The following is a 129,955-nucleotide window of genomic DNA, read 5'->3' as shown; positions in this document are numbered from 1 at the left end:
CCCAGCGGCCGGGCCCAGCAGCGGCGGACGACCCAGCGGCGGGGGGTCTGGGGGGCCTCCCCATAAAATTTGGAAAAATTACTTTGAATTTGGTGCATTCTAAGAGCATTTTCAACAAAAATGTAGGTATGAATATTCCTGTAAATGGGTGCTGTCCGGTGGCATAGCAAAAGGATAAGATCATGTTTTCTTCGGCATTTTTCGGAAATAAAGCTAAGTCTTTATGTTTTCTTGTTGCATTTCCTTCGCTGAAATGTTTGAATGTTTGGCAAAACTCGCTCTTTTAATGCAATTTTGTTTAAAATTATGCAATTTTTTTTTAGACTGAAAGCATCATTTTCAATATCGTGACGTCACACGCGTGCCAAAGGGGGGGGTTGTAACCCCCCCCTGGCTACGCCACTGCTTGTAACAGAAAGTTTAAAAAGCAATTTTTATCCCGTTAAAGCTTTTTACTGTTTTCACTGTTCATAAGAACTTGATTTCTTGGTTTATCTATATACCTCCGTATTCTCCCCTAGCACCTAACATTACTTTTTATTTTGTTCCTTTTTGATCGCTGCAAAAGCTTTTTCTGGAGCGACTGCCGGCCAATGGCTGACGTCGGACAATCCTGAGTGTCTCGAGTGATCGTCACAATTACGAGAGGGAAATTACTCAGTCTGGATAATTATTGTGATCAACGCGAAGTTACCGGCGAGAACCTCTAATTGGTCGTAACAATTTACAACTAGTTCTTTGGAAAAAGAGTTGGAAATCCCCGACAGTTCTTTTTTCTAAAAAATTAATTACCAACACACCCAAATTACTTGACTTTGATAAGAATATAATAGCAGGGCGTTTTTGGTACAGAGGGCTGTCTGCTATTCAGACAATAAGTGATTGAGTCAGCCATAATACAATAACCTCATTTCATATTTATTAATCAAACTTAGCACTAGTTTTTTATCATTTAAAAATATTAGAAGGATTTTGCTAACAACCATGAAATACGCCACCAACAGACGCTTAAGACACTGCTGGTCGCAACACAATCGCATCATTGTTTGGGACAAAGACAAACGGCTTAATTGTATGTCTAGGGGCTGGGGCGTTGGCGGGGGGTCCAGAGGTACTTTAGACTTAGGCCCGACATGATTTTAGGGCCCATAATCTATTCAAGGAGCCACGATTTCGAGTAATGGGTAGTACCAAATTTAAGGAGCCACGATTTCGAGTAATGGGTAGTACCAAATTTAAGTCATAAGTAGAGTAGATAACCGGAAACAGACATTTCCGTCGGCTGCAGCGTGGGTCAGGTGTAGCCTACGTCGGAAGGCGTACACCGATGCATAGCGCTCAAGTCTGCTTTCCCGTAATGCAGAATAAAGATATGAAAAACGAAAAAACAAACGTATTCTTTGAAGATGGTGAGTTTTTATAGAAGTGGGGGTCGCAGATCTTATTGGTGGCCTACCGGGCCCAAATTACCCTCTTAACGGCCCTGTGTCTGTCTATTGTTTATTGTTATCGCTCTCTAGTCTGACAGGGGCTGACATCTTTTGCGTTCGATAAGTTCTTTGATACGACAACATCCTATCCAATTGCAAAGTTTTACATTTGAGATCATTTGCAAATCTACACGAATTGTGACTTGTTCGTCACGCATGAAAGCTTCTAATCACGTGACCATCTTGCCTGGTTTTGACCTTGATTTGTGGTGTTCAGAATGCTCAGTTTCCTGCTTGCCTTTCGCTAACTAGATTTCTACGAAACTCGAGCAATTTGGATTTCGCAATTGATCTTCACCTCGAAGCCCACGTGACGCAATGCTTCAAGATGACACCACAGTGTGCACTGTGCAAACTACAAAGAGGCCTAAATCGCTGCACTAATGATTATTTGTCTTTTTATCACAGTGCATTTTGAATTGGAATAATAAAACAAAATATTTTAAGTCAGTTTAAACAAAACGTCTTTACCAAGAACCTTCTGATGATCTCGATAAGAGTGCTGTGTTTAGTGAACATTAACTGCATTTGATGTAATTCACTCTGCTTCGCTTTGAGCACTTTCAACATAATTATACATTTTTAACACCCGCAATCCCAAAAAGTCTTTAACAAACATGGCACAAGGCATTTTTATTTTATGACGTTTTTCTATTCTGAGATTCTCGCTCTATCCGCTTCCATTTCGAGCCATTAACAAAACCAAAATACCGCCGCAAGTGCATCATGACTGACATGAAAAATTTTCTATGTTTGTAATATTCTTTTTAAATTAAAAAGGATTTTTTGTCAAAGAAAAATTGAGAAAAATATGCAATCCTCTACTCCGTCATCTAGCTGCCTACAAGTTTTATACAACGGTCAATCACATAGCATACACTTGTTGTTTCGGTTTGTACAATTTCCATAGCGAATACCTTTGTAACTTCTTTTGCATCAAACGATAAAAGCGACGTACAAAATTTTGCAAAAAAACAAACAGGTATTAAAAAAAACAACTTAAGCCTACAATTATTGTTGTGTTGTCTGAACTTTTCCAGTCTATTGTGTCTGTCTAAACTTTTTTTTGTCTTATCATTAAACCTCACACGTTTTTATGGCCTTTCTCGTGAAACTCCACATTCGACTTTTCGAAATAAACGAAACGAAGCAGAATAAAATTTTCGCTCACTTGTTTACGCAACAATCGTCCGAGCTCTATAGCTTCACCAATCAGCCTCTGGCAATCGGTGATTAACTGAATTGATGTCTGACTTGGCATTGTGGAATCATACAAGACGATCGTTGAATGCGACAAGTTCGTCTTTTTTCAGTTTGCCTTCGCTTCGATTATGACATCACGGCAATTAAACTTTTCCTGAAAAAAGAGAAAATTCTCGAATGGAAGTAAAATGATGCGATGCACATTTCAAGCTACACCAGTGGAATAGATCAATTAACGCTTTTCCCATCCTTTAAAAATCAGTGGAACAATTGGCAATGCCCCGTACTTCCAAATATTCTTTCACTAGATCACGTTCCATTGGTTTACATTTTGCATTCATGTTTATTTACTATTTAATTACTTCTGTTCAACAATATCACGATTAGACCTACCGAATGCAAAACGGAGCATAAATGCTTCACTTCATTTAATAAAATATTTATAAAACAACGTAGAAGTTAGTTATTAGTTTAAAGTCTTATTGAGTTTTTAAGGTTTTAACGGCCACAAAGCAATGAATTGTTTTTTCTTTCATAGTCAGAAATATAAGAGATGTGCAGCTGAAATGAAACTTGGGAAAAGTAAGGAATGAGAAAAGCATTTGCAGCAAGGACGGTCTACTGCTTTGCAATGTACTTGTAGCACATTTGAACTCCAATAAAAACGTTATCACAAACCAATGTCAGCCCCGATAGCTCAGTTGGTTTGCGCGTGACTTCTGGAACGAAGAAGCTTCAAAATCAAGCGGCGCTGGTTCGACTCTCGGGGTGTGCGCTTGAGTAACGCACTTCATAGATTGCTATTCATTTAGCGGCATCTAATGCATGGAATAACTTTCCTGCAACAAAACTTTAAAAATCGGAAACTTCACTCTGTCAATCTCGGTGACGGGGCCTGCGTCAGTGATTCAAAGCCTCTACAGTCTACAAGTATGCGAAACTGCCAGGATTAAGCTCTGCAAGAAGCTTTCCAAGTCCGAGGATAAAGATTCAATCACCATCACCAACCAAAAGTCAAGTTAATTTCACACAAAAACAGTTAAAGTAGGTTACAGTAAACCTGAGTAAAGAGTTGGAGAAATCCACAAAACTTAGTTTCGCAAAAGCTAACGTACCGTTTTACCAAGTGGACTTTATACATAACAAACCAGAAACGAGTCCTGGTTTATGTATCGATTAGGTGTGTTGCGGCACATACAATAGTGTCTACCCATCAATACCATCAACCGAGGGTAACGGGGAATATGTTTTTTATTTTGGAAAAGCGGGAAAAAACGACATGTGTTTCATTGGTTTTTGGAGGGATGTGACCAAGTGCTCTTTTGATCAGCCACTGATGTGTTAAAATTGTTGCAAGAGCCCACAATAGCCGTTCTTTTTGGCGCTGCAAAAGATGCAACGCTTTGAATGAAACATTGGGCTGCTTTCTAATTTCCTGAAAGATGAGAATTTCAATGAAACTACGATTTTACTTTGCAAATCCTGTTTTTCTGAAGTTCCGTTGCAGGCCAAACCTGATCAATATTTCTCGCTGATATAACGTCACTGTAATAGCCAAGTGATGAGGCTTAGTTGGAAAGGGGCCTCGTTCGATACTACTTAAGAACATGTAGCTGTGTCTTTGGCAGGACACTTGAAGACATGCTTGAAAGTGGACACGAAAATTGGCTTTCTTTCCTTCCGTCTGAGTAATTTGCAGTTAATCTTTAACTATAAAGAGTAATCCTGGATGCGACAAAAACTGTAATAACATGTTCGTGCATTTTGTTTGGTTTATAAAGGCTTCGATTTGAGAAAGATTTTTTTATTAATTGCTAAAGATAAATTGTAGGTGTTGTTACCATTCTACACCAAGGGTCTCAAACTCAAATTTCTGTGAGGGCCAAATAAATGCTTGTGGACTAACGAGAGGGCCGCCATACTTTTTGTATTGAGGAAAGTTAATCCTGTTTTTCTAGCCCGTTCCGCCATTCTAAATTGTGCGGATAGGTCCTAACAGTCCACGAATTTTCGATCCACACTTTCCTTCCATTAGCAGTTAGCACCTCGACTCCACAGCCTGGCCCCCGCGACCTTAGCTGGTGGAATTTCTCCCGGTTGTATCGCCACCCAAAAGTCACACCGCTTTTCGCTGCCGTGGTTGTAACAGGCCAGTGCTTTAAAGTCTCTGATCTTGCTATGTTTAATTTGCTCTTCTTGCAGTGTCAATTTTTTTGTACCGATACGTAGTGGATGCTGATAAAACAATTCATCGTCGATCAATAAACAAAACCAGTAAAAAGGCAATCGTCGTCGTCGTCGTCGTCGTCGTGTGAGCCTCTGGGGCCGAGGGTCTATCCTTTTACCACCCCAGATTCACGATGTTCCCGGACTACACTGGAAGGCTACTAAAGAGCAGCCAGTCTTTGGTTTCATCATCTATGACACGCAGACCTTCCACTCCGTTAGGTGACTTGAAGATGGAACAGTCATTGATAATGTGGTCTGCGGTCTGTTCTTCGGCACCACATTTACAGGAGGAGGAAGAGGCCATTCCCCATTGGTGCTAGGGTTGCCAGATTTTTTTCCTCAAAATAGTGAACATTTTGAAAGCGCGCGACCGCATCCTCAAAGTTCTCAAAGCAGTGGCGTAGCCAGGAAATGTGAAAGGGGGGGGGGGGGGGGGGGGTTGACGGCCGGCGGGCGAACCCCGACGGCGTCTTCGCCAAAGGCGACACCCAGTGGTGGGGGTCTGGAGAACCTCCCCCAGAAAATTTTAAAAAATTACTTTGAATTTGGTGCATTCTGAGAGCATTTTCAACAAAAAATATGGGTATAAATATTCCTGTAAAATGGTGCTGTCCGGTGGCATATCAAAAGAATAAGATCACGTTTTCTTGGGCATTTTTCGGTAATAAAGCTAAGTCTCTATGTTTTCTTGTTGCTAATTCCCAGATGAGATATATGAATGTTTGGTATTGGCAAAACTCGCTCTTTTAATGCAGTTTCGTTAATTAGGCAAACTTTGTTTTGAGGCATAGAGACTGAAAGCATCATTCTCAATATCATGACGTCACACGCGTGACAAAGGGGAGGTTGTAACCCCCAAAACCCCCCCCTGGCTACGCCACTGCGCTTATATGTCCATATGTTACCCATAACACTGAAAATCCTCTCAACATTGGCATTAGATACAGGGATAGACATTGCATACTGGACAAATTTTAACAATGGAATACCTGAAAATGAGAATGGCCCAAGTCCAAGTGATACTATTTCGAGAAAATCAAAAAAAACTTCAGAATTTTTTTTGTTGTTAAAGATATCAAAGCCTGGTTAACTTGGATAGTTACTCATGGGAATAGACAACAAAAAAGCTGCATTGTGTGTTGCTGTGCGTTATAGTTTAAGCGGTGCGGATCGTCAAACTCACTGGATTTGGACCCTTCTTATATTCAGGACCTCATAAATTTGTAATGCGCTGCGCTTTGCTTGGAGATATTGATAGATAGCATCTTGCCCACTGGCGTAGTAACCCCCCTGCAATACCTGCAGTCGCAGGGGGGCCCACACCTAAAGAGCCCCATGTTTAAGGGCCCCCTCTCGAGTTTGAAGACCTTTTTTGTTTTGAAAAACAACTTTTTTGGTAAAAAAAAAACGAGCGTGTCTAAGCTGAAGATGCAGTGACAAAAGTCACGCAGGGGGGGAGGCGCTCTCGCTAGGTACGCCACTGACCTTGCTCCATTGTCATATCAAACTACATTCATCATGAAAGAAATCTGAGACTGTTGTTATGTACAGTAAAAGCAGTTTTTCCGTTCAAAAGCAGTTTGTGTAAAAAGTAACTCTTTAGTTTTCATAGTCTGAGTTTTGTGCATCAAAGAATGCTTCTTCCGCTGTAACGAGTTGGTCTATCATGTCTCTTGTTTCTTGGCGCAAGTGTTTTTTCAGTTTGATAACATCTTGCTTCTTCGCAGCCTAAATCGATTCTTAGCTAGTATAGCACTGACTATAGCTTCTAAGGTAGGAAGAGCGTTAGGCTTAAGGATCCGAAATTTAGTTCGAACGAGTCCCATCATATTCTTTGAAACGTCAATTTATGAAAGAATAATGTATATGGCCTAAGAATGTAAGATATAAAAAAAATTATTATGAAAGAATGGCCGAAGTCCTAGACTTGGGCCATTCTGCTAATCATACAAATTTATTTGCCTTCGATAACACGTTTCCAAGCCTGGATTTGGATCTTTCATTTGCTCATAAGGTAGCGCCAGGCGTTAGTATTACGATGGTGGGTATAACTCATTTTGCCAAAAATATGGACTTGGGCCCTTCTCATTTTCGGGTATTCAATTTAGGTGCAGTTTCTTTCTGAAAGAAGTTTGTCCACTTTTCCAGCAAACATCACACATGATTGAGTAGCTGGCCTACACAGTCTATAAACAAACAGTTAATTGGCCAAACTTCTAGGCTGTTAGTAGCTCAGGCTAGTGGATTTCAGTTTGTCAGCTACCTAGGCTGTAGGGCCTATACAGTGTACATTCCAACTGTTGGACTTCGTGCTGGCCAAGCCTGGCTGTGGCGAAATTACACTGGGGTAGCATATTAGGTGTTTTTCCTCAAAGCACCAGACTCATGTGCTTTTACTCTCTAAGCAGCAGAAGTGTATAATTACTGGTTAATCCATGGCTATTGACTAAAATATATTGACAGAATTGTAAACAAAAATTAATTGTCAAAATAGTGAACATGTTCACTATCACTATTAGCAAAATAGTTTACAGTGAACATTTTCTTAAAATAGAGACGGTTGAGGCGCACCCATGCCTGTCTAGGTAGTGTCGGGCCGATGGGGCGTGTGTCGGCGTCGGGGATGAACGAATGGAGTCTGGTGGCGTTTGACTTCCATTCAGAACTCTATTTATGGTCCGCCCAAGTAGCCGCAGAGATGTCTTGCACATCAGCCTCGTTGATAAGAAGCTGAGCGGCTGGCACAAATGGGTGTCTTGATTTCAGTCGACGGGGGTGCTCGTTTGGGAGAGCAGAGATCTTGTGGTGGAGAGGGTGGTTAGGCTCCAGTGCCCGTCGACCGAGTGACAGAGTGGCTTCTTCGCGACGAAGCTTAGCAGGTTGGATGCCGGCGAGAATGGGGAGATTATCCAATGGTGTGGGACGCAGGCATCCGGTCACTGTGCGCAGGGCGCTGTTTATGGCAGTGTCGATGTTGTGGCAGTGAGCACTGAAGGCAATAAAAGAGATAGTAAGAACACATCAAGAACGTTAGGTTGCCAAAACAGAAGTAGTAGTAGTAAGAACAAAGAGATAAAAAACACCGTATAAACTAAAAAAGGAAACGAAACGACTTGGATCGAGAAACAAAATATCTTGCAACTACCTCTCAAAAAGCGCAGAAAAAAACGAAATCCTTGAAGAGCTGGCTACCGCAAATAGGCTGCCAAGGTTTCAATTGTAATAACGCACAAAAAGTGAAGAGGCAATGTGATTGTGATGTAACAATATGGCTTTATCGCACGCAATAAAATAGCGCGACTCCAGGCTAGCGCTTAGAAGTCGTGTGGAATTTTATGGGCATTTTCAGATTTTTTGAGCAATTTAGACTTAGAGTGAATTTTATTTTATGTTAAGTGAATTGTAATTGTAAATTTTTTGAAAGTTCAAAATGCACTAAACGTCCTTGCGGCCGCTTGTTTGAAACTCTTGGTCTACACCAGAGGTGACGAACCTGCGGCCCATCAAAGAATTTTGTGCAACCCGCAAAACAATTTGACAAAGACATCTCAAAGCTGTTTTATGCCTTCACTGGTACACCTTTCGTTTGCTATTTTCTTGCCCTAAACACTAACTTGCAGGCAGGCGCGGATCTAGGAGTTTTTTCGGGGGGGGGGGCAGAAAATTTGAAAATCGATTAAAAAGAAAGATAAAACAGATATGAACAATGATACTACGATATGCTATAAAATAGACATTAAAGCAGCCATTTTTATCAATATTGTGAATGTTTAAGAAATAAATTTTGCTTGAATAAAAGTTGCTAAGCATGCAAAGCAAACTTGATGTCTGGTTCAAAACCCTGTATGCAGTGTCCATGACCAAATGGATATTTGTATGTTTGCAGGCATATACGGTAATTGATTGAAATTATAATAAAGACTAAAAACTATAAAACAGCCATTCATGGTTTCAGATTGTTTCAACTGACGTCATTTGGTTCAGCGTTGGTTTCAGCTGAGTCAGCTCCAACAAATGATGCTATTGAAATGTATTTGAAGTTGTATGAAAGAAAATAACAGAGTCTGATCGATGGATAATTTCAAACCATAATAATAACAAAAACGTATCCCCCCGGGATAAGTTAAGTCCGCCGTGGGACTAATATCAGCTGTTTACGAGCATATCAAACCATTTGACGAGGAAACATACAATTTCAACAATTCCTCACAAAATTTCACCCCTGGGCCCTCACCATAAATCCGCGCCTGCTTGCAGGGTTTAAACTTAGAAAATAGGAAAGCTATAAAGTAAAGTTGTGAAAACACTATTCACCAACGTCACCTTGTATTTTTGGTCGATTCCAATCTATGACGACATGGAATTCTGACAAGCGCTTAGTCTAGACTTGTATACCAGTTTCCAAAAAGTTGTGTGGCCTGATAACTCATGTGTATTTGACAAAGTGGCCCGCGACCGCAAAAAGGTTCGCCACCCCTGGTCTACACTGAGCTACCTGTTTGACAAGTTTTTATTGTTTTCTTTAGAACGAAATAAACCGAACTACCACCAGATGAAGCGACGACAAACAACACATTTGCTAAGTAGGAATAAATAATTTTGCAAGTTGAAAGTGACGCAACTGATGATGCCGTAATCCGATAAGATTCATCGTTCCATTTCAGTTTCATTTTGTGGAAATGAAGAAATTCGATGCGGGTTTGATGAATCGGTTTTTAATTGTATTCAATGCCACGTTCGCGGTCAATTCCGCCAACATGACACAGGTTATCACGAGGAACGAGGGATCGTCTTTCGTTCCAGCAGCGCAGTTAGACGATGCATTCCAAATGAAACTCTTCTTTTTGATGCATTTGTCTTTCAAGCTTTTTTATTTTGTTTGCTGATGCTCTAAAGTTCAACCGGATCATAATTGCGGCGTGGTCGGTGCTTTGTATCTGGTTTTGGGAAGTTATTCTTCAAAACTACGCAAGGTCGTGCCGATCCGTCATTTCTTATGTCAAGCAATCGTGTAGTGCGATACTGATGAGCCCAGCTTCATGAGCGAAACACGTGTCTATCCCTGTCAATTCTTGCTACAATCGACTGCCGAGAAACAAATGTGTTCATATCGTAAAAATTGAAAAAGTACCAACAATAACAGTTGCAAAGCAAATAAACAATGCCATTGTGAAAGGAGCGTTCTTCCCGGCTATCAGCACAAGGCTGAGCACTCACTAGTACAGCGAGCAGTTGCGATTCGCTAACCATAACGGTGTAGCTTTCACGCTAGCCATCAAGATCATTCAATGTTTCTCGGCAGCCGATTGTAGCAAGAATTGACAGCAATAGACACCGTGTTTCGTCCATGAGGCTGGGCTCGTCAGTATCGCACCACTAATTCTCCCACAGTCTATCAGCCACCACCTTTACCAGTCCGTTTAACTCCTATTTTTATGGAACATAAAAGATGTTATAAAAGATTGATCTTTTACTAGTTTATTCGCAACCTACTTCAAAGCACACCTGACATTTGTCACAGAGCATACCAGAGCCAGCATTTCTAGCAAGACTGTGGAAACGTTCCAATATTCTACAACCATTCATTATCGTGTTGCCTCACATTGGAATGGTCGGTCTCTTTATCTCTCGTCCAATCAAGTTCAATTTTCGTTCAATTACAATTATTTGCAGGAGATGACAATCTACGTCATGTGTGACGTCATCCACCGAGCGGTCATAAGGTCGAAAGGCATTGTCGTGTAGAAACGCGCATACTACGCTGTTTGAGTGTCCAATCGAGTGGCCAATATGTCAGCAATTGACGAGCAAACAGATTGTTAATTAGCTGCAGTACCGGTGTGTTGCAATAACCATTGTTTGGCAACAATAATTTGTTTGGCAACAACATTTTTATTTCAAACGCATTTCTGTTCTTACTTGCCATTGGTTGTTTCCTTCTGTGAAGATCAATGGCGTTGCCATGAGGTCAAGTCACCTACTTGACTATTCGTGAAATGGTAGGAACAAGTCACAGTACCGTATCTTTACCAAATAATTCTCACAGTCATAACTATTGACTACTCACTGCCCTCCATAGGCCATATGGTTGCCATACGACATACGTAGTCTTTTCGGAAGACATCTCTTTTTTGCATTTCAAACATGACCATTTTATCGGTAGTTTTACATTTTATTGTAATAATGCATTCAATTGTCAACTGCTTGTTGATTTTCTTTGATACTGGAAAGTGAGGTAAAGAGAGTGAAAGAAAGGGAGAAAACTTTTATTGTGTCTGTTACGAGAATAGCACGGTACAATTATACACAGTATGAATAAAACAGCACCATAGCAATCTAGATACCACAACAGACAGGAAGCAGGGAAAGACCACATCAGTCATCGAGTCAGCTGCTTTCCCAAAAAGGTGGTCCTCATCTCATCCTCGGTGAATTCTCACACCCCTAGCAACAGCTACTCTATCCCAAGGGGGTGCGAGCTTCCCCCAATCGGAAACTTAGGCTTTACAAGTATGCAAAACTGCCAGGATTAATCTCTCAGTGAAAGTTTTCTAGTCCGAGGATTAAGATCAAATCAATCAATCCACTTTTCTGAAATCTAAAACTCTGGCAAAAGTAATAAAATTTACATGAAACTGAAGAAAAAGGCAACATTTATAGCTCTTCTTCTTCTTGCATTTGAGGCAGCAATTCAGGCAACATCTCCCAATTGTTGCAACCAGAGCACAGTCTTCATATCATAGGGTCTATGAGATCCACATGTTTTGCAGGTCGAAACACTGCACAGTGATTTATGATGTGCTGTGCTGTTTGACAGTCATCACAAACACAGGCTTTTGAGTCACACAATCCCCAGGTAAACACATTGTGCTTGAAGCGACCAACACCAGTACGGAGGCAATTCAGAGTTACCTATTCTTTTCTCGGCAGGTCTGAGCCAGGTGGTGCCGTAGTGTCTGGTGTGACTTGGAACTGGTTGGGCCGTGAGATGGTTTCCCAGCGGTCTCTCCATGACTTCATCAGATCGAAGTGACCTTCATGAAGCGCTGAAGATGTATCACTGAAGACAGTAGGCCTATAGTTTTCGATACGTTTGCCGAAAGTAATCTAGTTTAGCAGCCTATTTACTTGTTGGGCTCATTATCTTTTGATTAAATTCACGTCTCAAATGTTTTTACTAGGTTGTGGAACTATTGCATTTTTAACAGTGTTTTGTTTTTGGGCCTTGGAATGGCCATGGACCGAGCCCTCATTAGCCTCGTAACGTCCATGCCATTTTCCCAGATATGTAAGCGCCCTTCGGGAACAAAGAAACGGCTGGATCAAATGACGTTGATTCAACTCTCGATCGTAAGAAATGTAGAGACTCTCAGCTACATTGAATTCTGCTTAATTTTTTTTAATTGAAGTTAAATTTTATTGCTTTTTGTCAGTGGAAGAGTAACAGGTGCATTTAAATCGTCATAACTTGTTATTTTAGGCTGAAACTTTGGAATGATACCTTACTTGATTTGATTTGTTAAATTTCATCTGAAGAAAACATTATTGACCTACTGTGTTTTCGCTTATACTCAATTATTTCCCATTTACATTCTTTTAATTTCTTTCTCAATTTACACGGTCACATTGAGCTAGTTTAGTGCAGCCTAACAGGTCACACTGAGAGTCACTCAGCCCTTTCTTTTATCACAGAACAATAGGCCTACAGGCCTACCTTTTTTAATGGTGATTATTTTTGTAATACTGTACTGAAAATGTTTTTGCATGTATTATTTTTTGGCTTGAGGCTTGAACTCTTATAGGTTGCAGTCAGTCAGTTTATTTTTATTTGTCACAAACACAAACATGAAAAGAATACAAAATATGCAATAATCTGCTGTGTGTCATATGACGAGGAGACTGCGAAAAGACCAAGCGGTCATCTAGTCAGCAGCCACCTCAAGCTAGGTGATGTAGGCACTGAAGTTTAAACGCCCTTGCTACAAGAGTTTCTTGATTTCAAAAGTTTTCTTTTTCTCTAGGCTATTATTCTTAAACACCCGAAATAAAGTTTATACCGGTATTTGTATAAAACCACAGGACTTCATTTTAGGATCGCAGCAGCACATGGCTTCTTTTTCTTTCTTTCATTTTTACTGAACTTCAGTAATTGCGCCATCTACTATGCGCCAAATGGTGTGCGTGGTCTGCGTGAACTGGATGACAAATCAATTGAATGGCTGCTCCACACCTGCCCAAACATCTAGACCGCGTCGCCGCCACTGCCCAAGGGTGGTAAAAGGCAGAGCCCCTCGACCCTTGGAGTGGCGAAGAAGGTTCAAACGAAGAAGAAGAAGCCTATCTTGTTTCAATTAGGGATTTCAATTTGGCGATGCTTGACATTTGCCACATTAAGAGCAGGGAAGCAGCCTGACTCTATGACTGATATAGTCTTTCGCTGCTTCCTGTCTGTTGTAGGCCTACAGGCTACAGTGGTATCTAGATTGTTATGGTGCTATTTTATTCGTATTGTGTATAATTGTACCTTAGGCTACTATTTTCGCAACAGACGAAATAAAAGTCTTCTCTCTCTCTCTGCTGCAGCCTGGCTGACTAGATGACTGCTTATGGTCTTTCGCTACCATCCTGATTGCGCCATAATCTAACCAACAGTTGTACAATGCATTGTTTTGACAATTACATTTTACTCTGATTATTTGTTAATATATGGCGCTGTTAAAACAAAATAAATTGACTTGACTTGACTCTAGTCCAGGGTTGGGCAAGGTTTTTGGACCACTGGCCAAAAACATAACTCAAAAGTTATGCGTTTGATCATTTTGATGTATTAATGTTTTTACAATGTAGGCTACCCCACAGGTATGTGAAGCCATACTGAAATAAACTTGATTAATTGATTTATTTTTTATCATTAGGCTACTGTTTGCATTTTAGCTTAACGCTTTGCATGCTGCCACATAATGTCGTTGTTTCTCACTCTTTGATTAATTGTTCAAGTGTTCACAGAAATAGAATCATTCAAGAACGAGGTTCTTCAATGTAGTGCATTTGAATGTCTAAACTTATGTGAAAGTAGGGGAGATGTGTCACCTATGGGACAAAAATAACATTATTACTGATAAAATGCTTTTTTAATTCAAATTGTGAAATAAAGGAATTGTGTTGTGAAGTTTAGTCATTGTTTCATAACATGAAGTCAAAACAGTAACAAATTTAATACTAGTTTATTGCTTTTTATCTCATTAAAAAATGTCACTCAAGTGTCCCCTAGATTGGTTGCATAACTGACCAATGGGACAAGAGGGTACGTCCTTTGGGACACTTAGTTAGATATAGCCACGTGGTGTCTGACTATCGCAATGAGAAACAATGTTGTTAACGGTAGTTCTTACGGAACAGTACTTCACAGCACTACATAAAGGAAGTCACATCATATATTTATTAGACATTCAATCAAATATAGTTATTACTATCTGAAGCCTTTACAAATTGTTGAAGCCTTTACAACAATTTGTAAAGGCTTTGGATAGTAATAACTATATTTGATTTAATTCGCTCTGCTTTGTCTTTTTGCTTAGCATTGAGCACTTTTTGTAGTATTAATAGTTTTCTTTGTTTTTTATTAGACATTCAAATGCACAAGTATTTAGCAAAACAAAAGATGAAATTTTCCCTCCCCGCTAGCCTACAACAACTGATTATTGAAGGTATGGTGGAAAGAAAGAGATGCTTGAGAACTTGGGGAAATAGTGTAAACTGACTCGTGGAGTATAGAATGGGACATGTCCCAAAGGTGATTGATTGTATTGTCTCATTGCTCAACCAACCACCATTTTGTGTTCAACTTGCCTGTAAATCTGTCACAGTTGGATATGTAGTTTTCTGTTGCTATAGTTTTAAAGCTAACCATATGACTCAAACTTTATTGTCAGGCCCCAGTTGTTATAATCTCTCTCTCTCTCTCTCAAATAAACAAACATCTTTCTCTCTCTCTCTTATAAACCTGCCTTAGCATAGAAACGATCAACAACAGTCAACCATTCAAACTTACTCTGACAGCTAAAAAAACAATTAACTGAGCTCACCACTTAAGTAGGCTACACAGTATTTTTTTTCGCGCAACGCTCAGAGTTCAAGATGGATACCACTACATCTTGCAGGTTTTTTTCCATATGAAATGGATTTGTTTCCTGTCTCATCATTAGTGCGTCCGCTCCGGGAGCCGTCCACACACCCAAAAACTCAGCAGGCACACCATACTTACATGGAAGATACCTGGTCACAGCGGTAAACCATAATTTCTTCGTGGGAAAATTGTAACTTAAAGTTCCCGGATCCTTTCGTCTGCATATAATGACCGAAGAAACACACACTTGAACTTCTTTTCAAAAAGTGTATTTCTGTAAAAATTAGCCCACGGCTACCGAAAACGAGGGGGTGCAACGCGTACACCACTGAAAACTGTCACTACAGAACAGATTACTTGGATAAAAGACGGAACCTTTGTCCAGCTAGCAAGCACTAAGCCAACAGTTAAATGTGCGGCCAACTTTCAAACAATCATTTTACGAATGACCAGAATAGATAGCAATATCTCAAATTCACGTATGCAGTACTGTGACGCAATAATGAAAGACAATTATGAAGTCATTCCAACAGGTGTTTAAAGCTGATGTAATATTTCCTGTTTAAACAGGCCCAAACAGGCCCAAACAGGCTTGACACAATTCTTATGAACGCTGGTGCAATTTTGGCACATGCTTTAGGAATTTCCATGACGTAATATTCAGTAGACTTGAACGGTTTTTATATGACGTTTGATTTGGTGAAAATTGTCGGGAACAATACCTACAAGGGAGGTGAGGGACTCTCTACGATCGAAGGGACCCACCGCGGTAGATGGTGATCTGTGGATGTAAATGTTTGGTTATTGGCTGCTTCAAGCTGATCTGCCTGTCTCGACTTTCCTTTTGCTGATCTTGGAGCAGACTAGGAGATGGCGGGTCAAGCATGAGAACTAGCACGTTTTCGTAGAGCATTAATTTTTATTTTATTTGAGTTTGTTTGTGTGTGTGTATCTTCTTGTTGCCCGCTTGAAGAAGGGGACCTGTTTGTAGAAAACAGACCACTGCAGTCTGACATCTCATTTGGCGGAGATGCCAGAGAGGAGCGGCCAGAGGGAGGGTAGCTTTCGCTGACCCCAGACTTCCAGAGTTGCCATCATCTTGGAATGGGCCGCTGCAATCCTGTCATCCCATGGCGAGTGGGACAACGGAGAGGGACGGTTAAAGATCTCCTGCTGCAATCACTCTTCCGGCATCAGGCCGTTGCAGATGAGTGAGAGGGACGGGTTAAAGATGGGTTGTTACACCCTTGGCTGTCTAAGCTTCTTCAAAGATGTTCTACGACCGTACTGTGCTAGTGAGACCCACCGCTGCAATCAGTCGTCCCTACCACCGAGGAAGGCTGAGAGGGCGGTTGAAGAGAGGGTCTCGACTGGTTCTTCTTTCTTCTGACCGTAAGTGGAGGTTTGGAAGGAGGAGAAATGTCAGATGACAAAGGTATGTTATGCTTTTGTGCTACCGGTATGTGTTTTGTTTTTGTCATGATCACTCACAGAGCTTGAATGGTGGACCGTTTTGTGTCCTGTATGTATGTGTCACCCATATCCAGAGATATCTTCTTTTGGATGATGGTGTGCTTGGCGACATTCATCATGGTCAAAAGAATCAAGTTGTTCTTTTGTCCTCCAGGGAGTTCATTGTAGAGGATCATGTCCTTTGTTATTTTCATGTCTTTGTTGGTCAGGTCAGAGTATTGTTGTTGAAGGCGTTTCCATATTCCTTGTGCAAAGGAGCACTCGATTAGGACGTGGGTCACGTTGTCTTCAGGTTTTCTGCAGAATTTGCAATTTTTTATTCTGTCAGATTGTATTGATCTGTTAAATTATCTCTACTTGTATCCTCCATGAGCAATCCGAAAGGACATGGAGGATAGGTAAGGTGGAAGGAGGAGTTTGATTTCTTTGTTTTTCAAGAGGATCTCATTCAAAGGAATCTTCTTACCGTTTGATCAATCTTGTCAATTTTTTTTTCATTTTGCGTTTTCAGATTGAGGTAGATGTTTTTATAGGAAGTAGCCTATTTTCCCAGTCGTGTTTCAAGCCCTTAAGTTTGCAAAATGACTTGAAGATGCCCGCATACATTTCGTTTGGATTTGAGGCATGCGGAATGCTATTGGAGAACAGAAGAGGATTAATGTGTCTCATTCCGTAACTCAAATTGAACATGGCCCATTCGTGCCAGATTTCGGTGGCGTCTTCTAGTGAGAAGAGGTGCCGAATTCTGTCGATGCGGCTTGTTTGGAATTTTGATTGTATGTGACGTCTACCATGTTGATGGCTCCATCTTTGACAGGAGGAAGTGTTTTGCTTCTCTGGAGCTGTTCAAATGGCGAAGGATGCCAGAGGAAGCCGAATAGGATTTTTTTGAGTTTTTTGAGGTGTTGTTTCGTTGCCATCACTACTCTACTCAGATGCAGAGTGACGGGTACCATGAGCTTGTTGATGATGGATTTTTTCCATAGAGGGAGAGTCTTCTTGGTTTGTGGATGTTGCCAATCGTCTGTGTTTTTTTGTTGGCGGTCTGCCAGTTCATTTTGTCAAGTTCTGTTTTGTTTGTTCCTAGCCAGATGCCCAGGATCTTGATGTTGTTCCAAGATCGCAGCTTCAGGAAAGAGCTGCTGAGCTTTTTGGGCCAGATCAGGTTTGGACGCCAGTAGGCCTACACCAGTAAGTAAACCACGCTGTAATGATGTAATGTTAATCTCGATTCTATGACAGAAATCTCAGTTTTTATGTTCACACATATTCAGAAATAATGAGCTGTCCCATAGGTGATGGTGTCCCATCGATAGCGCAGCTCCCCTATGTTATTGCTATTCTCATAAAGTGTAAATATTGTCGACTTCACTTCCTTGGACAATCGTTCGCCAACAGTCGTGGTAGTTCAATATGAAAAAAAATCGACATCTTTCTGTTTAAAAAACATAATCAAACGGAAACTTTTACTCAATTTATTTTACAACTTTTGTATGTCTTGATATGGCGGTGCAAACTTAATGATGGAATTGAGATGAGAATGACGGAAGATCGTCTTTCACCCCATCATCCAAACCTTCCATCCCTTTTCATCCTTGACATTTTCCATCTTCCATCCCAAAATTGTCTTCCATTTTATTGCATTCCATCCCATTCCCTGCTGACAACAACAATAAAAACCTTAGCCCTGTCAATCTCGGCGGTCACTGGGCTCGCGTCAGTGGTTCAAAGGCTCTCCAAGGTATGCGAAACTGCCAAGATTAAGTTCTCAATAAAGCTTTCTCAGTTCGAGGACAAATTTCGATAACAAACGAAACACCTAGAGTTGCTCTTGTGCGCCCTCTTATTTTGAAGTTATCACCATAACTACACGATTCGCTTGTGGCTACTTGGGAACACAGAAGTGCTGAGCACGATGTTGTGAAGTTCATCTTTTACTTGATTATTTCTTTTTATCAATGCTGGTTTTTGTTTAATCTTAAACCTAGAATTTTTGGTGTTTTTAACATAGATAATTTCTTAAAAAGTTTGTACAGTTACCTGTTGTTTTTTTATCTTGATCAACATGAAAGCTGGTGATGTAGGCAGGGCGGTTGAGGGGATACTACCAGGATTAACCTATCAAGGCTTTGTCAGTCCGATGATAAAGATTCAAAACCAAACCAAACATATTTTGGGTCTGGTACCAATGAGATTCTCTGGCTTCAAATCAAGAAACTTTAGAAAAAAAACGCACTATATCCAAAGACTACACAATGGTTTTTCAAATTTCCGGCCCCCTTGGAAAAGTTCCTGGCACCTAAAATTATCATGTGCCTGGGTCCAAAAGTGCCGTACCCCAGCTTTCAATGCTACTGACTGTAAGTACAGCATAGACAAGCCAGTAGCGTCTTTCACATACGCTTTTTTACATGTTATTTATAGGCTACGCATAACCAAAAGGGTGGTATAGTTATGGCATAGGCTACGCATAACCAAAAGGGTGGGCCCCACAAAATTTAAATATGATACCATACTAACTGCAACAAGTTTTTAACAAATTAGATTGTGTATGAGTTGCATAAGATCTGCAATGCTGTACGGAAGTGAGACAGGGTGCTTACGAGACAAGTTGGCAATTTTTAAAAGAACTGAGAGAGTGTTGATAAGGGTAGGCCTACTGTAATATGTGAACAGTGGGTAAAGCTCATGAACAAAAGTACCACCAAAGAACCTATGGACTTAGTTGGATTGAATAAAAATGCTAATAAGTTGGCAATTTAGGAAAATGGAGTGAAAAGGAACCATATGGGCATATTTTGGAAGAATTGTTGCTTCAGCTGCAAGTAATGCCTGATGTGATTGCAATATCAGAAACAAAACTTAAGCAACCTACATTCTTTCAATTTTCGCTACCTGGATATAACTTTTTGCATAATGATTCCCCAACCTCAGCTGGAGGGGTAGGTTTGTTTATTAAAAGAAAAATTTTGTCTCTTAACATAAACAACTACAGCTACCGCAAAATGACTTGAGACCTACCTTATTTTTAAAGAAAAACACAGGTTTATTTGTAATAACGCTTTTATTAAAAATAGTCACTTTTGTTAATATTTTGTCATATTGCCCTTGTTTTTGATAACCATTTGCAAGCGTTTGGGCATAGAGTCGCTTAAATTTCTAAAATAATCCGGTGTCATTTCCAGACACCACACTTTTTTCAGCTCTTCTTTAAGAGTATCCAGGTTAGGAGTTTTTTTTTTCGGCCATTGTTCTCTTCATTTTGTGCCAGCAATTTTTGATGGGATTTAAATCCGGGCAGTTGCCAGGCCATTCAAGAACATTTATTTGTTGGTGTTCAAGGAAGTTGTTACTTTTTTAGATTTGTGGCAGGGTGCACTATCATGCATGAACACCTCAGAGCCATGAATGTGGAAGAAATTGAGCATATGCTCCTCCAAAACTTGCATATAGAGATCAGCGTTCATTTTTGTGTTTTTTGGAAGAAAGTGCAGGCCTCCCCTTCCCTTCTCTCCAGAAAAACTTCCCCACACCATGACTGACTGTGGGTGTTAACAGTCGGAACCGTATATCGAGGATCAAAATGATCAGATGACCTTGGACGCCGAACCGTAGTAGACCCCATCTTAAAGACCTGGAAGTTGTTCTCATCAGAGAACATTACTTTTCTCCATTGCTCAGTGGTCCAATGGGCATATTTCTTGGCAAATGCTAGCTGTTGTTTTTTCATCCGCTCATTGATAAGAGGCTTTTTGACAGCTTTACGGCTCGGAAGATCCAAGTCCTTTTGGAGGCGGTGCTGAACTTCCTCTGAATTCTCATCACTACTTTATTCTAATAAAATGCCCAAAGCAATTCTACAGTAACATTGTTTTGCTAATAGCCCATTGTGTACGTATTATACATCATAATTGATTTGAGTGAAACAATTGCCTTTTATGCAATACACAATGGTTTAATACTTATTGCAATTAAAAACGTGTGAAAATGATCGAGGTCTCAAGTCATTTTGCGGTAGCTGTATATTAGCTTTGATGTAACTGGTTGTGAAAACCTATGGGTTGAGATACAACTGGCAAATCAAAAGAAGTTGGTCTGTGGTGTAATATACAGACATCCTACTTATGACTTTAGTGAATATCAAAGCCACTTGTTAGCATCAATAGATAATTTGAATCAAAACAACAGCACTTATTACATATCGTTGCTAATAAGCTGAACTATCGTAACTCCAAAAATACAGTTTTGAGAAAATTGAATTTTAAAGTTCACGCTGTGTTTGCTGTACATTGTTTGATCTTTCTAAAAGTTTTCTAATGAAAAAACATAAAAACTAAACATTGCTTTTCATGGAGCTTTGTTCTAGAAAAAAAAGATAATTCTTTTTTGCAAAAATTGAACGTTAGAAAAATGAATATGGACATACGATAGTTTAACAAAAAAAAAATTGACGAAATGTAGTTAGCCTACAATAATACAGCAAAATTGTTGTAGCCTATGCAAAATAGAAAGAAATATAACTAAGCCTTAAACATCACATGCAAAAACCGATTGAAAGAAAAATTAACTAAAAGGAAAGGGAGTGTTAACGTGAAACGTGTAAAATAACTTTCAGAGCAGAGTATCGTAAGTCCCATTTCATTAATTTTTTTTTGCAAAACTATTGTAACTCCCGTTTGCGGTAGTTCATCGTTCTGTATCATCAAAACAAAAGTAGATAGAGTTACGATGCTTTAACAAAATAAACTGTAGTCTATAAAGATACCAAATCAATCAAAAACGCAATTTTGAAAAATTTGGACTTACGATAGTTCAGCTTATTAACGATGATATGTGGTGACATGAATATAGATTTACTAAAGATAGAACATAACTTAAAAATTACTGGCAGTGCTTAGAAAGTGCTGGTTGTAGCTCCCTAATTAACAAACCAACAAGAATTTCATCTCACAGCTCCACTCTCATTGATCACATCTACACAAGTGATTTAGTTCATAATAAGGAAGCTCATATACTGCTGAGTGACATATCGGATCATCTTCCAATTTTTACACTAATAGACTTGACTAAACCAAAATGTAATTCACACACTAGTTTCATTCGTGATACAAAAAAATTTATTCCTGTACAGTTTCTGTGTGACCTTGATGAAAATCTGAAAAAAATGACTGATATTAATTGCACTTCTGTAAATACCTCTATGAGCAAATTTATTAGCATATTTGAAACAGTCTTACAAAAGCATGCACCATTAAGGAAACGTACCCGAAAGAAAAAAAAATTAACAGGAAAACCTTGGATTACCAAAGCAATTTTGGTGTCTATTAAACACAAAAACAAACTATTTCAGTTAAGGTTAAAAGTAAACACTAGTGAAGCACTAAATGAATACAGATTACAGAGTGTGCAGAAACAAACTAACACATATTAAAGAACAAGCTAAAAAAATGTATTATAGCCGATTAATTCATAGCACCCATCATAACGCATCTAGGCTATGGCAAATTATAAATGACATAACAAAATTTAAAAAAAGTTGTAAACTACATACACCTACAGTCCTACAAGTATCAAGAAGGAAAATGATGAAATCATCTCCGACTCTACTGCTATTGCCAACTCGTTTAATGAATACCTTTCTAACATAGGCAATAAAAAGGCATCAAAAATTTCTGCTCCATCTCAAGATCTCATCTCAAGATCCAACATCTCATATGTTACCAGAGATGTACGTATGCGCTGCAAATTCTACGCCGCATACATGCGGCGTAGACTTTTTGTTTGCGCTAACGCTTGCGGCCACATTTTTTTGGATAGTTTGCGCTTGAGGATGCGCCGTAAAGTTTTCGCGGTTTTTTAGCGCATAGCGTCAACGCATACTTTTTAATGTCTTAGTTGTTGTTTGCAATTTTTTTTGTCAAACTGCGAAATGTTGACGTCTTGCAATTGCCCATTGTTCTAGCGTTGTGTCACAGTGTCATCTATTGTTCAGTCAGCTGGAGTTTGTTTGTATATCGCACTACTGCCTTTGACACTCGAGTCCCACGTGGAGACTGAAGTCTTGCAGAAAAAAAGAAAGAATTAGTTAAAACAACTTAGGCCTACTGCGAAATTACTTAGTAAATTACGGGTCAGAACAGGAATGTAATGTAAACAAGCAAGTAGGTAGTTTGGTACTGTCGCTCCATGTAAAATGTAAACAATGACTTGGCTTCGTAGTGTGAAGTTTTTTTAGTCAAGCAGTGTTGAAGGCGTTTGTAAGCAATTGTGAGCACTTTAATTTATATTAGTTAAGTCTTGCATTTTGGGGCAAATCAGAAACTTCTCAGGCAATGAGCAGTGCAGCCTATGTATCTAAACAAACTCAAATATTTGGTCTCCGACCGTGATTGCTTGCATGATGTAGGCCTACTCTGTATGTTATATGTAGTACATTACTTTGCCTTTGCCGGTTATTCTTGTTGTAGGCTATGTAGCGTAGTAATGTGTAGGCCTACATATAGTAGGCTATCAAGCTAAGGTAATTTTTACTTGACAATTTATACATTCTGATGCGTAAGTATGTAATTATATATGTTTTGTAACTTGATGAGTAGTTTAGCAAAACATGCATCCAGGGGCCAATTGTGAGAGGCTTTTGAGTAGCCTACTGCTAATAACACTAGTAATGCTAACTATCCCTGAATGCTAATAACAAAGAGTTGTGCAGTTCAGAATCTAAACTTGCTTGTGTCTGGCAGTTTTGTCTTCCATTAACCCACTTTTTAAAAATCTTATCAAAAAAAAGCATAGAGCTTACTGAGAGAATTATGGCATTAAAAGCAACATTAGTCTTATTCAAACGGAATCATTTTAAAAATAGTGTTTTTTATAATGGATTTTCAGGGAGCGACAGTTAGTATATTACTAGGAGCGACAGTTAGTATAATACTGGAATTTTCTTGATAGGCATATGGTACAGTTTCTTACACTACACTATTGTATTCAGGGAATAAATTACGGTAATATTAATCTCCAAGTAAAATGGAGCATGATAATACAAATCCATGGCCCTACATGGAAAAGTATTTTAAGCTCTCTTTTTCGAAAGGCAAAAACTTATATTTTCAATGCCAGATGTGCCTTCCGGCCAAAAAGATAATTTCTTGTAACGAGAAATCGCGAAGTGGCTTGAAAAGTGTGTTGTTTCGAGTGGTTTATACCGTGTGAATGTTTGGCACCTAGCAAACAAAATGAGTTTGCGCTAGAGTATGCGCTAACGCTGACGCCGCCAACTTTTTTTACAAGTTGCGTTGACGCATGCGGCGTATAGTTTTTCGAACGTTTGCGTATGCGCTGACGGCGTCAATATTTTTTGTATGCGCGTACATCACTGTATGTTACTATTATAATAGTTTTGTGACAGACTGAGCACTAAACTTTGTTTTTACTTTTTATAAATTCCTCATTGTTGTAAAATTTTTAATATTTGTTTAAAGTATTGTCACTGTCGCCGAAATACAAAGCCTTAATAGGTTAGGTATTCTAGGTAGTTTTGCATACTGGTAGAGGCTTTTGATGCAGGGCGAATTACCGAAATTGACAGAGTGATTTTCCGATTATTGAAATGTTGTTGCTCGGAAATTATTCCATCCATTAAGTGCCGCTGAATGGAGAGCAGTCCTTAGAATGCATTGCTCTAGTGCACACTGCACACTCCGAGTCAAACCAGCACTGCTTGATCTTAAAGTTTTCACGCACTAACCAACTGAGCTATCGTAGCTAATGTTAATGATGTTGATATAAGCCTACTCATAAAGCAATATTTTTGTATATAGTTTTCAAACAATGCTTAGTGCTACAGCCAATAATTCACTCCAAGGATCTCTGCCGTTTACTACTCTTGAGTATTGGTAGCAATTTAGTCCAGATGTTTGGGTGGTTGTCGAACAGGGGAGCAAGTCTTTTAGGCGCAGACAGTTAGGCGCCGGTCAAATAGGCGCGCACAGCCGCACACTGTGGCGTTAGGACATTTAGGTGCGGAGCACTGTGGCGCCCGTTCACTTTGGTGCTTTTCCTAATAAAGTCTGCAGAGTGCAGATTGTATCAGCTTGGCAGGTAGGGCAATTCTTGCAAGTACCTGTGAGACAACACTCTACAACATGAATATATTTCTATAAGGTATATGAACTGCAAAGTGTGATGATGCGACTTTGTTCGTTATTAAACCTAGTCGAGGTTTTGACTGAACAAGCGCATTAAAAAACAATATATTTTTCTGTTCAATATAACATTTTGTGTGAAAAGCATTGCCGGTTTAAGCAGTCTCACTTACGGAAGCCACGACCAACAACAAATAAATGCACGCGCATTAACAAAACAACATATTTTTCTGTTCAATATAACATCCAGTTCATACAGACCTGCATGCAAATTTAAAAAAAAGTTTGCTTGAATTTTTTGGCTCGAATCCTTTTGAACACAGCATGTTTGTGAAGTTTCATCAGCATGGTGTGTTTTTAAACTACGGTATATAAAAGTATTCTCTTGATGAAAATAGTTTGTTCTTAGGTTTTATCCTGTAGCCTATAATTTCCAGATTTTATTTTATTGTAAGTTTAGCTGTATAAAAACAATATTTTTGGATGTAACTCTTTGAATAATCTCAGAATGAACTCAGCTGTTCCGCAGCACGGCCGCACACGTTTGGGAGATACTTTTAATGAAGACGTTTCGGAACTGAATTACTTAAAATCAAAACCAACATGTTTTGTGATTTTTGGAAAACCGGTAAGCTACAAGTTCACGTATTCAACTATCTTCAGATTAATGTCACTAGCCTAACGATTGTTTAGATTTCAATGATACTTTTGCACATTTAACCAGAAGACTCTTTGCATACCACCTTCCTTTAGCTGTGTTTAAAACATCCACACACAACATCTATCTTACGTGTAGAAGCCAGTGCATCTTATTTCATTCCTGGCATATCATATGCATCACTGGCATTATCGTCATGCCGTGTGATGCTTCTTGTATAGGTTTGATGCTGAACGGTGATAGTGGATGACTGCATATCTGTGTTTATGTTTAAGCAGTGGCACAATGTTACTGATACACTTTCAGGGCTGTGGGAAGACTGCAATAGCAAAGAAGTTGTCTGCAACATGGAGATGTGAATTCATTCATGGTATGAGAAAACTGTTCACTTTATGGCTAACATTACTTTGTAAATACTCAATCAAAGTAAACTAAGACATGCATTGATTGTTATTTATTTTATTTACATCAAATATGTTCAAAATTACATATCAAACTTATTCAACAATACAACCTCAACAAAGCAGAACATTAAAAAGTCACTAACGATATCCCACTAAATGCATTACCTTGATATAAATATCTCCACAATGCTCTTGTAAAGAGCAAGTACAACTGGCACAATTGTAATTGTGTGTCAATATTCTTTTTAAATCAGTTATGTACAATAGGCTACAAAGTACACTAGTTACAAATGTGACACAACAAAAGCTTCAAAAATTCAAAACAATCGATTCAGCCATTAAGTGTTTTGTCAAGAGACAGCCGTGCGCTCTGATTTCGAACTAGGAACCTTTCATCTGACATACGGTACCTAGGTTTAAATGGTGATTACCAACATGGTCATAACTGTTTCCAAAGCTAACTATTCACCAAGTGTTAAGGTCATTTTCTTGACGAACTCATTTATTTAATAAATGAATAAATAAATTGTATAACTAAAGTATGTTGTGAGTGTTTAAACGTATTTCCTAGGATCATGTTTTAGTTTCGAACACACTTGTCTTGATGCCCCTACATTTTGGCACTTTTACCGTGAATTTCTTTCTCGGCAATTGTCAAAGTATCAAACCCCTACGTGGCGTATTCGTTATGAGGGCCAGATATTAAGATAATGTGAACTTTCACTCCGCAGCAACTGATATCATCCTCCGTGAGATTGATCTGGGAAGCGAGATCGGAAAGAAGATGCAGGAGGTTCTCATGAGTGGAGAGGCGTTGACGACGGAATTTGTTGTTCAACTCATAAAGTAAGATCTGCATTGTTGCTCTCAACAAATCTCACCGAGGACGGCACTGGTCGTTTCTCATCTAGCAATCAATCGATTATACGATTTCTTTAGAGAAGCGTTTTTTAACCTTGAAAACATTAGTGCGCACTTTTTAATTTCGCAAATATTTCATACGCACAATCCAAAAATAGTTATGCAATAGATTGAGCTTTCCTTTTAGCATCATGATTGTTACTTTCTTCACAATGTAGATATTAGCGACCTGTTTGAGTTTGATGCTGCGAGTTCGTTGTGGTAATAGCGAATTGCACAAGCTTTCGGAACACAGTTTCCTAGTCATCTGCTATGACGAATGAATCCGGTACACGACAACTGGGCGAGACAAAGTGGGCGATACCCACTTGGGCGAGACCAGGTGGGCGACGAGACAAGTGGGCGACGGACCAGGTGGGCGACGAGTCAAGTGGGCGACGAGCCAAGTGGGCGACGGCCAAAGTGGGCGACGGAAGCGAAAGTTTAGCCGTTCGGAAAAAATATGACTTTTAATTTTCACTTTAAAATACAATGGTTGATTTGTGGAAGGGAGGCAATGAGAGTTCTCACGCTGAGTTTCACGAAGCATTGGAAGCAACATTTTCATTTTTTTTGTAGTCTAGTAATAGCGCTTGCTGTTTGATGTTAATTTGCATTGTGACATCATCTTGACACATTATTTTGCAATTTGCGGCGTCACGGTTTATCGTGAAGCTTAAGAGAAACCCCTCAGAAAAGAGACAAACGAATGGCTAAAGAGTGGTTGAAGTCAGTTATGAACGTTCTCTAACCGTTAATCAAAGCTTGTCAGTATAAAATATGATTTTTAATTTTTACTTTAAAATACAATGGTTGATTTGTGGAAGGGAGGCAATGAGAGTTCTCACGCTGAGTTTCACGAAGCATTGGAAGCAACATTTTCATTATGTTTTGTAGTCTAGTAATAGCGCTTGCTGTTTGATGTTAATTTGCATTGTGACATCATCTTGACACATTATTTTGCAATTTGCGGCGTCACGGTTTATCTTGAAGCTTAAGAGAAACCCCTCAGAAAAGAAACAAACGAAAGGTTAAAGAGTGGTAGTAAGAGTAGCCTAATTGTAATCAAAGAGTTAGAAAGGAAAACGCCGCAGAGAGTTGTTGCAGCAAAATTTGATGTGGCACAGGCGCAAATTTCACGGATATGGAAGGCACGGGAAAAGCTCTTGAACAACCATCGTAACAACAACATCGACAAAACTCACCTTAAGCAAGTAGAAGTTGTGTTTTATTTCCAGCAAACACAACTTCTTCTGTCCATCTTTCAAACCAAGGTATCATCAAGAATTTCAAACATCATTATCGATGGAGTATGTTGCAAAAACTTCCGGTCACCATCGATGCTAATAAAACGCTGCAGCCACCAACATAGCACGCGCAATCTGTTTTTTTTTTTCGCTGAGACTTTTCGGTCATTTGTCTGAAATGACTTGTAAAATTTCGGTCATTTTTTATTTATTTTGGTCATTTTTTCTGATGAAAATATTTCCTTTCAAGTAGTTGATACAAACCAAAATTTGCACTTTCTGACTAGCTACAACCTTAAGTTTCGCTGAGAAACGTTGTCGTGTTTAACCTGAGAAAAGTTGGAACAGACAAACGTTTCTTCAACGTTCATCAGCGAAACTCAACCTTGCAACACTTGGCCGAATTGATTATATATTTGTTTGCACATTTTGACCGAATTGGCTAGGCTATATTTTTTTCGGACATTTTTCTAAAAAATTAGTCAATGACCGAAAAAAAAACAGCGCACAATTAGTGTTCTTGACGCTATAAATTGTATGTGCGCGGAAAATCCAATGTCTCATAGAGACTTGCCATTAACTTACATTTACAATGTTGTATGTGAAAGTACCAATAAAACTTTAATCCGTATGCTCTAGTCTAGACGCTGCGTAGCCGCATCAGCAGTTTACAGAACACATCGTGACTGACAGTCATTACTAGGGCCATTTTGTTTATGACCTAAAAATTGAAAAATATAACTTTAGTTTTAGATATTCTGTCAAAAAATTTATTTTAATGGATTATTTTTAGAGCATCAAATTTATGCTAATCTCCGTAGTTAATGATTCGTATGTAAGTTTTTACATGTATTTTAAACAATAACACACTCGAACAACTAACAAAAACTTCTGTTTCGCTTGAAAATCACTACAAACATTCAAATGTCTAATGCAGTGGTTCTTAATCTATGGGTAATTACCCACATGTGGGTAATTTCAGGATAGCAGGTGGGTAATCAGCTGAACCAGAATATTTAGAATTATAGATGTAACAAACAATGTCACAGCTGTAAGTGGTAAAGTTGCTTTATTGCTTATACTTTTTTTTGATGTTTTGAGTCCGTTCAAAAAACCAAACAAGCACAGTGATATTTTATCATTTTTAGAATTGTTTCGTCATAGTAATTTATTTTTCTCATTATTTTTGTTGCCGGTTTTATGTATTTCATTTTTGTGACATAATAGTAAGATTTTTCTTGTATAATCAGTTCATTTACATTTGTTTTATGAGCAAGCTTGATGGCTGCGTTGTTGTTTGAAGTAGTATAGCTAAGTGTACATTTAGAGTTAGTGTTGAGACTAGCGAGCTATATTCTTTTGAAGATGAAAGCTTGGGAAAATGATGGGGAAAGCATATCCAAAAGTTGTGCAAAACCACTAACATTGTTGACTATGTTCCCTTCCACTTATCTCTGTGAATCAGCATTTTCAAGTGTTGTTGCTTTGAAGTCAAAATTACGAAACAAGCTGTTAGATCTGAAGTCAGATTTGCTTTGTGCAGTATCCAAAATCGCACCCAATATTGCATCGATTGTACACAAAAAATGCGCAAATGTCTCACTGAAACTATTGATGCCGTTCTTTACATTAAATGTTGTTTTTGTTGAATAACGCTGTTTTATATTTTTATTATTTTTTATTTATTATATTTTTATTTATTTTATAGTTTTATATTTATATTTTTAATATGGTAAAATAGATAAAATTAGATTTTGGGTAATGGGACTTTGATCTGGACAGAAATGGGTAATAAGGGAAAAAAGGTTAAGAACCCCTGGTCTAATGCATGTACCTACCAAACCAGCTACTTAGTAGTTAAGATCTCACCACTGGCTGACCTAGTGACCTACCGCAAGTGTTTATAATATTCAGAGACTGGATTGTGTGTTGCAAAATAATGTGTCAAGATGATGTCACAATGCAAATTAACATCAAACAGCAAGCGCTATCACTAGACTATGCTAGACTACAAAAAATAATGAAAATGTTGCTTCCAATGCTTCGTGAAACTCAGCGTGAGAACTCTCATTGCCTCCCTTCCACGAATCAACCATTGTATTTTAAAGTAAAAATTAAAAGTCATATTTTATACTGACAAGCTTTGATAACGGTTAGGGAACGTTCATAACTGACTTCAACCACTCTTTGGCCATTCGTTTGTCTCTTTTCTGAGAGGTTTTTCTTAAGCTTCACGATAAACCGTGACGCCGCAAATTGCAAAATAATGTGTCAAGATGATGTCACAATGCAAATTAACATCAAACAGCAAGCGCTATTACTAGACTACAAAAAAATAATGAAAATGTTGCTTCCAATGCTTCGTGAAGCTCAGCGTGAGAACTCTCATTGCTTCCCTTCCACAAATCAACCATTGTATTTTAAAATAAAAATTACAAATCAACCATTGTATTTTAAAATAAAAATTACAAATCAACCATTGTATTTTAAAGTAAAAATTAAAAGTCATATTTTTTTTTTCGAACGGCTAAACTTTCGCTTCCGTCGCCCACTTTGGCCGTCGCCCACTTGGCTCGTCGCCCACTTGGTTCGTCGCCCACCTGGTCCGTCGCCCACTTGTCTCGTCGCCCACCTGGTCTCGCCCAAGTGGGTATCGCCCACTTTGTCTCGCCCAGTTGTCGTGTACCGAATGAATCAGCCGTAACTGTGTTCCGAAAGAGAACTGTTGTTACTCAAATAAAATTTGAACCATAGGCTACGAAGCCGAGCAACGTGATCAAGTTTAACATCTTCAAGTTTATTACATTTACATAAACATAAAACTACGCAACAAATTAAGTATCGAACATTTTCGACATCACAAGATGTCCTCTTCAGGAATAATATACATACAAATTAACTACATCTGAAAAAAATACAATGGTTTACTAAATCTATAAACAGAAAAAGACAAAAACTGCACAGTACTTCTGACTAGCTCAAACTCAACGATATAGGCTCCACGAGAATCAAAGGTAACTGCATCAAAAGGTGTTAAACAGATCACATCTTGCTCTCTGTATTTGAAAATTAGTTTTTTCGCACCTTGCCTTTCTACGATATCATGTGATCTGTTTAACACCTTTTGATGCAGTTACCTTTGATTCTCGTGGAGCCTATATCGTTGAGTTTGAGCTAGTCAGAAGTACTGTGCACTTTTTGTCTTTTTCTGTTTATAGATTTAGTTAACCATTGTATTTTTTTCAGATGTAGTTAATTTGTATGTATATTATTCCTGAAGAGGACATCTTGTGATGTCGAAAACGTTCGATACTTAATTTGTTGCGTAGTTTTATGTTTATGTAAATGTAATAAACTTGAAGATGTTAAAATTGATCACGTTGCTCGGCTTCGTATGCCTATGGTTCAAATTTTATTTGAGTAACTACAACAACCGGCACAATGGCCTAGTGGTTTGAGTGCTTTTCTCTGCATCAGTCGTTGTGGGTTTGATTCCACATCGGAACATACCAAAGACCTTTATAAACAACCGCTGAACACTTTGCTGTCAGTGTCGAGGGGTAAGCCTGTTACCTTGCAGGCTGTGCGAATTGCGTTCTGTCTCTTAAAAAGACCGGCAGTTGATTGCAGTTCAAGAGCTGTCAACCTTAGAGCTTGAGATGTAGTCTAAATTGCTCAACAAGCAAAACAACGAAAATTATTAGACCTATAATGTGTAAACATCAAAAGAATCAGCATTTTTTATTCAACCATTCATTAATGACTACTGAGTATTTCTGAAAATATTAGACCAGTTAGTAATTTCTAGTGCACTAAATTCCTTTTGAGCCAAGTAGCTATTGGAATTTTGCACAAGAACTTTAAGCGCTCAGATCGCTAGGTCTTTGAAAATCTATCAAGAATATCCGATTTTAAATTGAAATAGATTAGAAATTTTCTTTTGCTAGGAAGTTAGAAAAATAAGTAGTTTGTTTATGCTTTTCGTCTAGCAAAGTAACAAATCTCTGCTTGAAGCTCCTGTGCCTTTATGCACGCGGAGATCCCTGTATTATTCTTTTGCCAAAACAATATCCAAATCTAAAGTGGAGTTTTATGGTGTTCCATTCAAAATTCTCCAACATTACCGTAATTATTGGCCCACACAAGGCCGGGAATTGCCTGGCAACTTATGAGAGGCAATGTATCGTGTAAAAGTTTTGACCGTTGAGTAGGCTATTTCAGCCTGTCAATTGTTGAGTTTTCGCAACAAATAAGTATTACTTTTATCCAACAAAGTGCGAGCTCCTAGCTTTCTTCTTTGTAAGAATAGATATTTGAAAATTACTGAAAAACGGCAAGGTCATTGTTAGCTCACAAACACCCTCCTCACGTGATGCTTGTGTTTAGAGAGAAAGCGTCCTCCCCAGAAGTTGCACATTATGGCTACATCCTGGATGGCCTGCCTTGCTTGTCTGACCAGTCCAACTCTGTCCAGGAACAGATTGACATCATAAAGAACTGGCAGCTCAAGCCTGACTTCATCATCAACATCAAGGTGAACGACAGGGCAGCGTGAAGCTATCTTAGTGTGATGAATGCGATAGCAGCACCACGCTATGGCTGCATCATGTTGGTCTTGTAACCATGGCTGTTTACCATCTTCCAATTACTTGAAATCGTTTTCAATTAAAACATATAAATTTTCCGAGTATTTGTTTATGATAGTTCGTCTGACGTAAGTAGGCTATTTGCTTGGCATATCATGGCTGGTTTTATCGGGTCTGCTACTATTCGGCGAGTCCGATTCGGCGAGTCCGATTCGACTAGTCCGATTCGGCGAGTTCCCTATTCGGCGAGAGCCCTTTTCGGCGAGTGCCCTATTCGGCGAGTTTTTGAAAGGAAATTATCGGGTACCGTAGCCTAATTATAATTGCCGTTTTTACATCGTTTTAACGTCGCTAAACGTTGAAATCGTGCAGAAAGGAATAAAAAGAAAATGTTTGAACTATTAAATTAAAATTCTTCATGTCAGTTTAGTTGTTTTTATTTCTGACCATCATATGAAAAACAATACACGTCAACATAGCAAAGGTAGAAGCGACAAAACGCGAACGTTTAAACGTGCTTGAATTCGTCATGTCAGTTCAGTTGTTTTTATTTCTGATCATGATATCAAAAACAATACACGTCAACATAGCAAAGGTGTAGAAAAAGGTAGAAGCGACAAAACGCGAACGTTAAAACGTGCTTGTGACCGAAGTAAGTTATTGAGTTGAAAGAAATTTGGCACGGTCGCAACACTTTCAGAAAAATTTAAGATATGAAGGGAAAATAAAACAAAGAAATTGTTACAAAAAAAAAAAGATCATGTTTATGTCTATAAGTTAGTACTTTTGAATAGTTAAAATGATTAGTTTGGACCAACAAATGTGTGGCCTACAGCTTGGATTGAAAGGAAGTTATCGGGTACCGTAGCCTAGTTATCCCGACCAGCAAAAATTTGTTCCAAGAACACAGTTCATTTTTACATTGTAGTAACAGAATGAAAAGGCTAAACAAATGTGTGGCCTATCGTGTTAACGTCGCTAAACGTTGAAATCGTGTAGAAAAGGGAGCTTTTGCTGACTAGGATACTTTGAAACTGAGAAACATTCACAGAAGCCCTACGATTTGTTCCAAGAACCCATTTAGCATAACATTTCATTTGTACATTGATTCAACGTCTGAATACATTATCTTAAAAATGCAACGTATCGTAGGGCTTCTGTGAATGTTTCTCAGTTTCAACGTATCCTAAGCACCCTTTTCTACACGATTTCAACGTTTAGCGACGTTGAAACGATAGGCCACACACTTGGTTAACCTTTTCATTCTGTTACTACAATGTAAAAATGAACTGTTAGGCTAACTGGGTTCTTGGAACAAATTTTTGCTGGTCGGGATAACTAGGCTACGGTAGCCTAACCGATAATTTCCTTTCAATCTAAGCTGTAGGAGTGTAGGTCACACATTTGTTGATCCAAACTAATCATTTTAACCATAGGCGCCTAAGCCGTGGGGACCAGGCCCCCACGCATATTTCCGCGTGGGAGCAACTTTTTATGCGGCATTGATACGTAAAACAATAGATGAACTAGCGATCGGCAGCAGGAAAACATTTTTAAATGCAAACCGCAACAGCTTCGCAGTAAATAATCACTAGAACCAGTAGCGATGCTACAATCCCACCCCAGACAAAAAAATGACTGATTTTGCTGCCTGTGACATAGCAAAATTTACCATTTTGCGTCGATTCAATGTCATCAGATGTTGAATGCACCCAAAAACAACATAATTTGCTACGTTGACGCAGCGTGCGTTTAACTTGCGCTTGCAAACAGCCTCGCTGTCGCTTTCGAAAGTCGAAACCTCTGCAGAGAATTGTCGCGGCAGTGAATCGGTTGCTGTGAAAATGAACTTGAAGTCTCGGCCCGAGGTTACCACCAACCAACGCAACAAGGGCTGGTACAAACCGCATTGCGCACACGCCGCATAATCAACACAACAACGGACTCGCGCAAACTGCATGGCGCACACACGTCCGTTGCCATGGAAACCCGATCAAAGGCGGGGAATATGCGCATCTTTTGTTTCATCTGCAACACGAAAACGGGAAAACGGGCGTATTACAGCGAATTGAAACTTGAAAGCTGATCAGCCATAAGTTGCGATATTGTAGTGAAAAGGGAGCAATGTCAAGTCGAAAACTTAATCAAACGTCTCTCTGTAACTGTTTTTCAAGGACTGTTTACTGATGTCAGCAACTTTTAAATTTATTAAAGGTGACGTGCTGTTGAATTGATGTAAACATGAATGATTTTGCTTTCAACAGGTATATTTTCAAGCATATGATCAAGTTAGTATTTTCATTCCATTTACAGTATACCTTTTAGTAAACCTTTTCGTCTCTTGTTTCATGCTAATAAATCTAGTTCGTTGCTAAACTTTATCTTGTGCTTAGCTTAAAGAGTCGCAGTCCATCAACCGCTAGCCAACGCAGACGCATAGCATGTGTTTTGGTCGAGCTTTGTTTATAATAATTAACGGCAGGTCGAACGTAGCGATAACTCCGAGTGTGGCAATAAAAGCAATCCTAGTGTGACGACATAATTACGTCATCCATCTGCGTGACATTTCGCTGAATTTACGTTGCTGCTGATGAAACACGCTTTCGCCCCCACGGCCAAAAAAATAGTTAGGCGCCTATGATTTTAACTATTCAAAAGTACTAACTTATAGACATAAACATTATTTTTTTTCTAACATTTTCTTTGTTTTATTTTTCCTTCATATCTTAAATTTTTCTGAAGGTGATGCAACCTTGCCAAATTTCTTTCAACTCAATAACTTACTTCGGTCACAAGCACGTTTTAACGTTCGCGTTTTGTCGCTTCTACCTTTTTCTACACCTTTGCTATGTTGACGTGAATTGTTTTTGATATCATGATCAGAAATAAAAACAACTGAACTGACATGACGAATTCAAGCACGTTTTAACGTTCGCGTTTTGTCGCTTCTACCTTTGCTATGTTGACGTGAATTGTTTTTGATATAATGGTCAAAAATAAAAATAACTGAACTGACATGACGAATTCAAGCACGTTTTAACGTTCGCGTTTTGTCGCTTCTACCTTTGCTATGTTGACGTGTATTGTTTTTGATATGATGGTCAAAAATAAAAATAACTGAACTGACATGACGAATTTTAATTTAATAGTTCAAACATTTTATTTTTATTCCTTTCTGCACGATTGCAACGTTTAGCGACGTTAAAACGATGTAAAAACGGCAATTGTAATTAGGCTACGGTACCCGATAATTTCCTTTTAAAAATTTCAAAAACTCGCCGAATAGGGCACTCGCCGAAAAAGGTTCTCGCCGAATAGGGAACTCGCCGAATCGGACTAGTCGAATCGGACTCGCCGAATCGGACTCGCCGAAACGGGCCATTCCGGGTTTATCATGGAAAATATGAAAAAAACGATTTGGATGCGGCACGGCTGCAAACATCGTTAAATGTGCAAATGCAAGGAATGCATGCAGCAAACAAACTCATGGTGAACTTTTTCCTTTCTCTCAGATCCCGGATGTGGATTTGAACTCGCGTCGTATGGGGATGCGGGTGGATAGTCAAACGGGAGACGAGTACCCGCAACTTATGTGGGACCCCCCTTTGAAGGTGGAAACCCAGAGTTCTCAGAGTAGTGCTGAAGAAAATGAAGAAGAAGAAATGGAAGAGGAAACCGAGGAAGAAGACGAATTGCAGGTGAAGGATTAGATTGTTAGAGGGGAAGCCAAAGATTTTATCAATTGCTATAAAGTTTCTTCGCTTCTCGATTGAAATTTGAAATTGAAAATAGATTGAAATTCTTCGCTTCTCGGACTGATGTTGCTCCATGAAATTAGTTTGTAAAAAATTTAAAAACAACATCCCTTTGGGTTCAACGATTTTGAGTTTTGCTTTTAGTTGGCGTGACGTATTCTTGCATTGTTATCTCAATTTGTTGTCAACCAATTATTAACTGAAAACATAAAGGATAACAGCAAGGCTGCCAAATTGGAAAAAAAATACATGAATTTACCAAAATCGTCTCTAATTGTGTATTTTGTCTTGACTAAAAAAATGCTGCTGCTTCCATTTGCAGTCGGACAGTGGAATCCAGGAGCTGTCTGACGATACTAAGGAGCGGCTCGTGCATGCACCAGAGAACCAACAGATGGAGGTGGAACAATCTAGCAAGACATACAAGGAGGTCACCTTGAAACTGCTGGAGGTGAAGTGCAGAAGAAAAAGATCTACCTCGCAATTAATAGTTTTATAAAAATGAGCCATAAAGTGAAATTACCTCTGATCTTCACGTATAATATTTTGTATTGTTGTATTTTGTTGAAAATTAAGAAGATATAAATTCCTGGGGCCACGATTTCATTGATTGGTCGACTGTAGTAAGCCCTACGGCATGATAGCTGATTAGCTAAAATATTACGGAAAGTTATGTTCCAGGCATACATGGCTGATCATGACCGGCAGTACCTCATCGAATTGGATGGGAATTTCTCGTTAAACGTCATCTTCCAGCAACTGATGACCAAACTAGACACATTCACAGCAAGAAGAGCCATTGCCCCCATCCGGCTTCAAAACGCTGAAGAAGAGGAATTACCAGACGAGATTGAAACGGTATGGTTAGTGTGCAGATTAAGTGGCTGGTTTTCGATTGTATTGTTAATGGAAACGGAACTGTAAGAGGTGACGGGCATACGTCATCGCTGTAGTGTTGACGAGGCTCCAGAAAGGCGAAGCAGTAGTTCCAATGTTCCTGCTCTCCACAAATGACTAACGATTACAATGAAATTAATCGTTCACATACATTATTATCACTCTGATGCAACCTGAATTCACTGTCATGCAGGAGGAATTGTTGCGGACTCTTGCCTCCTACCAGATGCCTGGACCTCGTTATAGGTGGAGGAGATCAAAGTGGGGAAGATTGTGTCCCGTGTCTCTCAAGGATGGCAACATGGTGCAGGTATGTCACTGCATGAACATTTTGTCGCCTACGAAACTGAGTGGGCATTGCTCCTGTATAGCGCTTGGAAGGAAGTCACCAAAAAATTGTTTTGTTGCTCAGGGGAAGTCCGACCTGGCCGTGAGCTTCCTTGATAAGATGTACGTGCTATCCTCCGTGGACGCAATGACGCTTTTTCTCAAGAATCCCCGCCCCTACCTCCTACCCCCTATGCCAGCTCCTCCGTGTAAAATCGCTGTCCTGGGAGCTCCAATATCGGGGAAGACCACAATATGCCGGTTGTTGGCTGAGAAGTACAAGGTGCTTGCAATGTTAGTTGTATTTGAATAAATGTTAATATGACGTCACTCGTGAAACAGAACTTTGTTAAAAATGTTTTGCTTTTACTCCTCGCTTCTTTGATGGCCGCACATTGCAGAATGATGTGAAAGATGTTGCCTTTGTAAATGTAAGAGCAATAGTTCATTGCAAGGCTTGAAAACCTTTAATTGCCAAACTGGATCACGGATGGACGCGTCCAAAAATTTTGTTTATTTTTGAGGAGAAGTCAAAATACGATATAATACTTTACATTACATTTAAAAAAATGACAATAAACGACTTATGTAACTTCCCGTAGGTACATACCGCAGTAACCAACACCACATCACAGCATTTCTGTTCCTTTTGGTCGCCAATGTCTACTTTGTCGTCTGCAAGAAGAATGTATTCAGACCGGAAAGCCAACTCAGGCCCAGCAATGATGTTTAGTCTCCCAGAGCACTAGCAATGAGGAATAGTGGACTGCTGCATGAAAGTGGAACCGATTTAGTTCCTGAAAGAGAGGAGAACGAGAGAAAGGACAACTAACCACGTAGTTACATTCTTAATCGTTCATAACATTTTTTAAATATTTCCAGGCTAAAGTTCTTGTCCTTGACGACCTGATGAAGGAGAAGTTCGAAGCTGCAAAGATAGAGGCTGTTGAAAAGGCGCGAGTGGTAGGTGCTTGTCATCGTCGCTGTGGTCACATACATGCGAGAGCTTCTCCCTTTATCACAGTGCGATAATAACTGGATGGAAAAGAGAAATGCTGAAAATTGGGAGTAGAGTTCTACATGTTGAATGGCAATGAGGTTTCTTGTGGTCCACTAGTGCTTTAATGTGATTTTGTTGCTGCCTATTCCAACTTATTCGGGATTGCTGCATGTGGGCATCGGTCATGTGTGTCATATCTGCAGGAGGCAATCGAGAGCGCTATCCATGTCGTCCAGAACAAGCTGGAGCAGGAAGCAATCGAGCGATCCGAGCAGAGGAAAAGAGATGCTGAGTTGGCCAAGGACGCCAAAGACGAGGCTGAAAAAGGTGAGAAGCATGCTAGTTTAAATGAAATGCCAAACATTGCATTGAACGTAAACAGCGAGTGACACAAACAACTTGAAAGCATGTTTTGAACCACGTGACGCTGGTAACATCCAACGGCTGACCTTCCATTGCACGCTCACCAATGTTCTGCATCAAAGTTATTAATCTAATTGCTTATGTGCCAAGCGCGGCACGCTCTGGTTTGTAACCAGCAGTATGCTACTGAATTTGATATTTTTTACGTTATTTTGATATTTCTTAACAGTAACTTATGGTTACTGTAGTGAATTTCAGCACCACCGTTTCAACACGTTCGCTATTCAATAGTTTTATGTCCGCGCTGTTAAGTTCAATCAAAGTAAGCAAGTTTGGCTGAGACCAACAAACCTTCTTAGTTCAGGCTGCTGGATTGTAGCTAATATCTCGCTCTGTAGATATCGCTTGGTATCCTTTCTTCACCTCTAAATTACCTGGTAGCTCGATGTATCGATTTCTTGTAATTCAGTTGTCTGTAATGTCACGATGACGTCAGTGTGACGATGCGCCTTCTGCAGGTGAAGGCGAGGGGGGCGACGACACAACAGAAATCACGCCACCTAGTGTTGCACCAACAGATGATGTGCTGACCACTGAGGACAGCGCACAGGATGTTGCGGACCAGCAAGACACGATGTCACCGGTCCCAACTGTCACTGAGGACCATGAGGAGGTGCCGTCATAGTTTATTAACCTTTTGGTTAACACTGAATAAAGTATTTGGAATGGAACTGTTATATAAAAGCTGTGTTACCACTGAAGATGATACTTTTACCGACTCGTTGTGTTCTGGATGACACGACTGCTCTAAAATTTGCTACTTGAGGGTTTGTGAAGTGAAACATCACAATTTTACTGTTAGCTCTTGCGTGGATCTCCATGGTCCAAGTCATGTTTCTGCTTTTGTCCGCAGGTTCAACATATTGTAGCGGAGGCTGTGCGGCAGGCTGAAATGCAAGAGGTCAAACTACTCCCGGAGGTGTACGTCGCCGTGTTGAAGGAGGCCTTGGAGAAGTTGTCGGAAGAAAGACGCGCAATCGACCCCGACGCTCCGAAGTGAGGAATGGGGCTGTTCTTAGTCCTTGTTCCGCTGGAGAACAATCACTTTGTTATCGGTGACGTCACTGATAAAGTTATTGATGACGTGAACTGATACTCATTGCAGGGATGGTGGATGGATCTTGGATGCGTTCCCAGAGAACAAGGAGCAGTGGGCGGCCATGGTGGAGAACGGGATCGTCCCTGATGAGTTTGTTTGCCTGACTGACAAGACACAGAATGTGGAGCACTTAAGGAAGAGGTGAGTGTTGGCTCAGGTACACTTCTGATAAACGTTTGGTGGTTGAAGACGTTACGTGAACCTGTAGGCATGGAAGCCAATCTTAGTGTTCAACTTGAAGCAATCATTGTCTTGTCAAGGTATAGCTGCAGTCATGTGCATAGGAATCTGGGTTAAAACAAGCCCTGCTGTGCCAACTGCCCAGCGAGTGATGTGATCTGCTCGCGTTTTCACTGCTCGCGTTTTCACTGGCATTAATGTGAAAAGAAAAAATCGTGACGTCAGGTGAATCAGAGGATGATTTATTTCAGTAAATCAAGAATAAGCGGGGAAGTTTTTATTGACCTAAAAAATTAAAGACTTTCTAAATAACAATAACTTAAGCACTTATTCAGTCTTCTGACGACATAATGATTGCTATCTTTCCCTAGAATTGTAAGTGCGTGCTGATGACGTAGCAAAACAGCTTGCCTTTGGTGAGTTGCCATGGCAATATGTCACGACTTGTAGTGAAAGTTACTTTCCGATCAAATTGAAGGCTTGCAACTTTATTGTAGATACTTTAAGATGAACGAAGATGAAATAACAACGCAGTACCGTGCACGTCTGCTGGGAGAAAAGCAAGTGTCATTGAATGCAGTAAGTTTGATGGCTGAACAATTTTGCTGTGGTCTTTTACTTTGTAACGCACAGAGTAGCCAACTACCCCAAAGAGGACGTGTATCGAATGCTTTGAATTTCATTTGAAGACAACATGTTACCAAACACTCAACCATTGTGACTTATCCTTGGAAGAATATTGCGTGGTGTTCACGCTGAAGTAGCTTGATCTTCTGCTGATGATGTCAAAACTTGTCATTCCTTGCCTCAGTCGTTTGGTGCTTGCTATCTTTTCCGCATAGCAATCTATATACACGGCTCTTGCCAACGTGCGAATACTGATTAGAGGGCGATATAATTTTGATTGGTAGTCTAAGCAGGGGTGGATCTAGCCAGTGGTCTCAGGGGGGGGGGGGTGCGATTTAAAAAAAACACAATGATATGTAGGTCTACATTACTCTGGCCTTGCAAATACATCAAGAATAAACTAACTTTTCTGTGTTTTTTTTGGGGGGGACAGGGTAATCGCCCCAATTGCCTCCCCCTGGATTCGCCCACCACTCTAAGCTGTATGTACTTTGTATCTCTTTAAAATGATAGTTTGAGCATCCGAACTGCCAAAGTGTGATCACTGAATCTCCAATCACTGCAGAACTTTAATTACACTTTAAAAAATGACGAATGTTCTCCTGTTATCATTGTTGCCAGATGCTCTCCGGATTTCTAGCTCAAGTGCCGAAATTTAGTATTCTAGTTCGATAATGGTAAAAATAGCACAAGAATTGCCCAAAATAACACAAAATATACACAAAGACTATGTTTATCAACTACTGCATAAACTATCAACTTATACATGTGAGAACACATTGACATCCTGCCCACATCTCATCATGTCTCCGCATTTTGTCAACCTATTGATTTCTATCAGGCGTTGGAAGAAGAAGCTGCCAAGAGAGCTGCTGCTTTGGAAGCCATCTCCGAACAAACTGATGAAGCCGCTGATGAACTCGACAAAGATCGTAAGTGTTGGCAATGACCTTTACTCAGTCCCAGCATATCAGTCTTATTTGATATTGAAAACGTTGAATCAACGTAAAAATGTCGGCTGCATAGCCGAGTGGTGAGAGCCCTGGAACGGCAATCGAAAGGGCGCCGGTTCGATACCGCTCAAGAGCATGTAGCCGTAGCCGTGTCTCTGGCAGGACACTGAAAGGGATGCCTGAAGGTGGACATGAAGATTGGCTTCCTTGCCTCCCTTCCACTTAATCTAAATCTTCAACCACCAGGTGTAAGCCTGGATACGACAAACAAAAAACGTAAAAATGATTATTTGCTGACTGGGTGTGCACAGACGAAAGTGGAAGACCTTGAATTTATTTTTTCCAATGTTTTCTTTTTTATAATTTACATAATTTCTGAAACGAAAAGGGATGCTGCAATCAAAATATTCCCGTAAGCCAATGAACGGAGAATGTGATGCAGTTGTTTGGGACAGCGAGGAATATTAATAGCAATCGTAAAATTAAGCAGCAAGAAATTATTACTAAAAACAAAATGAAACTGTTCACCAGGCATTTAATTATAAAATAACATTTTTCCTTCTTCTGGTGACTGCAAGATAGGCTACCACAAGATGTTGAGCATCCAGCTTTATTTGCAACGTTTGTTTTCGACGTTCCATTGACAGAGCCAGTCATGTTGACTGACGAAGCGTCAGAAATAAAGCTGATTGTCATTCTCAACATCCTGGCTAAGTGAAATATCGTTTCAGAGTCGTCCAAATCCGATCTAACTGTAAAGTCCCCGCAAGGGGAGGGCGCCGATATATTGTCCGCGCCAGGCGCGAGTGTCGATCTAACCGACGAAAGGTCGGAGATCTCCAAGCCCCGGTCCGCGATATTGCTCGAAGGTCAGCGGTTCAGTTTCAGTGTTGCCAATTGTCTAAATGCGTTCTTTCGTTTTCACTTTTTATTTTACTTCTGCTATTCAGAAAGCATAACAGTGAAATGTTGATCTGGTAGAAATTCTTATCATGATGAAATGTGCTGCTTAACCAGAGTAAAAACTAGGCATAAATTACAACGAATGAGATTTTCCCGCATTACTTTGATAGTTCCTTTACATTGCCAAGTCATAGTATGACGAAAGGATATCCATCGATGGAGGTTTGTTTCTCGTCGATGAAAATTGTTTGTTGTATGGGAGATGTAGTCTATTTTTTGACTTCCAAAGTTTCTCATTATTTCTCTATAATTGGAGCAGTTTCACAAACTTGTACATAGTTTAATTATCGCATGTTGCGTTACAATTGCGGTGTTATTTTTGTAAGGATTGTAGACAATGCTGCAAAGCACCAAAATATTCAACGATTTCCTCGCTGTATTCCAGTGAAGTCTTTGCTTTGAAGCAGCAGGATCGGTTCTTGTCGTTTCGTAATTTTGCTTTTCTTTGATCAGAAATAAGTGAGCTTGAGAAAAGCTACATCGGCATGCCTGTCCAAGATGCGCCGGAGTTCAGCAAGTTTCGTGAACTCTGTCGCGTTTACGAACGCGAGTGGGCGCCTCTCTACAGCACTGTGACGGCCACTGTCCCCAACAAGCCCATCTCAGTGGACATCCAAGACAAACCCGCCGAAGAGATCACACAAATGGCTGTGTCGCAGATTGAACGTATGTCAGAAAGTTGTAATTGAAGAAAACTTAATAAATCCTGCATCTGATGTTGGTGGTTGGCCACGTTCGATTTATAACATTAACACGTTTTTCCATCTATTTTACGAAAATTCAGCATCTGCTTGTATTTTCTTTGGGTAGAATGTTTATGGGAGATCACAGCTGATCAAACATGATCAATCTGTTGAAGAAGAATGTTTATTGCTACAACTGTGACTATCACACTTGTTCTTCGGTTGTATTTAGGGACAGTTATTATGTTTTCAGTAAACAATTATGTATTTTGGTTTGCAATTTAAAGTACCTAAGTTTTCCCATATATTGCCCAGATCCAAAGTTGGCATTTTGGCGCGCATAGCCCATAAGTATTAAGTTCAGGTTTGTCGTTGATCTTTCATTACGTGATTTCAAGCAGCGACAATTTAAAAGATCTTTGTTTACTGTAAAATTGGGATGGAATGTACTAATAGAACAAAGTATAATTTTGATGAGTAAACCGTTTTTTAAAGACCTCTTTACAAGTGGTCTTCTTTTTAGAGATGATCAAGCATCCACATTCCACAAGCGCCCTATTTGTGGTTTCCTGTCGCATTTGTGCCCTACGGCCAGGCTTACTTGGCTTTGTGGTAAATCCAGCTCTTGCTTGGAGCGATCCACCGATCTCCTTCCATTGCTTGATAGGCTCCTGCGCTTCCTCGCATTTTGTTGCAGCAATTTTAGTCACAGGTTTTACTTTCAGAATCGTTCGGGTATCATGCGTGGGACTTCTCCGGTCAGGATCTCGATGAAGAGGAAGAAGATGCAAACGCAGAAGATGAAGAAGGAGAGGAAGAGGAGGAGGAAGAAGATGAGGAAGCAAGGAGACACAAGAAGAAAAATTACGGATACACCAAGCATTTCGATCCTGTTGCTCTCAAGGTGAACTTATTTGGACTACCGGATGCTAGGATCAAACATAAGTATCAAACCCATCATCAGTAGGCTACTGACGCATGATGACCAATGAAGACATTGTTGATTGTATGGTTTAAATGGCTAGCGTGGAAGCTACACCGTTATGGTTAACGAATCACAACTGCTCGCTGTACTAGTGAGTGCTCAGCCTTGTGCTGATAGCCGGGAAGAACGCCCCTTTCTTCACAATGTTCTCAGCCCTGGCGCCTGCTGGTTTTGGTTGCTCTTTTCTTTCCACAAAGATAATAGTTAAACTGACTGGTAAAGCGGCGGTCGAATACATTGTGGCTAGAATACGGTGCGATACTGATGAGCCCAGTCTCAGCCTCAAAAAAAAACCCAGCCTCATGGGCGAAACACGTGTCTATCGCTGTCAATTCTTGCTACAAATCGGCTGCCGAGAAACCTGTATCTAGTTGTTGACATTGCTTGACGCGGTAGTGAAAGTTGAGACAATTTGCCCATACTGGAAAGGTAGTTGGCCTAACTCCTCCAGAGAGCATCTACATTAGGGTGTCCCACTTTTAGGCGACTTTTCAGGAAAATTAGGTTCGGGTCAAATTCTGACTGGATTTTCGTCACTGATTTCAAAAATGACGTTATTTTTTCATTATGACGTCATCTTGATGCGCCAGCTAGCGGATTTTTGCTATTTTGGCCTTATCACGAATATGGTAAGAGCTAGAGAGTTGGAACTTGCGCCAAAATGACCGGAAGGGACGATTTCCTATTTGTTGTCAACGCAATATGAAACGCTAACTGCAACAGAAAAGGAGTTATTTTGAAAAAACATGTTTTTGGACAAAAAAATGAGAAACATGGCAATTTTGCTACAGTGACGCTTTTATTTCGATTAATTTGCTGTGCTTCGCCACATTGTTTAACAATTAAGTACAGTGGTACTTTGTAGTAGTCTACTAGCATTTTGTATTTAGAATTAATTACCTCAGCATTGATTTTTGCATTGGTTGTTGCAATTACTAATACTAGCTAACGTTAAACCCTTGATCGTTTAGTTCAAAGATCTATCAAACAAAACCACAATTCAACAACACAACACAGTTCAATGGGATTATTTATCACACCATACTGTACAAAGCAGCACAGATGCGCAAGTCTGTTTTGCCCAAATCATCTTGGTCATCTCGAATCAAGCCGTTCACAACACGTTTCAGTCTTCCAATGAAGCGCTCTGTTGTTGTTGTCGATCATACGCCAAAACACTAATGGAGATGAAAAACATGCAGTCTTAGTTTCTTCGGAGAAAAAAATCACGTAAGTTGCCACACTTCAAAAGCGTCTGCTCGATATCAATGTTCTTGGGAAAATTTTCTGTCTTACCGCATCAGCAGCAAAAGGCGGAGCTTCAGCGTGGGAACTCAAAGCAACGTTTTTAGGGCTCAACCATTGGGGTGTATGCTTAACGATGTAGGCCTATCAGAACAGCGTTGAATACTGGTTCATCAACAGATTTGTCTGCAAGTAATAAATCTCTTGTGAACAGTACAATTGAAGGACCTTCAGTAGCAGAAGGTTTAAGATGGATGACCAAAGTTGCTGACAAATAAACACAAACAATGAAAGAAACCATACGTTGAAGTTTAGGGATATCCTGAGGCCCAACACAATACCCAAAAATCAGCATTCTTAAGTAACCACTCGCTGTTGTTATCCAACGCGCATGGGACACGCCTTCTTGACGATAAAAAAGTAGGGGTTTCAAATTTCCTGGAACATCCATCAATAAATCAGCTGCCAGAGCAAGAAGACACATATGGTCGCTCCGAAAAGATGAATCTTTAGCTTCTTTCTTGTGCTCAGAAAGCCATAAGATCTTGGCTTTTAAATAATTTGCGGCTATATCTGTGATGGAAACTTTACAATCTTGTCAGATTTTCAGATGTTGGGGCTTAGGTTTTGGTATTTTCTTAATTCTGTTCATCAAACCACCATCTGCCAGACAAAATTTATGAATCTTGTTTGCAAAATATCCCAAACAAAAATGATGCAACATTGCATCATATTTATTTTAGGATGTACTGTTGATGACATAACAATCGAAATAAAGGCATCACTATATTCTATTGTTAAGCTACTACCACTGTACTTAATTGTTAAACAAGGTGGCGCAGCTAAACAATCGAAGTAAAAGCCTCACTGTAGCAAAACTCAAGCAAAATTGCCATGTTTCACTTTTTTGTCCTAAAATGACCAAAAACATGTTTTTTCAAAATATCTCATTTTCTGTTGCAGTTAGCGTTTCATACTGTAGGAAATCGTCCCTTCCGGTCATTTTGGCGCAAGTTCCAACTCTCTAGCTCTTACCATATTTGTGATAAGGCCAAAATAGCAAAAATCCGCTAGCTGGCGCATCAAGATGACGTCATAATGAAAAAATAACGTCATTTTTGAAATCAGTGACGAAAATCCAGTCAGAATTTGACCCGAACCTAATTTTCCTGAAAAGTCGCCTAAAAGTGGGACACCCTAATCTACATCCACAGACATCGCTGTCACACAGGTATAGGCCTCCTTCCCTTCAACTAACACTGACATAAGCAACAATGAAGAATCAGCACTATTGAAAAGCGACAATATGTTTCCAATTGCTGAAATCACACAAAAATCTACAGATTACTTCAATGAACTACATTCAAGTGCAGCTCTAATGGTAGTGCTGAGCATTGACTTATTGCTGATAGTTTAACGCTGTAATTTCCAACATACTGTTGTGACCACTTTGTCTTGGTTAAAACGCGCTTTTATTATTTGTACTTGTAGGCTATCGTGACCCTGTATCGCACCCTGAATTCATTTGCATAGTTTTATGCTGCACCTGATTGATTGATTGAATCTTTATCCTCGGACTGGGAAAGCTTCTTGCAGAGCTTAATCCTGGCGGTGTCGCATACTTGCAGAGGCTTTGAAACACTGACGCAGGCCGGTCACCGAGATTGACAGAGTAAAGTTTCCGATTGTTGAAGTCTTGTTGCCGGGGAACTATTCCATCCATTAGATGCCGCTGATTGGAGAGCAGTCCTTAACGTGTGTTGCTCAAACGCACACCCCGAGAGTCGAACCAGCGCCGCTTGATCTTGAAGCTTCTTCGTTCCAGAAGTGACGCGCTAACCAATTGAGCTATCGGGGCGGACCTAGCGTGTTGCATCAAGGACGTTTTGCTTTAAAAAAAGCTAGAGGTTAATTAATGGTATGTTTTAGGAGGACTATGTCCTGTGGCCTGGGAATCCAGATATTGCTGCCAAGTTTCGAGAGAAGGTTTACCACTTCAAGTCGACAGAGAGTAGGGAACAATTCGTTGAAAACCCGACTTTATATTTACCCGAGCACGAACCGTTGAAGCCTCCCCCACCTAGGATTGTCCTGTTGGGGGCACGTGGGGCTGGGAAAACCTTGCAAGGAAGAATGTTGGCCAACGAACTTGGAATTTTCCACATTTCGTTCCGAGAAAGACTGCAGGTAAGTTTGAAGTTGTCATTTTCAGGTTTAATCTCATAGGAAAAGTTTAACTGTAAGCCGAAAGTCGTGAATAAATTTCTAAAGAGCATTATGGAATACAGTTGGTTGCAAGAATCATTATTCCAAAAGGTTTGGATTAGTTCTTGTATAGTATGGTCACCACCATTGATATGCAGGAGATGATTTTACCGAAGACCGGCAAGAAGATGGGTCCGGAGCACGAGGATCAGAAGCTCCTTGACAAGGAGATGAGCGTAACCATCGATGAAGCTGTCAAGAAAGCCATTGAAGCCAGTGCAGAGGTTCCATCAGTGTTTGTTTTCAATTTTTCTTTGATATTTTATTTCGTTTCGAAACAAGTTTCTTCAATGGTTTCATTTTGAAACACCAAATATTTTGTTGAATATACTTTTAAAAAAGTTGTTTCTCTATCATTAGTACAAAAACAAATCTATGTGTGCTAATGATAGTACTATAGTTTTACAATTAGACCTATGTTTAGTTAATATTTTAATGATAATATTTAGAACATTAGGGCTGGTGGGATGGCGCAGCGGATAAGGCGCTCGCTTTCCAATCATGCAATCCTGGTTCGACTCCCGGCTTAAGCTGGTTGTTGAAAAACACCGCTCACCTCTACCCAGGGTGTAACAAATTGGGTGGGCGTAGTTGCTGAAGGAAAGGCGGCCGAGAGAAAGGAACTGGCCACTTTACTCTCGTTAGTGCCGAAGGCTTAGTCTAATGAGAACCTTATCTTCTCGTTTCCCGATGCTTGGATCAAGTATGGGACTCACCTTTACCTTTTTTTTAGAACATTAGAATATTGTAAAGATAAAAAAACTCATTTGACTGATGAATATAAAGTTGGTGGGTTTTGTGCGCTCTTTTTTCTTGTCAAATTTAGTTGATTTTACCAAATATAGTTCACTGCAAGTATTTTAAAAACAACAACATTAAAAAATCCTTATGTTTAAATATCGAGGTTTTAGACTAGAGTCTTGACCCTCAGTTGATGTGAGTTGGCGTTTGGTGTGTTTATGTTGAATTTCTTGTTTTACGTTGCAGGGTGATGCCGTGGAAGAGGTGGACGAAGAAGAAGAGGAAGATAAATTTGATCTAAATGATGAAGAAGAAGCAATCAGAGCCAATCTCGTTGACGATGATCCTCTTCCTCCGGAAATACTTGCTAACATTCTTCCTGGATGGTGGAAGGAGGAGCCATACCGGTGAGATCATTCGTTGCCTTTAAATTTTCGAGCGCCAAGTCGCGACAGCTGTTCACCACACAACAGCTGGTTGACAGGATTACGGAGGGTCTTTATAGCTAATGTCGTTATTGAGACTTAAACCCTCCCTGTGTTGGTGGGTGTTCTGTGGAGGTGATAGTGAGGCAGTTCTATGTTTTAATTGTGATAAATTGCGCAATCTTAGTCTTGAAATTACACCTTGTGCCATGTACTAAGCAGTGCAATGTGTATTTCTTCAAAAACCCGTGATCGCGTTATATCAAGCTTCTAGTTTCAACTGCCAGTTTCGTTCTTTCCTTCTGTTATGTGGTTGCTGGAAGAACAGTTTTGAAGATAGGGATGTTTGTTGGTACCTCTCTTTCTTAACTGAATTAGTGTGATGATGTGAGATATCCTCCTTCTTCAGCTCTACAGGTTTCATCTTGGAAGGATTCCCACGCACGGTGGAGGAAGCTCAATTCCTCATCCAGTCCGGTCTCTTTCCGGATGCTGCTCTTATGCTGATGGTGGAGGACACTGACGTCATTAAGCGACTTCTACCACCGAGGATGTATCTTTGGAAGCAGCGGAGAAATATGCAGGATGAGAAGAAGGAACGGATTAAGAAAAAAAAGAACGACATCCGAGTAGGATCCCGTTTTTTGATTTCGTTTCTTTTTAATGATTACGTCATCAGTGACGTATGCGTGACTTTTTTATCGATTCATGCCAATCTGTTTATGCTGGCGTGGAACTAAACAACTTTACATTATCATCCAAAGTTGCTTGAAGATCGATGCATGACGGACTTTCCTGTTCTCATGATGATGTAGATTGTGAATGGCGTCCGAACAATGGCATAGGATCACGTGACCAATTAATAACGTTCCCGATTTGTTGACAGAACGAGAAGATGGAGGCGCGTCGAGCTGAGCTTCTCCTGGAGCAGAAGGAGAAGAAGCTCGAGCTTGCCGCCCAAGGAGAAGAGGAAGAGGAAGATGATGAAGAGGAAGAAGACATTGAGGAAATCTTGCAAATGGAGTTTGAGGTAACTTTTTGGTTATTTAAAACATAGGATTGATGACAAAGTGATACGGTTGAATAGCATTATTCAAACTATAATGAAACCATCTCGTTCAATTTGTTGTCGACTATCCTTTACTTGCAACATCACCTCTATTCTAAAGCCATTCTGTTTGCAATAAGAAAGTAAGAATTCCTTTAGAAGCACAAAAATTTATTTAATCATAGTACAATAAAACATGGTGTCCTGGTAAAGAATTGGATATTGTTCAGGAGGAAGAAGAAGAAGAAGAGGAAGAAGAACAAGAAGAAGATGCCAGCGATCGGATGAAAACAGAGATTGGTGAATACTTTGATGAAGATGTGGGAAGATTGCAGGTATGCAGGAAGTGTTGGCAAGTTGACCTTTCAACTCGTCGTATGAACCTCTGAGGACGAGGTTCAATCTTTTTACCACCTCAGATTACCGATTTGTAGTTGATAGTGTTAGTTACTGATCACGGTGACATACGTTTGCTACCCGGAACCAAGCACTTGGCGGTATAACGGATGTCCTAAGAAATGTCACCGGCTTCTGGCGTATGAGCGCTTGGAACGGGCTGGTTGCTCTGATGGAGGAAATGCCATCTAAACACATCTGTTGATTCTAGCTGTAGCACATAAAAAACATTTTGCTACCTTGCTCAACAACCTATAGCCTTGTAGGTCATGCCTTTTGAGGTAATGGTTAATGAAAGGGAACCTTGATCACAAACCGTCGATTGCGGAGTGGCTCCCCTTTGACTATTGTCCTTGATTTCTCTCATGATTATGAACAGTAGGTTGCTCGAGAGAGAAACTCCTACTGCCCTTCTTAGGGCTATGGCCTGCTCAACTGAACAACCGGAGGTCATAAGCATTAGCCAATGACGACAGTACTGATGCATCGACAAAGTCAAAGTTGGGACATCTCTATGGACAACGATTGTATCCAAATGCAATGTGATAACGGGCCAAGTAGTCTGCCGACAAGACTGACACGAATATTGCATAGCCAGTTTGCTACATTCTACTCCAACACCCAAGTACTGCCATTTCTAAAAGCGTAGCTATAAAACCATTCGTGTGCAAACTAATGGAAGGCAAACGATCTAATTCTAGACACAACAATGTTGTATAAAGTCTTCATAGAACGTTGGACATCACTCATCTTCTTCCTAACTTTCGCACCATCTTCTAGGTTCGCACATCCACATGATTGATTGATTGTGGGAATGTTGATTCCCGGACTGGGAAAGCTTCTTTGAGAGCTTAATCCTGGCAGTTTCGCATACTAGTGGAGACTTTGAACCACTGGGCACTGACGCAGCCCCGGTTACCGAGATTGACAGAGTGAAGTATCCGATTGTTATTGATGTGTTTTCTGTAAGTCATTTGAATAACTAGGTGCCATTGAATGGAGAGCAGTCCTTGAAATGTGTTTCTTATTTGCACACCCCGAGAGTCAAACCAGCGCCGCTTATTGTTGAAGTTTCTTCGATCATGAAGTCAGCGCTTAACCAACTGAGCTTTCGGGGCTATCGCCACATGTGTTTTAACCGCTCTTGCGGAATTATTTTGAATATTCATTTAAAAATTGCCACGAATGCCAACGTGATGCGTTATGTTAGTTCTCGTTTGTCGCGATCGGCACGAACAAACACAACTGGACTGTTTGTTGCGTGTGTACGTGTTGTCATGGAAACGTTTGATCTGCAGGCGGTGCAAGAACAGTTTGAAGAGGGATCGATTCCCCGCTTGGAAGTGCAAGCGAGTCGCAAGCCTTCCATTGTGAAGTATCTGATCGACATCAAACTGAAACCCTTCATCTCATTCCGAGGGAGCCTCTTTGAGCGGGTCACTCCTGTCAGTCTGGATGTTGCAACAAAGATGCTGATGTCTGGATACAAACATCCCAGTTCATTCACAAAGTGGGATCCTGTTAAGGTAGTAGATTCGTATCTGACAACCAACTATCCACATCAAACCACATCCCAACTGGGCCAGTTTGATTGATTGTTTTTGAAGTAATTTGCAAATTTTATGTGAATTATGTCACCTGGTTTTTGCTAAAATGTAGCAAATTTTTAAAACCCTTTTGCTTGCCTTTGTAATGCAGTAAATTTATTATCTTGTTTCAGCTATTAGACGATGGCGATGTCGTCCAGCCGATGCAAGGGATGGCCAACCCCACTTACCCGGTGGTGCACAACCATTTCATCTACTTCCTTTCGTCTCTTGATAGCCGAAACAAGTTCATGGCCAACCCTATGCGGTATGCCTTCAACCAGCCTTTAGCCAAGCCAGTCGTTCCTATACAAATGGCGATTGTTGGCCCACCCAAGTCCGGCAAGACAACATGTACGTCTCACTGTGACGCTCTTAACAACTTGATTCTATCTACCCACGTGACTGATTGAGTCACGTTTCGTAGCTCGGTATATTGTAGTTTGCCTTCTCAGTACATCACTATCGTGTTTTCGTTTGGCGTTTTTTACACTTGAAGCTCGTTGTATTTGAGCCAGTTTTTAAATGTTTCATGGGCCGATCCTATAGATGTTTGCCGGGGCGCGAAATTTTTTTTCCCACGAACTTTTTGCTACTTCGCATAGAGTTTGTATTTATACCGTGTGAATGCAAACATTTTTCGTTGGCGCGTTTGGTTCAGTGGTTTCGTCTTTTGCCTTATAATCGTGAGGACATCGGTTCGACGCCCATCGAAGTCAATTTTTTTTCCTTAGACCTACATTAATTTTTGCGGTGCACAAAAGCTTTTAAAAAAAAAGTAAGGTTAGGGCTAATGGGTTAGGGTTAATTCTTAATCAATTCGGAAATCTTACTTTGAGACTAGTGACCAGAATCAATTTCGTTTCTCAACTTTTTTAAACGTGACTAGACGAGGTGTGTCTCCAGTCCAGGCTACGTATTTTTTCAAGTTCAATGTTTACATTTGGACCTGCTGGAGGGCGAAAATCGGCTTGCTGTAAGGGCGAAAATCGGTAAAAACAGTTATGCGCGCCGCGCGGTAACCAGTAATGGCTACGCTTACAGAAATATGCAAATGAGACAGAAAATTCGTGGGAAAAAATTTCGCTGCCGGGGCACCCCTTCATTTTCTTTGGACCTATAGTTTGCCTGCTTTTTTCACAATTATTTTGCAACTATTGGACTGATTATGTGCCATCCGGTAAGTGTCGTTGCACACTGCGGCAGCTTTGTCACTGGACCACATACTCTTGTGTCGCATATTATGTTTGAAAAAATCAACATCAACTAGTTGTTGCATCGCATTTTCATTACTTTGAAGATTTGAATAATTATAGAACTAACTTTTTCTATCTGTAGTGAGCGAACGCTTCAGCAAGAAGTTTGGTTGCGTCCGGATCTCTGCTGGCAACAGCATCCGGCGGGTACTGGAGCAACAGAAAGATTCGGTCTTGTCCCAGCAGATCCTGTCCCACCTGCACCAGGGAGGACTAGTCCCAGATGCGCTGGTCGTGGAAGCAATCGCGACGGCCATGCTGGATACGATGACCACGACCCGAGGGTTGGTAGCCATAGCGACGCGTTCAATGCATGCTCGGATAAGCATTGTGTGGTGTTGTTCGCGTGATGCTTTGCGCTCTGTGCATCCACCTGCTTTCTAACTTTGTTTTCTTCTTGTTTGCGGATGTCATTTAGCAGTGTTGCATATTCGATCTCTGTACTCTGATATCCTCATCAATTCTTTTGTTCAGCGCAAATGTTATCAACTTTTTTCTTGTTGACTTGACTTAAAGTTGAAATGACTTAAAGATTTGTGTGTGTCTGATTCTAAATTCGGGTTGGTCTGAGTTCTTTGGAGTTAATCGTCATCTGATGCAATGCTGAAGAACTGAGAAAAATTGCTTAAAATGATGTCGACTTTTGTTGACACTGTTCAAACAACCAACTGTTGTTAAACAATTTATTGTTACTGTGTGTATCATCACATAGATTTAGACTCATTCTTCCCTCCTAGCTACATCTTGGATGGATATCCCTGCACGGAACAGCAACGATCCTACTTGAGCAAGCGTGGTGTTCTTCCTGTCAAGTTCATCGAGTTGAAAATTGACGGGAAAGAAGTTTTGGTCCGGGCCGAAAAGGACAGGGCCACCGGGGAGTGGGAGTACCCCAGACACGACAGGTGGGTCGGCGATCACGGGTAGGTTCAAGTGCGTCTATGCAACCTGCAGGGTCTGTTTGGGACAACCTGTTCCTGTTTGACTGAAATGTCTTGCTACATTTTGTGGCAGTGTTTTGATTCTGCGGGTTGGTTTTTATGGCAATGTATCTCTTTGTTGGTGCTGGTACTTAAATTTATTTTGTTTCATGTCTTTGACCTGAACTAGCTGGATATAGAATGAACAATCATCCATTTTGTCATCTCGAAATATCACACTATCGTAAGATCTGCGAGAGTTTGACAGTTTGAAGTGTTCAAGATGTTTATCGCAGATTGTTGTCGCCAGTGGAGACATTGTTGATGTCACTATGGGAGTACGTAGCAACATTGGAGTTCGTAGCCTAATCCTCTTCTTGTTGCAGTGAAGAGATCATGATAGTCAAGCACGCCTGCTACAAGGAGCACTCTCCTCCCATCGAGACGTTCTATTCGGAGGAGCACCAGAACTGGCATCCGTACGACGCCAGCGTCTCCAAGTGGAAGTTATGGGAATCGGTGCTTGCTGAAGCAATCTCGTCTGTCAAACAAATCCAGGACTATCTGGACAGGATCGCGAGAGGTTTGCGGACAACTGATTAATTTGTATGCTGCGTAGTGGTATTTGTGTAGATAAAGTGAGCGACTTGGCAGATTAAACTCGTTAGCTTTTCTGATGGACACACCTAAATTTTGTTGCTTATGCGCGGCTTCTTTAGGAAGTTTTGAATGAGCAACAACATGAACTAGTGTAGTATCAAGGAAATATGCTTAAGTCTTCTGAAGATTCAATCCATCCATTAATCGATAATCAATAGCAATCAGTGCCATACGGTAACCATTATTTTTATCTGTTCACATTTTTTAGAAAGTTTCAAACACATACTTGATCTGCGCAGTAACTCTTTACATCACATCAGTTTATTTTGATACGATCTGAACAGCCATTGAACAAACTCCAAACCTAGTGTGGGTTTAAAGCCTGCTGAAAAAAAGCGAACACCAAAAAAAAATGTTCACCGTATGGCACTGATAGCAATGCACGGTTTCAATACAGCTGTGCACGAATATGACTTCTGTTTAAATCCATTTCATTTATCCAGCGAGGAAATGTCTTTATTGAGTAGAAGACAATTAATGAGATAGCTGCAGCCAACCTATTCATAAATTGATTACAAATACCTCACATTGCAACACTCAGTGGCTAGGCCACATTTATGATGGTACAAATACTAGCCATTGTACCGGTGAAGAATTTGAAATCTCGTTTTCATTGTGAAAACATTTTAAATTCTGGTCATGAGTTCTATTACTGCGCTTACCTTCATGGCCTGGGTCACAATTGGTTTTGTGTGGAAGACCAGGCCAATGACGTGAACCGACATTTCACCCACTCCGCTAGTGCATGAATGATATTGTCATCTAGGTGAAGCCGCTCGTCTGAGCGACCTGTGCATCAGTCCATCTGAGTTCGATCTTCACATTGGCGTGTACGGACACTACTGTCCTGTTAGTTTGAACCTTCGCGGGGAGTTGGCGGATTGCTCGGACAAGTCATATCTTCGCTATGCGGTGGAGTTTCGTGCAAAGTATTATAAATTGGCGTCACTTGAAGACATGACGACATTCATGGGTAAGTTCGGCATTTCATATGATCAGTTCGGCATTTCATATGATTCATTTCACGAAATGTTGAACGACGTCGTGAGCATGTCAGGGAGCGTTTAACTTGGGCTTCGTTTGTTTGCAGCGAACCCGGAACAGTTTGTGCCTCCCATCGCAAGCAAAAGCCTCCCCCCGCCAGATAGTCTTCCACAGCGTCGTACGCGCGATGAAGTGAAGGCGATGTTCCCAAAGCAGATCGAGATGAACGGCTACTGCCCGGTGACTTACCTGGATGGCAAGCTAGGGTAAGAACCACGCTCCAGGGTTCGAATATCAGCGGACTATTGCCATTGTCGTTTTATATTTTTGCGATGCTTTGTGTTGAATTTGAATCTCTTTTTCTCATGTTTAGTTTTTACAGCAAACATGGCTTTGTGCTCTGTCAAATATTAATCAGGTAAGTGACATTAAGCTTCCTGACCTTACTTCCTGAAGAGGTCAATTGCGTCTGATCGACAAAGTGTCGGAATTAACACTAGTTTCGTTTGTTTTGCACTAGAAGTGGGTTATGTGGCATAACAATCATTCGCTATCTCCGCTTGCAGCAGATCGCGCATCAACATGGGTTACTTGACAGGGTTCCATGTGATTTTATGAGCCGCACTGCTTCCATGCTGGCTTAAGACAGATTGGAAGAGGGTGATACGTTACCAGATATGTAGCATACCATCTTTTTAAACTGGTTATCTGGTGAAGTCTCATCGAATTTTAGGAGGTTGCTTCGATAACCATGATCACTGTTCGCAGGTTCGAGTACCTGGTTGAAGGCAATTCCGAGCTCGTGGCAGAGTACAAAGGAAAACTCTACTCATTTCAGAGTGAGAAAAAACTCCAGAAATTTATGAAGCTCCCTGAACTTTACTACGACCTGAAGCTCCCCAGCAAACTCCCCCCCAAGAAGGAACCCATGGAGTGAGTAAACATACGATCGCTCTCGATGTTAGGAGGAGCTTTGTTTACCGCATCTCATCCATGCTTGCGACAAAATTCCACTTTAGTCGTCATCTCCGCCTGAAGAAGATTGGCCATCAACATGGGTCATCTGCCTCCACGAGTCACGATTTTGAGCAAGCTCGCCCATCATCATCATCATAATCCATCGTCGGTTTGTTCCCCGCTAGTGGGGGTGGCCGATTGTTTCCGCGCAGCAATTGTTTTAATCCCTTTTCTCCCTTTTCGCCCAGTGTCGTCAAATTGAGTTCGGTCCACACCTGGATGTTGTCATGCCATCGCCTTGGTGGTCTGCTTCGTTTTCTCTTTCCGTTGACTTTACCTTCCATGCAAACTTTGCTGACTCCACATTTTGATCTTTTAGTGTGGCCGAACAGTTTTAGAATTTTTGATTTTATGGTTGCTGCAACCTTGGCTTGCAATAATGATGTCGTTGGTTTTCAATCTCCGATTGGAGAACTTCTAAAGCAAATGTGAATGAGAGGGGAAAGTTGCTTTCATTTTATCAGTTTCGCTTAAATGTCTTGTCTAATCTCACTTAAAATTTTAGGTTTAATTTGTGTCGCTAACCTCTTCAATTATTATTGTTCCGTCGGCTTTTGCCGGATGGTCACTCATCATAATTTTTCTCTTCCCAGCATCTCCGGGCTTCCTATGCTTGGTTACTTGGAGCAGGGTGCCGCCATTTCCATTATCCGCTCTCTCACTGCAGCTGGATGCTTCAAACCTAAGTTCCCCTTCACCTCCATCCAAAGATCCGCTCTCATCTACATCGCTTGTCATCTCAAAGGTTAGTCCAACCTCTGATAGGTTACTCGCGTTGAAAGCGACAGCAAGAAGGCTTGCTAATTTTCAAAGTAACGTTCATCGGCCATTACAGCTTTCAACCCACGCAATTCCACTTACATCCGGGAGAAATACAAGAAGAGACTTTGCGACTTTGAAGATCAGTGTCGCATCATTACGTACCTGGGCGATCACATGACCAAACGGTATCGTGACCCTTCAACTAGGCCCTTTGACTTTGACCACAAGATGGAAGTATTCCTTGGCCTGGAGCACCGAAAACCTCACCGTAACTGGGTGAAGTAAACTGACACAGTTTTATTGAAATTATTTTTATTTTGTTCTTCCTGTTATCTCATTTGTTAACGTGATATTGGAAAGACAAACGCGTATTCGAACTGCGTCTGTTTCTTGGCTTCATGTAATGGATTCATTTGTAAAAATAAGCAGTCAAGCATTGGACCCACGATGCTTCCATAAGTATAGTTGGCACTGAGCTGATTGATGAGATTTAGAGTTGTTTGTGAACCGTGAACTATATTAAATCTTACTCAGCCTACTCAGCGTTTTCTATGTTTGTGAATTGCCTGTTATTGTGTGTGTGAGAGAAAGAGAGAACAGATGAATCCAAGCAACCACACGGCATTTAACATAATCTATTATGTTAAATGCTGTGTGGTTGCTTGGTTTCATCTGTTTATGGTTGAAGAAAGTCACCTCTTTACCAAAATTGTATTAGAAAGAGAGAAGTAACTTTATTTGCCAATCCGATTCTATAATAGTAGCCTACGGTACACAATAAGTTTAATAATAATAATTTATTTAACGCCAGTTGGGTGCAAAATAACATCAATAAAAAGTCTCCATAATTGGCGATTTTCAGCCAACTGTCGCAGTTTTTCCGGGCTGTGCTTTGTAAGGAATTAAATCCTTCGCATGAATGTTTCTGCTGGTCTTCCTTGATTTTGTTGGCCTTAACCAGTTTTGAGAAAACGAGAGTTTCACTATAAACTGAGTTTATTGAATGTTGTAGATTATTCCATGTACCAACAAGAGTAGTTGACGTTTGGTGACTCGTTGAAGCAATAAGGGACAAGGGAGTTTTTCCTACAGCATTATATTGTAGCCTAATGACTTTGTGAAGTCATTGTGAATCATGAAATTTTGAAAATTCATGTGTTGATGGTATTTTTTGGACTTTTAATGTTGGTTGTCATCGTCGTCGTGTGAGCCTCTGGGGCCGAGGGCCTATCCTTTTACCACCCCAGATTCACGACGCTTCTGGACAGCAGGCAGGGGCGCCGGAACGATTTTTGACTGGGGGGGGCAGAATTATGAAAAAAGAGGGCACTTTTTTAAAGTAACAAAATAAGATATAGCGATAATGCTGGGCAGTTCGTTAATCGTTTTTCCCCTATTAACCATATAAATCGAAGTGTGAGACAGATGAAGATATATGAATGAAATATATTGAAATAGCTTGAACAAATTGAAAGGAAAAATAAATTTCACGTAGGCTACGTTCATAGCGTCACAATCTGCTGCAAAGTATAAAATGTCTCCACGGGATAATTTGTATACTGTGCTGTATATAGACAAATATCAAACCAATCCGAAGTACATTTTACGCGCGTCGGTTACTCGAATGAGCTCATTTGCAACAGCTTCTAAGTCAATGGTGTCCATCACCTGTTTGTGAATAGTCCCAAACATTCGGTTGTTTAAACTGTTTTCTGTCATTGTGGTACGGTGGCACATTTTTATTCGCCTCATGGCGCTAAAACTGCGTTCAGCATTCACCTTTCCTAATTTGACTCTATTATAACTTATCATAACGGCTTACATACACTTTTACTTCTAAAAACTTTTAAATTCCAGGTTCTCACACTCTTTTGTTATGCTAAGACGTTTTTAGCCTACCATTCCTTAACTTTCCTACAATTCTGTATCACTCAGATCTTTTTTCTAACTAAAACCAAGACCACGAGGAACATTTCTTTTCTCATAAGTCAGCCATCAACAACACCCGGCCATCCGGCCCTACCTTTGGTCCTATTCTATGCAAAACGGTCGTTAGTGGTGCCTCGAATCATTGGCGTTTGATTTTCACAGCTGGTGGTAACATCAAACATAGTTGTGACAAAACCGTCTTTGAAGAAGCATAGGAGTGGTAGAATTTCAATAAATTATGTTTGTGACCTGCACAATAGCTCATTATCGAGTAATGATACAAGAACTATACATACCGGTGTACAAAGAACAATGGCACGGAAGGGCATCATGTAACCTACTGATGTGATATAGAATTTTGTGTGTGAATAATATTTTGAGGCGAAAGTGAAAGATTGTAATTAAGCTAAAAGCGAATAGCAGAAATTGTTATATTGAGAAATGTGCAGTAGCTCACATGACCTTAAAGGGTAACATTGCCCCCCATCCAAAGAAAACTTGAGGGCAGGGGGGGCGATCGCCCCCCCGCTTCCGGCGCCCCTGACAGCAGGTTGATTGCCATATTTCACAGGCATAAGTAAAGACGGGAAGAACAAGTGGTTGATATAGCTTGAGCTTTAATGTTGATGACAAAGTGCTGTTCCACATGTTGTGTAAATTTGCTACTAAAATAAGCTTAGCCTACATTACAATAACAAACAAGGAACGCATATGTAGGCTCCTCTACGCTCAGTGTTGAATAATTCAAACTCATTGGGTTGGAGCAGCGAAAGACCATTTGGTCATCTATAGTCAGCTACTACCACCTACGTATGTAAGCTTATTTTGTAGGCTTAGCTTACTGATGCCTACTAATAACTGTAGGCTACTAATAAAAAAAAATAAATAATAACTGTTATAGAATCTGATAGGCAAATGAAGTTATTTCTCTCTCTCCAACACAGTAGCCTATGACCTGGGACAGTGTTGTCCCTGAAATATCAGATTGAGGTGGTTTTGGGCTGGTAGAAAAGCCAAGTTGATTTATTGAATCTTTATGCTGGGACTGGAATAGCTTCTTTAAGAGTTTAATCCTGGTAGTTCTGCATACTTGTACGAGGCTTGAACCACTGACTGTCTCAGACCCGGTCACCAAGATTGACAAAGTGATATTTGCGATAGTTGAAGTGTTGTTCAGTTTGTTGTTATTTCTGACCGTCCATCACAACAAAAACAATAGGGGAAGGGAAGGTAATTTGATACACTTTTAACATTTTTGCCTGTTAACTGAAAATTACGTGACAAAAACTATTGATTTAAGCTGAAATGAAAGTCTGATCCCTTACACACTTTTTAAAAACATTTTCACTTTTCTATTTTTGTTACTTGTTTTTTAATTGAAATTTTAAAAACGTCACTCAAATGTATCAATTTACCTTCCACGGAAGGTAAATTGATACACCCGGAAGGTAATTTGATACAGTAAAACTAACACAGAAATCCCATTTGACAGCAAAGCAATAAATAAAAATTTAATGTTTTGTTGGCGTGCTTGGGTGCAAAGATGAATGTTAAGACCTATGTGTGCGGCGAAGCTTCTGCTGCGAGACGGACATGGGAAGGATGATTGGCTAATGGCTAGAGTTCTTATTCTAGGGGGGTGCTTTGCGCTGTTCTCATTTTTTGACAGCAGATAGCGTGTAGGCCTACAAAAGACTATATAATAGTTGTTTCCCAAAGTAGCAGGTCTAGTTAATAAAAAATAAATTATTTAAATCAACTAGATCAATGACCACATTTATCACATCACAAAAAAGAACTTAATATACTGTATCAATTTACCTTCTGCACATGTATCAATTTACCTTTTTCAAAAAAAGTTATAAAATTCTGATTTTTGTATGCTTGGATGCACATTGCAGAAAAAACGTGACATGCCCTTGAAGCCTTTTCAATGAACTGTCAAATGAGTTTGGATTCATCTTTCAAGAACATTTCTTTAATTTTCCAGACGAAAATATTCATGAGTTAAAAATTTTACCAAAATACTCAAAAAACACACTTTTACAATTTTATGCCACAAAAGCACGAGTTAGCTGCATGGTGCAATTTTTGTAGGCATTATTTTCACAGATCTTCCACCTAATGCCAATATTTTTGACTAATATTTTTTGTGCATTTCTGTAGGGGGGGTGTATCAAATTACCTTCCGTATCAAATTACCTTCCCTTCCCCTACATGCCAAAGGTAGCAGAGGTCTAGAAAAAAGTAGAAGCGACAAAACGCAGACGTTATAACGTGCATGGTCTCTAACTCTCTATGACTTAAGCAGGACAATCAGTTTGAAATATAGCACGTCGCAGCACTTTAATTTGTTGTCGGAAAATTATTCTGTCCATCAGATGCCGCTGAATGGAGGGCAGATCATAATGTGCGTTGCTCAAACGCACACACCGAGAGTCGAACCAGCGCCGCTTGATGTTGAAGCTTCTTCGTTCACGAAATCAGGCGCTAACCAACTGAGCTATCGGGGAGAACAAAATCTTCGCTGGCTGGTACCTAGGCTAATCTTCAAAATCTCCGATATTTTTTTTGTTTTTTTCTCTAAACATATACAGGAAACTTATCCAACTAAAAGCGACGCAAAGTCCAGTTTTTTTTAGTGAACCGAAGCACCTGTTAGGCAGTGGCGCCGGCAGGGGGGGCAGGCGGGGCAGCTGCCCCCCCAATGTTTTGGGCATCATCTTTTTTTTTTTTTTTTTATTAATACATATTAATATATATTTTTTTAATATTTGGATCCCAACCTCAAGTAAGTCAACTCAAGTTGCAAGGGGGGGGGGGGGAGGTAAAAGCTCTCTCTTTAAAAAAAGTATGGAAAACCTTGATGACTAAATTGTACAGTAGATTAAAAGATTTTCTACAGAAGCAAAGATATAAAATTTTTAAAGTTTTAACTAACGTCACATTGATGTAGAAAAATAACAACCTGTTAAAATTTTGATACCTTACACTCCCATGACTTCTTCCGCGCGCATTTTGGTATTGGTTGCTTGCAGTGATTCTTTCACTTAAACAAAACGTTTTGTTTCAGCAGTTTTGAGTTGTTCGATTCTTAAGTTGTAAAGGAGACTCAATTTCTCCAATATTTATCATTTATGTTTCTTCTTTAATCTCAGCAGAGTATAAAACTTGTAAAAGTTTTTCATCCATACGACGTCATGAATGAAATTATATCTCAAATCAGCGTAATGACGTGATCTCATCTAAACATTTTACCGAATAATAAATTAACAAATTCGATCGTCAAAAGTGGTTTGGTGGTGGTAAATATTACGTAATGAAAAAAATGTGATAAGGTTGGAAGACATTACGTCATGTATTTTCAATACAAATATGAAGTTCAAAATTTATTCTTTTGTTCATAGTCGTAATCCACCTTCAAAGCGGTACTGCAAAGAACAATTTTCGATAAGGGGGGCATCAAGAATAAGTCGACATGACTTTTAACCCTTAGAAGGTTGGGCTCCTGGAGTCTTGCTCAGTTTGGGGGGGGGGGGGGGGCTGTCAATTCTTCTTATGCTTTAGAAGTGATATCTCTGTTATTTTGGCACGGTTTCAAAATTTGGGATTCACTTTGTAAAATTATTCACGCTGAGCATATCCGAAAATTAAAACTATGTGAATTTTAGAACTGCTCATATGCGTTGAAATGTTGAGGTCACTTATGAGTGTAATTTGTAGCGTGAGTTTACACATTATTTTTTGGTAGAGTAATGAAGAACGTGCATAGTAATGTTGTGATTAATTTTTTTTACATTATTTTACATACCGGTACAGCCAATGCCCTTCACGCTGTGAAACAGTTAGGATTAACGAGACATGGGCCAAATTAATTAGGCTACTTTCATCCAGCTGGTGGGAAAATGTTTCACAATAGAATATGAAATATTTCAGAGGATGTGCTGAGAAATGCCTTATATCTTCAATTTATAACTTTTAATCGCTCAAAATTTCAGCTCAATAGAGGTGAATAAAAGTTAGGAAAAGTCAAGAAATCTCGTAGTCGCAGCCTCAGTGGTTTTAGAGATACAACTGTTGATACAAAAAAGTTGAATTGACAGCCCCCCCAACCTTCAAAGGGTTTGCATTGAGTCAACAGATCTATGCCTGGTTTACGTCAGCTCCGGGGATCAGTGAAATATAAGGTTGTCATCTTCAGTGCAACAAGACCATTGATTGATTGGTTTAATGAGGATTCGTTGTCCCATTGCTTTCATTTTGAGTGATCATACTGATTTTCAATTTATTCCTACAAGACATTACGTAATGAAAAAATATATAACTAAGGTTGGAAGACATTACGTCATGTCTTTTCAATTCAAAATGAAGTTTAAAATTTATTCTTTTGTTCATAGTCGTAATCCTCCTTCAAAGCGGTATTACAAAGAACAATTTTCGATAAGGGGGGCATCAAGACTATGTCGACATGACTTTAAAGGTTTACGTCAGCTCCGGAGATCAGTAAAATATAAGGTTCTCATTACCGTGATTGTAAGCCGCGGGAAATTTTTTCTCTAAAAAACAGATTTCCGGGAAGCTAAACATTTTTTCCAGCCCTGGTAGAAAACAAGAGAAATTAAATAATATACCACTGTCTTGCATGTCTTGCACCAGTGGCGTAGCCAAGGGAGGGGGGTTCGGAGGTTTCAACCTTTCCAATTGAATACATTGTTTACAAGTAAAGTTGTAGCCTATGATGTAGTTTCTCGTCAAACTGTGCAAGGATGCAAGCCATCTGCAACTGCTGAGATCGCTTGTTCGATCTAGATTAACATCTAAACAGCTATTCGTTAGGCTATACAAAACTTGAATAGCCTAAAGTACCGTAACTTCATTGTCTCAAAGCTTTTTGTTTGACACTCATCAAGATGTATGACCTCTATGACGTTACATTTTCTAAACTTTGGGTTGACTTCAGAGCATAAAAGTTAGTGACTTACAGTGGCGTACCGTGACCACTTTGACAGGGTGTTCAGTGACGTCAAAGCAACAGCGGGGGGGGGGTCTGGGGGGCCTCCCCCAGAAAATTTTTAAAATTACCATTGAATTTGGTGCGTTCTGAGAGCATTTTCAGCACAAATTCTGAACATGAACAGAACTGACAAAAATAATGTTGTCGGAATGGAGAAGAATACAAAATATATATTTATTTGACAGCGCATTGAATGAAAGACTTAATAATATCAAACATTAAGTTGCATTTCTAAAGTGACATACTTCAGTTCACTTTTTATTTCCGACCATCAAAACGAACAATATTACTTGCCATAACACAGCAGGAGTCTGAAAAAACGCGAAAGTTAAAGCGTGCTGGAGATGGAAATGATTTACTTCATGCAAGGATTAGGCACGGTCGCAACACCTTGAGAAATGTACAAGCGAATTAAAAACAAACAGGTGAAAGTTAAAACAAAAAACAATAGCAAAGCAACTCGATAATAAACAAGAAAAGAAAGTGGATTGCTATATTGGTCGGCTTTGCTTTTGTCCGCCGTACTTCTTAGTAAAAACGAAAATGTTTAACACCTCGACTACAGAAGGAAAATTCATCTATAGCATAATTCGATTCTTCTTGTTTGTGCAATAAATGTTTGAATTACATCGTCGTAGAAAGCTTGCTTTTGCTTCGGTTCTAGCAAAAGTTGTTTCCAACGCTGATCACCTCAAACTCTAATCCAACACAGTGTTGCCAGATTTTTTTTAAAAAAAGAGCCCAAAAATGCGCCAAAGCAACTTAAAAGTAGCCCAATTTGCCGTCGCGACGTCGACGGTTGAGCAACGAAGGCGCAGGCTTTCTAGGGGGGTTTTTGGGCACGCCCCCAAAAGTCATGGGCAAAGCAACATCTTTGTCCATCATGCTGATTGTGTAGATACAAAATACATACATTAATACAACATACAATAAGTACAATGTTCAATATTGAATCAAGCAATGTTCAATAGAAAAAAACTTAGACGAGCCAATGCTATACAAACTTCATACAAATTCCTATTTTCAAATTCAAGATACAAATGGTTCCATAGTAGATGCTAATGCATAGCATAAGCCCGTCAACTCAGATGAACTACCAAGAACCAACACCCAACAAAATTCTATCATCAACTGCTGAAGCTTCATTTTCATATATAGAGCTGTCATGCTTCCGCATTGATGACCGGGGATCAAACAGCATTTTTCCAATTGTTGCAGCAAAGTTCTGATCCTCACAATCGCTGACAAAAGTTGAAGTCCGATACGATTTCGCAGTTTGGTTTTGATTGCAGAAACTCTCGAAAAGGCTCGCTCAACTACCGTAATGCATTGCTGATTGGTATAGGCTACATTGTTAGTGCCAATTGAGCAACTTCTCTAAATTTATACTCCCCGGCAGCATTTCTAAACTCGTACACCTTGGTACAAAAAATACAAGAATCTATCATTGTTTTTCAATCATACAAGGAAGACCAGTTTACATTCAGTAAGTTTCTCCACTGACATTCAATTTTTCCCACTTTAATTTATAGCTTAGACACCAATAAAAGCTTCAAAAATTATGGTACGGTACCGTACTAAACCAAGATCATAACTACCCTATAATTTCCGATATTCGATACAAGTGCAATTTCGCTTTCGCCACTCGCCAGTCAGTCCTTCCATTCTCCCGGATGAAAATGAATACAGCATTGCTGTAACAACAGTCAAAGCTGCTAATGGTCAGCAGTAAAATCAATCCTCATGCCGAATCAAAAAAATAACGTCATTTTTTCCGTAATAAACCGAAACTTTACCCACATTTTCAAAGGCTGGTCGGATTCTACCAATTATTCAGTACTGCCAACTCAAAATTCACTATCAAACAACTTAAAATTCTGCCAAATTTAGGCGCCGTCTCGCGCCAAATCAGAGACTAAAAGTAGCCCAAAAAAGCGCAAGTCGCAAACCAACATTTTTTGGCGCCAAGCCCAACTAAAAGTAGCCCAATTGCAGATAAATCGCCCAATCTGACAACACTGATCCAACAAGCTAAAACTTGCTATTGCCTGGGATTCCCCCAATGACGCGCCAAGGTGTGCAGATCAGCGAGTGCACAGCCTGGCTGACCTAAAACCATCGCTGTTTTCGCTGCCTTGTGACGTCATTTTTCTTAATTGTTTATTTTAAATAGCACTCGCAAAGCTGTCAGTGCACACCCAGCTTAAAGGTAATGACCGAAAAAAATTAAAGGTAATGACCTCAAACGTTGGAGTATTAAAATTAGAAGGGGAAGAGTTTTGCAATTGAAAAGAAAGCAATCAGCATGCAGCAAGATGTTAAAATATCATGAAAGTAAAGAACATCGACAACCGATGGAAGTTTTCTTTTTTTTCTGGATTTCTTGGGGTGTGCAGTGCACACCTTGAACACCCTGAATATACGCCACTGGTGACTTACCGGAATAAGATCGTTTTTTGAATCAACCAAGGAGAAAATTGATAAATAATAAAACTGTAATAATCTCGCAAAAAAAAGCAATCAACCTATGTCTCTAAAACAAAGTTTGCCTAATTTTAAACGAAACTGCAGTAAAAGAGCGAGTTTTGCCAATACCAAACATTCAAATATCTCAGTCTGGAATTAGCAACAAGAAAACATAGAGACTTAGCTTTATTTTCGAAAAATGCCGAAGAAAACATGATCTTATCCTTTTGCTATGCCACCGGACAGCACCATTTTACAGAAATATTCATACCCACAATTTTGTTGAAAATGCTCTCAGAATGCACCAAACCGAAAGTAATTTTTCCAAATTTTCTGGGGGAGCCCCCCCAGACCCCGCCGCTAAGTGTCGCCTTCGGCGAACACGCCATCGGGCTTCGCCCGCCGGCCGTCAACACCCCCCTTTCAAAATTTTTGACTGTGCTACTGTCTTGCACTGTCAATATTTTGCTCCCCCAATGTTGAAGGTCTGGCGGCGCCACTGCTGTTAGGTAAATCATAGATAAAGTCTATGGTTAAATCGAAGCCAAAATTTTTACAAAAGAGTTTAAACAACTCTGAACACTGAACAGGTCATTAAAAGCCAAGCTGTTGATAAAATTTACAGTTTTGATAGGCTATACTGTACTCCGCTTTAGTGAAAGTTGTAAAAAAAACAGATGATACACTTATTGTGTACCACCAGAAAGGCGTTCATGAGTTCAGAACATAGATCAGAACCACAGTGCAAGTAAAATATATAGAAAATTGCAAGGTGACGCTCGAGAGTAAACACTGAGCTACAACAAGACGAAAAAGGGTCATTTGTTTTGATTGTTGCAGCTGCACGCAGCTCGAAAGCGAAGGCATGTCACATGTGATTGTTCAAATCACAGAAGGCGTTGATGGTCAGAAGCCCTTGTTTTATGAATTCTTGTTTGATTTCGCAGATGGCCCAAAAATCTTAAGCATGCAATTTGATCTTGGTTCGTAAATTACACCTTGTGGAAAAACTGTAGTAACTATTATAAAGTGGTTTAACTAAGCTTGTTCACATTCAGATGAGATCCATATAAAGGCACAGTGTAGGCCAACTTTGTTTTAACACCTGTTGATTTCGAGTTCATTAGAAGTTGTCAATTAAGAATGTTTGTAAGATTCCTGTAATAATTAGGTTTTGTGTTTACCTTGATTAATCCAAGATTATATTTTCTTTAGATGATATTTTTTCTTTATTGGTACTAATCTAGGATTGTTATGCTTTGCTATAATAATGCAGACTACAATAATGAAAGTGCACTGCCAGAATGTAACATCAGCTTAAACTATTTTGATGAGTCTGACATAGTTTTTTTACTGATATAAGCAATTTTATTAGAATATGATTTAAAATTTTCTGAAGCATTAATCATGTTTAGCTTACAATGGAAGGAGAAAGAGAAGTAGATTTGAAATATTTTGTTTCCTGTTGTGTGAATGAGTAGCCTACAACCACAAACATGAAATCCATAGTACCATAAAATTGAGACTTTGCAACAAACATGAAGCAAGAATTGCGATAGCGGCTTCCTGTGCCTTTAAAGTAATGAATGTAAACGACACATAAGTTTAATTTGAAATAGGTATATATTATGTTAAAAAATCTTCTAGAAAGATATGTTTTAGTGTTTTCTAATAACTGTGATTTTAACTCTAACCTGCAAGGTTTAGGGCTAGAAAAGCAAAGATAAAGTGGTGAAGGCGCTGTTCACACACCTCGCCTTGTATTTTTTGGTTATTTTAACCTGTGATGTGGCATTTTTTGACCATTTCAATCTGCCCCAATGAGATGGTCAAATTTTGCAGATTTACTAGTCTATTTTTCTGAATAACAAGAGTTATATAATTTGATTTTCAGAGTATTCTCTACTCACCTTAATATTAGGATAACTTTTCTTTGATGTTGCTTGTTGTCTGTAAAGTCGACACAACTGTATTCAAAACAGACTATTCTGTTCTGACAATCATCCTTTCTATCGCAAGAAGAAGTTGCATTTAATAAACTGTTTGAGCAAATAGCTTTTTACAATGCCAAATTCTGGGAATATTGTTATGCATGACTTTCTTCTTTGTTTCATATTGTTTTTTTCTTTTGTGGCACTTATTCATTCATTGAAGCACCATCCTCATGGCAAACCTCATCGACACATACGCAAATCCCATCATAAGTCCAATGTATACCTTAATGAATTTGCCGTAGAAATATCTGGAGGTCCAAAAGAAGCAACGTCTATCGCTACCAAGTATGGCTTTATCAACAAGGGCCAGGTATAGTGACCTTTTATCATAATCTATGTTGTTATAACCGGTGTGTACATTTGCTCATACCCATTTTTGTGAAATACATTTTTTGACCGGTTTCATCACCCGTTTGCCTAACAAAGTTTGCTAAGTTACTTAAGTTAGTATAGACTGCCAAGTGCCAATGTTGTTCAATGCAGTAGAACAACATGCATGTAAATGTTTTTCTTCATGTTGAAACTGTTGTCAAAATGTAGATATTTTAAAGGCAATTTTCTACTTTGATGCCTTGCAGTATCAATGAAAGAACGAAAATTTTGCAAAGGCTCAAAATAATACAATTACAAAATGGAGTGAAAATAAGCTTTTAAAAACTGATAAGTTTGTCAGGTCTTGATATGCAAATCTTTTTTCTAAGTTGTGCATTTTATCGTTTAATGCAATATTTTATTTCTTCAAAACGGTTTTAGGTTAATTGTCTGAACTCTACCTGCTTGTGACATGTCGGCACTGGTGGATCTTTGTTGAACACCATTGGCTCTAATTAATTCAACAGAGTTTTAAACATTTACTTACTTGATTAAGGGTAGATGAAGATGCCACCATTTCTGCATCATTTCTTTACCATACCAATTTTTCATAAAAGGCTCACTAGATTTTGGCCAGTATGCTTGCAATGGTCATCGCTTGTTGTAAAGCATTGATTGGACAACATTAAATGTAATAAGTCAAAACCTCCTGTATTTGCAAATAATGTTACTATAACAAGTAATTCAGGCGTTTGCTCAAAGCATTTAGTTTACAAACTTGTGACATTATAGTTGCCAATAATGATATAATCATAATACTGCAATTCCTGATAACTATATGATGATTACAGTGGTTTTAATCAACTTCAGTCTTTTCACCTCTAATTTCAAAAAGCCAGTTCGCCTTGAAAATGTAAGGTATCATTAGCTCTTTTTTAGTCTATCGACTACCGTATGAGCTATGTATTGATTAAGTTGATCTACTGAGTTCTCCATTGCAAACAGTAAGGATTGCTTGTAGACAGATTAAGTGGCTACATCGTACTTGTAATTAAGGTGAAAATATTACCATCAAACGATTCAAAATTAAAGTACTACATTTGTCATATTGTATGTGCTTGTGTCAGGGTTGAGAAAAACCCGGGTTTTTTTTTAAAAAGCCCAACCCGCCCGAGTTTTTTTTAAAAAAACCCGGGTTTTATTGGGTTTTTTAAAAAAAATGCAAAAAAAGGTAGATTCATGCTTATTTCACCTCAAAACTACTTTTTACGAGTGAAGTGCCTTTCACTCACAGTACATGCTTGCATAACTCAATAAAATAATGCACTAGGGCTGTTGTTGCTTGAATGTTGCATCATCCATTAGTTTCAAGATCAAGTTGGATGTTGCATCATCCACTGATTTCTATACCAAGTTGATGCTACTGTGGTAGAAATCACATTATTGCATCATTTGTTTAGATTTGAAGGCAAGGAGCATTTATGCCATCATGTTTAAATATTTTTTATCATTTATATAATATATATATTATATATAGTAATGGATGAGCAATTGAGCGATTGCGTGGCCAATTAGGCAAATGCTTTGAAACAGCCATGCGTTAGAATCCAGAATCTGTAATTGGTAAATAGCCTCCTAAATTGCATTTCACATCATATATACAGACTACAGTAGAGTAGTACTTTCACCAATTTAACTATAAGGCCTTCTTGCATAAATGAGTTTTAGTGTAGTGTATACACAAAGTGACATTACTTGATTTTTGTGTACTGTGCAATATCCACTGCGTTTTCAGTTTATTCTTGGAAATTACTTCACAATCACATCCTTAAGTCCTAATTTAAAGTTTGTTGTAAGTGCTTTGTAGTGTTTTTGTAAATTTTTTTAATTTTCCAATAAAAACTGGACGAATATGATGCTCTGGGTTTTTTTATGTTTTTTTTGGGGTTTTTTTAAGTGGGTTTTATTAAAAAAACCCACCCGGTTTTTTTTGGGTCGGGTAAAATACCAACAACCCTGGCTTGTGTCATCATGTCAATTTAAATGGCCATGGCGCTAACCATCCCTTAGCCGAAATAGTTTGCTTCATTCAAACCTTGCAAGTAATTGTTTGTAACCCCAGACTGCCTGGTTTTTAACTGTGGTTTATGAACTTTTTTTATTTTTACATAACTCAACCTCTTTGAATCCCTGTTTGTGTTAAATTTCGAATACTTGTGAAAAAATATAATTTTATATATTTAGTTATTGTTTGGCCAGGTTTATTGAAGTACATTACTCCCACATTCAGGTGGGCACACTTAATGGTTGGTACACCTTCGTGGACCGGCGCATTAGGAAACGTTCCGCTGAGCTCGTGGACCGTAGCAGGAACAAGTTGAAGAAACTGCGACGAGAAGTGAGTTAACGTTTACAATTTTACTGTAATGAATCGAAACTGTAATGTCTATGTCAATGATAATTTCTCCCTTTTTATTTTTCACTTTGAAGAGTGATTCGAAATTATAGAAACATTCATGAAACGTTTCCAACCCGGTACACGACAACTGGGCGATACCCACTTGGGCGAGACCAGGTGGGCGACGAGACAAGTGGGCGATGAGCAAAGTGGGCGACGGACCAAGTGGGCGACGAGCCAAGTGGGCGACGGAAGCGAAAGTTTAAAATACAATGATTGATTTGTGGAAGAGAGGCAATGAGAGTTCTCACGCTGAGTTTCACGAAGCATTGGAAGCAACATTTTCATTATTTTTTGTAGTCTAGTAATTGCGCTTGCTGTTTGATGTTAATTTGCATTCGTTTGTCTCTTTTCTGAGAGGTTTCTCTTAAGCTTCACGATAAACCCTGACGCCGCAAATTGCAAAATAATGTGTCAAGACGATGTCACAATGCAAATTAACATCAAACAGCAAGCGCTATCACTAGACTACAAAAAATAATGAAAATGTTGCTTCCAATGCTTCGTGAAACTCATCGTGAGAACTCTCATTGCCTCCCTTCCACAAATTAATCATTGTATTTTAATGTAAAAATTAAGTCATATTTTATACTGACAAGCTTCGATAACGGTTAGGGAGCGTTCATAACTGACTTCAACCACTCTTTGGCTATTCGTTTGTCTCTTTTCTGAGAGGTTTCTCTTAAGCTTTACGATAAACCCTGACGCCGAATATTGCAAAACAATGTGTCAAGATGATGTCACAATGCAAATTAACATCAAACAGCAAGCGCTATTACTAGACTACAAAAAAATAATGAAAATGTTGCTTCCAATGCTTCGTGAAACTCAGCGTGAGAACTCTCATTGCCTCCCTTCCACAAATTAATTATTGTATTTTAAAGTAAAAATTAAAAGTCATATTTTTTCCGAACGGCTAAACTTTCGCTACCGTCGCCCACTTTGGCCGTCGCCCACTTGGCTCGTCGCCCACTTGGTCCGTCGCCCACTTGACTCGTCGCCCACTTGTCTCGTCGCCCACCTGGTCTCGCCCAAGTGGGTATCGCCCACTTTGTCTCGCCCAGTTGTCGTGTACCGTTTCCAACCACAGCACACTTTGCGTTGCTTCGTGGCAAGGTTTCCCCGTTTGTCACTTCTACGGTTATATAGGAGCTATAACGTTCGCATTTCGTCGCTTCTTACCCTCTGCTATGTTTGGCATATTGTTCTTCGTGGTGATGGTCAGAAATACAAATAAACTTTGGCACTTTGCTGAAGATTTATGCTGACGCTGACTTTGAATATACATTTCCAGGTGCTTGTTGTTGAGAGATTAAAAGTTCTATCTCGGAAGAAGCGGGATTCGGTTCTATCAGTGCACTACACCGCTCCCAACGACCCTTCTTGGGAGGAAATGTGGTACATGGTGAGCAGGAATTATTTTATACATGCTCCAGCTTTTTTATCATTTAAATGCACGATGTGTAGGTTATTAGTAGGCTCTCTTAGTCTCTTGTTTTGTCATCACTAGGAAATGCACTTATACTCAAAATAGCTCCCGCAGTAGCTTTGCAAAGGATCACTTTTAACGTACGTTTTATGATTTCAGCGTTGTGGCACTGGCAATAACTCTGGTTGCCCAGTCAGTATGCGAATCACAGATGCGTGGCGGGCCGGCTTCAACGGAGAAGGGGTGGTTGCGACCATTCTTGACGACGGAATCGAATACTCTCATCCTGATCTTTACTCAAACTACGTAAGCAAGTAGCGTCTGCATTGTCTCGATTGATGAGTCATGAATATAATTCCCCAGACAGCAAAATCAGTCATTTTTATATTGATTCAACGTCTGCAGACGTTAAATTAATGTAAAATGACGAATTTTGCTGTCTGGGTCAAGATTATTTATTAACCGTATTGTTGCCCACACAGGATCCAGGCGCGTCGAAGGATTTCAACGATGAAGACGACGACCCACGGCCCCGGTACGACACCTCGGATGAGAACAAGCACGGCACGCGATGCGCCGGCGTACTGGCCGCCACCTTGGACAACTACATTTGTGGGGTCGGGGTAGCTTACCGGATCAACATTGGAGGTACTGACCTGACAGGCTGAGTTCAGAATTGAAGGAACCATTTTTTGGTTTTTTAAATGTCAGCCTAATTCTATTTAAGTTTTTTTTCTTCTATTTTTAGAATGACACCGATCAACTTTACGTGAACTAGAATTTAAAGTGAAAGACAAGCTAGAGTTGTATTCCAATCGTAGCGCAATAGAATTTATTTTTCGTAAAAATGACAAAATTTTTGTTACGAGAACTGGCGTATTGATGGTCTATGGTTCTCTGGGGTAAAGACCCGGCTGAAGTAACCAATGCTGCTTTGGTAATTCGAAATTTTCAGACGACAAGAAATCTTCATTTTATAATAAAAAGTTATTTGAATGTTAGAAACCCGCTGAACTAATTAATTGTGTAATAGAAATTAAAACATTAGATTTGGAATTACAGTAGGCTATTACAAAAAATTTAAATTAAAAAATTATTGAAAAATAGATTTGATGTTAAAAAATGTTAATTGCAAATAAGAATCCATTTTATATTATTATTTTTTGCATCAGACGATTATATTTATTTCGTTATCTTAAGGCTCGTTAAATTCGCTTACCAATCGCCGCTATGAAAGGTGAACGTATAGCAATGTTCAAAGCGAACAATTATATTATGTATTCTAAATGTTACAACTTAACAAAAACTGACGCACTGAGTTTTGAATGTCACGTTTTGATGTAATTTTCTTTGATCTCTGTTTTGCATTCCATTTTGAACCTTACCCGGGTTTGCTGCAAAAATCATTGCTGAGCCGCGGAATCGCAATAAGACGAACCCGTGGAAATGATTCACGATCTTAACATTCATGACGTCATTATTTACAAATCGATATTGTCTCGTGCTACTTGGAGTAAAGCTGAGTCGCGCGTTCATGGTAAAAGTATTTGTCGCAAAATTTATTTTGTTTCAACACCTCTCCGAAATAAAAATTACATGGCCGTGCTGCTGATGTTCGAAATTTGCTAAATCACAATATAAATAGGTTAAAAATAACATTTGATTTGATTTAAAAAAAATACTAATACATTAGTGCCGTCATCGTTTCAGTTAGGTGTTTACTCTGAAAACTCAGCATTTAATGTGAGTCAGAGAAAAATATACGTGTTGATACTTAAACTAAATCTTGGGACAGATACATGTAATCAACGTGCGCAATGCAGGTGTGCGCATGTTGGATGGTGACGTAACAGATCGCATCGAGGCGTCGGCGCTCAACTTCGCGCACAATCACATCGACATCTACAGTGCCTCCTGGGGGCCAGAGGACGACGGGGAAACTGTGGAAGGTAAATTTGATCGGTCATAAATGAGTTGCCGTCTTTGACCATGATGCTTTTAGGGATGATGATGCAAATGAAAATCGACCTGTACGACACTCCTTCGTACGTGTGGTTGCTGGTATGTTTGTGGCGAATCCTTGCTTTGTTACATGTCGAAACTTTCATACTGGAAGCAATATTTCCCAGCTCCTTGTTTGGAGTTGTTTACTTCGTCAGGGGTTTTTAATTATTTTATTGTTGCCATTCTTTATACTTCTTGGTGGGAGCTATTGGAGGATCCACCATGGATAACAATCTGTTTTGGTGCAACAAGCTGGCTTTGCAGTGTTTTGTTACATCTTTATTGGTCTGTCCAGGACGCAGATAGCAGCTTAATGCATGCTGTATGATGGTATTTTAGGCCCAGGTGACATGACCGTGGCCGCCTTCAAGCATGGAGCGACCTACGGCAGGGGAGGTAAGGGATCGATATTTGTCTGGGCTTCTGGAAATGGAGGTTTCTACAAGGACAGCTGCTCATGCGACGGCTACATCAACAGCATATACACCATCGGCATCAGCAGGTGTGTGTGGATGAGTGAGTGGCCTGCCAGTTGTTCTGTTGTTGTTTGTTGCATGTTTAGGTTTTCAACTGGTTTATTGTTCAACGTTTAGTTTGCCAAAGCAGCCGATGGTTTTGCTGGTCCTCTTGGTTATCTGCTTGCAAATAATTCGGCCCTCGCTGGTGACGCGTTTGTTGAATCAGCTTTTACTGTTCACACTCGACTACAGTCGTTGACTATGAAACGAAAGGTGGCTTGTAGCAGGGTACAACCACACAATGCATTAAAAAGTTAAAACTGTTCAAAAGTAGGTGTTGGTGTAATTGTGAAGTTGCTATTAAATTATAATCAGCCAAAGCGCTAACCAAATGTATTTTAAACCAGTTTATTACTCAACAGCTTGTAAAGTTTTTGTAAAATTATTTTCAAAAACAATGCTTTGCTTTTGGTGCAAGCACGCATTGATCTACGAGTTGTTGCAAATAGACTGTTTTTGTTGTCGAGCAGTTAAACTGGAGAGTTGTGCTTAAATTTACTGTACTGTAGTAATTCTTATTGTAATGTTTAATGTTTGCTGGGCATTTGCAGCTCGATGAGGTGCAATTGAAACTAAATTTCATGCTGGCGCAATGAATGATTTTGAAGGTTAAGTGATGGCAACGTTTCTTTCATGGCGCGAACAATTCAACATTAAGAGAGCGCTGGACTTGTTTTTGCCATTTCAATCAATTCATCGCGGTTCTTGTTGCATTCAGTCTGCCCATTCCTTGCGCTTGTGACGTAATAATCTTCATCCTCCATATCTGGAATGCTTATCATTTCTTATCGGCTTCGTCACCACCCCACTTCTGGTATGACATCAAGCTTTGCTAAAGTCTTTTTATTTCTGCTTTTGAGAGCTCTTTGGCACCGTACATTGAACATTACGGAATGCGAAACTCCACCTTTCCTGCCACACTCGAAGGGTCACATTTCAATTCAACTATTTTTTATCTGTTTTTATTTTTACTTATCCACCACACTTTGTGATGTCGTAGATAAGCCAAAAGCACATGCGGTATCATGTCCCTCAGCCTGTGGAATGTGGATGCATTCTTCTTTGTTTTCAATATTGACAAGTTTAAAACTTTTTCAAGGTTAGGAACTTTAAAATCAATTTGCTTTGCTGAACTTGGGTGTTCTTTTTCTGTTTATCATTGTATCCACTCGTTTGTTTTAAAGAACGCTTTCTTGCGTGAAACATTCATGAAGGAACATTAAAGATCGTTTATTAGAAGTAAAAATACTTTCAAAGTTGTTCAATTTTTTTTTTTGCTTTCTAAAAATTTTCTGTCTTTGCTCCGTTTTCAAATCTAAGCTATTTCGTTCGCGTATTTAAAGATAATTGGATCCATGGCCATTGGCCATTCATCATGTTTCTTGACGAGTTACTGCATCGAGCTTACGAATGTTCAAAAATAAAAATATCTAAATTAGAAAAATGCATAGGCCTATTTGTCCTTAGCCGGTCGTTTGGTCGACAGACATTTGGTCGACAGACATTTGGTCGACAGACATTTGGTCGACAGGACATTTGGTCGACAAAACATTTGGTTGACAAAACATTTGGTCGACAGGACATTTGGTCGACAAAACATTTGGTCGACAGGACATTTGGGTTAGGGTTAGGTTAGGGTCAAGGTTAGTTAACTAACCCTAAAATGAATCGTTCTGTCGACCTAACGTCCTGTCGACCAAATGTCTGTCGACCAAATGACTGTCGACCAAATGTCTGTCGACCAAGTGACCGGGTACCTATTTGTCTTCGACGCATTTTATATTATCTGTCTTTCACCGAAGCACTTTTCTCTTGACTTTCTAAAAAATGAACAAGTACATTAAGCACGTGCTACAGATGGATAATGATTCCATGACTTGCATTACTCACAATATAAATATTATGATCACGGAACTTCAAAGCGAAATCTCAACGCACCGAAAGTGTTGAAAAACATCGTTGCTTTCCGGTTGAAACAAGTTTGAGGTTGTTTGGCGAATTGATTAAGAAAGAAATTGGTTAGTTCCACTAATTCTTCATTCTGATTAAATTTTCGTCTCTTACCTTAAATATGGAAACAGTTTAATCTTGTAGAAATTCTCAGGTGAACCGTTGTTCCTTAGGAAGGTTTATGCGGAACGTGGGCTTGCCGTATCACCCGAAGACCATGGAAGATGTTAGGATTTTGTGCACGTTTGACTGCAACTAGTTGCCAAACTAGGAAGGTTTTGCTTTGGACATTTGCACGATGTTCAGAAGGCCGCCAATGTACGAGAGCGCATCTTTCAACTCAAAAAATTAACATCAAAAGTTACAACAAAATGGGCGAACGATCATTGGATGATTTTTTGCGGCTGTCAGCAAGCTACCATTGTTCAGAGTGCAATACGGTGGTTTTGCACGTTGATTTAACCTAGACAGACGGTGGGTTCACAAAACAAAGAAATGGATTGATTATTATTGGATGTCGGCATAGACACTTCAATCAAACGCACACTTGGAATGGTCACAATAACAACACTGGTCAGTGGTCAATATATATATTTTTTCTTGCATGGAATTTGATAACTGATTTAGGGTAATTATAGGGTGCTGAATCCGAATATGAGCTCAGATTTCCTCTATCACGTCACGTTCTTTTGCAATATGCATGTTCATATTGATGAATTGCGTAAAAGCTACTCACTCACGAGTTTGACACCACACAATCACGCACAAAAGCAGCTTCAAAGGCTTCCAGGCTACAGGAGAAACATCTCAAAACCGGTGCAAGCGCTTCATTTCATCAGCCAGAGAGGCCAAGTTGAGAAAGTACTTCCACTCGGACGGGCAACTTGTTTACTGCACAGATGTTGAGGGGCTTCTTATTTCTATGGGTTTTACTTTACCTGCATTTCATCCAAGTGACCGGAGACTTTTTATTGATAACTCGAAAAGAAGCCTAAAATGTGTCTTGCTCCATAATGGGAAAAGTATGGATCCATACTTATAAGACACTCTGTCTCTCTGAAGAAGAATTATGCAAACATCAAGGTTGTGCTGGAAAGATTAATATACTGCAATCGCCAGTAGTTGATCTGCGTGGATCTTAGAATGGTGAATTTCTTATTGGGACAACAAGGAGGTCACACAAAGTATCCTTGCTTTTTATGCTACTGGGATAGTAGAGCCAACGAAGAACATTGGGTAGAAAAGTTATGCAGTTTATAAGAGATCAGCTACAAAAGAAAATTGTTGATATCTTAGCGTGTCTGCGTTTGTTGATATCAAGGTAATAAATCGCGAGGTGTGGAGGGGAAGACTTCGTTCTCGACAGACAGACAGGCCACACCCTCGACATGAGGATTAATTCATGGCCTGTATAATCAAAATTGGTTGATGATGATGATGATGATGAAGGTATGGTTTGGATTTTTACACCATTGTACAAATTGTTTTAAGGTGACAGTGTTACTTTTTCTTGCATATGTTTAGTTTAAATTTGCAAATTCAATTCTGTCAAAAAGACACATCACTAAAAAAAAATTAGGTTTTTAGTGGTGCCTTACCAGTGTTGAGCGCAATGCTCCAAATTGTACTTTTTCAAACATATTTTATTTATTTAGTATTTGTACACTTCAATCACAAAAGTAATTTTGGAAACGCATTCTTAAGGGAATAACTGCCCCCCATTGCAAACATTATTCCATATATGGACGCTCAATGCTCAAACGCAACATAAATTTTATAACTTGAGTCGCTGAAAAATATCAATTAAAAAAAAGTTTTTATATCTCAAAAACTTGCTGTGATGAGCAAAAACTAACATCAGATTCGGATTCAGCGTCCCAAAAGCTAAATTCATTGAAAAACTCTATTCAAGAAAAATTGTGTTGACCAGTGTAATTTATTTATTTGATACCACGCGCAGGGCATTGCCACTGGCACTGCAAGCACAGTTGGAAATTTATGCACACAACAAACCGGAAACTACGAAAAGCAAGCAAGCTATCGAATTAGCTGCTGCCTCTATCTGACAGGACTCCTCTGTTGCATGTAACTCGTGTTTGCTTGCACCTGCCAGTTGAAACAAAACCTTCTACCAGGCCGACTGATGACGAGTCTCAAACACTTTGCTTAAGGGAACGTTCAAATATTACGTAACGCTTTTTTTTCCGAATTTTTGACCCCCCCCCCTCCCCCATGTAACGCTTTTTCACTACGAATTCTGCACAAAAAACTACCATTCCGTACTCGAAAGCGTTACGTAACGTTTTGCTTGAACCCCCTCCCCCCCGATGTGACACCAACGTAACGCTTTGCATAAACCCCCCTCCCCCTCGAAGGCGTTACGTAATATTTGAACGTTCCCTAATGGAAACCATAAAATTGTCTATGACGAAACGCAATATTGCGGCTGCTGCACCTGTTTGTGGACATCTATCATCTTCAACGTGTGATGTTGTCTCATTTTTTGTTGTTGCAAAATTCGTTCTAGTTGCCTAAACGTTTTCACATTTGAATGAACCTATGAATAAAAGTCATAAACATCTTTGTAACGTTCAATCTTTGTGCTCTGTAATGCCAGCCAGAATATCGCGATGGTTTTGATAGAGATTTATTTTTGACTGCTTGAACTGAAGTAATACTTCCCGTAATGAGGTTGCACCGTTTGTCTCCAACTTGTATTATCTAACATTCCAGTGGCATTAGTGTCATCAAATTTGTCACCTGCTTTGAAGTGATTACATAACTTTTGATTTTAAAAAACTATCTGGTAGTTGGGAATCGGATATCTTATCTATTATTTAACTGACCAACAAAGCCGAATGTGGATATGAAGATGTGCACTAATGGCTAACCTTTCGCTTTCGCCACAGACGGTATCCCGGAAAAAGCAGTTAGGTATGAAAGCGCTGTGCAGCAGTTTCTCTACGCTTACAGTTGTGAATGTGGCGGGAAGAACGATGGTTTGCTTTAAACAAAACATTTCTTTATAAAATGAACGTCCTCAGAGACTCCAAGACTCCATCGAAACTGTGATGACGCAGTAGAATTAAACTAGAAAGCTCCCCCGCTTTGTTAGGATCATCTCCAACTAAGGTGGTTGCGAACTGTCTTCTTTGTCGTATCTCGTGTAGAGTGAAATCAACAGAATGACATTTGACTTTTAAACTAAACAAACAATCAAATCATATCCTACTCAAGCAAAACTTGACAGTTGAATCGTTTTCATTCCTATATATGGCTTCCGATTGCCGCTTGTTGCTCCATCGGTTTGGTGACAACTTATCGCGTTTATTACTTCCGGTTACAAACCTCGATTCTTGCCATCGCTTCGCTGGGTCATGACCTCCCACACACAACTGCGGATGCCTTCAGTAATTGAATTGTTCAGCAGTTTGATGGTTGGTTGTTGTTATGGAAACAAACGTCACAGGAGATTCGTTCATTGCCAGAATCTTGTGCATGAGTTGCCTCCCCCCGCGTGGCGACTTGCAATCTGCTGCAGGTTTGAAGATTGCTGTGATTGGCTTGTTAGATTTCATTGTTTTAATATTTTCCTATTTCACACTCCTGTTTCTAGCGTCGTGAGGGTTTTATGAAATATTGCTGGACACAGTTTGTTTTGAACTCGACTTGTGAGGGCTGGGACATGTCTTTTTTAATCGGAAACGTCATCAGATAATTTCGGCTTTAGGCGAAAACATTTGATCTTGACATATTGACAAGTGAAAACTATTCATCTTATTGATTATAATGGAAATTTCTGATTACTTGGCGCTTCTTTCACAGTTTAAGCTTACTAATCAACGGCCGTTTGCGATTCTGCGGACAGAAGGTATTTCGATGAAAAGGATTGTCCGTTCGATCTTGATTATGTTTTTGTTTCGTAATCTCAACACATTCAGCAAAGTTGCTAGAACTACTTCCTTGGCAGTATCAGTTGGAAGAGAGTTTCTTTTGATCAGTTTCGACGTTTTCATATTTTATCGGCGCTTCTATTTGTGACTATGGTCTAATGGAAGTTGTTTGTAGTTCCGCTTTTTGTTCCATGATGTCATGGCGGTGAACAATCAACATGTCACTGATGTCTTGTTTCATTGATCAGTACCAGGCCCGGACCGAGTTCGTTCACCTGGAATGTATTTGGTCGCTGCCGTCGGTAGTTGTCTGACTTGCTGGTACATCCCTCAATGTGATGGACGACCATACATCTAGCATAGTTAATTAGTTATTTTTTTTTGCCCATGATTTAATTCGTATTATAAGATGTGAAAATACTATCCCGGTGTCCGGACACGCCAAAATCCTTCCGACTCCACCACTCCGACTCTACAGCCCTAAACAATAATCATGCTGCTAAAAGCGCAATTCTATCTAATAATAATAATAACAACATTTATATAGCGCCACATCCACAGTGCAAACTATGCTCTAGAGTTGTCAATGTCAAGCAAAGCCAAACAGAGCGATGGATTGTGTTATGTAGGCCTACGCCAAACATGCACTTGATGCGATGAAGGGTGGTTACTTGTTATGTAAGGCAATGCACAAAATAGTAATTGTAATATAGCACTAAATAAATGGAGTTAATTTTTGTCGTTCTAAATGGGTCGTCGGACCACTCGGCATGCAACAAGTCATCCAACTGAACAAGTTGATATTATCAGACTCAGACAGCTACTGCCAAATGAGATTTGCGTGCTCACGTCGGACTTGCTTGGTCATTACTTGTCAAACTCATTTTGCTGACTTGTAACATTCCAAGTTATGGCTTGTTCAGTTGTTACTTGCTCAGTTTTATCATTTACCAACTTCAGCGACTTGCTGAAATGTTACTAGGTCAGTTGCCACTTGCTCAGTTCAACACTGCTGATTTGTAGACGACTCTTCTAAATGCAATCGTAACGTACAAGGTAGCTATCTAGCAATAGCGTGGTTGGAAGGTTTAGTCCGTCGGCATGCTCCCAATGCATTTATTGACGTAGAATTCGCCTCTGAGTCGCTACGTCCAGAAAAGTGGTGTTTCCCAACGTGAGCGCCTTTGTTACCGAGTTATGTTTGGCAACAACACTTGGTCTTCTTAGGAATCTATTCGGTTATTGCTGTCGTCTTGATGACTATGTTGGGGCCAGAGTGGCGGAAGATTTGAGCGATTGCAACGAGTAGTTTCCTACATGCCTTGAGAATGCTCATAGTCCTGGTCAACAACAACATCGTATTGCTGGTACGTTGCCAGCTTTCTCGTGGGCAGCAAGTGCCTTCCACGCATATCTTTCCTGTTGAGTTACGTAAAAGTAACGTCTTTTTATACGGCTTGGGATCGGCGAACCATCGGTTGCTTGTGTTGTTATTTCTTTGTTTCACGTTCAGCAGATTTTATGTTTGGTTGAAAGTTTTCGTTTTGTTTTTGTTTGCATGTTTCGTTCGTCAGTGCGTCTAAAAACGGTCTGCGGCCTTGGTACAACGAAAGATGCACATCAACTCTGGCAGCCACATACAGCAGTGGTGAAAGTAACGAAGGGAGAATTGTGAGTATGATCACCCCGTTGTTTGCCTGCCATTACTTTCTATACTTTGTGTTGTTTTGTGCGAAACCGTTGTTCGTTCTTGTATTGGTTTCTATTTTTAACAGTTTTGTTGTTTTCACAATGAAGAGTGGCATTTTAAAAGTGTTCAAGTCCAAAATTTCAAAATTAAGTTCCCAAATTTGTGACGGGATTTAATTGCTTTCTAAACGAAAGTTTCTGCGTGGTGTGAAATCGATGACATTCCAAAGTGAACTATGCCACATTTTTCGTGCTGAAATTTTGCAATAATATTTAGGTGACTGCCAATAGCACTTTTTTAATGCTCTCCAATTTAGCAAAGTGTGACTTTTTAAACTACACTCTCGTTGCAAATATTACTAATTATCTTAAGTTTTTTTGACTATTTTCTATCGCTCTTCACTGTTTTAGATCGGACATTCTACCCCTTTTTCTGTTTTTACAACCTTTTTCCTGCTGGGGCGAAGGATGACCGGTTTTACTTGAAATAACTTTTCCATCTCTTGTCTACAACCAAACACATGCTTATACAATCTCCATCATACATTCAAAATGCGTTCATCATCAATCCTTTCAATTTCGCAGTTGACATTTTCTATTTAGGCGATTCTCCATTCATCCATTTCGGCATCCTCTTCTGTTCTCACCAAGTCATTTGTAGCACAATCATAGCCAAGTCTCACTGTCATAAAGTGTGGCACGTCTCACACATTTTACGTTTCATACTTTTCTTTGATTTGGACACGTTGGCTTGCCCTGCTAACGTCCACATTGATATGCAGATAACCACCGATCTACACAGTTCCTGCACTCGACTTCACACCGGCACTTCGGCGTCTGCTCCCATGGCCGCCGGACTCATCGCGATGATGCTGCAGGCCAACCCGGAACTAACATGGCGAGATGTTCAGCACATCATAGTCCGCACTTCTCGTCTGTCCGGCCTGGACGCGCCCGACTGGGTGGTCAACGGGGCTGGCTTCAACGTTTCAAACACGTTCGGTTTCGGAATGATGGATGCGGTAGGAGGAGCCCATGTGGCTGGACGATGGGAGCAAGTCCCCGAGCAGAAGATGTGTGTGGGCAGCAGTGGAAATCAGCCCAAGTAGGTGACCGTGGTCATGGAAGATCTTGCCGAAGTCGTCCTTGTCACGTGATTCACAATTGTCCTTGCAGGAACATCGAGCCGAGCAATCCTCTGATCATCTCGATCGACACCCGCGCTTGCCACCGACGCCCGAACGAGGTCGCGTACTTGGAACACGTCATAATGAAGATAACGCTGAGGCACCCGCGTCGTGGGGATCTTGAAATTTCGCTCACATCTCCATCCGGGACAGTTTCAAACATTCTTGAGCGACGGTGCGTGCTTTGTAACGAGTTCAATAAAACAACTGACACACCATTTCACGATTCAAGGCCGAAGTGGAGATGTGATCACAGGCTTGGTTGGAATGAGTTGTCGCATATGTGAGCTAACCCGCGGTTCATGAAGCATGCATGGTATTTATAGATTAATTTTCCAGAGATTACGACCCGTCCAAGGCCGGTTTCGACGGATGGGACTTCATGACGACCCACCACTGGGGGGAAAACCCTATGGGGGTTTGGTATCTTGAAATAAGAGACTTGCCTTCCTCCCGGCACTACAGGTGAGTTCAACACAAAGCGTTACAATGTAGGGCGGAACAAAAATAGCTGCCATGTTAGAAGGGTAACATGGTGGTGGCTGCAAGCGTGTCTGGCATTTGCTCCAAGACACAGCTGTTGATAAAATACAATGTTTAGTTGTTCACATTCTTTTGGTTGTAAACTTTTCGAATTAAGTTTGATCGATCATGGCAAACAGCTGACGAGATGATTGTCTGTCAATTGTTGCTGCTTGTTTGTTGTGTACCAGATCCGGAATCGCTATTTCTGTCCTCTAGCACTATCGTCTGGCTGTTTGAAAAGCATTCCTGCATAAAATGATTCATTCAAAGTATGTTGTCCAAACACAAATTGCCGAATCATCTTCTGCTTTAACCGCAGGGATCCCCGTCGGAGGCACCAACTGCTCAAATGGCAGCTCATATTACATGGCACAACAGTCCATCCTCAACCGTCGTATCGCTTCGAGAATTGCGAAGGTTTGCAGCTTATTTTGTTAGAGTGGCAAGTTATCGTACCATGGCTTTGTATTTGACACTACACAGACATCTGATCTTAGACCACACACAATGTAAGTCAGCCGCGCGTGCGTGTCTGACTCATAGCGATGTCATGTTGAGGTTTTCACAAATCTGAAAGATGACACGATGTGTATGCTCTAAACTGGTCTAATCTCTTCTTAAATATGTTTGCGTGTACAATCCACAGATGTGCATTATCTCGATGGTAATCGAGCCAAATCTTCACCATTTTCGTCATGAATCACGTCATGAAGATCCGCTATCTCTGTTTAGGTGGCCGAGAGTCTGATAATACCAACCTGTAAATCAGTCACTTTTTACATTGATTCAACGTCTGCAGACGTTAAAAAGAAGTGATTTGTTGGCTGGAAAGATTTCTTAAGTTGCGTGAAAACTTGCTTATTGGTAAGGTCACCAGATTATTGCTTTGCAGCTTTTCCTCAAGAACATTGCCACCCTGAATGTGACGGTTGTTGTGGCGCTAGTTCCCTCGAGTGTCGTACGTGTCGTCATGTTTCAAGCCAGCAGGGGGAATGCGTCGCCTCATGTGCAGCCTCCCAGTTTGTTGACGAGGGAGTGTGCAAGGTAGACTCATTTGCGTTCACATCTTTTGTTAGTTTGATATTATGTTTTGATATCGTTGCTGCCACTGTCATCACATGTTGTATTTGAGCAATTGAGCATTTGCAATTTTTGTTTCCCTTTCATCGGTATCATCATATAAGCTTTGCTGTGATGCCGGGGTGAACACTGAACACCCATTGACTGAACTCACGTCATCCATTTTACAACCAAGAACTATGATCTAACTCGCGAATGAAAAGAATACTGGACAAAAAAAGTCGAGCTTATGGTGGAAACATTATCGACGATCCAACGCTACCTCTCCCTGGTTTCTCGACAAGTAACAGAAAGAAATGAATCAACAATCAATTATAATTGAATTTTATCCCTCATGCCCGAACTGCTATCACTCTCCATTGATGGGGCTAACAAAGCACACAAATTTACGAAACAGCAGGCAAACTGTAGATCATTTTTTTAGATTGTCGACGGACTGCACTACCCGGTAGTTTCAACACATATATTTTAAAACTGGCTTAGACAACCAGCTTCAAGTGTGAAAACGCCAAACGAAACTACTACCACTGTAATCATCATGTTTTTTTTATTACCGATCATCAAAGCAAAAAAGTACAATGTCACGTGCCATAACATAGGAGGCAATCCAGCCTTTTATATCGCCATGCTTTTAGAATTCCGGTTCCGAATCATCTTCATGTTTTTTGTTTTTTTTAATTTTTTTATTTCCGAACATTAAAGCAAAAAACAATATCACTTGCCAATTCATTATAAGCGTTTGAAAGTGCGTAGAAGCGGCAAAACGCGAACGGTAACATATGTTCGAGAGAGAAATGATTTTCTAAAAATAAAGGGTTTTGGCACAGTCGCAACACGATTTCGGCACAATTGCGATAAATGAAAATGGCGTAAACTAGAACTTGGAATAATATTAATTAATTAATAATTATTTATGGACTAATAATGGTAACAATAATAATACTAACCTGTCGCGTTTTGTGAATTGCAAATCGCCTATATTGGGGTTAAAGTATGTTACACTTTGAATACAAGTCCAGGCGAGCAATATGTGATGATAGACTTTATGGTTCTCAAAATTATTTCCATGCGACTCACTTATGACGTAGATGTACAATTGTACATTGGCCTTGAAATTTTATCGCAAATTAAAAAAAAAAATTTGCAATCTTTACAAAGAATTTCTCTTCATTTCATTTGTAGGCTAATCATTATCTCGTTGCAATCATAGTCTTGGCAAACCTGTCGGTGCTACTGGGCTACTGACTAACGTTTACATTTCTTAATTTAAGAAGTGATTAATCAGCTGCCTTCAAATAATGAAGTTCAACAGACGTAGCCTATATAAAAAGAATTTCCTGTTTTTTATAAAAAAAATTAGTTAGGAAACCGAACCTGTGTGCGACGTCTGTTCAAATTTTAAACGACGCACACAGTGGCGTACGCAGGATTTTCTCAAGGGGGGGGGGAGGGGGGCATTGACAGTAGCGTAGCCAGGACTTTTGAAAGGGGGGGTTGACGACCGACGGGCAAAGCCCGACGGCATTTTCGCCTAAGACGACACCCAGTGGCGGGGGTCTGGGGGACCTCCCCCAGAAAATTTTTAAAAATTACTATGAATTTGGTGCATTCTGAGAGCATTTTCAACAAAAATGTGGGTATGAATATTCCTGTAAAATGGTGCTGTCAGGTAGCATAGCAAAAGGATAAGATCATGTTTTCTTCAACATTTTTCGGAAATAAAGCTAAGTCTTTATGTTTTCTTGTTGCTAATTCCTGGCTGAGATGTTTGGTATTGGAAAAACTCGCTCTTATAATACAGTTTTGTTTAAAATTAGGCAAGTTTTTTTTAGACGGAAAGCATCCCAAGCATAAAGAGACTAAAAGCATCATTCTCAATATCGTGACGTCACATGCATGCCAAAAGGGGGGTTTTTAACCCCCAACCCCCCCCCCCCCCCCTGGCTACGCCATTTGCCATTGATATCCCAGACGTCTTCATGATATCCCAGTATGGTTTTAGTTTAGACTTTATCCATTCCTTTCTTACTATAATAGGCTTACAGAACGCTATGCTACGTACGCATAGGCATGGTCCAGCGGGCCCCCCTGCGTACGCTAGTGGACGCACAGTTTGAGAATAACTGCTTTGTGGCAATATCCTATGCTTTAGTCTCCACCGAGAATATGGGTTGCTCGTTCTAACGTCGCATTTATTGTTTGTTTAATTGCAACGCGCTGTCCGTGCGCTCGTACATTCATTCTAACATTTCATTTAGACATTTGTTGACGATGCCGATGAGTGAAGAGATAAGGTGGCGTGGTGTAAGCCGCCCTTGAATGTGAGCCACAACCGTGATGCAGAACTTCGTCAGCCACGATTTCCAACACGCCAAGCGATATCTTACATCGTGTCTTATGTGATTGATCACTATTCACCACACCTTTAACGTTGTCTTGTTTCGCAGCCTTGCTGGAGGTCTTGTCAGACGTGCAATGACGCTGGACCGGCCAACTGCACGTCATGTCACCATGGCAACACTATCGTTGATGGCGCGTGCGTGAAAATTTGTCGTCAAGGTTACTACTTGGAGCCTGGTGAGTAGGGACGGTCCAAACTTCTGGCTGTGCCCCTCAGCAACATCAAGCGTTTCACTGTGCGATGTGTGTTTCAGGATCAAGCACATGCAGAGTATGCGATGAGGTTTGCAAGACCTGCCAAGACCGAAGTAGCAGATGTACATCTTGCAGAAGCTCCTTCATGTAAGTGCCTTGTACAATATCAGGAAGTTAGGTTTCAGATTCGGCTCCACTTTGCTTTGTAGTTCACTGTGTTAATGTTGTTTGATACTGCACAACTCTCTTCTCTGTGCAAGCAATGTAAAGTGACCCCCCTGCCCGATATTGTCGTGCTGTTGTGGTTCCAACACTGGAATCAACTCTGATGTGACGTCATGAAGTTCATTCGGCTGGTTATTGAAACTATTTGCGTAGCTGCCAGAGCGATCTGTTGATGCTCAGGTTCCAACAGCCTCCTCTTTTGGGAAATTGGATAACGAAACCCCCTATGCTGTTGTTCATTGTGACGCTACACTTGCAGATTCGAGGGCAACACTTGCCGGCCATCATGTCCGTTCGGTACTTATTTCGTATCAAACACCGTTGGGTGTCGCCCTTGCAACGCATCTTGTTCAGGATGTTCGCGGTCCGCCAAGCGGTGCACGCAATGCGCGCAAGGTTACTTTATGTACAGACAGAAGTGCGCCGCCATCTGCCCGAAGCGATACTATCCGGACGAAGTTTCTAGAACTTGCAGACCGTAAGTTTACTTTTAAAGTCAATTGATTATTGTAGGTATGAGTAGTGCTCAATTGAGCACACGTGCTTCAGTCACTGCCTGTGCGATCTATGTAGGACGTGAACCTGTGGTGGAAAATTACTCGAATTCGTACAGCGTTTTTTTTTTTATATTTATTTATTTTTTTTTATAACAAAGAAAATGCAAAAAGTTAAATTTTAAAAGTTAAAGTTAATTTTAAAATGCAAGAGTTGTTTGGTGAGCTCTAGCAAGTCCATAACTCTAGCAAGATTTTCTAGCAAGTCCATAACTGTCGAAGTTGTTGTTTGAAGTTGCCACCACACTTGCAAGAGTTGTAATGGACCGAGGGAAAACCAGTGCACAAAGTGCTTTGAAGACAAGGTGTTCAATCGTGGCCTCTGTCAGGATTCCTGCAAGGATGGTACGTTCTGTGTGATGGGACTAACAGCAAATGTAGCAGCTTTAAAGACTTCGTGCGTTAGTTACCTATCCCTATGTTTTTTTAACTAATGGTTGTGCCGCTAATGGCTGAACAGCTCTGCGGCTTACACGGTGTTAGATGTGGTGGCTTATGTACTAAAGTTTATTTTGAAAGGTGGCTATATGGATAATTTCATATATCCTGAATGCTGATATGAAATGCATCTAACAGACGCCATAAAAACATAGCATACTCATTACTCAATAACTCATATATTGCTGTTAACTTTTCTTACTGTGGAGTGGAATAACTTTCTGTTTTAAAAAGACCTGAAGCAAATGAGTTCTTTATAACAGCACTATATGTTAAACGTATGTACTATATAGTACATATAGTGCGTACATATGTACAAACGTTAAACGTACTATATGCAGATGCACAGTATGTTAAACGTCGGTTGCATGACCGCGTGAGAACCCTGGTATGGCACTCGAAGGGCAGGACACCTAAATATCCGGCCGTAAGCCTGGATGCAACCAAAATGACAACCTACAAAATATCCCAGCCAATAGTATACACATTTTTTGCATTGATTTAATGTTTGCAGACGCCAAATTAACGTAAAAAGTACAGATATTTCTAGCTATGATTTTGTGTGCCTTTGCATAACTATTGCTGCATGACATCACTAATCCGCATGCGCTTGCAGCTTACGAGCCGGAATACCTGCAGAACCCATGTACGGTGATACTCCGCTACCATTGGTGCGATGTGCTGGTGTTTTCTGAGTTGTGCTGCGAGACGTGCAGATTGTTTAACGCCACCGCGAAGCCGCTCCCGCAACTTTCCTACGATGACTATTACTACGATGAAGACCCAGCGCCAGCTGTCACATCCGGGACTGAAGACAAACAGAACGTGACACGTGGCTCTCCAGCAAGCATCACCCCCGTGCCGGATCCATAACTGCAGCTGCTGCTGGTGATGATAATGAAGCTTTATTTGCCAATAAAGCGGTACTGTTGCAGAGTAAACGCTTCGCTTACTAAACCGCCATCAATGTACTTGTCAACAGCTTTGCTTGGCCTTCTATTGATCTACTGCCACTGTATTGTAGTTAGCCCGAACTGCAAGCTCATCCCGTCCGACAGTTTATGCCGGCGCGTGCGTTGGAGGTGGCAATGCTGCGGAACATGTTCGTCGCGGCGTAGTCGTCGAATCCACTTGTGACGTCAACATCAGCTCTCAGGATTGGTGCATTGTTGTCACTTCTCCTTTTTCAACAACTTCCGTGACATCATATTCGAAGCGGCCTGCCAGCCGCCGATAGGCCTCAACAATATGACGTCACGGCTGCTGGCTCCCCTTAGTAAAGTTCATCTTGGACGAAGTTCTGTTGGTTTTCTTCTCTTCTTATTTGCTGGCCAATTGAATCAAAAGAGTTTCCACTGTATTTTTATATGAAATGTAAATACTTTGAACACAATAAAAATCAAATGAATGCCACTTCCGTGTGATTCGAAAGATGCAGGAACGACACCACTCAAAAGCATTGAGCTGTAGATTCAAAGGACGATTTTACCCAAAAACCAAAACAAATAATTGTCAACTCAGTCTGGTGCTCTCCATTGGTACAAACGACTGCACAATTAGTTTCATGTTTTATTTCCGTCTATTAAAGCTAAGCAATATTTGCCTACTTGCCACAACATATCAGGGGTCTGCTAGGAAAATGCGACAGCGGCAAAACGCGAACGTTAAAGCGAACTCGATAGAAAAGTGATTTTCTAAACACAAGGGTTATGGCACGGTCGCAACACCTTGGTGGACCTATATATAGCCAGTAGCGTTGACCTGGATATACGTCATCTTTCAGACAGATATATGGAATATGGATATACGTTGACCAGGATGATTTTAGGGCAGTGAACTTTCTGAAGGCCCGAACCTAAAGAAGCCTCCGTGTATTTGAATATAGTTCATTTTTATTAGAAGTATCTTGGTTTCAGGTCCGAGGATCTCATTGGTACCGGGCCCAAATTATCCCTCAAAGGCCTACCACCAAACGTTGAACCAAGCACGTTGGGAGTTGTTCAAATGTCATCTGACGCATTTGATAGGGTTGTCTTGATCGTTTAAGTCACGTTGCATGAGGATTAGGGTGCCACAAGCGCCCCTCAAAAATTAAAATTGCGTCCGATACACCTGAACTTTTTTTTATATGTGACACTTAGTAAAAAAAGCATGTGTGAGAAATTTCAATAAGTTTTGATAAAATTTGGACGTGCAGATTAGGTTTAAAGTTGTTAAAGGTAAATTTTCACAATTTCAATAGTAAAACCCTCTCTAGATCATCAAAACTCAGACATTTCTTCTCAGTTTCGGAGTATTTGAACTTCGAACACTTTCTGGTGAACTTACTTACTAATTTACAATCGTACAGACCATGTGTCAATTGTATATGTTCAACAATTTATGAAAAATGCCTAAAAATATGAGGTTTCATGCATTATAAAAAAGGATCCATGTACAGAAAATGCCTATTAAGATGAAATTACTACAGCATTTGAAGAATCAAAAGTAGGCTACATTCATTAACTAATCGTTTTTGTTTATTGAAAACTTTTTGGTCTTTGAAGATCAAAATCTCAGCTATGTTTGTACGGAACTTGGACTCAAAAACAAAAATTTGGATCTTTACACACTAAACATAGTCAGTAAAAACGTGACACAGAAAGATAAACACAAAGCACAATGCTTAGAGTCCAGACATCCACTACTTAACAACAAAACCACAATAGCGTAAAATTTATGGAGGCCTACATTTATTTTAACGCTTGCAATAATAGTGAAATGGTAAAGTAAAATGGCAATTAATAACACACAACTATCTAGTATCTAATTACAAAGTAAAATGCAGCATAATAGGCTACTGGTATGCTATGACAGGCTGCAAATAATGCTGATTGCAGTGTTGTGTAAGCTGACAACACTTTATGGAGTTATACAGTCAGTACTTTGACAATTACATGGTTAAAAACCATGTGCCCTCAGACTGTAGTTGTCGAGTATGTTGATTAGGTAATACCTTCCTCGCATTTTCGACTACTTGGAGAATGTTTTGGTAGCGTTCTTCAAGGTTTGAAGTTGACAAGAAGTCATGGGCCAACTTGACGCCTCGCTCAGCGGCATCATTAACGACTCTGAAAGCATCAACTTTCTTTTTCGCCTCAACATATGTAAACCACCATAATCCATAGAAACAAACTGTAAATTGTAGAAACCTCTTTAACTTTTCGAGTTGAGATGCTTTTATGATGGCATTTTTTTGGGGCAATTTATGAATTTCGTCTTGTAAGAGCACAATTTTCAGTGAATATATAAGTTTGCTCATCCACCTGGCTCTGTGTAATGCACCAGGTCTTTGGAGAGACACATCCTTACTGGTAGGTGGCTCAAGTTTAAGTACAATTGATACAAATTCAAAAGTTCTAATTAATCGCTTCTTAAAAATTTGAATGATTCTGGATGGAGCTTCATCTGATTTATCAGCTCAGACAATTCTTCCCGCTTGCTGGCAAGCAGATCAATTTTCTCGTGCGATTTTGATGTATGAAAACAACCTGATGCGCTATCAGAAGGAGTTTGAAAATTGCTTTTAAAGCGTTGAAATATGGAAATGTTGGGTCCACTGCTGCTTTCTATTTTGAGTTCTTCCCAAACATGCGTCAGTATTATCTCCCCAATATGATGCCTGCATGCTGCCCAAAGTAGGCCTTTTCCAAGATAATCTTGTATTTGGATACAGGCAGTGCTGTATTTGAGGGTATACGGCGGTATACGCAGTATACTCTCTGCTTTTTCGAGCAATTATGGTATACCCTCTGGTTTTCCAAAGAGAATGCTTATGCTATCCTTACTGATTCTTGACCACTACTAACTAACTACTTAACCATTTGAGGACCAACGGTACCTGGGTGTACCATGAACTTAATTCCGTACTCGTATAATTTTGATGTTGATAATTCATGATATGGTAGAATAAAGACTATTTTGTAACTTGTGTATTATTTATCATTTTGGAAAATCTGACAGTATACCCTGTGCTTTTTTTACGAATTACAGCACTGGATACAGGCCGCAGTTTTGTGGCCCGTATTGCTACTTGTGGTGTCAAACACCATTGCAGCAAGACATGCAGTACAGTTCCAATTGTTTAACAATTCCATGCTTGCATTGGCTATTTGCTTTCCGTTTGAATCGGATGTTTGTGCAGGCAAATAAGGAACACCAAGCAGTTTTGAGCCTCCAATACCTGATAGTAATATCGAAAGCCTTTATTCCAAGACCCTGAGTGAGGTCAAGCCAGCTATGTTGATTCAATGTTGCAAGATGATGAATCAATGTAACAGGCGCGGAGCTGTCATGCTTGACCTCAATTGAGATCTTGACATACTGGCACTGGTCTCCTAACCTAATTCTTCAATTTACCTTGTTTCAATGTGGAGAAAAAGGTGAGAAATAGCAAAAAAACTGATGTTCAAACTAAGGAAATCCCCTAATTTTACTGTATTTCAGTTTAGACTTTCGTTTTCAATCTGCACATCCAATTTTTGTCCAATCTCAATCAAACTTTGCAAAGTGCCTTAATATGTGAAATGTCACACCAGAAAAAAAGTTCAGGTGATTTCGGCCACATGAGGGCGCCTGTGGCACCCTAATGAGGATGGGGAGTAGGATTTAAAGTGATAAAACGTTTTTCTGGACCATTTAAACCGTTTTGTGGCATAACGCGGCACTTCTCTGATTTACGTTGCTTCGTTTTGCGCTCGTCAGATACTTGTGGATTTTAAACTGATTGTACCATCAGTAGTTGCAAAAGTTAGTTATTTAACGTTGGCGTCATGTGGATTTTGGTTACAGTAATAACTTTCATGTTATGTGGGTGAGAGCCGATGTCCCATGAAGAATAGCTAGAAAATGACGTCACATGATACTTAATTGCTTGAAATAGTAGGTTATTTTACCTACAAAAGTAACCTTTGTTTTATACAAAAACAAGCTAATTGGCAATGTGGTAGGCCTACTTGTTCTGTGATGTAGGCCTAAGATATCTGCTTGGATCGTGATCAGTTTTAAAATTTATTAAGTTATTTTTTCTCAAACAAAGACGAAAGAAATAGTCATTTTGTCATGAACGTATAATTGCGGAGAAGGGACGTAAAACTCACTTTTTATTCCTACCTTTTTAAAATGACAAAACAATAAAATGGTAATCACAAGGACATTTAGCTACCCGGAACAACGTCCGACGGGCAACAGATAGGCCAAAATAACCACAGAGTGGACACCAAAAAGATGGTGAGATGATGTTAAAAAAAGATTGGTCAGTTATCACATAGGGCAGTGGTTCCCAACCTGGGGTTCGCGGACCCCTTGGGAGTCCGTGAGAAAGCATTTGGGGGTCCGTGATTACCTTGATGAATTTTGGAAAAAAAAAATTTGTTCTATATGCACGGATTGAGCACCAGCTATGCTCGGGAACAAATCCGGATTTGCTGCTTTAGTAAAAAACGAAGCTCCTCGCGTGGTTGTTACCCATTGCTTCTTGCACAGGCAGGCTACGCCTTAGCAGCAAAAACTTTACTAGCGATTTTCAAAGAAATTGTGACGAATTGCGTAAAAGTCGTTAATTTCATCAAAAGCAGAGCTGTAAACCACCGTACTTTTAAAGCGCTCTGTCAAGAAGTAGGGTCAGATGACGGAGTAGGCCTTGTATCATTCTGAGGTACGTTGGTTATCTAGAGAAGTTTTAAAACGACTGCAGCAGCTAAAACATGAGGTATCAACTCTTTTGAAAGCAAAAGGAAGTCCCCTCTCAAAATTGTTCGAAAGTAAAAGTTTTCTATACGGCATGGCCTACTTAGCCGATATTTTCGGTCATATTAACAATGTTAATCGTGGCATTCAAGGACCAGGTGTGACAATAATTGATGCAGCTGAAAAACTGAAAGCGTTTTTTGCCAAGTTGCCAGTTTAGAAACGCAGATTGGAAGCAGGTAATTACGCTTACTTTCCAATGTTAGAAGATCTTATCTTGATGAATGAAACTCAAAGAGAATGTAGGCTACTCTTTTGATCTCTACGAGAGAAAAGTTTTGCGCACACTTGAAACCCCGCAAATTTCATTTCAACGTTATTTTAATTATAGAACACCTGCCGAACGAAGTTGAAACATGGATTCGAAATATTTTTCTTTTTGGCTTGAACAACATTAGCGATGACGATCTCAGTAAAAGTAAAGATGACCTAATTGATTTGAGATCAAAAGAGTGATTACGCATTGAGTTTCATTCAAAAACTGCGGAAGAATTTTGGTGCTCACAACTGCAATTCTGCAAACCTACCCATTCTTGGCAAAGCAAGCGATTATTGTTTTGTTACCATTCATAACCACTTAGGCCTAACCTTTGCGAGGCAGAATTCTCAGCTCTTGTTACAATAAAAACAACATCGAAATCGCCTGGACAGCGGACGTTGAAGATGACATGCGTGTTCCATTGTCAAAAACTCAACCGCAGTTCAGTCGTTTAGTTCAGGAAAGGCAACAACAACCATCTCATTAAATTTGCTTACGTTGAAAAAGTTTCGGCATGGCACTTTGGGTCACCTTATTTCACATGGCACTTTATTTTAGCATGCATTGCATTGAAAATTTCCCAGTAGGCTAGGCTATGTACAGTTTACCTATAGGGGAGAGTGGGGTTAGTTGGAAGGCGGGGTTAGTTGAAAAATGATAATTTTTTTAACTCTCGATAACTTTTTTAAATATTTACTGCCAACATGTGAAGTAGTTTATAAAAACACATAATCCATGTTAGTTTCGATTTGTTGAGTCAAGATACCTACCTATTTGGCTGACAATTTTGTATTTTCTTACTTTCGAAGTAAAATTTTTGGCTGATTGAAAAACATCTTATGCGTCGATATAGTTAAAGATAGGCAAAAGTTTTTTGGTGTATGTCAGCTGTAGGTGTTCTACAACACTAAGAAATAAACAAATTTTAGTCCAATGCACCATGCTTGAATATTTTAGGAAAATAGTTTGTCATATGCTAATGGGGCTAGTTGGAAAATAGTGGGTGGGGTTAGTTGAAAAATGGTTTGATAACGGTATGACTATAGTAGCCTATGATACGAGTATATCGTCGTGGTATGATAATAAGTAGTAAAATATAAACTCCAGTGTACTTGTTTTAAGCAGACATAGGCTACATTGTAAAATTTTAATAACTCGGAAAGTGCTATTATACGGCATCACAAGTTTCAACAATGCGTTTATTGAAAAGTGGTTTTACGGTGATGAGGTGTAGAATTCATTGCATTTTGATTTTAAAGCCCATGTAAATGTTTGTTGGCTGAAAAAAGAGTATCCAGTTCATTAGTGGGCATTAAACTGACGTTTTTCAACTAACCCCAGACATGGGGTTAGTTGAAAAATCAATTGTTTGTTTATTTTAAATTTTCATTAAAAGCTTAATTGACTCAATACTTATTTTTGGTTGTATGATAGAGGACAGCATAGATGATAATTTAAGCCGCTTCAAGTTGTCAGGTTATGCACCAATTGTTTTAAATTTCACTTAAAAAAAAACTTTCCGACTAACCCCACTCTCCCCTATGCATCACATATGCAAAGAACAATTACATTGAAATATTTTTTCAACATTTTTTAAGCATCTGAAATTTTCCGTAAAAGTGGTGCATTAATTGGTCCTACACCTGTGGGACCAATACACTACCTCAAGGGACCTATGCACCAGTTGCTCAAAACAGAAAAAAATTGCTCAAAACGAATCTAGTGCACCTCCCCATGACCCACATTTGATTTTCACTTTTCTAAAACACTTTTTGTAAATTTACAGCAATAATTATGTATAAAAAAGCAACTACTTTCCCCTCTCTTTTGGGCTATTTTTTGGTCTTTCGGCACACCTTTAATGCACAATTAAATATCATAAAACAACAAATCAAAAAAAATTTCAAGATTCCAGATAGACGTTTACCCGTTTAGACGTTTACCCGTTTATGCGTATACCCGCACAACGACAAAGGCCTCAATTTCAATTGTGCTAGGAACAGTGCTATTTGTTTCTGGCCCCGTATTTTCTTCAGATTCTGAGGTCAAAGCCTCCGAAACATCGCCATCTGACTGCAATGGCATTTGTATGTCTCTCTCAGAGCTCGAAAGAGTGTGGGACTTTAAATGTAGCCTAGTCATTTTTTATGAAGCAACATGATAATTTCAATAGTGGGACCCATGCACCAGTGGTGCATAGGTCCCGGCAAGCACTGGTGCATAGGTCCCTTCCCGGCCATTTTTTAATTTTTGCATGCACAAGAAAATCTGTGAAGTCCGATTTGAATAAGTTAGTCAATTTTGAAAAGTAGGCTACGGTGTGTTCATGGTAAACATAATCACCTACCTAATGTTTCTTGCAATTTAGCCACGATGAGATAAGACACACTGAAGAAGAATGCAAATAGTTACTTTTAGCCTCACATTTTATATCTGCTGCGCTAGCTGCCAAATCTCGAAGCACCTCGACATGAAACTTCGTAGCCTATTTCCAGTCTTGGCAAAAACTCGACTCCAAAAACGTAATCACATCTTTAAAAGAATTTGAAGGGGTGGAAATATGGCGCTGGTGCATTGGGCCCTTTGGTGCATTGGTCCCACATCTCCCCTACCCACAAGAACTTTAGGCTATTGATTACTTTGAGCTCAAACATTTTTTGAAATAAAAAAATGAAAAAAATGTCATTTGACAGGGGTCAAACCCACAAAAATGCTTGATATGAACAACTCGGTTGTATGTCTTGCACACTTGCCAAACAATGAATGGAATAATTCCCCGGCAAACAAGATTTCAACAATCGGAAAACTTCACTCTATCAATCTTTGTAACCGGCCCTGTGTTAAAAGCTTCTATAAGTATGCGAAACTACTTGGAATAACCTATCAAGGCTTTTTGAGTTCGAGGCTCGATAGCTCAATTTTGAGTCCGCCCGATAGCTCAATTGGTTAGCGCGTCACTTCTGGAACGAAGAACCTTCAAGATCAAGCGGCGCTGGTTCGACTCTCGCGGTGTGTGCTCATTCAGCGTCATCTAATGGATGGAATAGTTCCCTGGCAACAAGACTCAACAATCGGAAACTTCACTCTGTCAATCTCGGTGACCGGGCCTGCGTCAGTGATTCAAAGCCTCTACAAGTATGCGAAACTACCAGGATTAAGCTCTGCAAGAAGCTTTCCCAGTCCGAGGATAAAGATTCAATCAATCAAAGGATAAAGATTTAAACTAAACCAAACAAATTTATTTGCTCACGCAATTTCAAATTCAACTTTATTTTTTATTGCAAGTGCGAAGCATGTGGAGAGCAACAAAGTAAACACACTGAATCATAAACACGTAATGATTGATTTCGATCTCCCGACAACTGAACTTTTTTCAGCTGACCTGAAAACAAACCACACACATAATATTGAAACCATAAAAGTGCAAAAAATATGTACCTTTTTTAAAACATGCAAAATTTACTACCAGTAGGTGGCGATAAAACCTTTCACGCATAGCAACAATTCTAACTCTCCAACTGTCAGCAAAACAATCCAAAACCTTGGTGAGCATGGTCCGACCGGTTCAACCCACTGGTATAGGGTAGGATCCCGAGTTCTCATCTCAGTTGGTTAAGCGTGACTTCATGAACGAAAAAACTTCAAAATCAAACAGCGCTAGTTCGACCCTCGGGGTGTGCGCTTGAGTAACGCATTCTAAGAACTGCTCTCCATTCAATGACATCTAGTGGATGGAGTAGCCTAGCCTAATTCCCGGCAACAACACTTTAAAATTAGAAACTTCACTCTGTCCATCTCAGTGACCAGAGTTGTGTCAGTGGTTCAAAGCCTCTACAAGTATGTGAAACTACCAAGATAAAGCTCTCAAAGATGCTTTTCCAGTCGAGGATAAAGATTTAATCAATAAATCACACAGTATGCTACCGTACCCTATCGTATTACTGGAAATAATATGGTACGGTGCTATAGACTTGACTTTGTTCACAGGTAGTCAACTTGTTTCGCTAAGTTAAGTGACCTTAGTCCAGCAAAATAACAGAAATGCAATCAATTTTTTGAAACAAATGACTCTGAGAAGATAAGTAGGCCTATAAGAATTGCATTAAATGGTAATGCATTTTTTTAGCTACCGATACCAAAGTAATTAAAGCATCATTGTAACAGACAAGGTGAAAGATGGTTCAGTTTGTTTTAATTTCTTATCATGACAATAGAAAACAATATTGTTCATGTATCATACCATTTTTTTTCAAGAATCTCTGAAAATCATACTTGTTAATGTAAGCAGTTAAGCTACTCTTCTTTTTATTAGAAAGATATTTTCATGCTCTTAAGCATGTAGTATACAACATTATTGTTATTATATATATAATATTACATGCTTAAAAGTATAAACATATTGGAGCTAGTGTACAAGTCTCTGCCCTGGTCATAAATGCTATGACGTAACTATATGTCAAATTGTCAAAGCTACATATATAAGGTGAAATGTATGAACGGTGAAACAAATGTACCGTAAAGTAGTTTCGCCCAAGGTTTATATTTCTGGTCAATTAAAATGTATGACGATGCAATATTTTTGACCAGGGTGGAGGCTTGTATACAAGCTCCGACAGTTTTATGCTTTTAAGCGTGTAATAATTTGGTAGTAGGCCTATTGTAGTTTGTATTAAAATTACAATAGTATGATTTGTGATTGCTGTTTTGATACCAAATTGTGTCCAAACACCACTGTCATTCTCGCGGAATAATTCTTCTTGATCCGCCTAATAAAACAATCCATAAAATATGTGTGGTAAATAATGCAATGAGAGTAACACTCAAACCCTGATAAAAGCACTTCTTGTTAACATATATTACATTTTTATGCTATTTAAAAGTCAGGATATATACTATTTTTTTTTTTATAAAAAAATAAATTTTTCTAAAAATGTCATTTTAAAACTTAAAAATAAGTTACATGGTTGGCGTAAAAGATAAAACTTACACAAGTTGTGATAAAATTATTGATAAATAACTTGTTAATTTTTTTCTTCTCAAATTATTTTCATTTGCTAAACATTTGTTAAGTGGACACAGTTACGTCGATAGTTGCAAACTAGCACATGGACCTGGACCCTATATACCAAACATAGCATAGCTCTAGAAAAAGGTAGAAGAGGCAAAACTCAAACGTCATAATGTGCTTAATATCCAAACAGAATAATCACTTTAAAATTTGACATGGTCACAAAAACCTTTAAATGATTTTTAAATTAAAAAAAAAAATAAAAAAAAAAATAAATTAAATTTTCAAAATTTATATGAGTAGAAAAAAAAGACTTTAAATAAACAAATAGAATTTTTCTTTATTGATTGGCTTTGTTTATTGTTGTTGTGAAATTCTGCAAGTATGCACAATCCGTATAAAAACATAGAGCCATAAAAATTTAGTTTAATTTCACAACAGTGGTTCTCAAATTTTTGTTGTTGTAGAAAAGTTTAATGTACTTGAGACCCACCCAACGTTAGGAATTTCAGTCATTTTTATTATTTTGTCTCCAGCCTTCATTTGTCTCACGACAAAATGAATTAGAATTGTGCTGTGTGATTGTTAAATATCATAATCAGTTGCTGCAGTTTTGTAATAATGTATTTAAAAAAATGCACATGTTAAATTAAGTAATAGGTAAGAGTTAGCATGACCAAGAGTGATGTTCAACAAATAACTATTAAGAATCAATGTTAAAGTCTCATCTGAGATAATGGTACATTAATTGAAAAATTGAAATAAGCAGTAATTAAAATGAATGTTATCAGTTTGTCGGCATTCACCATTTGTAGATGCAGAATTAGAAGACAAAAACACTAAATAAACAAATAAAGCCTAATAACCACATGGCAGTTAGCATAGTATAATAACATAAAAATAGACTAAAAATTATAAATTTTTTCATCCATACCGGTACTCATGTTAGCTCTTGTCAAGTCACCAACCGGTTGCTGTTCTACATAAATGAAATCACAAAACTGATCTACATACACAAAATCGAAAAAAGAAGCACATAAGAATGAAACGACAAGGCAGAGGTGATGCAAAATCACACGACGCTTAATAGCGTCAAGAAAAAACACAAATTGCAAAATTACGTGAAGACATTTGTGTTTATATGGCCATGTGGATCAGTTTTGTAATAATGGAGCCTGATGTTGTTTCATATATATATCAAGTGCAGGGAACTGTATACATTGTAGAAAACACTGTATTATATTGTTGCATTGTGTGTCACATCAGGGATTTTGCCTGTGAATTAAAGTAAAGATTTAAAGATTTAAATTAATTAATGTAATGAAAAAAAAAAACTTTTCTGCCCACTTTCAAGCATGTTGTAACAAGTGTCTTTTCAAGACGTAGCTGCATGCTTGCAATATATATTAAACTGGTGTCATTTCAAACATTGTGCAGATCCTCTCAGCTATGTCTGGGACTGGTACATTGTATCATAATTTCTTTTCATGTTTTGAAATCCATATTTTTATTTTTATATAATGTTCAAAGCATGTTTTCATCTATATATAATATATATGCTTTTATTGTTTAGTAGTGTGATTGATATAGGTTAGACACTGTGACACTGTTTTTATGTTTTTATCGCATAATGTGAAGACTAGTCCACCAACAAGTTCAATGGGAAGTCAAACTTATGGAGTTCAGGTGAAAACCTAAGTTGTTTTAAATGTATGAAAATTATTTCAGTAGAATAGAATGTTATGCAACATTGGGAAACTATGACAATATCGACAGAATAATCCCCCTGTCTTGACAACTGATTGTTAGAATTTATTTTGTTCGATTCTGTTTTGTTATGAACATTGAACAAGTTAATGATTTGCATGAAATCTGTTGTTTGATTTTGTTTAAAGTGTTATTACAAAGTTGCTTAGTTCTGTGCACAAATATTTTTTTTGTAAGAACAAGAATGTATACAGTAATGTTTAGTTCATGCAAAATGCAAGTGAGAAATGTCTAAAATCAAGCAAATGAAATAAAGTAAAAGATTAAGTTTAATTTCTTGATGTACCCATTGATAAAAATTAAATCCAAAGCGCCATGTAGAAAAAGTTGAACCTTATTAACATGAAGGAAGGGTATTTATTTCCGGACTGCGCCTAAACTACAGGCTGATCAAAGAAAGTGTAGAAAAATATTTATTGAACTAACAGTACATCCAAACAGGAAATAATTTACACATATAAAGAAAAATGCAAAGAAGAGTATAAATAAACAAAGTGTACTCTTATTGTTCAACATATCCTTCCTTCGCCTTCAACAAATGCCTTAGTCTGTTGTGCACTTGACTGCATGAGGCAGTGAGTTCCGTGAGAACAGAATTTAGGTTTTGAATTTGCAGCGTTGAAATGCATTTTTCAATTCTGATAAGTTTTGGTTAAACGTTAAAATATAAACTTGTTGCTTTAAAAACATGGTATATACATGTTACACACGTATGTTGTCTGATGATATTTTTTCCCCAACAAGTGCACAATTTTGCCTTCAGAGCTGTAACGTTTGAATGATTTGAAGAACAGGCTTCACTCTCCAAGATAGGCTACTCCATATTGCGAAGTCCATTGGATTTAAATCAGGAGAGGATGGAGGCCATAATTCCTTTGGCTAAAACCCTGCCATACTCTCCTTACACCAGTCCTGGACAAGATTCTCCGTGTAGGACGTAGCCTTGTCTTATTGAAGAGTTATTCCGTCTTCTCCAAATGTTGCATTGATCCAGGGAATCAATTTCTCCTTCAACATTTTCAAATAACATGTTGATTAACTTTTACTCCCGCTTCAATGAAGAAGAGGGGAGTTTTTTTTACCAGTTGAAGTTACCCCACCCCAAACCATCACAGAGGCTGGTTTTTGTCTCCGGAACATCAGCCTTTTATTCAGTGGGATATCTTCTTTATTCTTTGCATAAATAAGGTCATTCTGATGATTATGCACAGCCTGGACATTGAATAACTTTTCGTCTGTCCAAAAAACTGGTGGCTGCGTGTTTCATGCAATCAAGTGCACAACAGACTAAGGCGTTTGGTGAAGGCAAAGGGAGGATATATTGAAAAATAAGAGTAAAGAAAGTTCATATAACCACATAAAGAAAGTTCATATAACCACATATAACCACGTACTTAATTCCTTTGCATCATCTATGCAGTTTGACATGCATGTTCGATTTTTCTTGTGCTTTCTTATCGAAAAACTTTTATAAACATTGTCTTTCCATTTGTACAAAAGTGGTATCAAGTCGTTGATCAAATTAGTTTATTGTGTTGTTGTTGTCCATTAAGGTTGGAAATGAAACCTATTCCGTGGTTGCTACTGATGAGGATTGGGAGAAGCGAAGGATTGAGAGAGAACGTCAGAAGCGACTCTCCCAAGAAACCAATCGAAGAAGAAAGTAAGTTCCTTATTTGAAAGCTCAGGTTTCTTTAAAGTAAAATTTGGAAATCCATATATACAAGGCACGTTTCACTTCATACCTGGAATAGGTCAATTTAATAGTTAGGCAGTTGGTGTGAAAAGTGTTTACTTTGAAATATTTCATTATAATTAGTATCATGGTGTTTGAGGATCCTTCAACACTACACCAGCATTGTTCTTTAAATTCACTGCTGAAACCATGCGCTCCCAATGCCACCCGTTAGGTTTATGATGTGGGATGGAGCGAGCAAGAAAATAATGCAAAAAATGTAGTTTCCTTTTTTTCGACGTTGAGGGAGATACGTGCCCAAGTTTCCCCTCCTTGGATCCGTTACTACTTTGATATATATGCCACACGTTGTAGGTAAAATTCTTTTGTGCGTATTTAGTGCATAGCTGCTCTTGTTTTCACTGTAATCAATTTATTCTATGACTAAGAACATAACCTACTTTCAACCATTCTATTGACGGCCATTTTGGAATTGTGTTCTCGCGTTCCGGTTGTTGGTCGCGACCGGTGGTTGAGGACCTCTGACGTAGATGACCATATGGTTGATCACCATTACGTCTTCAACGTTGGTGGTATCTGTCTCTGGTCCATGGATTGTGATCTTAATTTCAGAGCGTTAGAGGAACGCAAGAAACTTGCTGAAGAAAGGGAGGCTCGGAAGCGAATCCTTCAACTGTCGAAGCGGCGGCAGCGACAAACAGAAGCCACAGAAAAATATCAACGGTCTCACATTGGTACGAGGAGCGAAAAGAAACCAAAGAACGCTTCCGGTAACATTGTTTAACGCTTTCAGCATTGTTTGTCAAAACTAAATGATTTCGTTTTAGCAACCAAGACCACCCGGTCTCTAAGGTTGACAACTTTAGTAGTTCAGTCAATTCCACAACCAAGTTAAGAATAAACACTTGTAACAATGCAGTTAAACTTATCTGGACACAGAATCAAGAACAAAGTCTTCAAAGTCTGAGATTTCAAGGCATTGGGGGCCTTAGTACGAAGGAAAGGCTTTTTTATCTTTTGTTTTGAGCGCTCAGTTTATGTTAAAAAAGCGCACTTTTGAAAAGTTTCTTTTGTGACTTCAATTTAATTAATTACAAGATTGTTTGAGCTGTAATTGAACAAGTGCTCTGATGCCTAAAGCTAGTGCCTGAAGCCGACGTGTTGATTCACCGTTCACTGTTGGTGAGATTGTATTTCTGTTCGCAGTTTTAGTTTGTGCAAGTTGGAGTGAAGGGTGTTGATTTAGCTGGTCTGCTGTTAACTTGAGTTGTGTTATAGAATGATTATTTATTTTGCAGATTCGAGTTTTAAGTTTAATAAAGCCAAATAACGGTTACAACAATTTATTAAACTTATAATTTAAACATGGACAAGGTCTTGAAACCTGAACGTTTGGAAACTGAGCCAAGTGCTCCGTCAGCAGTCGACGAATTCAAACATTGGCTTGAGACGTTCAATCACTATTTAGAAGCTTTGGCTGCAGCAAATTTGAACCCAGACAATTTGAAAGTTTTAAACAACATGGTGTCCCCGAAGGTTTATAAAAGTATAGCAAGTGCTAGAGACTATGAATCGGTCATGACTATCCTGAAGGGTCTCTATGTAAAGCCTAAGAATATCGTAGCTGCACGTCATCGCTTGCGCACATGTCGACAGCAACCTAGTGAAACAATAGACAATTTCGTTTTGCGCCTGGAACATTTTAGTAAAGAATGTAAATGTAACGCTGTGACCGCCGAGGAGCATCGTCGCGGACTATTGAGAGATGCGTTCATTGCCGGTCTGTCTTCGAGCGGGATACGCCGACGATTGCTAGAAAACAGAAGTCTGGATTTTCAAGATGCATATGAGCTAGCTCGTGCTCAGGAGCTCGCAATTGCAAACGCTGAGGCCTATCAAACATCAACCAGTTCCATGGCGTCCAGCGGTGCATGTGCGTGGGAGTGGCCAAACGGACAGGAACGACTTTTCAGTCAGCAAGAACCGCAGTGCGCCGAACCAGAGCTTCTTCAGGCAGCTTGTGCTAAGCAACTGTGTTATTTCTGCGGAGAAGCTCGCCACCCCAGAAGGGAATGCCCAGCAAGAGATTCAGTTTGTCACTACTGTTCCAAAATCGGACATTTTTCGAGAGTCTGTCAACAACGTTCTGTTCGTTCTAAATCTAAACAATCACAGCGCACCAAATTGAACACTATCCGAAGCTCAGTACTAGCTACAGCTAATCTTTCAGCAACGCAAAACAATAACAACGTTTTTTGTGATGTTTTAATTGACGGTTTCACTGCAAAATCATTGATGGACACGGGGTCATCAGATTGCTACGTTACCAAAAGATTTGTCGATCAACATTCCTTAAAGATTCATCAAACATTGGGCGAAGTAATTTTAGCCGAAACATCTGTTCGTTTGCCAATCTTAGGGCAATGCTTTGCTACCTTGATCGTAAACAAAAATGAATATTCGAATGTTTCCTTCAACATTTTAGACAATTTGGCCACGGATGCAATAATCGGAGAGAAAATCTTTAAAGAACACGAAAGCGTTGTATTTAAATTCAATGGACATCGTCCTGTGCTGACTCTTAACGCCTTACCAAAAATGAATTCGCTTCACCCTAAGCCCTTCGACCATTTAACACAAGATTGCCATCCTATTGCTGATAAGACCAGACGATACTCCAAACAAGACAGAGATTATATTCATGAAGAAACACAACGCTTGCTACAAGACGGCATGATTGAACCAAGCAATTCTCCGTGGAGGGCTCAGGTTTTGGTTGTCAAAAACGAGCAATCAGGGAAAAAGCGCATGGTCATGGATTACAGCAGAACTATTAACCGTTTCACTCAGCTTGATGCATATCCATTACCACTAATCGAAGACATTGTCACCGAACTTTCTAAAAATAAAGTATTTACCACTGTCGACCTAAAGTCCGCTTACCACCAGATCGAACTTGATCCGAAGGATAAAGAATACACCGCTTTCCAGGCGGGCTCTGGCTTGTATCAATGGCGACGGTTGCCGTTCGGTTTAACCAATGCCGTTCCCGAATTTCAACGAGTCATTGACTGGTTTATCAAAAGCAACAATTTAAAGGGCTGCTTTCCTTACCTCGATGACATTACGATTGCTGGGAAGAATCAAGCTGATCACGATCGGAACTTGGAAGAATTTTTTAAAGCCGCGTCGAAAGCCAACTTAACTATAAACGAGAAGAAGACACAGCACTCTCAATAAAAGGTTTCTTTATTAGGATATCAAATCGAACATCAGTCAATCAAACCAGATCCAGACAGAGTGCAACCACTTCTCGATTTACCAGTACCCAAAACGCACAAAGAGCTCCAGCGCCTGGTTGGACTATTTGCTTATTATGCACGCTGGATTCCTAACTATTCGGACAGAATACATCCGCTTATTAAAGCTTCATTGCCTCTGCCAGAAAGCGCCAATCAAGCCATTCAAGAAATCAAGTCAGTGCTGGCTACAGCTTCGTTGCATCCTATCGACAACTCCTTACCCTTGACCGTGGAAACTGACGCTTCCAATTTTGCTATTGCTGCGACTCTTAATCAAGATGGACGCCCAGTTGCCTTTCACTCACGAACCTTGTCGACGGGTGAACAGCGTCATTCTGCTGTGGAGAAGGAGGCATATGCTATCGTGGAGGCTTTGCGCAAATGGAGACACCTATTAATCGGACGTCACTTCACATTAATCACAGACCAAAAGAGCGTATCGTATATGTTCGACGTCAAACACGCAAGTAAAATAAAAAACGAAAAGATAACTAGATGGCGAATTGAACTCTCTCAATTTAGTTACACGGTCTTACACAGACCAGGGAAGGAAAATGTAGGTCCTGATGCACTTACACGTGCATTCTGTGGTGCAATTAGTAAAGACAATTTGCGTGAGCTTCATGTTGCTCTGTGTCATCCTGGCATTACTAGAATGACTCATTTCGTGCGAAACAAGAATCTTCCTTACTCCGTAGCAGAAATACGAGACATGGTTTCCAAGTGCTCCGTATGTGCTGAAGTCAAACCACGCTTTGTCAGATCGGACCAATCTCAATTAATAAAGGCTACCCAAGTATTCGAAAGACTCAACTTGGATTTTAAAGGACCTCTTCCCAACGCAACGAAAAATAAATATATTTTGACCATTGTCGATGAATATTCCCGATTTCCATTTGCTTTCCCATGTGCCGACATGACGCCAACAACAGTAATCAAGTGTTTAACGGAACTGTTTTCTACTTTTGGAATGTGTTCATATATTCACTCGGATCGCTGGTCTTCCTTTCAATCTCAAGAATTAAAATCTTGGCTGCACTCTCATGGGGTAGCTGCCAGTCGAACGACCAGCTACAATCCTAGAGGAAATGGACAGTGTGAAAGATACAATGGAATTATATGGAAGGCGGTCCAATGTGCGTTAAAATCTCGTCAGTTGCCACCTTCCCATTGGGAAGACGTTTTGACCGATGCCCTGCATTCAATCCGTTCATTATTATGCACGTCGATCAACTGCACACCTCATCAACGATTCTTCCAGCATGCTCGACGCTCGGTCAACGGAACTACTATTCCGTCGTGGCTTAAACCAGGTCCAATTTACGTCAAAAGACACGTGCGTAATAAGAATGATGCTTTAGTGGACGAAGCGGAACTGCTTGAAGCAAACCCAGGTTATGCTCACGTTCGTTTTAGCAATGGAAATGAAACCACCGCGTCTATTAGAGATCTCTCACCATGCAACAGGTCTGCCGACGACGCTGCTGTAAATCCGGCGTGTAATTCTGAAAACGAATCTTTCGCCGAACCTGATGCTACTACTACTCCAGAATTCTTGTCCATCGTACCTCGAGAAAGTAACACTTCCGAGCCGTCGTCTTCAGAAACGATGCAGCCTGATGATGGACCAAGCGAAACTAATGAGAATAGCGTTGTCACTCCAAAGCTGCGCCGCTCTGAACGCAGACGCAAACCTGTCGATTACTACGGTGCTGTGCCTTACGTTTGATACAATTTGTGTTCAACTTCATGCTATGGCACATGTAAACATTAGATGTTGTAATAACGGTGTATCTTCAATTGCAATTTTAAGTTCCAATTGTTCTCTTTGTTTTTTTCAATTCTTGGTGTTGTTCAATTTTTATATGGGGGAGAATGAGCTGTAATTGAACAAGTGCTCTGATGCCTAAAGCTAGTGCCTGAAGCCGACGTGTTGATTCACCGTTCACTGTTGGTGAGATTGTATTTCTGTTCGCAGTTTTAGTTTGTGCAAATTGGAGTGAAGGGTGTTGATTTAGCTGGTCTGCTGTTAACTTGAGTTGTGTTATAGAATGATTATTTATTTTGCAGATTCGAGTTTTAAGTTTAATAAAGCCAAATAACGGTTACAACATTGTTTTTTCACAAATTGGAAAGAAACTTTGCTTGAGTTACTAATTACTGAACATACGATTCTTAATTATCCTTGAGTTTCTTTACGAAGTTTGAATCTGCCTCGGAAATTCTATGATCTGCCACTTTTGATGTGGTCAGTTTCCTACAAAAAAACGACGTCATTCGACGTTTGTTGTACCGTCTAGAACTTCTCATGATTTGATAAGATGCACTCGAAACAATAAAGACAATTGCTATGCGATTGGCACAGATTCAAACTGTTTTCACTCAAACAATCTTATCATATCATGACTGCAGCCTCAAGCTGAAGAAAAGAGTCTTGCAAAGCAGCGACATTCTGACTCCAGCACCATTCCTCATAGCACTTGGCTAAGGTACTGCATTTCGAAAGCTAATGTAAACCGCTACTACCACAGCGAACCCGCAGCATCAGGCTAAAACAGGTCGTTAGTATCTACATTTTACATGCGTTGAATCAAACATTTTGTTTCGCAGGTAATAAACGTTCTCCAACATTGGACAATGTCTTGCAACAATTGCGCAGTGGAAACACAGAAATATCTTACCCTTACACCACAGAAGGCTCGAGGTGAGATTGGCTGTGCCTCAATTGATGTCGATCATCATTAGCTTGAAACTCATTCCAGCGCTTTTAATGAAACCATTTTTCATTAGGGTCACTTCCACACAACTAATGAACCATAGCAGATTCCAGTTTGAGAACAAACTCCAGGAAGAGCACAAGCGGCTTCTGGATTTGCACAGAGCAAACGTGACCAAGGTTGGTGCGTTTCACATTTTTACATGAATTTGGCAGCGTAGTCAAAGGTGGGAGTTAGAGATTTGGTAAACTGCACCCCCTTTCAACACGTATGTGACATAATTCAGAATAATTTCATTGCTACTGATCCAATTGCCATTGCGCCTAGCAGGCAACAAAGGGGTATTGGAGGTCACACCCCTCCGGCTGCACGACCAGGGGAGCATCTGCATTGTGCAGGCGTTAGAACGGTTATTTTCTATGCTGGACACGCAAGTTCGATTCCCACATCAATCAACCACCTCTTGTTTACTGAGATTACTGAAAAAGACAACACCGTATCGCTTCAGTGTGTTATTGCTTACGTACTTGATATGTCATTACAATGTTGCATCTTATAACGTTAGTAACTGGTTGAGTCTCCAGCAAGTGCCTTTAGCGTGTACATGCAACTCCGTTGATGTTGTTCTATTTATCAGGAATTTAAAGAAGAGATTTACAATGATCTTCATCCGAATGATTTTGAAAACTCCTCACCGGGCATGCAAAGTAAGCTGTATTTGTTTTCAGAATTTTTTTCACCAGGTGACGTTGGTACATGAGGTTGAAAGAGCTGACACAATTGACAATGAAGTGATGTATTTATTACAAACTGCAATCTTGTGTGACGTTCTTGCAGCATCATACTTATCGTTTATATTTGCTTTGACTTGTTACTCACTCCACACGTTTCACTGTAAGGTAAAAATATTTCATTTTGTTTCAACTCAATGAATTCCAGACTCGTCTATTGTAAAAATAACAACTAAGTGTGCTTCTTTATTGATTGCGTTGTATCAATATTGTTTGCAACGCTTAGATTGATGCAGCATCTTATTTGTCTCTATTGAAATCATCTTGCCTAGGTCAGTCACAGAATGTTGCATATATTCTTTTGTTGAATATAAATTGGGGGACGGTCGTCAAAGCGCCAGTGTCGCATCAAATATATTACTATATGCCAGGCTTCTTTAATTCGTGTCCCCTTTTTTAAGGTCTACCCCCTCAATCCTTCCACCCAGCCCAACCTCCGCAAGACTTTTCCTCCATTGATCTGATGTCGGGTCGGATGCAGTCTCCCTACTACCATCCTGCTCATCATCAGGGACCTCCCGCGGAAGATCCAACCACACCAGACGCTCATGGCCGAGACTTTGTGCAACTTGCAGATAGTCTCTCGAGGCTCTTCGTGAAAGAGGAACCTCGTAATGTGGTGAGATCATGCTACGGAGGATGTTGCCATGTGAGAAACATCAAGCAATTAAGTCGCAACCAACCTATGTGAGATCTAGCTGATGTTCGGAGTTAGTTTTACAACTACTTCTTTAAGAAAGTGTCCAAGTGATTTATTCCTGATTGGGCGAGCAAACATTGAAAATAATTAAGTTAGACTGCTCCACAGCGTGGTACTTGATAATAATGAGAGGTTGAGAGCTTTAAAAAGTTAAACCAAATTATTCTTTAAGAATTTAATCAAAAAATAGTCGACTACCTATTTATGGTGGAAATGGTGTGTTACGTCATTATAGGTGCCGCGTCACACTGACGTGAATGCTGGATATGATGACGACTACCACCATAATGCGGACGACTTGGCACAAGGTGTAGCCCAACAGCAGTATGTGAGTAGTCGAAGTGTTGCCTGCCAAGACCGTGATTAATTAGCAGTGGTGTAAGCACTGGACAGTGGACAATGAATGTAATGGTTTGCTTTGTTGAAACAATTTGAAAATGAAGCTCAATCTTATAAATTTCTGTCAAATGAACAATTATTGTAACTTTTTGTTACCATTCTTGAAAAATGGCGAATTAAACCATCGCAGTTACTGCGCATCTCTGACAGTGGTAAGATTGGTGTGTTCGAGTTAATCAATGCCTAAAGCAAAAATTCGAGTGACAGGTAGCGCATTATCTCAGCCTTGTGATAACTGTCCATTACGGAACAAGCCACAAACTTTGCTTAGATCTTTGTACCTGCCGAAAGTTTCATAACTGACGTTGTTGCCAATCTCGAATGATGAAGTTACGCGACTGGCCAGCTGTGTGCTCCTGTGACACTGAGCCCCTTGCAATGAAGTGTGGCAACTCTTCCGGGCACTTCCGCTTCCGCTGGCTCCATCTGGCGGTGAAGTAAATTAGCTTTGTTTTTGTAGGTTCGGCCACAAAGCGGCAAAACGCGTCCTGCGTTTCCCTCAAAACAGGTCACAATCCACGAGGCTTGGCGGTCGCCTTCTGACCTCGAGTTCAACAACGATGACTCATGTAAGTTTGCTTGTGGCTTTGTGGATTTGCTCGATTGTGGATTTGCTCAATCACCTATGCTGGTGTTGCCAGGTTGCATTGCTGGCCACTTTTTATGGTTTCGTTCGCTTTCAAGACTAAGGTTTTCTTTTGTTAAAACGTTGAGAACAAAATCACCACGATCCCTGAACAAACAACATGTTTTTCCATACTTGTAAAACAAAACATATTTAATGTTTTAGATGTAGTAGTTGCATTGCATAGCTTTGTAGTTTGTGGAAGGAGCTTAGGTTACCGAGGACGACTTGAACTGTGTGAAATATCCCCTGGTACGGATCAGCTTTTTTTCTTTCAGACAACCAGGAATCTTTGCATGGGAGTAGCGGCTCGGGAACTCCTCCTGCCGCCAACACCATGACGTCATTTCAGAAGAAATATGCAGAATCAGCGATTGTTAATAGTTGTGAGCAATTGGACAACAGAAAGGTCGAAGGTCGCACAAATACGGAGTCTTCACCGCGACACCACGTGGAAAGCGATCTTGGTTATTATGTGAAAGCTTATCGGCCCTGGAGCGCCGTTGAAACCGCAACAAACAGAGACAAAGAAAAAGATGAAACAAAAGCTGTTCGACAACGTCCCATGTCAGCTGCTGTCGCCCAAAATCATGTGAAATCTTCTCGTCTGCTCCGCACTCAGAACGAAGTACCTCCCAGATTCAACGGCGATAGTGTCGCCTTTCAAGATAGACTAGAACCAGGGAAGGAATCAATCGCTAGGTGGGGCGCTTCCCCGGTTAAAACAAAGGCGACTCCCATCAGTGAGATGTACAATGAGACGTGGATGAAATCTTCTCAACCTTTCAAGAAGTCTGATGATGTGACTGACCATCCAACTGTGGTCGTGGCATCACCGATGTCTCCGATCCATGTTTCCAAACCTCCGCAAGAAGAGGTTCTTGTGGATGCGGAAGTTGCTCCACGTTCAAGTACCCCTGCACTAACAAACAAAGCGGCGTCCAACGCTAAATCAGAATTTGCTAACGACAGAAAGTCCGAAGAGTCAAGTAACGTTTCTAGGAAAAGTATCCTCAGGGGAGTGTCAAAGTACGCGCCGAAGCCCTCCTACCAAACCGAGGCTGCTGCTGCCCGCCAGCACTGGGTGGATCACATGGTTGGTGCGCCCAAGAAGCGAGCCTCGGTGCTCGCTTTGAATGGAGCTGATATTCGCGACAGCCTCGACATAAGGTCAAAGTCGGTACGCTGGCATGAAATCCATTACGACGACGGGACGTCGGCTGCTTTCACTGAGTTCGGCACCATAATGCGGAAGACCCAAGACTCGCATCAGCATATTGTGACATCATCAAAACGGTCACCTCGGGCAAATAAGGGTCCTAAGAGTAAACCTCAAAGTAAACCAAAAGCGAAACCTGGCCCTGAGAAATCAGCCAAGAAGTCTTCAAAAGGTGGGAAAGGGCGTAAGTTGAAACCAGCTAAAGAAGCAGAAGTAACTATGGAGCCTCATCCGCCATCGACATCCAAGAAACAATTGTCGATCGCCAACAATTTGAACTATTCAATAGCCAACGAGTCGGATCAACCGAACAGGACCCAGACAAACGAACCGAAGAGGGCCAGCCGAACCGCTTGGGGACCTCAGGAAACAGAAAACGTTACTTTGGACACTCTAAAGAGTTCAGGATCGCATGCCGTTGAAGCCACAATTGGTCCACCACAACACGGACGCAATAAGAACCAAGTAAGTTCATGGTTGCTCTGATGAGTGTGATTACTTGGTTACTCTGATGAGTGTGATTACTTGGTTACTCTGATGAATGTGATTACTTGGTTACTCTGATGAGTGTGATTACTTGGTTACTCTGATGAGTGTGATTACTTGGTTAGTCTAATGAGTGTGATTACTTGGTTACTCTGATGAATGTGATTACTTGGTTACTCTGATGAGTGTGATTACTTGGTTACTCTGATGAGTGTGATTACTTGGTTACTCTGATGAATGTGATTACTTGGTTACTCTGATGAGTGTGATTACTTGGTTACTCTGATGAGTGTGATTACTTGGTTACTCTGATGAGTGTGATTACTTGATTACTCTAATGAGTGTGATTACTTGGTTACTCTGATGAATGTGATTACTTGGTTACTCTGATGAGTGTGATTACTTGGTTACTCTGATGAGTGTGATTACTTGGTTACTCTGATGAGTGTGATTGCTTGGTTGTTATGAAGTTGCAACTTTACCTTTAGTAGAGAGAGCATGTCACGTTGCGGACAAGAAGCGCATTACAAGATTTGACACTTTATCATCTTGCTGATGGCTTGCGAACATGGCTTCTCGAAACAGCCACCTCATCATTCTGGAGGTTGTATGCACAACTGCTGGAGGTGACGTAAAGACCCAACCGATGACGTCATATCTGGCAACCGACGACGTCTAAGCCACCTAAACTCGCCCTTTTTGCATTGATTCAGCGTCTGCAGAGGCTGAACTTAAAAACGTGTTTTGTAGCTGGATGGTCTCCGCCGATGACGCTTTACATGATTTCTTTTGAAGGTGACCATCAACATAGAAAGCCCCGAAGCAGCTGAACCACCTTCCCCGGAATCGGTCATCAATCTAACTAAAACCCCCACTGACCAGGAGATCAACTGGCTGTGGGATAAGGTAGGTGTGTCAGCGACTGGCGTTCAACTCTTTCCTAACTTGTTTTTTTTTTTACAGTTACTATCAGCTACGATTGTTTTATAATGAAAAGTTGTGAACATTAAAACCCCAAGCTTATGTAATTGTAGGTACGCAAGTGCATCTCTCAACGAAACAGTGGCAGAAGCACCCCATTATGCAAGTCTTCCAGTGATATTAGCAGGTAGGCATCGGATTTGTTATTCAGTAAGTAGCCTAATATCACACAACACGTACAGTTTTGTACACAAAGACTTCACTTATCAACTACCATTCAGCGTAGCAAGATACTAGAGCTTCTGACTGCTACCAAGCATAGCAGGTCAGCCTCGGACGAATTTGAAGTTTGCATGTTAGCATGACCTGTGTATATGGGTTGCCAATACTTGCCATGATTCGAACTTTTGCTTACCATGCTGGTTCAGTGCGGGTTGGTAAGTGCCTGCAACTTGATTAAACAGTGGGACTATGGGATGTGGTACAGGTTTCATTTTACCGGTAGCGGAACAGTGATTTATTCCTTTTCTAGGTTTAGTGGGTCGTCGGGTATGTCTCGCCAGTCAATGTATGGAGCGCCACCTACCGGTCAGCAACGAGCCAGTATTGTATCAATAGATGGCGCTATGTTCACTGCAAACAACACGTCAGGACAAGGAACCCCTCAATCACGAGGGCGACGAATCAATCGACCTCACTCTGCAGTGAATACACCAACTCGGCAAACGTAAGAAATAATAACTCTAATCTTTCCCTGATTGATTGTTGTTGCATCATGTGAAAACGTATTCTTGCAGCCGGATAGTCGCCATAGCTACATCTCGACAAGCTTAAGAATTAATTTAACTTCCTCTGGACATAGCTGCTGTTGTACCATTTGCAAAGCTTGTTTCCAAATATATATCAATCTTTCAGGTTAATAGAATTAGTCAAATGTTATTTTGTTGCGCTAACCCACCGACAATTTCGTTCCAGGAACAGATTGAACGATTATGGAAGCAATCTCCGACGGCAAGCTCTGTTGCAACAGCGACGCAATAAGCTTCTCAACATGCACAGGGCAGGCCAGGTGAGTCATTGCGTCACCTTCCCAGACTGTCACTTCAGCTGGTGAAGATCCTTACCAGGTTGGTACCTGGTCTGACGAAAATGTTCACCAGATAAAGTGGCTGCATTGGTTGTAGCTGTTTTGGATTACTTAATAAGTAATAATATTATAATATAATAAATGAATAATATTTATTAAATTGCAATCAAATGTAATCACAGCAGGTCAAGTCACCGGCGAGATTCTCCCCTCATTACCCGGCCCCCCAACAAGTCCCCCCCACACCAAGCTACTATGAGCCGTTCCCGTCTGCTCGTGGATCGGTTGGAAAGGTTGATGACAGTACGACCACCTTCCTTTTAGCGGAGACCCTGGCTGAACAGAACCTGTCCGAAGATCAAATAACAAAAGCCATGGAGTCGTTGGAGCGCAGGACAAAGGAAGCGCAAGCAAGAGGCAGGCAAGGTGGGTGGAAATGAAGGTTACCGGCCAACAACGTCGTTATGATGTAAAGATTAAAATATTATACAAGTTCACAAACCTGACCGATTTTATTTACTTAAGTTGTTTCTTAAGCTGGTTGACGGTTTTGATATCACTGGACAAAACATAGATTCTTTGCAAGATTTAAGACTTCTACTCAAAGGTGTAATTGAAAGTAAATTTTGGGCCTTTTCATGAGATTGCAGCCTCAAAACGCACAGTTTGAAGAACTTAAGAATTCGCGTGTCTTGGTCAGAATATCGAGATCTTCTATTTCCAAACATCAAACGCTTTGTACTTGAGAATGCAAACTGCAATTGAACTCGGCTGGGTTCTCAAACTAAAAATACAGTTTTCCCGAACGAATTAGTTGCCACACCTTGGCAAGCCCTTCTATTGCAATTATGAAATTTAAAAACTCATAAAAATAAAATATATACTTTTATGTTCATTAGAAATTGATCGTTAAATGTAATTAACGATGTTAAGCTTACCCAAACTCGGAATCACCGACTAGTCAAAGCAAATCATCGACTAGTCAATGCACTGTTGCAAGTTGAAAACTATGATTGAGTATATTTTCTTGTGAGCAGTCAGCGCTACAAAGATGCGAACTTGATACGATTCCACGTTTTGGTGGAATCGGAAAAGTGACTTGAAGCAATGTTAAAAACTTTTGTTGAAAATACAAAGTAGAGATGTAATTTATGGTGTGTTTCAGTGTTGCCATCAGCATTATCCATGGAAGAGCAGCATCTGCTTAAATCGTTGGAACGTCTGAACGCTCGACTGTGCGAGGTGGAAATGGCAATGTCTTCCAATCCGAACGTCGATTTCTTTCACTCCACAAATGTAAGTTGAATATTTCATCACTCAAATATAATTCCCATACACCAGCAAAGCCGAACCTGTTTTGGGTTTTATGTTAGTTTTCCGTTTACCATCGTTTTTCATTCACGGTGTATCACATAAAATACACTTTTTAAAGTCTTATCCGCATATGCCGATGTTGCTGTTCTCCATCCATAGTATGATGCCAACAATTTCTGCCCAAGGTGGGATTTCTAAGATTCAAAAAGTGGTCACTCAGGTTGGTTTTGCTCACATGATCCTTGTGAAGTGATTTCGATATTGTGTTGACGTGTTACATTCTAATGTGTTGCAGGGATCCAAATTCCGTCCAAACCGGGTTCACTCGGCTGACACCAGACGCCCTCCCCACTACGGGCAGCATGGACGTCATCAAAAATTGTGATGACGTAGGCCGTTGATGTTTGTGACATAATTTCTACCTAGATAGCGCAATCTTGTGGCAAATGTCTACAAATTCCACAACAGCAGCTCACTGTTTGGGCTAGCCGAGTCTGGAAAGGATTGATACTATAATTGTGAAGCTAACAATCAGCTAATAAACGACCACAACAAAACGATGTACCTGCCTCGATGTGTTGGCAGCTAAGAGACTGATTTGCCAAACGTTTGAAAATATTGTCGTCCACAGACTCCCTGTAATGACTCCATTAAGCATTCTTGAAGTCTTTGTTGACATGTCCCGTTAAAGTTTTTTCTTAGTTTTGGGTCACAATTTATAGTTGTTTACAATTCACTCCCCTTGCGTTATGGCTCTAGTATTGAACAAAATAGGAGAAAGGTTGTTTTTAAATTTCCACACCCATCGATGTTTGAAATGGTGGCATCATATCCGTCTTGTTTATTGTCATTACAGTATTATTTTATTATATGATATATTTAACTCATCAATGAATTTAACATGTGTATGATTGAACGGTGTTCGATCGAGAAAACAAAGTATTTCTGTTTAATGAAACAAGTTCTTCATTACCTTTAGCATTGGCGATTAAAACGCATCGCTATGTGGCATCAAAATGGTCTCATACAAACGAGGAAACTATCTCAAGGAAGCATGGTTTAAGTTTTATGAACATTCGAGAAGTGTAGCCTACTGGCGCCAACAACGTCTTTTGGCGATAACCAGAAAGTAGGCTTTCTGCCCGAATGTTCACCAGTCGCCACTTCAAGAATCGAGGGCCTCTGACTTTTATCACCCTAGGGTAGTGACGTTCTTGGTTTAGATGTTTGGTGAGGTGTCGAACAGCTACTGAATTGGTATATTATATTAGTTTTATTAATCCGAGTATGTAGGTCGCAGGTATCCAGTCACAATACGTAAGGTGTAATTTATGGCAGTGGACACTGCGACTCCAAACAGGTGCACAGTATTCTGCTCGAGCATGCACTAGCGCAATGGTGGCATTGAGCACGGTGTCAAATCAGACTCCCAAGCCAGAGTCAACCAGTCGCCTTTACAAACTTGTAAGTGATGAAATCTTTTTGCGTAGTGATTCTAAACGGTGACGGCACGTGAGCGATTTGTCCAAGACTGTCCCCAGGTATTTAGGGTTTGGTCGGAAAGACAGTTGCGTCATAGAGCATTTGGATGAATTTGCAGGATGATATTAGGCTACATAGCCTACAAACTCTACTGGTCAGAATCACAGACTGCCGTCAGAAATCAAAGCTTTCCATAAAAGTTTTTGTTCTTTTTGTAAAATTACGTTGATGTCACTAAAAAGCTTGTTTTCAACTCATGATTACATTTTTTTTTGCTGCCGTAAGAATTGATTGTCCCCCCTCCCATACCTAGACCTGTTCAAAAACCAAAAGTTTTCAAATTTTTTTAGCTTCTCGCGTGGTTTCCCATGATTTTGACCATGAGAAATTTGCAAATGACAACAATTTTGCGATCAGAATATCACGTGTCGAGTCACATGACTGAAATCAGCTGAATCGCGAGTACGCTTTTCGACGAGTGGGTAATGTTAAAGTGCCTACCGCCTTACTGATAGCTCACATGTGAAAATCAACTTTTGGATATTTGGCATCATTTTGAGAAGTGTTTGGGGATTTAGAAGATGAAAAAGCTGCACTTGGCGCCACTAGTGGTGAAAGGGTATTTTGCTTATTTCAGGCAACCTACGCACATCTTTTTGAAATTTATCAATGGGTCTAGTCTGATGAAAAGAGACTTCAGATGTAGTTTTGACGATGACGTCACGGATGGTGTCATAAAAGTCATGATGACGTTATTCTGAAATTTTAAACTTGTGCTAAAATGATCTATAAAAGAGCAAGAGATTTAGCTCATTACTCTGTAAGACAAGACAGCAAAATTAGTAGGCTATAGGTTGCTACTTCTACTTCCTGTCAAATACTTCTACTTTCCTACTTCTACTTCCTGTCAATATTGCTACTTCCTATCCCTGTCAAATTGCAAGAGTGAAAACAATTGAACTGCGCAAATAAGAAAGAACACTCACTTTGCAAGAAAAACTGCAGCTGTAGTAAGTACACTAGGCCTAACGTTTTTCAAAACAGACAAAATTTCCTGCACAAAACTAAAGCTCAAAAATAAATTGCAGCAGAACATTACTGAAATACAATTGCAAAAAACAATGGTATGCAATGCTACACAATGTTACTGCTTCAACGTATCTACTTTGTAACTTGGTGCATGGTAAAATGATTGAAGATGAGTTCGTTGAATTTTTCGTTAGTGAAGGTAGAGATTTGACTGATAACCGTCGAGATGACTATGTTACAGAATGCAGCCATCAACTAGTTCAAAAACAATTTTATTGGCATTCCCAAAAGTAATTATCACCAACGGAAACATTCGCACCAGAGCGCTGCTCGTTTTTCGATGTCAATCAAACCACTGCCATAGCTGCTGCTGTATTGAAAGGTAGTGGTGCAAGCTTTGACGAATTTTAAACTCAATAGCGACCACAAGAAGAAAGACAATCAGTTTAAGGTAACACTCCTGTCAAACATACATGAACCAGTTTCAAGAGCAAGTACCAAAGCATTGTGTTCTTTATTGAGTGGCAAACTCTTGAAAAATATGCTGGGTTCGCAGCCAGGTAGGCTAAAGCTTCAGAAACTTTGACAGTATCGGAGTTTGGAACACCAGAATAAGACGAAAGAAAACTTCTGGGTGTGCCAAATCTCGGAGATTCTTCTGATGCATCCTAAGCAAAAGCGTCACTTGAGTTGCACAGCGTATGAAACCTATAGTTGCATTGGTAGGTGATACTTATGCTAGCAACAGTAGAATTCATAAGAGTGCTGCTAAACGATTGGAGGAAGACCCGAATAGAAAATTGTATATTCAATTGTAAAATATAGTTGCATTGGAAGCAGGCCCGGATTAAGGTCAAATGGGGCCCCTGTGCTAATGAATTTTATGGGGGCCCTTACCAGCTTACGTGGAGCGTAATGGAAGTGAACTGGTTTTGCTTGCAGAGGAAACCGAGCGTTGCTTAGGTAAGTTAGATAACTTTAAAATAGCACGTGATCGATGATTAAATAAGCATGTGCAAATTAAGTCAACAATGTTTACGTTATAATGGATGCAAAATCACACACATTAAATCAACGAAACCGTGCAAGGGAAAACATTGTAGCAAGGGTCCACTGTTAGTACTGCACACTACACTGCAAATTGCAATGAAAGCTTATACTGAATTTCTATTCTAAACTGCTCTTTCATTCACTACTAACTACCAATACGATTTAGAAAACTAACATGAAATTCAGTCGAACGACTTTTTTCTGGCTTTTTTTGCTGCAAAGTCTTTGTTGCCAAAGAAAAATACAAGAATCATATTTTATTTCACGTGAAGGGGGAGATATATTGATAAATGTGTTACTTTTTTTAGACAGAGGGACCCCACTTTTCTTAATTTTTTTTCTTGAAATTTTTTTTCAGGAAAAATTTGTTATTTTATTTATTTCATTTTTAAGAAAAGTGGGGCCCTTTGTCTGCGGGGCCCCTGTGCTTTAGCACACCCTAGCACAATGGTTAATCCAGGCCTGATTGGAAGGAGATATGTATGTTAGCAACAATGAAGTTGATGAGGCTACTGCTAAGCGTTTGGAGGAAGACCTGGATAGAAAATTGTTGTAGTTAGTTTGACTCCACCATGGGCTGGAGATAACCGTTGGTGCAGTGTGGAATATGCTTGCAGTTTTTTGTAGAGTAAAAAGTCCTGAAAATCCATAGTGTATACAACGTGCAGGCAAATGATCAGAAATTAAAAAAGAATGCCCACAGTTAATGAAAGTTGAATCTGAAGACCTTTATGGCTTATGGCTAAGTGAAAAAAAAAACACTATATCTCTTCCGCGTGAAATTTTGTAGAAGCCCTCATCGCCAAGAGCTGCAGACAGGGACGCGGCAGAAATAACCATGATTCTGCTGGGTGAAAATTCTCCAAGAGATGAGATTGCTAGGTGTATCTTTGTAGGTCCCATACGCTGAGAAACTTAAATGATGCTTTTGAAAAGTTGATTGGTCGTACAGAACTTGCAGATAGCAAGTACCAAACCTAGGAGGTTGGTCATGGTCATAGCTTGAAGCTATGCAGGTTTTCGTCTGACTCTCTTCAGGAGCTATCGTCAGAATAAAATAAGCCGAATTTGGTGAAGTAACTTATTTATAGTAGAAGAAAAAAAAAAAACGAAATGTAAATTTGGCTGATCAGAGTAATTCAAATTAATGAAGGAGTTTAAGGCAAAACATTGCTTAAAGCAATGCATTAAAGCTCCTATGTTTGATTTGAATTAAGCTTACTTTAGACAGCCAAATTTATATTTTCTTTTTTCCTCTTCCTTCTATACCATAAATATTTCACCACATTTGGTTTATTTTGTGGTGATGCTTTTGCTTGGAATACACCTGAAGAATCTCTGAGATTTGGCATACCCAGGAGTTTTTCTTCATATTTTAGTGTCTCAGACACTGATGATGCTAATGTTTCTGAAGCCTGACCTGGCTTTCAACCCTATATATCTCCCAAAGGTTTGCTACCCAATAAAGAACGTAATGCTTTGGTCCTCCCTCCTCTTAAAATTGGTTCATGTTTGTTTGACTGGAGTGTTTTCTGATCCTCTTTCTTCTTGTGGTCAATGTTGAGATTTAAAATTCGTCAAGGTTTGTACCACCACCCTTTAATACAGCAGCGACTCTGGCAGTGGTTTGATTGTCTGACATCGCAAGACAATCAGCTGTGGTGCAAACTTTTCCATTGGCGACAGGCTACTTGCTTTTGGGAATGCCAATATAATTGTTTCTGAACTCGTTGATAGCCTGTATTCTGTAACATAGTCATCACGACGGTCAGTCAAATCTCTATCGGTCTTGTTGTACAGAGTAATGAGCTAATGTCTTGCCCATTATTGAGCAAGTTTAAAATTTCAGAATAACGTCATCATGACTTTTATGACGCCACCTTGACGTCATTGTCAAAAAGAAGTCTGAAGTCTCTTTTTGTCAGACTAGACCCATTGAGAAATTTCAAAAAGATGTGTATAGGTTGCCTGAAATAAGCAAAATACCTTTTCATCACTAGTGGCGCCAAGTGCAGCTTTTTCATCTTCTAAATCCCCGAACACTTCTCAAAATGATGCCAAATATCCAAAAGTTGATTTTCACATGTGAGCTATCAGTAAGGCATTGGATGAAAGTGTTTTCAGTTGAAATAAAAGCTTACATCGTCAAAGTCATGGTTTATCAGGTGAAAAATGAGTGATTTGGCAAAAATGGAAATGTTTAGGCAGTGGCGTAGCTAGGGAATGTGCCGCCCGGGGCGGATTCAGATTTTGCCGCCTCTTCAAGAAAAAGCATGTGAAAATGAAATGCGTTTTTTTATCAGCACTGCAATACGCAACGTGCTTTTTTCAATTTGCGGTGTAAAGTCAGACGAACGTACCATTATAATTTAGCATTATACTGAATGCAAAAGCACAAAAAACTGCTGCAGAATTAAAATAATCAATTTGTAACCTTTTACAAGGCTACCCAAATTTGAAGAGCATGTTTCCGCCTCTGCTTAATAAAGGCTAGTAGGAATTTTGTAACGTATTAAAAACATAACGGCAGAAAAATTCATTTAATTCATTTCTACTAGAGTAACTAGGCTGTGTAATATGAATAGTTGCTTACCAATGTAATGATATAGACGTTTTCTTCTTTTGCTCATTGAACTTTCTTTACTTATTCGCAACGTAAGTTTTATAATTTTCCATTAATTTTTATATACTTACAATACTTTAAAATAAAATATGGATAGAATCATATAGAAGCTTATTCCTATCAACTGTAAAACGAATACAAAATGAGCAAGCGCACAAATTACAAGGTTGCAAATGCAGCAAAATCATCTTTAAGTAGACTTTAGCCATGCTACTGCGCAATGTTTTCACTTTTCGCAATCTAACAGCCACATTCTAGTGACGGTAGCAAAGTTATTTATTACAATGGTTAATAAACATAGTGTTGTGCTCCCCCTCTCCCTGTATTTAAAATATATAATTCAGGATACAAGGCCGCTTTATGTGGCCAAAAGTGAAAACCAGTGCGGCATGGCATCAGTAACAATAGTACAGTAGGTAGTATATTGTTACACCAATTAATAAAAAATCTGATCTGAAAAATCTGAAAAAATGCACCGCGGAGCTCTGCAAAACCAGTCTAACTTACACAGCGATAGGATTATAGTTTCGCGTAGCCTAAGTAGAATTCAAAGATTTTCTGACTTGTTTTTGTGGGGGGTTAAGCGTGGATCGTGTGAAATCGATTTCAAACATGAAGCGTCTGTAGACTCCATAGACACTGCTTTATAGCGCTATACGGTAAAATCATTTACTGAAATGTTTGTACTGTATAGTGCAGCAGCAGTAGATTACTATGGTTAATCAGTATTCAGCAACGATGTGTAAAAACAAGGTAACTTCCTATTTCACTGAAAATTAAGAAATATTATCAGCTAATATTAGTGATACCCAATTACCAATGGCAACTTCAAGATTATAATCAAAATCAGCTTTATATTTTATTGAATTACTAGAGTAAATCGATTTCACCTAATTTGTTGGCAACATTCCATTATCAATTACCAATGGACAACTTTATAAACATAATGTGCGATTACAGTAAACTTCATTCACTTATTCATTCAACGACAGCTACATATCCCTTCGGCACTAATATTTTGTTGCAAGTGTTTTCCCTTTCAAGCTTTCCCTCTACAGCTGTAACGAAAATGCACGGCCGCCTTATTTATTTTCTCATATTAAAATTAATTCATTCTATATCCTTTGGTCAATGTTTCTGGTAAAATATTTTGCAAACGCAAACGTTGGATAATAGTTATTACTGTGGAGTAGCTTATTTAAAGAGTCAAATAGTATGTTGCAAATGTAGTTGTTTTACATTTTAAAGCAGTTTCTGTAACATAAGTGAGATTGTGCAATGTGCATGAGTCACTTCAAAAGTTAATTTTTCTGCTCTTGCGCTGTGCAAAGTCGTCAATTACCAAATCAAAATTAATCGAATCTGCAAGATCACGCTCAATGGAGAGTATTGATAAATCAGTCAGTCTAAACTGGCCCATGCTTTCTCTGAGATAGTTCTTGATCAACTTCAGCTTAGAAAATGATCGTTCACAGCTTGCTACACTTATGACTTAACGTGGAATTATTCTATGTTTTGAACGTTGCCATTCTGTTTGCTTTTATTTTTCGTGTACTTTTGCATTATCAACAAAAAAAAACGTCCAGTCTGAAAGTGCCGCCCCCAGACGTGCCGCCCGGGGCGGTCCACCCCCACCACCCCACCCTAGCTACGCCACTGTGTTTAGGCCTCTTGAGGTAGAATATCCCATTATCTGAGAGCAAAATTGTTGTCATTTTCAAATTTCTCATGGTCAAAATCATGGGAAACAATGCAAGAGGCTAAAGAATTTGAAAACTTTTCTTTTTGAACAGGTTTACAAGTATGGCTACGTTGGCGTTCTGCATGGGAGTGAGGCTGCCACCATCAATAAACGTCTAATTGCCATATGGTTGGTTGAAGGCTGGCTGCAAGTGAAGTTGTTTCTACTAGGCTGTATTCTTATATTATTTCCGGTTTTGGCCATCTGAAAACAAACTTTTTCTCAGTCTTTGAAACACGCGTTTACTAGATGCGTGTTTCGTGCATGAAGTGATAGATATTGAATCAAAAAGGCTACTCTGCAATCATTTGTGTAATTCAAAATAACTTGCTTGAATACAGAGAACCGGAAAACTAGCTCACTAAGAGTTGGTGGTAGCCTATATATACTTAGGAGCAAAATGCTTAGAACACCTGGTTAATCTAGTGCAGCGGTTTTCAACCGGGGGTCCACACAGCGTTTTCAAAGGGTTCTAAAATTTTCCAAATTTTCAGCATGATTGATAAATTACAACATTTAAAATTTGGTTATGTTTTATTTCTGTTTTAACAGTGATTCTCAAACTGTATGTCTTGACGCTCTGGTGCGTCGTATGAAACTTTAAAGGGCGTTGCATAAAGGTTAGGCAATACAAAATTTAAATATTTTGATAAGGCTATGTATATTTTCAACTTAATTCGTTTAAGAGAGCAGATTATTGATCAATATTTAATTTAGAAAGCTAAACGTTAGTCGGTAGCCTATTAGCACTCGCAGTTTTGCCATGATTGTGATTACAAAATATATTGATTACAATTGAAAAAGGGAAAATTATCTATAAAGGTCGAAGTTTCATTAATTTTTGATAAAATTTATAGAAAAACATCAAATCAGCATATGCAGTAGAATAGCCTGATTTTTGATTCTGTGTGCCAACAGCTTGAAACATAACTTAGGCTAACTGTAGCTCATTACATAACTTCGTCAATGTCATCAATGGTCGTAGCGTATGTGCTTTGCGAGTTCAACAAATTCTTCTAAGTGTGTCGCTTCAAAACTTATGAAACGTTTATTTCTGTTAGGGCAGTGCTTCCCAACTTTTTTCAGTTCGCGACCAACTTTTAATGCAAGTTTTATTGTGCGACCCACAATGAGATATGACATCTTTATTATGGCATCTTTACTACTGGCGTACGTACTGAAATAGTTAATGCGACACAACACATCTAATTGTTACATATTTGTTACATTGTTGCATAATTGTTACGTAATGATAATGCAATAATTTCCCGATCTATTAAAAAACAGGGTGCACAATTCATGAAAATGGAAAGTCAACAAATGAAGTGAAGGTAAGAGTAGCGATGGCGAAGTAGCCTACTGTTCAAGACCAAACTGCGGCTTGTGAGATCCATAGTAATGTCGGCATTTTTTTTAGAAAATTGTAACATTCGTTAGCATTTAGAAATGCTTCGCGACCCACCAGGAATAGCTTCGTGACCCACCAATGGGTCGCAACCCACCGGTTGGGAAGCACTGTGTTAGGAGACGCGATATACTAAAATTTTAAATGAAAATGTTTTTAGGGGTCTGTGACTTCTTCGAGGGCACTGAAAGGGGTTTGCTAAAACAAAAAGGTTGAAAACCTCCGATCTAATATGTACTTAACATTCATAGCACTGAAGATGAAGACAGTATAGTTTTGGAAACGTTTTTTGAACATGAGTTTACAGTAGTATCTACATGTTGGGCTCTTTATTTCTTGATTACACATCTTGCTTTCTGTTAAAGATTTAGGCGCCATGAAAGAATATAATACAATATTTTGTTTTGTATTTTATAAAATTGCTGCTATAGCCTACATGTAAGTAGAGAGAGTGTGTGTTAATGTCAAATTCAACTTTAGCCTTGATTTTTGGATACAGGACACTAAGACTTCTGGTAGAGTTTGAAGGGCTATATTTTTAAAGTTTTGTGAAGGGCTATATTTGTAGGCCTACAGTATGTAACAGGCTACCTATAAATATAGCCGATGCGGCGAGATCTTCGAATTCTTCTTCCCTGGTGTTTGATTAGTTTGAATGAGATAGTGCAGACTCGACGACCTCTCACGCCTATCCCAGGGCTAAGGTTTTTTGCACTCACTCAGCGGATGCACACAGTATGTTATGTTTTGTATCCGAACAAAAATAAATGACTGATTGACTGATGATGTGTTCGAGGAATTTAAGTTGCTGTTTAATAGTTTTCTGTCTTGTTGTACTCGGTTAGAAACCTCTACATTCGATATATGGTTTGTATGCCTATATGAGATCAAGAGCATTTTTCTGTGAAACTACATTTCAGCTGCTTCAGTGTTGCGCCTACTTTTTGTAGTAAAGGTCTATGTCTCACTACCACACATAAATAGATGTAAACAATAAACATTAACCATAACACTTTTTATAACTTTCGTAGGTGCATTGTTTGTTGTAGTTTTATGAAGTTTTAGTTTCATTGTTTGCAATTAGGCTACATAACACGGAAGGCTGTCAATAAAAACAGCACATTTTGTGACTGGATGGACGAAAGTGTTCAGTAGGTAGCCTACTGTATAACAACCCGATAAACTAACATTGTACAAAAGAAAGCAAGCAAATAGGCTGCCAAGGTAAAACTCGCAAAACAGGCATCTTCATTTGAACATCACAATCAAAAACTGAAAACCAACTCATATCATTGTCACCATTCAACTTCTTATCTTATCAACCTAGCTTGCGCAAGGCAACGAAGATCTTCTTGGCGCAGCATATCAATATTCTTAAGCTTTCGCATTATGTGTCATAAAATCTTTAACGTAATGTTTTTAGTCGATGCATAATTTATTTAGGGCTCATCTTGCAAAGTTATTTTGGCATTAAAAAACATGTAGGGAAAAAGTATTCATCACTGATTGTAGACGCTTCAGGCCTCTGTCTCATGGACGTCAGCGCAATTCGTCTGTCATCATCCGCCTGGTAGTGGCATTCTTTTCAGCACACCTCACACAAAAGTTGTATCCTTAGTCTGAGATTAAGTATATAAAGATGAAGCAACAAGGTTGGTAAAGCAGTAAGAAAATGCAGTATCAAGAAAATAACTAAAACACAGCTAAATGCAAAGGTGGAGGAGACAAAAATCAACTCCATTTAATTTAAAATCTTGAAAGCGAAAACTTCTGCATTTAAGTCAACAAAAGGATGGTTGCCAAGGCCAAGCAAGTTGATTGTCTATCAGATTCAGATAGCGCCTTATTGTCAGCTAAGCCAGTATTTTTCAACCTTTTTTGAGTCAAGGAACACTTAATTCATTAAAAGAATATTGCAGAACACCAAACAAAATTTTATAATGATGTAATAAAATAAAAAGCACAACAACAATTATTCATTTGCCTTAGTTTTTGTCAGTGCGATATCTGGGCCTGTTAGGACGTTCACAAAGTTGATATTCGGGCAGAAATTGCAGAAGACAAACGCGAAGCTGTTGTGATATTGATTTTCGACCGGTGTTCCATAGAACACCAGTCAAACTAATATATTTCGGAACACCTGATGATCTTTCACGGAACACCAGTGCTCCGCGGAACACCAGTTGAAAATCACTGAGCTAAGCAATGGACAGCAAACCTATTCTTCTCATTTCCCAAAGCACTGTACCTGAGTATGAGATTACCTTCACCTTTAGTGGCAAATCATTACGTTCAATGGACTGTTAACTCTCCATCTCAAAAGAAAGTGTCAAGTAGGAAGTATTAATTTTTTTGATGAAGTTGTTAACTTGAGCCCTGGATGTAAAGAAAACTACCGCTTTAAAAGCGTACCGCTGGCCTCGTAAGCTCGACGTGGAGACTACGCTTTTTGGATCGCATTCGGTTTGTTCAAGCTCTGATCGACAACACTGGAAGAAAAATGCAATGAAAAATTTTGTGACAAACTTGGAAATTGTTGCACCAAAATTATGGTCTGCTGCAATCGAACTTTCATAGCAAGAAGGGAGCAGAGATTACGAGAAACAGAAGGGAGATACACGATAAGGTTGTTT

The 129,955-nt window shown here is 39.6% G+C and overlaps 3 protein-coding genes across 4 annotated transcripts; all 3 read left to right on the top strand.

Moving 5' to 3' along the window:
* The first annotated feature begins 25,081 nt into the window (after positions 1–25,081).
* LOC145787548 (adenylate kinase 9-like) lies at positions 25,082–58,192 on the top strand. Its single transcript, XM_082599312.1, has 35 exons — positions 25,082–25,290; positions 25,627–25,690; positions 26,456–26,570; positions 32,258–32,405; positions 35,970–36,155; positions 36,535–36,663; positions 36,894–37,070; positions 37,303–37,419; positions 37,522–37,719; positions 38,319–38,399; positions 38,640–38,763; positions 39,318–39,472; positions 39,713–39,855; positions 39,965–40,099; positions 40,636–40,717; positions 41,607–41,697; positions 42,450–42,587; positions 43,135–43,347; positions 44,090–44,268; positions 47,524–47,781; positions 47,958–48,083; positions 48,847–49,007; positions 49,435–49,654; positions 49,912–50,055; positions 50,304–50,408; positions 51,768–51,995; positions 52,190–52,409; positions 53,394–53,595; positions 54,049–54,216; positions 54,618–54,814; positions 55,658–55,864; positions 55,982–56,141; positions 56,644–56,808; positions 57,486–57,637; positions 57,728–58,192. The coding sequence occupies exons 1-35, from the start codon at positions 25,171–25,173 to the stop codon at positions 57,937–57,939; spliced, it is 5,520 nt and encodes a 1,839-aa protein (XP_082455438.1). The 5' UTR covers positions 25,082–25,170; the 3' UTR covers positions 57,940–58,192.
* Positions 58,193–68,964: 10,772 nt separating this feature from the next.
* On the top strand, positions 68,965–91,082 carry LOC145787133 (furin-like protease kpc-1). Its single transcript, XM_082598859.1, has 18 exons — positions 68,965–69,367; positions 71,660–71,767; positions 73,122–73,232; positions 73,416–73,562; positions 73,739–73,904; positions 75,080–75,205; positions 75,600–75,762; positions 83,196–83,292; positions 84,093–84,415; positions 84,487–84,672; positions 84,837–84,962; positions 85,342–85,439; positions 85,915–86,066; positions 88,550–88,679; positions 88,757–88,844; positions 89,182–89,400; positions 89,712–89,821; positions 90,531–91,082. Exons 1-18 carry the CDS (start codon positions 69,128–69,130, stop codon positions 90,785–90,787), a joined length of 2,847 nt encoding a protein of 948 aa, XP_082454985.1. The 5' UTR covers positions 68,965–69,127; the 3' UTR covers positions 90,788–91,082.
* Positions 91,083–102,543: 11,461 nt separating this feature from the next.
* On the top strand, positions 102,544–119,003 carry LOC145787438 (uncharacterized). Of its 2 annotated transcripts, none has more exons than XM_082599183.1 (17): positions 102,544–102,654; positions 104,289–104,398; positions 105,044–105,201; positions 110,344–110,437; positions 110,524–110,629; positions 111,088–111,157; positions 111,643–111,860; positions 112,177–112,269; positions 112,801–112,909; positions 113,244–114,649; positions 115,466–115,576; positions 115,705–115,778; positions 116,124–116,318; positions 116,567–116,660; positions 116,861–117,104; positions 117,844–117,974; positions 118,288–119,003. In XM_082599183.1, the coding sequence occupies exons 1-17, from the start codon at positions 102,583–102,585 to the stop codon at positions 118,375–118,377; spliced, it is 3,375 nt and encodes a 1,124-aa protein (XP_082455309.1). In that variant the 5' UTR covers positions 102,544–102,582; the 3' UTR covers positions 118,378–119,003. The 2 variants fall into 2 exon arrangements, with proteins under 2 accessions (XP_082455309.1, XP_082455308.1); XM_082599182.1 differs by having other exon boundaries at positions 111,643–111,890.
* Positions 119,004–129,955: the final 10,952 nt, after the last annotated feature.

Source organism: Aplidium turbinatum, chromosome 18 (genome assembly GCF_918807975.1).
Source record: "Aplidium turbinatum chromosome 18, kaAplTurb1.1, whole genome shotgun sequence".
NCBI classification, from domain to species: Eukaryota; Metazoa; Chordata; class Ascidiacea; order Aplousobranchia; family Polyclinidae; genus Aplidium; species Aplidium turbinatum.
The sequence above is the reverse complement of the archived record's forward strand: the minus strand, read 5'-3'. Positions and strand labels throughout refer to the sequence as shown.

Coding starts and splice junctions, on each gene's coding strand:
- LOC145787548 (XM_082599312.1), top strand. CDS start 25,171: ATGAACTCAGCTGTTCCGCAGCACGGCCGCACACGTTTGGGAGATACT. Junction 49,008..49,434: donor TGGAAGGAGGAGCCATACCG/GTGAGATCATTC, acceptor CTCCTTCTTCAG/CTCTACAGGTTTCATCTTGG. Junction 50,056..50,303: donor TCTTGCAAATGGAGTTTGAG/GTAACTTTTTGG, acceptor GATATTGTTCAG/GAGGAAGAAGAAGAAGAAGA.
- LOC145787133 (XM_082598859.1), top strand. CDS start 69,128: ATGCCAAATTCTGGGAATATTGTTATGCATGACTTTCTTCTTTGTTTC. Junction 69,368..71,659: donor GCTTTATCAACAAGGGCCAG/GTATAGTGACCT, acceptor TCCCACATTCAG/GTGGGCACACTTAATGGTTG. Junction 83,293..84,092: donor AAAGTAACGAAGGGAGAATT/GTGAGTATGATC, acceptor ATTGATATGCAG/ATAACCACCGATCTACACAG.
- LOC145787438 (XM_082599182.1), top strand. CDS start 102,583: ATGTTTTTATCGCATAATGTGAAGACTAGTCCACCAACAAGTTCAATG. Junction 110,438..110,523: donor TACACCACAGAAGGCTCGAG/GTGAGATTGGCT, acceptor ATTTTTCATTAG/GGTCACTTCCACACAACTAA. Junction 112,910..113,243: donor GTTCAACAACGATGACTCAT/GTAAGTTTGCTT, acceptor TTTTTCTTTCAG/ACAACCAGGAATCTTTGCAT.